The 144,179-nt window shown below is 40.0% G+C and overlaps 2 protein-coding genes across 2 annotated transcripts in view; both read right to left on the reverse strand.

The window, feature by feature from the left end:
* Positions 1-14,330: 14,330 nt before the first annotated feature.
* LOC128890128 (zwei Ig domain protein zig-8-like) lies at positions 14,331-100,361 on the reverse strand. The gene is made up of 7 exons (XM_054148359.1): positions 100,245-100,361; positions 65,957-66,211; positions 35,543-35,727; positions 34,479-34,692; positions 20,211-20,397; positions 18,518-18,639; positions 14,331-17,704 (listed from the first exon to the last, which is right to left on the reverse strand). The coding sequence occupies exons 2-7, from the start codon at positions 66,111-66,113 to the stop codon at positions 17,571-17,573; spliced, it is 999 nt and encodes a 332-aa protein (XP_054004334.1). The 5' UTR covers positions 66,114-66,211; positions 100,245-100,361; the 3' UTR covers positions 14,331-17,570.
* Positions 100,362-133,176: 32,815 nt separating this feature from the next.
* The window catches only part of LOC128890386 (uncharacterized), a 12,009-nt gene continuing 1,006 nt past the window's right edge, over positions 133,177-144,179 (reverse strand). The window contains exons 2-11 of the mRNA XM_054148825.1: positions 143,971-144,179; positions 143,031-143,788; positions 141,619-142,768; positions 140,970-141,416; positions 140,376-140,699; positions 139,961-140,097; positions 139,404-139,638; positions 137,296-137,684; positions 134,060-134,317; positions 133,177-133,644 (exon numbers count right to left, since the gene is read on the reverse strand). The exon at positions 143,971-144,179 is cut by the window's right edge and continues 317 nt beyond it. Of these exons, the coding sequence (XP_054004800.1) occupies positions 133,177-133,644; positions 134,060-134,317; positions 137,296-137,684; positions 139,404-139,638; positions 139,961-140,097; positions 140,376-140,699; positions 140,970-141,416; positions 141,619-142,768; positions 143,031-143,788; positions 143,971-144,179 (4,375 nt within the window). The remainder of the gene's footprint in view (positions 133,645-134,059; positions 134,318-137,295; positions 137,685-139,403; positions 139,639-139,960; positions 140,098-140,375; positions 140,700-140,969; positions 141,417-141,618; positions 142,769-143,030; positions 143,789-143,970) is intronic.

Below are 144,179 nucleotides of genomic sequence, written 5' to 3' on the forward strand. Positions count from 1 at the left end.
TACTCGACAGCTAATCTGAGCCACCGCAACCTTTTTCTCCGATATAGGTCAAAGTTATACGCTTCCTGCACGAGAAAATTTCAGAGCAACGTTAACAGTTTACGCGCCGCCACGACTATCGATTACAGACCTAGAGGATTCGCTGATTGCGGGGGTGTAGGCTTGAGATTAACCGAATTGTTAGCGCAGTTGGGACGAGGGGTTTAGCGAGTCGCTTCCGATGGGAAAACACGGTTCACGGGCGAAATAATCGTTCGTATCGCGAACAATACGGACGCAGGAAGGTGGTGCACGGCAACCATGGGGGTAGGAAGTTAGCATCCGTCCGGGCGATACGAAATTTCGGTTCCGCTTCCGCGAACAATGCATGCAAATTCGCCGAATAATCCGACGATCAATCGTCGCGCGGTTTCCCGACAGTGTCTGCAACACGCGGGGAATTGATACCCTTTGTTTCGTGGGGGGGGGGGCCCCGGCCCCGGCGAGAACGATAGAAAAGCGACGTGTTTCAAAGGATTCTTGCGCCGCGTAACTGGCTAATACAATACAACAGCTGTCCGCGTCATCAACAGGTTTATCAACAGGTGAGAACGACGATACAAACTCGACCCACGAATGACGAAACGGCCAGAGCTGCGGTCGTTATTGGGGTAACGCCGAAGCCAGGAATAGTTAACTATTTTTTGGACACTTATTTTTCAGGATTTATTTCAGTATGTTGTTTTATCAGGGGTATGTGCAAGGATTTGGTAAAATCTCGAAAAAGTATCAAATTGATGCTTTGTTTACGAATACATTCTAGTCTTGGAAGCAGCAACGTCAACATTATCAACTTCAATTACAAGATTGCGGATACTTTATACATTTATGATTCGTGGATGATGAAACGTGGGAAAATTTATGAAAATGTGCAGAAATGCAAAAATGTGTGAGAAATTAATGGACAGAATTTTTTCACTTGGAAAGCATTTACTTTGATATCTCAAGACAGGGACGAGTAAGTTGCAGAGAGGGTTAATGAGAATATACATGTTACACCATTAAGAAAACAGTCTTCCTTCCTGATAATATTCTATAACACTTCACCTTTAACTACTTCACGTGGATACACATGACAGGATAAAAGAAAATATTACAGGAGCCTGTTTTAAATAGTCGTCCAAAGAATTAACCGGTATGGTTAAAGGGAACGCATGGTTCGAACAAAAAGAAACCTGGGCCCCCGGGGTGGAGCAAAAACGTCGGCAAGAAGCTGGCACGTTTGCTTAATAAGAGAAAAACTCACCGCGAAAGCCGCTGGGAGGAAAAAGAAACATCGTGCGCGGGACGAACAAAGGATAATTTATAAAAGTCGCCTGTAAAATAAACGCACGCTGGCCAGATGACGAAGCTGTGTTCGTAACTCTTGTACGTCCCTCGGATAATGACTTTGTAACTACTTAAAAACCATTCTTGGTGACAAAGAAAATGAGTCAATAACTAAAAAATATTTTTCGGTGGTTTAGACTCTTGGAACGAACTTTCGATATTCTAGTTCAATAATATGTAGATAATCGTCTACAAAATTGAAAAATTTCAAAATTTCAGAGACGAGCCATTCCAATCGTTCGCCCTGTTAGCCGTACCTTCGAATCGACGTGGTCGAAGCGTTCTTTATGCGGCTCGCGTGTGCTAGTCGCATTAATTCAGCAACTCAACGGGGCCTAAGAGTAACTATCGACTAGCTCGAGCTTTTAATTGCTCTGCCGGAATTGTGTCGGTGACCGTTTGCGACTCGTTCCCAATTACTCCTCGGGCCGTGCATTTCTGCGAAGCGTTTTGCGTTTAATTGATGCGTCGTTTCTGAACCCTATTAACATGTTCGTCTCGACAATAATTGAACCGGTGTGTACTGCGACTCATGTGTCTCGAGCACAATAACGATTGAAATGGATCGCCGGATCGACGTCGATAAATTCAGCTTAAAAGCTTGAGGCTCGAAAGTTCAACATATGCCTCCAAAACGCGGTTAATCCTTAGAAACGAAACCATGACCCTCTTCTTTCTTCTTTCATCGCATACGCAGTCCACCTTTAATCTGAAAACTCGCCTAGCTTCTGTTCTAAAGTTGGCGCTTTCGCGAGTTTACCGTTGCTCGATCGCAATTGAAAAGCACGAAGGAACTCCAACTCGTTCAAGTCCTAATTAAAAATCGAACGAAAGTTTGAACCAAATGTGAGAAGTGCTGCGATCGAGAGGCGTATGAATTTCATGTATTAAGATTGCAAACGAGCAAAGTCTACGAAAGAAATTTTGTACTTCGACCTTTTGAGTTCCTTTGTGATCGATACAATTTTTCTTTACTACAAACGCACCTTGACGTGCCAAACTTGTTATAGGTGTAATATATACATATTTCGTCGCATTTCTCAACTTTTTGTTTTATGGAGTTAATCGATGTGTGTAATGAACGACTCATTTACTGTACACCCAAAATGTAATAGTGACTCTATTTATTGAGAAAAGGACAGAGGAGAAAATAGTCATGGTTGTAGTACAGCCCCAGGCGACCGCGCTAGGGGATTAATATCGTCGATCTGGGTTACAGGAGCGTGATGAATGATTACAGCGTTAACGACAACCTCGTTCCGCGCCCGTTTAATAGAGAACTATCGACAAAGCGTCTTGAAAATTTCCGTTTCCCTCATGAGGTAAAAAATATGGGAGACGGTAAGAAAAGTGGAACTGGCGGAACGTCGATTGCGTCGGTGACGTGCATGACGTGTGATATTACGACGATCAGAGTCAGCGTCCATCCATAAGTGACGACTCCTGTGTTCCGACTCGGATGTTATTTTCAAAAATCAACCAAGGTTTCCGCGCGCTATTTCTAGGAGGGATTGAATCCATTCAGAAATTCGACGGAAGAAAGCAACCACGGATATTGGATTTTCTTGCGAGCAACGGAATACATTGAGTTCTTGGCTGGTAAAACGTGTACTCTGTATATATATATGTTAGTACTGCCTGGTTAATTCAGTTTAATCGATCGCGCGACCTTTGAAACACATTTCTTATTCAGGGACAGTTAAATCGAGGAGGAGTGAATTTGAAAAGCGTATTGAAATTCTTTTCTATTTTGGGTGCTGCTATGAAAATTTCATTTGTAATCAAGCATAGCGTAAGTGGAGATTCTTGAGGATTAGAGGATAGACTAGTTTGTCAGTAATGTAGGACACTTGTTCGATAACATAAACCACGCGTTGATCGTAGGATTTTTCGACAGAGTGTTCTTCCTTACCAGAAGAATCGAGTGATCTGCATTGGCCATAGAATTATATGGCATTACTGTCATAGAATCTATTTTGGTAAATCAGTTTTTTCACCAACTATTTATTCATACTTCTTTGAATATATCATTTAATAAATTTCTTTTATCATTATAACAAGCTCTGTTTGCTTTCTAGGATATGAAACATCTCTTGCCTCGAAGATCTACTCGTCAATTCATTGAGGCACGCTAATGACGGATTCGCGTGCCTCTGAAATTGATCAGAATGCAAGGTGCAAATCGCTCAGAGAAATATAGCGAGTCGCATCGTTTTTGGACGCGAAACGAAGGTTCCCATCCATATTCACGATCCAATTATCCGGTCAACGTGCGATGACATACTTCCTAATTCTGACAATTGTTTTGCTTCCCCTGGTGCTTACAGATTGCACGATTCCCGTCGGTGACAGTGTTAATGGAAAGCTGAGTTGCGTAAACAAAGCGTGGTCGTGCATCAATCGTGCATTCATGATTCGAATTTGATCAACATGAGGTGCGTGTTGGGAGACAAGTGAAAGGCTCGAGGTATGTTGAATATTGGATTATAGTGTTTAATTTCCTTTATTAAATGTTTCGACCTTACGTTCAGGCAACATCGATCCACGAAATCTAACGAAATAAAGGAAATTGGAGCCAAGGAGAGGAAAAACCGTTTTCTACAATGTAGATAATAGAAAAATGGAAGATGGAAATATAGAAATTTTTACAAAAGAGAAGGTGTAATATATACACTCAAAAATAATTGTTTCTTTGACAAATACACAATTGCCAAGAGTTTACCATCCAAGAGTCACGAACTAAGATTACCCACCTTTCGATATTTCAGAAGACAACATCTCGAAGAATCGACGATACGTCGAAACGTGATGTGACCCAGTAACGCGTGTGCCAATTTCCTTTCTCAGCGTTTCCAAGACGTCAGGCACTATGTTTTCGCGGTATTTCGAACCTCAGCTGTAAGAATAAGTTGCTCCTAATGCTGGCATTTCTTCGCAGCATTCTTCTTGAGAAAAGTTCATTTTTTCCGTCCAAATTTAATAATTAAATAAGCTCCTATAATTTCTGACAATATTAACTATTCAATCAACAGTTTAACTTCTATGCACTTTTTATTTCCCGAACTCTATTTCAATCGCCCCGTATAAATTTCCACCGCGAATAAAGAAGTACACTTCACCTTCATGGAACGTCTATTTTTACACAGAATAAATTACGGTATCCATGCGCGCGTGCTCCTGCTGAAGAAGAATTACGAGCAGCGGGATGCCTCCACTGTCTGCATGAATCTTCGGTATCCGGTCGATTCTCTTGGGTCCTTTTAAGGATGTCTGCGCGAACTTATCCTATCGGCACCATACATGTTCGCCATAGCTCTAAAAAAAACGATATTTCGCTAGTGGATCCTAGGGTACCGTTACGGGCCGTTCACACCTTGACCTAAAGTTTACGTACCGCGACAGCACGAAGGGAAGTTTGCCGATAGAAATAGCACCTCTCGATTAATATTATTATTATCGCACTTGTAGTTGCAAAAGAAAAATTGGAACGCATTCGACGGCGAGGGTTGAGCTTCTCGAGAGCAGTCGTGCTCGAAACCCTTGAAATTCTTGGCACGTTCGCGCCGCATAACCGAGCGGAAACGTTGCCCGCGCGCGGCAGCCCGACGGTTCCACGAGAATTTATATTTCACAAACCGTGGTGAATTATTTTGATCGCGTTTATGACATGTGAGCTCCCGCGGAAACGTATCGCGCACGCAATTCTACATTTCTTCTCTTTTTTTTTTTTCGCGATAAATATTTCCAGGAAATTTGCACCCGTAAACGCTTCGCAATTATTCATCGAGCGTGAAATTTAACGCACCGACGATTCGATAATGCGAACGCAACGTGGAATTAATCGGCGTCGATCACGTGCAGGACTGCTTTACAGAATGGAATATATATATGATTTGCATTTTTGCTAAATTGATATTTGTAAGTGCTGTACGTAATTCGAAACCTATTACATGGACCTTGTCCAGACTATTGCATCTACCATTGCCCATGAAATATATTTAGTCCCATTGGTCTTTCTGGGGTCTGCTCATGGTTGTGTCTAGCCGGCGCAATTAATTTGGTGTCCGTTCGAACGACAATCGATTTACGCGTCGATGAACGCTCTCGTGGCGTTTATCTGCGGTCATGCAATTACTTCCTGTATACCGCCAACCACGAATTGTAGTGGAAAATAGGGAGCAGCATTTAGATCGATTGAAATTGCTATGAAGAAAAGAAACGCGCCCAGGAAAGCAATCGAACGAAATTATTTAATCTATCACTCTTCGACAATCGTATCCAGTTCTCTCAAGACACAACTCACGAATTGTCTCAATTAAACTGTTAACTTAAAGTGTTGTGTATAAAGAATAATATTATGATAAAATCGCGCTACTATGCGTAATATATAGGATGCTGGACGTATTGGCCATTTCCATTAGATAAATGAGGTTTCTAATGTATTCTACTCGCGAAATTCATGAAATTCGGAGATTCTTGCCAAACTCTGCAACCTTCCACCGTTTCAAGAACAAAATGTCCGCTCGTGCTCCATTCTGTTTGCACGATTTTACGCTGGAACTTACATTTCCACGTCAAAACATTCCACGTATCAGAGATTTATCGAAATGTCAAGGAAACGTACCATAGAGTCCCGAAATCAGGAAGAATTAAATCCACGTTTGGCAGCAACATTGCAGAGCAGAAGTCATAAAAATTTATGACTAACATCGCGCAAAATTTAAATACATTAACATGAACGTTAGAAAAAAAATTCACAGAGATTCAAATGCTAAAATATTATTGGGATATTTAATATCGTAATTGATAATGAAAAATTCCGTTCCTTTCTACTCCAATGTGTAAATCGAAAATTTCCCTAAAGAATAAAATCGTGTTGGGAGAAAACTGAACGTGCCTCAGTGCCACACTGACGGAGCTTATCATTCATGGAGTAGCAGAAAAAGAAACAGCGACGACCATCCTCGCCAGGAACGTCTTATCTCTCCGGCTCATCCTTTCAAAAAGTAAGGTGGAAAAAAGGGCAAACAAATTACCAACGCCCACCCCTCGTCCTTTTTCGCAGCGATAATCACCGATGCGCGAAACACTATCCACCGAGCGCAAATATTGACAGACGTTACAAACACCGGGGAAAAACGACAGAGCGGAAACAGTGGTTGGACGGTGGACGGGTAGAAAGGCACACACAGAAATCCTGCCAAGCACACCGTTATATTTTCATTACACCGTCGTATCGTCGGCTCCGTAAATAAAGCGAGGCGCGCTGTTTTCTTCGTCGACCCTCGAGAAACCAGCAGCTTATCCGCAGACGGTGTCCACGACAAAACAGTTTCTAGGGGTTGCCGCCACCGTGTGGGGTCCACATGCTCTGAATTTCTTTGGACAACAGCTTGCCATTCCACCGTGGTGACTTATTTGCATGGGGAAGTTGGACGATATTGTTTTTGGGATATTTAACGTCGTCGAGTATAGCCTGGGCTCATTTGTTCTAAAGTAGGTTGTACGATGTTTCAGATAGGACACTTTATTTAAAGAGTTGAGGTATTCCTTTTCTGGAAATGTTTTTATAATGCAGTATGATTCACCAGTATCCCAAACGCTATAGTGCTGCATTTCCTCCTAGCTCATCTCATTCTGTCGATGTTGACTCCATATTCGCCGACTTGGACCCCGTACACGAGCAGCTTTTCGAGCAGACACTGAGAAATCACCTTCTGAATCATTGAACTCGCGTGCAACACGGCATTTGCTAACGTTAAAATACCGGTCGACCGCCAGCCTTCCTCTCTGCGACGCGACCGTTCAAGAAGCGACGTACGTGCGAATTTCTTAGACGCTTGGAATTCCTCGTGGAGAGCTTTTAACTCTTCCGAAGCTCTCGGTGAATTTTTAACAGGGTGACAAAAGTTCATACGAGAGTTTTATGTATACACATTCGTTTTTATTTATGTGGGATTAGGTATTGTTTACGTTTTTGAATTGCAGGTGTAGGTTCACACAGGAGTAAGAAATAATAATGATAAATTAAGCAAATAATTGCAAGCTACGATGATAGTAATTATATTATTGACGACACTCTCTCGTGAAAAATAATAAAGTTCCCTCGAATTTTCTCCTACGTCTGTAAACGAAGATTTTTCTCCAAACATTCAAGTTTATATTCACATAACCCTCTCCCTTTCGCCAAGTCACGTTCCGAATGAAAGACTTCCTGTAGATCGCCCATGTCCGTTATGTTCTTAGTCAGCAGAACCATGTCGGTTCTCAGGTTGTTCCTTTCGAGCTCCAGCAGTCTAATGTCCTCCAATCTCTGATTATATTGCGCCTCGATCCACTAGAGCGACCTGTGCAGCACTTTTATTGGACAGTGCCAAGGGCTCTACTCATTTCTCTTGACCAATGGCATTCCTGGAATGATCCAGCCGTTCATTACTACGTCGATGTCTTTGTGTCGTCCAATATTCGGCTTCGCTCGCTGGATTGCAAGTGTCTTCTCTTCGAGTGCTTCATCTTTTCGATTTCACGTTTCAAATCAGTCATCTCGACCTTTACGATCTTGCTCTCCTCCACCCTCCCTTGCACTGGAAGACGAATGGCCGAGAGAGACTCCTCGAAAGCTGGGTTAAACGATTCTGTGCCAGTACAAATACCACAAATTGCATTCTTACAGTTCCAGAAAAATATTACAGAGAAGAAAAGGAAGACATTGATCTAAAATTCTGCGAGATAAAAATTACATTAAGGGAGTTGGAGGAAAATATTCTTCAAGAAGAAGCTTCCATCAGCTTCGATACACCAAAAATAACACGTGAATATATCTCAACTGTTAACAAGGATTGCCACGACACATCCAGCGTGCTTCCCACGCAACATCGTCAATCTTAAGCCACTGTTTCCTACCTAAGGTTTGCTTAATCTGATGATTAACTGCCTTCAGCTTCCCCTTCAGCTTCTGTATCCTGTCCCTATACTTCCACCATGTACCGTTTCAGCCTCGATCAGGTTTCACCGCTGCCAGAGCATCGTTTCGGATCTCCTCAACCGTTTCTTGCAACCGACGACCTCGCTTGGGTTGCCCTGAAACTATTAATGCGACGAAATTAGTTCAATTGCGATGCACGCGAATCACTGTCGCCTCTCCATTTCCACGGCGCGTAAATAGGAGAAACTATGCGCCGCTGTGCAGTTTTATCGCTGTATCGTCGTGTCACGTGAAATAATTCAGCAACGAAGAAACCGAGCGTGCGTTCGTGCCCCGAGTAGATGAATTTTTTGGCGACGAGGTGCGAAGGTTAAATTGCTTTTCGTGCGAACACTTGTTGCTTTAAGCAACAGATGAAGGATAACACATTCTGGCATTTATTGCGCAATGGAATGGCCATTAGAGAACTCAATGCCTATTTTATAATTTTTCGAAAGGGAGCAATAGTTTCTGGTCCGTTTAGAATTTTCAGAGTTCAAGGGATACTTTTTGTTCGAGTTACGCGTGTGTGACGAAGTGTAAGAGCGAAATAAGTTAGTATTTTTTATAAACGATAACGTGACCTTTGAATATTAATGAATTGTGAATTATTACTTGTGGAGATGCACATTTTTTTTTTTTTTTTAAATAGGTGGCTACCGCTCTTTTATCCCCTGTGTCTATATTTTGAGTGTTAAAACATTTTTACCTGAAATATTTAATAATGAACAGCGTAGAGAACGATTCGTGTTATCGTCAAACATGATTCCCGTTCAAACGGCGCCCTAATCGAATAGCCTTGCCATGTAGACTGTAGCCCTACCGTTGCTGGTTCTAGTTACTAGCACTAATCTAGTATTAATTACAATTTCATGTACAATCACGAAATGAGCCGTTTACATACATCCGATAATTTCCAACCACATACACGTATGCGATGCGGTTGCTCACGATGTATTCCCCTAACCATTGTCAAGACGATATTTCCTGAGAACCAGGTAAATTCAATCCTGGGCCCGAGGGTTAGCCACCGCAACTTTATTAAATAAACAAAATAATTAGAACTGTTATTTCAGACAAGCAAAACACCATTGGATGAATTTTTGTTTAGTAGAAATTCTAAGATCAAAAATAAAATACAAGAAATGCTCCGATTGCGTAAATATATTTTGAGTGTCAATGCATTTCTACCAAAAATACTCCATAATGAACAGTATGGAGAATGATTTATGTTATCGTCGAATACGATTGCCGTACAAAGGGCGTACTGCTCAAATCCCGCGAGATTATGCCACCGCGCCGTTAACGAAATGGCAATCACCGTTTCTCATGACGGGATGTTTGAATGGCAAATTGTGGCATTTAGTCGCAAATCTCGTGAAATCATGACGTAACACGTGACCGTAGGACAAACCTGAAACGAACGACTGACTCGCGTCTACCTTTACCTTCCTCCGAGCAACAGACCGTCTGCACAACTCGCTTGATGTCTGAGCACACAGCACTCATATACCGCCCGGCGATCTCTCGGCTATGCGTCCGCTGTACAACTTGCCTGACAGCTCACGTTATATCAACACCTATTATTAGATAGATGTTTAACCGCGCACTACCACTTGCGAGAGTCCGATTACGAGGGACATGTGAGGGATTTCGCTGGTACTATCATACGCACACCAAAACACTTGTGACTTTACTGTAATTGTGGGAACGGAGGTGGTAAAAATTTGATCGGAACAAAGTTAACGTAACTTTGTTAGGTAATTTGTTAAAATTTCAATTCCTCTTCAGTTTGGTGAGAACAGTTTCCCTTCATTCCTTGACAAGGAGTCAGTCGATGTTGATGCAGCTTGATGGTGAAAAAATTACGAAAATCATTTCATTTGAAAATGTATTTTGTAATTCTCATTAGAAGAATCCTACATATTTTCGAGAAAACATTGATCCTTGTTCGATCGTACATGATTTGCATTCCATTTGTAAAACACTTCACTACTTGTCTTCTAAACTTTTTTTTCATCGCACGAAATTCAGCTATGAATTCTTGAACGATAAATTCAACGTTCCTTTTCACTCGCACAACACATCGAGCAACAAGTCCTGCAGAAATGCACACATAAAGTGCGCGAGCGTATTCGTCGCTTTAATCGTGGAACATCCTCTAGCCAAACCGATATTCTCCTGTGACCAGGACTCGAGAGGGTAGCACGCTAACAGGTATGATTGTAGAGGAATCATAATAATGCGATGTAGTATCACGTACAGTGGCGGCCATCAATTTTCGACTGCCATCTTCGTCGTTATAATCGCGGGATTAAGGATGGGCATAGAATTTACTTAATCGCGCGACGCTGGCAACGATAAGAGGATATACTGGGTGTCTCGTTGTCTTTGTTACGGAAAATTTTCATGCATATATTCATGATGTCGGGCCTTTGTTTTAAATCTCATCCTAAGGGCCTAGCATTTCTCAACTCCATCGTTTATTTACTTGTGAAACTTTTACGATAGCTGGTAGTATCGTAGATGGTAAAAAAAATTATTCTGATAAAATTGAATTCCATTTATATTTCCTAAAGAATGCATAATCATTGAAGCAACAAAACTGGATTTGTTCTTTTTTTTCTTTACGATAAACAACCACGGAATAGAATTCGATCCGTCAATCGGATAAAAACAAGGACGCCACTGTTCACCGACGAAAAGTTATATTCCCTCCGCCCGGGGCTTCCCCGGAGAAACATGCAACAATTTGCATAGCAATTATACGACGGTGCAAATATCAACGCATTGTAATGTAAAATTTAATGGAAAATAAATTTCTCCCTGTTCTATCGAGCAGGCACGAGAATATAATTTTCCCAATTGCCAGTCGCGTAATATTTCTCGCATTATCCGCGCGATCAATTACTCGACTGATATTTTATTCCCCCGAAATTGGAATAATATCGTCTCTGATATACAGCGCGTGAAAATGACCGCCGCCACTCTTTGTTTCGGTGTTGCCGGATATACGAGGGCATAATTAAAGATATGAGATCCATTTGGTGTCACCTGCTGGAAAATAAAACGCCAGGGCACTGGGATTTAATCGTCTTTTAATGCACGCCTCGACGAATTACGGTTTGAACAGCTAAGAATGGTTTTTAACCCTTCAGATGTAATGGACGACGGCATAATGGGGTGCAGGGATCTCTTCCTCCACGGAGATAAAATTGGAAAGGTGTAATAAAAGAATTCGATTTTTATTTTGTGTGGTGTCAGCTGTATTTGTCGATGCAAATTCGTTTATTACATTAGCTTTACATTCTCTCTTTCTCTCAGTTCAATATAATATGTTTCCTTGTTTCCTATTGTTCCATAGAATGCTCTCAACTTTCGATCTACATGCACAAGTACTGAGAATATTGTCTCTCGACATGTTATAATTATTAAAATTGCTTCCTAACTTATATAAGCACCAACTCCTCGTAGTTCATTCTCATCAATCTTCCTTAACTCGTCACCATATTGTCTCATCAAGAACATGAGATCATTCGTGTTCGTGAAGTTACAAAATTTTCTTAGAGAATTTTCTCTATTTTAATTAAAATCTGAAGCGCTTGGCAGTGTCAGAGTTTGGAAGTCGAAGCATGTTTGTTTCCTTCGATCACCACGGTTTCGTACTTACAGTAACTAATAATCTCGATTGTATAATCTATCTAGATCGAAGGAACTCTAATTCAGCAATCCTTCGTTCCTCGAGTCTTGTTATTTGTTTGCAGATTCGAAAGCTTCTTTTCGTTCGACGTTTCTTTCCAAAATTGTTCGTGTCTAGAAGCTGTCCAACTAATTACAGGAAACGTGCAAGCATCGATGCAGACAATGCGCCTAAAGGAGAAGGCAATACTATTGATAGGATTACAAAGCTTCCGCGAGGGACGCATCGGTCGTTCATTTTAGCCACTTTGCGAGGAAGTTGGACGGAAGTTAAGGGCGACCAGCGAGAGTCCTTTGTCGCGGCGAGACCGGGGGAAACGAAGCACAACATCTTTATGAGCTACTGTGCCCGCAAACTACGATCGTGTTAGAACGGAATTGCAGCTCCGATCTTGTTGACTAAACAAAGACGCTGCTATTGGACACGCCGCTCTCCTTCAAGGATTAGACTTGAACATCCTTGTACCCTCAATGTGATCACGATGTATACACACGAGTGGCGTCTCGATAACGACATCCTTTACTCCCGATAACGTGGACGACCACCGACTGGCGCAATTTAAAGGTCGAGTTATCCAACTATTCGAGATGAACGTGCTTTATAAACGAATGAGAATCATCTGGAAGTTCGATCAGAACATATTACAGAATAATACAGTATAACGCAGCATGATAAATGATATGAGCACAAATCGATTAACTCCATAAAACAAAAAGTTGAGAAATCCGGTGAAATAATGTTGTGACTATGCCAAGTGCTTTGACACTTGAATTGAAAATTTCTCAAAAAGTGGAGTTAATCGAACGGTTCGTATCATCTACAAGTTAAACTTTTTGTTGTTCAGGAAGACAGATTGGACGCAACAAGGTCCAAGGTCCAACTGGCCCAAGGTCGATTGACATTTATACAAACGAACAGAGAGCATGTATGCTCACGTCCAGCGTACGTCGATAACGTCGAATCGAATTAATCCAAACGCCTTTGATGGAAATTAAATCCCCAGGATGGAAAATACTCCGCGACTACGTCGAGCTTCATCCCCGTGACACGAACTCGCGGCTTTGAAGGATTTTAGGGAGCCTTGGATCGTTGGATCGCTCGACGAGCCTCTCGCGTTACAGGAAGCCCCTCCAAAGATGCTTAATCTGTTATTGAGTAGGTTACTCGTAGGTTTCGTTCAGGATTGTTCCAAGAATCTGCAGTGTTAATATTGAAATTAATCAGCCGAAGAATTTTCAGGCAGTAGGGGACTTAATTTAATAATTAACAAACGATGTTCAGGATTGAGGAATACATTCAAAGTGTACTTTAAGTTAGTTATTACTGCAAGGTTATTGTAAGAAACTTTGGATTTACACGCGTGGGAGTCATGCTTATCGACAGAGACCTAGGACAACATAAGACTCAGCTTTGGCGAAACTGAGAGATAGAATTACAATGGCTGTTTTGTATAAAAATATTAAATACAGAATTCAGCAGTGAAATGTTCCGCAGAGCAGATGTACTCCATATTTTATACTCTTTAAAAGATAAAACATACTTTTTTTTTTAAATCTCGAGATATACATATGCAAAAGACATTCACAGTCAAATCATGAGTCTCGAAATAGTAAAATATTTGCGTAAAACAACAATTATCGCATTACAAATACATAATGCGTCAGCTGTCCTTGACACGGTAGCAAAGTACAAATTGGACCCTGGCCAAAAATAAGTTCAACACGTCTCGTCTAATGAGATCGTCACGGTTTTCGAATGTCGAGACCTTCACCTTGGAGTAATTCCTCCCGAGGGCGTAAAACGCGACCTGTCCACGCTGACCTTGATCCCCTCGTCCCGGAATGTGTCATCCCGTCGCGCTGTCAGGATATCCCTCGAATCCTTCGTTACTTTTTCACGATCATCGCCACCGAGCCACGCCACTGACCGTCTTGTGATATTAATCGCGCCACCGACCCGATAAGGGTCCATGAAATTTACGAGCAATTTTTTCGGCGACATTGACGCCACGGGACGCTTAATAAACCACCGTCCCCACCGAAACTACCGTGGACACTGACGATGAGTAATACTCTTCTTTTCCGTTTCTCCGTGGACACTCGAGATTGACTGCGGTCGATGGGTCTCGTTATTGGCGGCTGAGACTTTGACAGCTTTATCGACAGGTCTCGCTTTCTATTTTTCTCGGGAAGGATGATCCACGCGAGAGCTAATAAAAATTACGCCTTTTTTTTGTGCGCTCCAGATTTATTATAGTTGAAGGAGATGGGGAATATTATAGGGTGTTGAGATTTTATGAGGTATAATAATACTGGAAAGAAGATTCTTTTATACTGGGATGATCTTTAGTTCCAGGCCACTTTAATCTATTCTACGATTCGTTTTGGGAAGCTTGAGTTATCTGAAAGGTTGCTTTTGTAATTAATTTAATATTGAAATGGGATTTTATTTAAAGCTGTGTTAAATAATATTTTCCGAGTTATATCTACGATCCATAAATTAATGGAATGGTGGTGTTGAACAAAAAATTTCAGGTAGAATTATTTAATTACAGTTTATTATACGAGAACGAATACGTGACGTTAAACTGGTCGATTTACGTCGGGCAATATACACACATTTAAGGGCGGGCGATTTACACACTTGTAAAATTTCATCGGTTTTGCAACATATCGACCAATCAAGCACGTTATTTCCTCGACTATACAATTGTTAATGTATTTTATGTACAGGCCATCGAGAGGAGGAAAATGGTAAGTTTTTTTTTTTATAATCGTTCAGCACCTTTAAACTACTAATACTCGCGCTTGCTTATTAGAAACAATTCAACTCCGACTGGATGAATGCACTGGTCGACATTCTTATTTATTAAATAAACACGAATCAAATAATTACTATATAGCGTTCTGTACGGTTGATTAGTCATTTGTTGCTTTAGATTGCGTTTTTGAGCGATATCGTGTCACGTGAATTGCAAATTCCGCTTTATTTGCATCACGAATAAATGGCGAGGAGCGTTCGATAAATGAAGATAAATAAATCTGAATAATTGATGAATTAAACAATCAATGATATTGTTAAATCGAATCGATTCATTGAATTCGCTTAATTATATATTTTTCTCTTAAAAAAGAATGGTATCATGCACTCTTCCAGACGAAGGAGATCGCTGTCAGGTCAATATTCACAATTCTGTACTTAAGTAATTTCGCAGTACTGTATAGAATATACAATGGCTTATCGTATGCAATAATTCACTCGGCAGTTATCGTCCATTGTAATACTGATCTGTTAATCGAAAAAGCTTTCTGACAAACACCCATAAACACACAATCGAGCTGCCATGTATTGCAAGGAGAAAGAAAGCTCAGTTCTGGAAGGAATTCCAAGTATGCACACAGTGTTAGGTCAGAAATTTTAGTCAACCATTCTATGGTTTTCGACTAACAAGAAAAGTTTGGCAATTCGAAAATTCGACCAAATTCCAAACTCTGCAGAAATACTGTTCGAGGGATGATAATAACGTGACTGAGTTTTCATACTATTCTGAATATTTGTGAAATCATAGAAGATATGCAGCGAAAATTTAATTCCGTATTCTACTCAAAACAAGATAAACATTTTTTTCTCCTAGCAATACATACTGGTTCATTAATTTTTGCCATTAGAGGGGAATACGGAACGCCTAACGCACCCCCTTCTCCTTTCTAACAAACTTCCACTTATTGTGCGTCCGAAACGTTAGATTTCTCTTTCTCCCAACACTTATCTGTACAGATCATTTAAACAAAAATGCAAAATATCCTTTGCATCAACCATAGTTCGTTATCATTAAATAATTAAACAATCGTGAAACTTGACAGATAATGCTACAGCCATCTACCGGTAAACGGTCCCAACAATCCTTAAAGCTAATTTTGCGATACAGTCTGCGCCCTCGACAGTGAAACGCTCAAGTTTGTATAGAAATAATCACAAGCAGGCAAATATTCTATTTTTCTTTATATGTGCACAGTTTTACATCGTTCCAAGCATAATCCGTATTAATTTAAACTATTAGTCCTTGATTGCTGGGCTTGGAATTGCTCAAGCTTATTTTTTTTATTAAAGAGAACAGTTCCACCCCTAGAAAGAGGAAATCGCCATTTACAACAGAACGCCTAAGTTCAGAGAGGAATGGTTTATATTTCCCACAGATAGATGGCGAAACCAGGTGTGCTTCCGCGAAGGTATAATACTTATTTCCACATAAATAAATTAGTGACGTATTGGCTCAATAAATTTTCATTAGATTTATTTAAACTAAAATGTCATCAGGTTGAAAGACTGTTCTACTGAACATGACAATAAATTTAATACAAAAAAATATGTCAAGAGAGATTAATAATAAGTATCTTAACTACACACATAATTTTACACATTTCCAATAGTTTTCCGATAAATTGTATATTATTAATTGTTATACTTTTCATGTTATAACGTCGAACAATCTACTCATGGTTGAAATCAAGGGAGGAAAACATTTTCCTCTTACAACTTAGGTCACTCGCTACAGATGGCGATACCATCCCCTTTCTAGGGGTGCAATATTTAAAGTACCCATTCAATTTAAATACTGTACCATCAGTTCCCAGTTCCTCCTTTACAACAGAGTTCCATAGACATTCAAATTAACAAATCTTTGTGAAATACGTATAATAGCACTTTGAGAATGATTTATGATGGATGCATACAATATATTGCATATTATGTTTAAATGATGCACAGCTAAACGTGCTAAAATGCAATAATACTTATTTAAATCCTAACACTTTAAAGAAGGTGCATGGCAAGTATAGTTTGCTATTTTGGAAACGGTTGTGTATTACTGTACAGTAATAAAATAAAATTTAAATTTATTATATACATAATCTTTTTACAATAAATTCCAATTCTGATTAAAATCTATCAAGAGCTCGTTTCACCCCCTTCTTCCACATGCAATGAAACACATATGATCTCTCCAAATTTGGACAATTTTATCTAATTTAAAAATGTCTAATCTCCTTTAGTTCAGACGTGAATTACACTTAAATACAATAACAATCTTTTCGTATTTTGCTTCTCGACACAGAGCCGTGACATTATTAATAATTCATCCATTATTAAATGAAATTACACCGAAAAAATCATGTAACATCTTCACAAGTACATTAACGCGGACAAAAGGTTTCAGTTCGACACCCCACGTTCTTATCTAATATTAAAATTCCAAATGTTGCCCACGTTTCGACCCAAGACATAAGGAAACCCCCCAAAAATCCCCTTGAAGGTTAACAAATTATTAAACCAATACTCGAGATATTCGAGTCGATGACACCAAGTTCATAGGATTGATAATCCACTACATAGTTTAAACGACCCCATTTAGCGTTTCGTTCGCACAACTAGAAGCTTGTCGTGAAGGAAAACGGGATCTGGCGAGCAGTGTTCCCCTCAAACGGAACAAATTAATCGACTTCTGTGTAGAACCGCGCTTTCAATGTGTTTCGATGATCATCATGGCGAGCTGATTATCCAAGCCCGTAGAAGAAGAATGCTGGCGATCGCAACGTGCAGCTCGTTCAATCGCTGATGATGATTCGTTCGCGCTGCATTCCATTGATCGTGGTGAACCGCTGCCTGCTTTTCACCTGCGATGAAAGTATGTGTTGGTGAACCGTGAACGTTGTTTGGTCATTAATAAAAAAAATATGTTCGAATTTGTTCAGCAGGAAACTCAAACAATGTCTCGAATCTGTATGGAATTCTTCGTAGTTACCTTCGAGTTTCTCCTCGTCATTGTCACGACACAAATGCAGTTCACTGTCATATTATTGGGTCAGTGTCTTGGTACACGTGGAACTAAGCTTATGTTCATATTTATCAAGACCTGTGATGTAAATTTGCTTTAAAGTGCCAGGTGACACACAGCAGACTGTCACTTACAAGAAAATAATTATTGGAAAGAGACGAGGGAGAGAAAAAATGTCCGTTAGAAAAAAGTCTGTTATCGGATAGATCCGTCATCAGCTCCATATAATATCGCAATTTTAAATTAAAGAGACTATGCAGATAATTTACCGTTAACATTTGTGTAGTATTCGATTTTTATAAATCAACTTGGTATTTCATTTATCGAAGTAATGTTATCGTTGGAATATATTCTCAAAATTACTTCAAAATTATACAGAGAGAATCATGTAATAAAAGCTTCAGAGTATAATATTCATTCCATCAAACTTTCAAGTTTTCTTAATTGTATTTTCCACATTTTTGTGCCCCATTAAAAAATTCAACAGTCTCATTTGTACTTTCTGCGCCAGTGTAAATTAATTCGTTCATTTTCTACGCGCAAATGGTATCAGGTTATTCCTCGTTCGTTCCGTCGTTTCAGTTAAAATTTCCTACGCCGTTTTAATCGCTTTTTCGACTCCGTATAAACGCATGACTTTAATCCAATTTACCATTCAGGACGTGAATATGCACCGCGGCGGTACTGAATTGGCTCACTGAGCACGAGTATTCGCCGCTGTCAGTCTTTTTCGCCTGTTCGATGTACAGCTTGGTCACCAGATCTTCGTTCGACCTGAAAAAATTCTCATGTTATACGTCGAATTTACACGCGGATCCGTACACGTCCGAACGGACACGTTCGCCAGAGGGGAAAAAAAATGCGAGCGTTTCCCCGTCGAGATTGGAATTGTCAAATGTTATACTGAATTGAAACGAATTGTTGTCTTGTCCCATCCCGATTCACCAACGTATTGGCTGGAAATATTTTAATGGACCACGACCCGATCTCCAACCAACGAGCCACGCAGTTTCAGGAAATGAGAAAACTGTTAAGCCTGTAGTTTTCAAACTTTCCAGAGCGTGTGCTCGCGCAGAACAGGGAATTTTTACGCTCGAAATTCGCAAACAATACATTTTCTTTTTATTTTAATTAGTTCGAAGTTGTTTCTCTTAACTTTCATTTGCGAAATGAAAAATATCGTTCAAAATATTGAGAAAATGAAATGTTTACATAATCACCACTCCGGCGATTAAGTAAATAAATTGGAATAATTGTAACAATTTACGAGAATTAAGTGTTTAAGGATAAAAACAATTCGTGGAATTTATTCATTTTTAATAGAATGAAATAAATGTGGAACATAAATTGTCAATTTTTATTTTACTTTTTCCGGGTCAGTGAATGGGTTGGAAGATATAATTTACATTTGTTGATTTTCCGGAGCAACCGGAGCGTAAACCATCCCAATATTTGCGAAAATTTGGGGAGAGAGTTCATTGGATTGTTAAATATTTCTTTGTAAATATCATCATTAATTTTGCTAATGCGTCGAACGAAACAGAGGTTCTATCAAATTTCAATGTATTTCTCGTTTATTTTAGATAAACAATCCGTGAGGTTTACTGTACTCCAAGCGAAATAAAAACAAGTTAGTTCGATCACTGCTCGATGCAAACGACGCAGCAATTGCAAGACATTTTCAGAATGTCAGTTAAAGTCACCGAGAATTTTGTTACAGTTCCGTTCGAGGCAGTCCACGAGGGAGCTTAGAGTTCCTAACCGAGTATTACAGAATTTAAAGCAAGACTCGAGAAGTTGGAACGCGTGAACGCTACAAACATTCCCAGGATTAAACAAAATGTATCTCGACAAGTCCCCCACGCGAGAATTTAAGTCACGGTTAAATAATCAACTTGAAAAGAAACGCATCGGGTCGTTAACCATCTTTATTAATCGCGAAGGCATTTCTGCCTGCCAAAGCGAATCGAAAAGGTCAGAACAAACGTTTCCCAGCGTCGCGACAAACGCGATTCATGGATAAACAGAAATTAAGGGACCGTTAACGCGGAGAGCTTATAAATAAAAGCAGACGGGAGCAACCGAATCGAAATAGAAACGGCAGTCGGAGGAGCGACGAGTTCCTCGTAAAATGCCTCAAGGGAGATTAAACGGTTCGCTCGTTACCCAGAAAGCGTGCAACGAACGTTACACAGACTTTCAACAGAGGAGGAACCGATGAAGCTCGCGCACCGATACGCTGACAATTCCCGTTGACTATGGCGAAACGCAAAATCGGAACATGGTACGTCTATCTCGCCCAGGCTCGGGGCTCGATACGGTGTTCTTCCGCTATATATGCTCACCCATTAATGTGATAAACGTCGACGTGATCCGGCAACGTCTCGCCATTTTTTCTCCAGACGGGATGCGGTATCCTGGAGTCGGGCCTGGATGGCCTCGCGACGCATTTCAACTCGATACCGCTTCCGGTTTTATAGTAGCGGTCTCTCAGCTCGTGCTTGGCCTCGTCCACGATCCTAATGTCCGGTGCTGCAAAACGTATGTCGATTAGGGTGGCTCCTACGACGCTAAGCTTAACTCCAGGAGGTCTTCTGGGAGGCTCGAGTAAGAATTATTCGAGGTTGGAGTACTATTTAGAGTTTTTTTAGATACGTTATTTATGTTGACTTGGGAGAATAAGATTTATCATTTTCAACAGCTACAGTAAATCCTATAAATATTCGTACCATGTATGTCTATTGGAGAAGTTTGACTAAATTAAATAATAGTTTTGATATTACCGAATGAATTTTTCATTATAACTCGTTCTCAATTTAATCGAGGGAGTTTAGTGACTGTTCTAGACTGATCGACACATTTGCGTCGTCTATGGAGATGGCTTTTCCAATGAGATGACAGTCGATAAATGGCACACGCGCTTCCTGAAGGGAATCTTGATCTTAGCGACACTTCACGGCCGGGACGATCAACGGAGTTTGATTAAGAGCGGTTGGAGAACTGTGGGAAGATTCCTCGACAGACATCTTGAGAATAGGGAGGTATGATGGGAAATGATCAGGAGACAGTTACCAATCGCTCCATTTTTACTTTTTATCGACTGTTATTAATAAACTGTGGATATTTATGCATTTATGAGTAGTATAAATATATTCAAATCCATAAACTCATAAAATATGAAAAATGACATGAACGTCACAACTTTTAGAACCGAAAACATACTTCAATGTAAGTTTCTGTTCTTTACCTCTGTATATAAAAGTACAAATTTGGGTAAGCATCCTCAGTCATTATATTATTACAGCAAACCTCATGATACCTTGCGTGAAGCTATGAAGACTAATATAGAGCTGCATTTTTCTTCAAGTGTACCGTTGAATCTTTTACAATATTTCAATTTTTTGTCCCGGTTCTTTGTTCGTTTAAATTGCTTCGGTAATTTTCAATCTCCATACAAACTGCACGTGGCTCTTCTGTGACTTCGCAATCAGAATGTTCTTTGATGTAAGAGAATAAATCTTGCATACCTTGCCCGGTGTTAGCTTAGATGATTATAAGGCAAAGGTAGGAATGAAATCATGAATAAAACATTCCGTTAATTCCTTTGCGATTGCGATAAAAGGTTTATGAATATCGAAGGTGCGGCGCATGCAAAGATGGCATTAATATGAACATAGACGTATCGGGAAAATGTGCAAATTTTATAGAGCAGCATTTCGTCGTATTCATAGCCCTATAAATGTAGGACACGTAAAAATATATAAAACTGGCCACTTTTTTAATATATTCTATAAACGTAGATAGTTAAAGTCTTTCGAAAACAAATTTCTTACGTCGAATATACAATGTAGTATACATTGAAGGGATCGTTTCATCCGTAAGAGGGTGAGACAATAGTCTTCCCCTGATTGAATCGATGAAGTTAGTAGAAGAAGGAATTAAGCCAAGTACAATTCCGTTTTCGAGCGCACCGAGCAGTCGCACTTTCCTTCAAATATTTTCACAATTATCCGATTCTCGTAATTAATGGAATCCTGCTTTAGTCTCAAGGGCGTCTGTGTACGTTACATTTCTCTGCCACATGCAGTTTTCCTTCAATTTCGTACAATAACTTTCCATCTATTGCGAGGAAAGTGGACCGTTCCCTCGGAGTAAAAATTTACCCCATTCGTGTAGAAGTAATCGTTCAACTAGTTCCATCATGTTAAAATTTCCACCAAGTCCCTTTATTTGGATACTCTGTTATATTCGCATAGAGTATATATTTCTAGATTTTTGTAGATATTCTGTCTCAAATATTCTGCAATGGTCAGAACCAATTCCATTAACAGCAGTGATCGTGTAGACTAGATAAATTTCAAATCGATATTTAAAAATATAGAAGTACGTTGAAACCCATACACAAGAGTGTAATACACTGCTGTAGTAAATAACAGTATTCTGACCAAATATACAAAAAGTGGTACAATATTTCGAAAACAGAAAAGATTTTGAAGATCCAAAAAATATCAGATGAAAGATGTACATATTTGGACCAACAATAAACATAACTTTTAAAATTACTTATAGAAAAACCAAATAAAAGCACCACATACGAAAACCTTCTGATCTATTTTCCCTTTCGAGAAGAAATTTCGTTTATGTACACCGTAAACTTTGTTGAAACACATCCACCTGTAAAATGCAAGATCACCCTATCCAGATTATTATACCAGAACCGCGAGGTGAAGCCTGCAAGGTGAATTATTTAGTGGTATCGTCCGGAAATTGCTTCACTCGATCAGTCTTATCTCTCTCTTGCTTCGGATAAAATGCTCGAGAGTTCCTCGCCTCCGTCACAATTATACGCTTCGCGAGGCCTCCCCTCCACCCCGAAACGCCCTCGCAGGGAATTTTTCTCGTTTCGTGGGAACCCACTTTCATGGGAGATGCTGTTTCGATTGTTCTCCACGGAAGCACGTTTCCCTGTTACGGGGCCAAACAGGTTCCATTCGATAATTGGGTGAGCGAGCAAACAGGGAAAAGTTTCGGCGCGGAGGCGCAACAAGGTGTCGCACTTTCCTCGCCGGAGGTGGGATGAAACAAGACGAAAAATAAAGCGGCGACGTTACGTGCTCTCGTTCGGGGACAAAGTCCTCCACCCTTTCGGCGCCCGCAAGACTCCCGCTGCGTAATTGAATCTTTCCAGGCACGGACTTTAAACTCGTTCAGGCAGCGAGAGACGCGACGGCTCGAGCGCCGACCGAACCGCAGACAAGTTCGCGCGATTCGATACGAGTACGTGGTCGCATTGGAGGAACAGTATCGCCAAAAGCGTGATCTAAAAAGAAAAAAACGGAACCTGAAGGTAGGTGAGTTTTTTGGTAGATTTTACGGGAGCGTGTATTGTGCTCAAGGGAATCTTGTCCATCAGGTTCAGACGAGGCTATTCTACTTCTTGAAGCTTCGAGCTTTAACGTTATCTCCAACGTGTCACATACGAGGGGAAATGGGAAGTAATTAAATTTCGGTTCCCTTGTCCATCGATTTGAGACTACAGTGGAATAATTGAAAATAGACTTAAAAAAGATCGAATACTCATATTTTGAATTCTTTTCATTTAATCAAGCATTACTAACTTTCATGGTTAGCTGAAGAATGGCATGGCAGGTCTAGGTTACAGTCTTGGTTATAAATTAAAATTGCAAACACGATTCCGATAACATTGTCTAAATAATTATGGATTTAAACCTGAAAAATTCACAAGGCCTCGCGCTCCGAAATTTTGAAATAAAAATAACGACCTTGCAAACTCTCCAAACTCTCCTCTTGCGAAAGACAATTGGAACAAACATTTAGGATAACCCAGGACGCACGGCGTGGCGTTTTCGACTAATAGGAAGCCATGCAAAATTTACTCGACACTCAACCTGTTAACGCTCTGGTCTCTGTCTGCCTGCGAACGCTCTTCCAGTGATTTATTCCTTTGAATTTTTCCCGCACCCCGATGCACGCGACGGAGTGCACGAATTATGATAATCAGAGTACCGCTGAATTACGACAAAGGCTCCTTTGGCGTTGTGTTTCCGCCGCGTGTCGACGGGTGTGAATTTATTTAATGGAGTTCAAGATTACGGGTAATGATCTGCTTCGTAATAATTATAATTTGCTATCCTTACAGTCTGGGCAAGTTTCGGAGCTGGACGTGATAATCTAGATAAAATGTTGCCTGCATTGAAAACATTTACCGTTTACTGAGTACACAGTGAATATTTCAAAGCTATCCATGAGTAATACTACTACTTCCAAGTTCATTCGATCACTGTTTCTACAATATTCGTTGTGTTATTTATTTGCTGGATCCTTTGTCACTCTATCGTTGATGAATTATTCAGATTAGATATTTAATATTATAAAGAGGAAAAATTGTTTGTACCAAAGAACCTACTGGATCGATTTTTAAAATGTTTTAAATAATAGAAAGCAACACGAAAACAAAATACAGTAACGAGTGTAGCCATCGGGCGCGGTGCTAGTATTCTATAAATCCTCAAATCTCTCATCTTCCAAAGCAGCAACTTCCCATCTCCACTTACTGTCCTCACCAAGACAATACATTCCATCAACGTGATCTATTAAATTCGAATCTCCCGTACGATACTCTTAATCCTCCCCCTGCGATCAGGATCATTCATCAAGCTTCTTGCAAAACAGCAAAGTAACTTCGCCAACGAAGGTGTGGACGATCCTAATTGCCTCTTCTTGTCAAAGAACAGAGCTCACGTCCTCGCGCCTAAGCTGCGAGTGTTCGAGCGGGGCGGAATACTCAACAATCCTGAGAATCAAGCTAGGATCGCAGGTAATGCGATTCCCAATGAGGAACGTCGCACTGTCTAATCTCGCCGTTTGCGGGGGTGGGGGATGGACGAGAGCTGACAACGATAAAGGCGTGCTGGGAAATCATCTTGTTGTGCCTACGTAACGTCGCCATCGATCGAGAAGCTTTACCGTGGGAGCTTCCTGAGCTGCGCCCTAATTGAACATGAGCTTCGCCCACTGCGAGGAGTGATTGATATCGTGTGCGATGTAACACCTTTCCGCTTTGCTCTCAGTCTTTCCGCGTCGCACATCGTGGCAGGAGGCTGCCAAGCATCGATCCTGTCGATTAGGATCCTGATATTTCGGGAAGGGGATGGGTTATTCGAAGTTGGACCATTTTTGCATTTCTTGATGGGTTCGATAGGCGAAGGATGCTTTTGGAGAGGAGACGACATATTTATTATATATATATTGTTGCGACGATGTAAAGTTGCGGAAACGAGTTCCTGCGCTTCCGGTTGCCAGGAAGCGGCAAACTTTTAAAATAGTAGAGAGCGATTCGAGAACTCAAAGGGAGAAGACGTTTCGTTACAAGTCTCCAAGATTATCGTTGTATTATCGTTAAATTGTTTAAAGTTATAGTTTGTTAATAAACCTTATATTTAATTTAAATGGATTCTCGTGCTTCAACCCCGCGGCGTAACAATATTATGAATGACGAGATACTTTTTTCATGAATTGCATGATGTTGAAATTATTCATAGTTGTATAGTTTAATATTGTAGGATTGTCGAGCGAAAATACCGTAAGGTTTCTAGAAGACTTTATTAATGAAAGTGGTCTCTAAGGTGTCCGAGCTAACGATCAGTTTTATTATGCAATAGTGTCGACAGAAATACTGCGACGCCTCGAAACGTTTGCAATAGTTATCTCATCTGCATCGTGGGCTTGGGAGAATTTCCGCGATTTCCGTGGCGCACTGCGTAAGCGCTCTTATTCTTAGTTAGGTGTTCGCTTTAACGAAAGGATTAAGACATACAGTTAGATTCGAGGTTAGAGTGTGTTTCTGCGTTCGGAACGCCAAACTTCTGAATCCCAATTCCCCGATCCTCTTGCATGTACTTGCGCTAGAGCGACGATTTTAAAAAGTCGCATCATGTGCAATCATGTATTGTGCAATAATGAATCTACAAATCTCGAATCTAGAGTTTTAACTTCGCGGACTACACTCTTACACTCACCCTGCCACGAGCAGTCTCATGAAAAGGTTATTCTTCGTCTAAATTGAAAGGGTTCTACGTTTGATTCCAGATATCTCTCAAACGATCGATTCAACCTAATATTTTCTTCATGGCAATAGCCTGCAATCTACGATCCTGCAAAAGTAGGTTAAAATCGATTGGGGGAGACAAGTTGCGTAGTTCCCTGGCAAGTGCCGCGGCAAAACATTCACTCGTTCCATTGGCAGCGGACGTTTCATCTACAACTTTCGATGGGATCGATCCATCAAGATTCTGTGACCGATATGCCAGGGAATAGAGTCGTTTCCGTATTTCTTCCACCAGCTTTCTTCCCTTTTTTTTTTTGTTTTGTTTCGCGAACGAACCGCGTTCTAGATAAAAGGGTTTCCTGGCATTTCGCGAGGCGCGCCCATTTTAGAGCTCCGCGCCAGCGACGAGATGAAAATCGCGAACACGACAGGAGTGCTTCCGATACCGAGCACCTTTGCATATCGTGTTTATGTTTCCCCGGGGACGATATTTTCGGTTCTCACTGCATCTCAGATCTGATGGCAACAAATCGATCGAAAATCGAACATTGGAGGGGAATCTGGGAGTTTCATTTCCCTAGTGTTTGCTTAGGTCTTCTCACCTTGGAGATGGAACAGTTTGGAGAATGTTTTAGGGAACTTTATGCAACGGTGCACTTGAATTTTCATTGAACGATTGATCATAAGAAAATGATAACAAAAAAATAAAATTTAGCATCACGATAAATCGTGACCCAACGAATAGACAAAAATGACGAGAGCTATAAAAAAAATACAATTTATGTATGTAAATGATTTTTAAAATGAAATTAAATCCCATCCCTTACCTTCAAGCCATTACTCAGCTTCAAAATTATCTCTTATAATCCCCTTCCCTTCCTTTATTATAAAACAGGTCACTTACTCATGCCTGACCGGAACAACTAAAAATAAGATCGCTGTTTGCGCACGAAAGCTACATATTCCGTTCTAGGAACATCCCTTCAATTTCTCCAGGCATACTCGAACGAAATCTGGTCCGCGTCGATGGCGCCGATAACGGCTCAGTTTTACGATTTTAATTCCGCCTAACGAGCGCGGGGAAATACATTAAATTCCCGTTCGTTCGACACAAAAGAGCCCCTGATCCAATCTATTGACCGAGGTTTCAACAAAACTCGCCGACAAACACATCGGACCACTGCGCCCCTATGAGTTCCCCAAACCACCCACCGTCCATCCCACCCATCGAACAGCTTCTCAATTAAGCTTTAGTATCCGGCTCATAAGTGACCAAATAACTTCCAATCGTCCACAGGCACGAAACGGCACGAAAGGAGCTCCACGCTACTGGAAAATGCTGGCCACGGCCATCTTCTAATTAAAGGGATACTTTCCAGCTGCCGATAGCCTCGAATGAAATAAGAAAACCGAAAGGGTAGAACAAAGGAGCCGGGAACGAACGGAGAGGGTGGATAGGGACGCTTGAACGAGAGAAGATGAAAGGAGATGTTGGCCGGACGATGAAAATACTGTGTCGGGGCTAAGATTCCGTGAGGTCCGCCGGAGCGAGGACTTTCCGACGGGAAAAGCTCGCGGGAAAGTTTTTCGTACTTTTAACTGGATTAAACGAAAGTTCCGAGTCGGTACTTCCCCGGAGCGTCGGAACGTCACGCTGGGCGACGACAGCTTCGTGGCTGAGTGTTAAAATGTGTTCGATAATGGCCATTTTCGGTTGTTACGGTGTCAATGGTTGAGGAAGGCGAAAGGTCATTCCACCAGGCCTTGGTGTATGATCGTGAGGTGAAGGGTGCCTAAGAATTTTATTTAAGAGAATTTCAATCAGTCGGGTTAGGTGTAATTCTTCTCAGTGAATTTTTAGAGGGTACGAATACTTATGGGACCGACTGTAAATGCAAATAAATATTGTAGAATACATAAATACAGATGTAGCTTTCATCTAACGGTATATAAAAATAATAAGAACGAATAGTCAAAAAATAATCGTCAGTAATGTTACAATGTTTATGTGACTGCTAAAGTGAACTTTCCACATTTCTTTTTTAAATATAGATATAATCAACCAAAATATGACAAAATATGGAGGAAAGGAGTCCCACCTAAAATGGAAAGGAAAGTGATTATGGAAATCCCTGATCCTTAATTTACTGGTGCCCATCCGATCCTAATCTAGTACTGCGCAGTAATTTGAGGATCAAGGATTTCTCGTGCTACTTTATGTAATCCCAAAATGACCACAAGCTTCCAGAACTAATTTATTAGATAATAACATATTAATCCAAGGCATGATATAACGTTCTGACGAATATACAAAATTTTAACTTTCGAGCATTTTTCTTCCAGGCGTGCGAACCTGTCGCGAAATTGTCGACGCTCATTCGGTTTGCTTTTTTTATTGTTGCGACGTGGTGTGGATTCGTTTATATGGATGTTTGGATCTTCGCTGGATTTATGGGATAATAGTTGCGCGGCGAAACGGCTGAAAGGAACGCTGATAAAAATTTATGGTGCATCGTATTTGTAGTTTATTTACGACGCATCGACGAGCTCCTGACGGAGAGGCGCGAATGTGTGTGAGAGTGTTTCGTCTAGCAGAAAGCAGAGATACGTATTTGTTATCAAATTTTGTGTTTATATTCAAAGTGCACTAAAAATAGGTTGATGTATTTTTAAACGATACGTTACTGATTCTTATCATTTACAATGATCGTCACTAACTCTATGCATCATCTGTAGAGAAAGTATAGCCAGAATATGCCAATAGCATCGAGATGTCCTTCTTCTAGTGGATAGTCCTGTACTTCGCGATCCAATGAAAAATGGAGCGTGAATTATTTGACCCCATTTTAGTTCGTAAAGTTTCGCTTAATTTTAGGCTAACGAGTTACTTTACTGGAGTTCAAAGTTGAAATTTGTTTGATTAGGATACAGTTACAATTCATAATTATAAAAACATTTCAAATAATTATATTTTTGAAATATTACTGGCAAATTACTGCAGAATTGTGCACATTAATTGGAAGACTAGTGGATTCTGGTGAAAATGGTAGTTTCGAATGAGTTTCATGCAATTTATGTTCCGTTTATGTTAGTTTCGCTGTATGACAGCAAAATTGGTCAACTTTCTCCTCATTAATACGTGTACCTGAACTTTTAAGTGGTAGTATATCAGATTCCGTGGAATACCGAACAGAATCGCCTCTATTCGTCGCATTACAGATAAACACAGGATTCCATCACTTTAAATCTGTGCTGAACATTCAGTTCTTCGACCAATGAATTAAAACATTTTCGACAAACGAAAATATTTCCAAGGTTACCGAAATTCGAAGTCTTCGAAGATCCAATCAGAACGGAAACTGATTTTCAAATGGAAATTTATTCCAAATCTCCAGTTTTTCGTTTGCGCGCAGTTTGCGAGAAAAAAGAACGAACGGGACACTTGATATTTGAAGAAAGAAGTCCTCGAGAAACATTCTTATTTCTGAGAAGAAATTTTCTATAAGAGTCACCTCTTTTGAACGCTTTAATACTGACTCGAAGCTTCAATCGTTATTATGCTCGAAACTGTATTTACAAAATCCTAATAGGAAAACTCTGGAGGTCCAATTTCCGTTATAACTAACCGCGAAACGAGCGTTTTGATATTACACACTAAAAATTTGTCTCAGTAATCACACTGTGTATTAATATCCAATTAAATTCGTAGAAAACGTTTGAACATATTTAATAAAATATAAACAACGATAACTTATTCTTTTTCGCATTTCTTTGCCTGAACATTCTCTTAGTATTAGTTATAAATATAATATCAATAAATTCGAAATCTTTCAAACTTAACCCTACAAATTAATAAACACTGTTAAAATTAAAACTCATTGGACTAATACCAATGTTATTAAAATCGAATACAAAAATACCGTCGATCGTGTTATTTCATCGTTCATCTCCTGATCCTATGGACGTTAAAAGAATTTTTCAGCCTCTAAGAAACCCTTGTGAAAGGGATGCCTGGAGCTCGTCGAGCGCTTAAGGAGAATTTCAAATGCGACGAGCACTGTCCGTGGGAACTTTAACGTCGACCAGCTCGATCTGTAAACTCACAATCGCCAAGAGAAAATAGCAATTTGAAGCAGGCAGCCGCTTCGTGTTCCGATGGGGAAGTGCCGCGCTCGAGAGTATTCGAATGCACCCTCGATACGCTCGGCGAGCGAGCGTTTTTCGATTAAAAAAAAAAAAAAAGCGAGAACGAGCCGATAATTCAGGGGACTCGGTCACAAAAGGAGGTCTTTATTAAAGGAGGATGGAAAAACGGCGTGCGTGCAATTAATCACTTTTTTTTCATCGTCGATCCCCTCTTCGATTCACCTCCGTCGTTATTCTTTAACATTATGTGTGTCTTCCAGGTAAATTGGTTGCCATCGTTCTTACAGGGTTATTTGTGCGTGGCTTTTTGTAATCCACGTTGAATATTCCCTTTTATAGAGTAATTTACGTGCATAAAAGAATTCTTTGTCAATATTTCTTTGCTGCTAATTGGCCCTTCTTATAGGTTCAGCAATTTAAAATTGAAAATAACCTCGTGTTCTTTGATACTTTTTTAATTAACAAATAGAATAAATAAAACCTGCTTTCATGAAATGTGGTACGAACTCGTGAAAAATACCATTGCGTTTGATTTCCGTATATAATTAAATGATCGTTCACGTTTTCATTTTCGAGGCGATGAGACCTACTTTCACAATGGACTCGGTACTGTAAAACAACAAGAAACGCACGTACAAACGTGTAACTTATGTGACCTCGTTTCTGAGTTATAGTTGTTTTTATGTTGCAATAACTCCTGCGAGAAGCTGAGCTTATCTCCCACAGATTTCCGTGGCAACATCGGTAAACAACGCTTCAAATATCTCCGTGTCACTTTACTGGACCATCTATAATTGTTGTAACGAATTCAACAGATATGTATATTTTTAGTCCCTTATATATAGAGCAAGAAATTTACATATTCCTCGCGTTTACCAGTGTTTCCATTCTGAAGTGATGGCAGAGTGGTTCTATGGTTCTGAAACAGTAGACCAGTAAACACATTAATATTAATGCTTGCTGAAAACATTCTCAAGACGTCACTTCTTCGTTGTGGTTCATTGTAAAATATCGTTCAATTTCATATTATATTTTATACATATTCATGACAAAATGGTAGAATACTCCTTACTTTAAAAAAAAATTCTCCCCTGAAGTATTTTATATTGAACGAAAAAGTGAATATTAATATTGGCCCATATAAAGCAGTCTGATAAGGGATGCAGTCGGAATTGGGAGCAGATTGATGTTCCTACGTCCTCGCTTTGGAAAACAATCGAACTCCAGATGAACATTTAGTTGAGGAAGTCTTATTCCATTGACAGAGGGAAATGAAGGAAGTGCGCAATCACCACGCGCTCTGGGAATTGCGAATTCTTGTATAAATACGTCTTGGCGTGCCATAAAATCAACGCGCGCCCCTCGCTGTGCTCCACATCTCCGCCTTGGGGGGAGTAACGCTCGGGGCTCAACCTTTGCGAAAATCTAAACTCCCACAACGCTGAACTTCCGGTTTAACTGTCGTTTGAAACTGCCTCCACGTGTGGGTGAACTTGATTAGCTTTGCGATAGCGACCCGCTGATAATAAATGTTTAACATTCTAACCCTCGCTAATATGCGTATGTTATCGCTGGACCGAGGATTTCATATATGTATACGACTAAACTAAACCTAGCAGAGCATTTTATTTATTTGAGGTATACACTGGTATGGAAACCGTATATAAAATGTACTTGTATTATTGTTATTAAAATAGCAATACTAATACGCGTTTTGATTTTGCTATCTGCATTAAAATGAAATTATTTTATTATTTTCTTGTGTAAGATTTTTCAAGAATTAATTAAGGACGACCTGAAAGCTTGATTTAAAATTCGATACAATGGATCTTTCGAAAAATTGTCTGCTTGAGAATTTCCATTCTAATGAATACACGTCTTATGTTACTTTTATTATATGCGAGACGAAAGCTATAGAAATTCGTTTCCTCGAAAGTGCGGCTAATTAACGAACTCGACTGCGTCAGCTACCTTGTTAGGTTATTGTTTGCTGTAGACTAGGGTAAACAGTGCTCCAAATATAATGCCAACTTATTCATTGAATTCTGCTACTTTCTGTGAATTTAATAAACAGTTGTAAACGACGAACAGACAATGGAAGACTCAAATTACGCTTGAAACAAAAAGACGAGTTTCCTTGGCCGTAATATTTCCATAATTTTCTATTAAATTCGAAATATTATATATTCCACCGTCCTGAGGTAATTTATTCTTAAATAATCAGATTAAATGCAGTACATTAAGGTATCGACCAATAATCCTTAAAAAAAAAAATAAAAATAGTCTACTACGAAGACGTAAGAAGACGGATTTAATAAGTGATACCGTAATTAATTTTCTGTCCATAGCTAGCACGGATCGTAATGTAATATTGATGTAGCTTTCAGGGCGGTTGTAATCGCTGAATAGTTTCTGTCGCAAAATCTGATCTATTATACAGCGTGAACATAAATTATGATTGATAGCGTTGATACAGTGTCCCGGGAAAATACTTGGAACTCGGACATTCTTGGTGAAGTATATCGAGGTGATTAGACGATCTCGGAGAACCACCAAGAACTAACAATTAACACTTAAACTCTTCTACCTTCTCCAATAGAAACAAACAATATTCATTTTTCATAGTTCGAGCAAGTAGTTTAACGCATTGAAGTATTAACTGTCAAGCAACAATATATAAGCTACCCAAAAGAAACGGGAACTAATCTAACTCAATTTCAGCAATCGATGCCTCGAAACTTCGATTATCGAAATTCCATTACTTCGGTTATTGGTAAAACTTGAAGTATTAAACTTGGTTGGAAAACTCAGAGGAAACAGTTTTCAGTCAATTTTTCAAATATCTTCGAATGCTATTTCAAGCCTTTCGTTGCTGCCCATTGAAAACGGTTAATTGTAATTTTTGCGATTAGATTATTATAAAATTGACGAAGACAGATGTTAGTAAGTATTTCATCTCAAATTTGAACCTTGTACTTTTCAATTTGTACAGATAGAGTAAAATTAGGTCGAGTTTCATTCGAATTTGAAACTCATCCATTAGGTAATTAAACTGACAAAATCGTAGAAGCATTTCTACTGTTTAGTTACGTAACGTGCAATCACTTTGACAAGTTTGTTTAACTTTAACTATGGTAAAACAGAAAGGAAAGTATGTATGAGTTATCATGTTAATATTTATAAGATTTCTAGGAACTAATGAAACATTTCAAGAGACGTGTGTCAAATAAAAAGGACGTAGGACAAGTGCAACTCGAAACTCACGTAATTAATTAGAAACTGATTTAAACAATTCCAGACTAGTTTACACTCGGAAGAGATGATCCTAGATAGGACTCCGTAGATATGATCTCAGCCCAATGGCACAGCTGAACACCCACTAGTTGCACTTGATACAGATGTCCCTGGAATAATTGGATTTCATGCTGATGAATCCAAACTGCCTCGCGTTGGATTTGATGGAATAGCTGGCATGGGTACAAATGACCCAAGAATGGTTGAATTTGATGTTAATAATCCCCAAGCCCACGTTCAATTCGATGCTGACAACCTCAAACTTCCTAGATCATGACCATTCAAGAACTCGTGGTTTCAACACTTCTAGCTTAGATTAGGTTTGGATTTTACGGTGGCTTCGTATATTCCACATGAGGTGCACCGACTTCGAAGCATCTCGGTTCACAGGGTGTTCCTGGTGCCGATAATTCCTGGACTTCGGGGATCTATCGATCCTTGGGATTGGTTCTGTCTCATAATTCCAGGGTTGTAGGTATTAAGTCTCACGTGTTTGCTCCAGCCTGTATTGTGCTCCATGAACCTTCACATACAGGCGATCCCCTAATCACTGGGTTTTGTCTAAACCTCTCAGTATCCTCTTACCACGATTGCAAATCCGGAGCTTCCTTCTTTCATACATTTTCTTGTCGCTTTAACCATATATCACGCGATGTATCCCTTCATGTTAATGAAAATTATGTACAGCTTGTAAAGTTCAATTTGCAGGAAAACACAGGAATATTTTGAAATTATTGATTAATTCGCAGGGTTGGACAAATTGTTCTCAACATATATAAATTCAATAAATAAACGATTCGCGAGTGCGCGTCTCGTGTTCGTCCTATTTTTATTTGTGTCTAACTACTAACATTTCCTTGATCGTCGTAGCTAGGTGTTGTATGAAAGGAAATTTGTTTTGATCGCGTTGAACGATCCTTCCTCGCGAGTAATAGCGAGCTAATGGCTGCGACCTTTTAACAAGATCTTTAGATACAAAAACTGGTGTTCTCTGCCTTTTCTTTCTCTTCAGCAAATATGTACTAATCTACAAACCGAGGAGTCGACACCTCCGGACATCCGACTCGTTACACGTTTGTAGCTTTCGGTAGAAACGCAGGATTACCTAGAACAGTGACGTTAGTGACGAGCATTCTCGGGGGGTGAGTGTTTACTTGACAGACGTATAATCCACGGTCCTCCCTTTGCACCCCTGCGATCGCCAGTCTCCAGTTGTTTGGGTATTGGAAGCTGACGCTGTACCTGGGATCGGAAATGTGAGTGGTATTACCCAGGGTTAAAAGGGATGCCCAGTCGGCGTTGCGGCGTAACCACATGACCTATAATTGTGACACAGATTCTACAGTTGCATGCGATTCTGCATAACGATGTGTGGTGTAGTTAGAATGTTTGGGAGTTAAATTAGTGTGCACCAAGAGACGCTAATTCCATTGCAACGCGTTACACATTTAGGACGCTCGCTGTCAGTTGATACGTTCCCCTCATGTTAGGGGCTCTTTTCAATTATCCGTTTCACGCGTGTCTTCCACTTTGACGGATCATTACTGCTCCTCGTTTATAATATATCGAGCGTTAACTACGTGAAACGGACTTGGAACATATCTGGTAAATAATTTTTGGTTTTTTTTTTGGGAACATGTACTTTGGAAGCATATCGCAAGATAATATTAATAGTAATTTATGTAATAATTGGTGCATTTATGTTTCCCAAAACGTTGAAATGAAATGTGTTTCCAAAGTATTCTTCTCTAATTTATCAAAAAACAAAAACTATCTTTCATGTATCACATTCAAAGAGCAAGGAAACGTATATTTTATTTATTATAGAACGTTACGGCTTCAATTGCAAAGACGATTTCAAGATTGCATTTTCGATTAAAATAACATTTGTCTGACAATATTGATCGACAAAGGTTATGCAATGTGTAAGTGCGAATAGGGTGGGGATTGTTTCAAGTACATTGCTAGAGAGTATTGGAAAATTATTTATGGACACAGGATAATTAAATCAATAAATATCAAATACAAATTATTCCTTTTTCGTTTTTAGTATTTATTTTCTTGTGTAGAATTTATTATGGTCATTATTAAACCTTGGCCGTTACAAATCTTCTACTTTTAGCAATGTACTTACTTCCGTGGATTTTATATAATACAAATCCGTCTTACCTTCTTTCCAGCTAACATTGCGACACGACAATCGAGGAGAGCCGTTGCACCGAGATGCAGTGCCACGCTTTGGGATCCGTTGATGCCCTGACCCTCTGCATTTTCGAAATAAGGGTCCCAATCTGTCACTCGATGGTGTCTCAAGCGAGGAATTCGAAGAGGAGGCAGGTTAGCGATTATTTCCTCTGTAACAAATTGGTTTATTACTTATTTTAATCAAAAACAAATGTCCTTGATATATTTACGCGTGTACTATAGAATTAAAAGAAATTCTAAAGTAAATAATAAAAAAAAAAGGTTAATGCAGTGCTACGATTTGTCATGAAAAATGCGATTCATCTTCGTCCTCGCGAAGCAATAAATCGTCTTTATTTTTCAATTAAAACAGAACACGGTTTGTCCGCATAGAATTTGTATATTCTTCGCCGTTTAATTTGAATAAAGGCGCCATAAATCTCCCTAATGAAAGGAGAATTGTATTCTCCTCCGGTACCGTGCAAAACGGAAATAAAACCGCGATTCTAATTCCTCTAAGGGCACAATTTCGCCAAGATTTTCACCCTAAGCTCCGAGCATCTGTCTTTCATGGCGGCGTTGTAATAGGATTTTCACGGATGCGTCAAGCTTGTATAGGGAAACGCTAAAAATGCGAGGAAGGCGTTCGAGTAAATTGCACTACCGTTCCATGAATCATTCCGCGATCGTTGATTTATCATGTGCAGCATCGTTTGCTAACAACACTATTTGCCACGGCGTAAATCACGGGAACGCTTTATTGTACCATTATCAAAGGAGCCGTCTCCGAACCTGCGAACGTTTTTATTAAAACAGATCAGTCAAGACAGTTTATTTTCTTTTTTTCAGCGACAAGGGAATCGCATGAAATTTTATCGCGGAGATTTATCTGGAATAACGAATTAGCTGTCTATATAAACTCGCCTTGAGGTTCTTCCTTCGTTCTCCGATGTGGGAGTATTGGTTAATGTATCAACTTTGCGCGAGGATTCTGTCTCGATATTTCAACGAGGTAAAGGAATCATTTCTACGTTTGTCTTGATGAAAAGATTTTAACGAAAACAGTGTATAATAATAAACGTCAGACCGATTTAATAAAATTTTCTTTCCTCGGAATGTGAACTTAAAATTTATTAAACTTTCTGTATATTTAATACTACAATACTTCTTCTGTTAAGATCTTGTCGGTAACTGGGACTCAAAATTGGCATTTTTATTACAGAGATTTCGAGACTGAAACCTCACTTGAATTTTCTGCTTCCTTTCGCTACGAAACGAAGATAAGATCTCGAGGCAATTTTTCTTAGACGTTCACTGAAACCTCCCTCATTAGTGAAGCATATTAAATCATAAAATTGTTAGGCAATAAAATTAGCTGGTTATTATCAGAATATTGTATATTAAACGAATCCCTTCAGCTTATCAATAAATAGTCAATATAAATTCTATTCATTCAGCGTATATAGATGATTATTCCATCCTTTATTGTCTTCTTCTCGATATTTTTGATTACTTTCAAACGAATGAATACGAGTGTTCCGATCATCAAGTGGAACCATTTTCGAGCCAATGCTCCGAGCAATACCCGTTGGAGCAGGAAATGCGGAAAAGTAAAATTCTTGGGACACTCGAGATTGTTCGTCGAAAGGTTCGATGAGATTTACTCACGGACGCGGAGAAGCATCACAGTTTGTGGTATCTGGAACGCGAAGAATTTATCGATACAGATACTAATCTCCATCGTCGATGGTGTCGGTTTCACACAGACATCTACGAAGACTTTTCGTTGAATTTATTAGACGTCAGTTCTTCATGACTCATTTTAGCGCGCCTTTAAAGAATATATCGACACTTTCAGTGTACATGTTCCGTCGTTTAAGCCCCTATAAAACCATTTATAAGTCTTTATTATCATTACTTGGCCGCGAGTTCGCTGCTAAAATAATTTTATTTGTTTCAATATTGAGAAAATTATTACTTCGACGTTTTCTCGAAGGGGGAAGCTCGCTAAAATTTTCAGAACAGACTTGGGTAAATCTTTTTATAGAAATTTGAAAAACAGGCGACTTTTATTTTAGATATATTTCTGTTATTGCATTCCTAATAAAATTCGCTTTTACTTCGTACGACATTTTCAAATTTCAATTCCGCGCGAATATTTAATAAATATCAGAACGAAAGGCGAAGAAAAATATCCAAGGATCCAATGAGCGTTTGATATCGCGATTCTCCGCTAATCGAGTGTCCGCGCGATTCAATTTAACAGGACACCGTCTCTAGGGGCGTAGTATCACGCCTGCGTGGATGCAGCCTGGATCGACTTTCTCGTTTCTTCAATCAGCAACGAGACACCTTTGTGGCCGGGATCGAATCAGCGCGTCAAACAATCGATTTGGCTGACAGGCGTTGTCACTTCAGGGAGGATTCGCTTCTTCGACTATTCAGACGCAATCGCTTTTCGCTCGACGGGGCGCAGTGTTCCGCGCTGAAACGCGACAAAGCGCAAGGAACGTCGAGAGTCTCGAAACAATCGAGGCTCAGTTTTGTTAAGATGAGAGAATACGGCGAATCCGGCAACATTTTTCTTTTGATGGAGCGAAAGTACAAAGAGACAAAGATGGGGATTCGTGAAAGAGAGAAGGAATATCAGAAGAAAGGACGAAAAAAAGGACGAAATTGAATATCGTTCACCGAGTGGCTACGCAGTTATCGAACTTGAACCGCTTTCTCTTAATTATTTAATGATATCGTAATATTCTGGAACGACGAGCGCTCCGAATTCGAACGACGGGGAAGGCACAAAGGATGGAGTGGCTGGAAAGTAACCAGAAACGGGATGCGGGGAACGAAGAAGCTCGGAGAAATCGCGGAGGCTGGTATAAGGCTTTCGCCACTTAACCTTTCGAATTTCCGAGAAGGAACCTTTGTACGGATTTAATCTCGAACAATTTTTGCGTTTCGTGTTCCGGAAAAAAACAGGAAATATAATTATGGGAACGTGAATGGGCGCAAGTGGCCGTGGGAATTAAAACGAGGAAACGTCTATCGTTCCTTGAGGAGGTGCTCCTTTATTTTAGAGGCAATTTTCGTGATTTTCCTGGAGAAGTAATTGACGTACACTTTTGAGATTTCACGTGGTCAGTTGTACATGTTTGTATGAAATTCTGTTAAATTTATTTATGATGAGTCTGACTTAAAGCGAATAAAATTATTTAAACAGCCAACTTGAGACTAAATAATGATAATAAAATGTCGAGTGCCTTTATAGCTGAAGGAATACAAAAGGTTTCACATTTTTATTCGGAATGGAGGAGTATTTCATTGAAACAGAAGTTCCTGGGAAGCCAGTCGCACAACAAACAATGTGATGTAATATCATCGGGTCGATATCTACATTTAGAAACTGGCAGATTTGCCCTAGAATCGAAGTGTAGTAATGGTGAATCATTCCATAACTAATTTGCTGCTGGAAATAATTGAAGGACCCTGTCTGAGCGAGCCGAACATCATGTTCTCCTGACTTATCGACAGAACCGGATGACGCCAACGAGGGCACCAGAGGTTCTCCCCTAGCTTTCTGCTGGTTCATGCTCTCCTGCTTGATATGGAACCTGTTTCTAGCCTGTTATTCTGCAAATACGATAAGAATACTTTGTACTGTATATAGAAACTATATTCAGGGCATAGACAAAATGAAATCTCCTACGATTAAGAGGTTAAAAATGGAGGCATGAAATAGAATGTGTAAATTAAAATAAAATGAATACTGAAAGTTCTATCTTTATTTAATATCGATATGAGATATAAGTATGTGTACATATATGAAAATATAGCATCTCCAAAAGAATAGTCACCATACCCCGACAATTCTACTTTTAATATGCATGATTTTTCATTTACTATTCATTTAATTTCCTAGTCTTTAAAAGTTACAGAATTCTTAATTAAGTCTTTAATAGAATCTCCTCTCCATTTTTTTGTCAACGTTATTAATAAATCAGTGTTGGAAGTGTGCGCCTCGAACAGACGCCTTTGTGCGTGGTACTTGGTTGCCCAGCCACACGGGGCGGCCTCCCAAGTCGCTCGTAAGGAAATTTTATTGGAACCCCGACCGAGTCAACGCGTTACTTGTCGAACTCGTAACAGGCTTCTTGCGCAGAGTCCGTCGAGGTCAATCCCTGATCTTCTCGGTCGACGGGGTCGTGATATCCAATACTTTCGTACGTACGCCTATAGAGTGAAGGAAGTCCATTTTCAACGGAGAGAAAATTGTTCAGGCTCGAGAACAACTTCGTAGCTACAAGAAGATTGAAAACCCATTCGACCTCCATGGCTTCTGTATCTGAATCATGTAGCCTTTCAATCGTGCCGCGGAAATGGAGTGTAACAAACTTTTATGTTGCGATTTCGTGTGATTAGTTGAACGATCCTCCGAGTGCTTTCTAATCCCGAATAAATTTGTTTCTCCACTAAAAAGACCCATAAAGTGAAGCGTGGCGTTAGTAAATTATTGCCTTTCTATTTAAATGATCAATAGTATTGTTTAAGTATTTCAAAGTAAAACGAAACTTTCATAACGGAAAGATGATGCTGGTAACTTGGGAGAATGTGTGACATTTTTCCGAAATTTCAAGTGGAAGGAGGATCCCATAGGAACTTTCACAAAATTACCGCATTACATTCTCTGTTTGCCATTAATTACTCTTCCTAGTTAGCTGCTAATTTCTTCAAACTTTCCGAGGAACCGAAGTCTCCCTCGTCACTCAGTGTACATAGTTAATTTTCGGTCCTTCGAGGACGGAATTCTGTATTTATACTGTAGCATAAAAGTCCTGGGGTCCCCGTTCGCTGCGTAAACTTTGAACTCTTTTTGATATCCTTTCTCGTGGGTAGTTTATTTTCCACAAAATATTTTGTTTCCGCGCGGGAAGTTCGACGACTTAAAAGTATACCGCGGAAGGTTTACTTTGAAATTCGGAAATGTAACGAAGTTGCGGAATATTTTCCAGAGCGTGTCAAACGGCTCGAGTGCAGCTTCTGACAGCTATAAGGAGAGCAAACACGGTGCTGGGTCGAAGGGTGTTTCTTTTTGCAATTAGAAGAATTTAGAGAAGGTAGTATGTTACAAACTCTCAAATTTTTAGAGTCTCTTCTCAGGTTACCGAGACTTTTTCTTATTATTTAATACGCTTCTGGAAATCATTAACATTAAATAGTATTTATTCTGTTATGAATTAATTTTCTCTTTCCTGTCTGTATTTTTTTTAAATAAAAAATAAAAGATGGATTCGTTTGCTAGAAAAGAATTCCCAAAGTAATTCTTCTTGATCCATTACCATCCACTCCAAACGGTTCACACTTCGCATTAGAAACAGCTGATTTGTTAAATCCTCAGCAATCCGACACGAACGCTTGGAAAGTTTGAGTGATGTGATCTCCCGAGCTGAAATATATATTTCTTTTTCAGAGAACATCCTCGGGGTTTGTCGGCAATAAATCGTATTTCCGTTGACTACCAGATCGCAATTACAATTATCGGCTCTTTGTCCGCGTGCATTTTTCCCCTGAGCTCGATATCCCATGAGCGGTCGGCTTTGTTCCGTCCTCTGAGGAAATTACCCATCCGTTGTTGATTCGATTGTGCCGGGGTACTCGGGGTTAACGGAGTAGAGAACTAAATGTCTTCGGCAATGGGTGCACCCTTCACCCTCACGCTATTCGCGAACCTTTCAAACCCCTGCGTGGGTACACGAACTCGGTCGTTCAACCAAAGAATACGTCGACCACTATATTTCGCGTATTTGTGCGCGAACTCGGTGCCATGTGCACACGATGACTTCAAAAGATGACCCTATTATTTCATGGATTATAGCGCTTGCTTCATGGTGTTCGCTTTTGCGTTTCTTCGCCAAGATCGATGCTCAGGGACAAGGGCTGCTCACTTTAACTCTTTGAGGGACACGATTGTAAAAGAAAAAGTAAATTCAAGCTGCAGTGAGGAATAGTGTCAACAACTTGGTTACGCATTTTCACTTGTACACATTTCTGACTTATCTTCACAGGTAAAACCTTTTCATTTCATAGGTAATATTGAATTCTATTTTATTGGAAGATAAACAAATCTAAATTGTCGATAGTTATCAATAATGATTCATTCCAGGCGAAAAGAGTTATTTCCTGTTTCCATTTAAATTCGAATCCTTTTGTGCATTTTACAACGTTACATTTCTCAAATTTTCCACGCACCGAACGAATGTGTCTGATGTCGAGCGAATGGTTACCATAAATCTAATCACGAATACCTCGTTCCGCAAACAAATCTCAATATGAAAATCCTCATATTGAGAATTATGTTTCCACGCAAGTCAAATTTTCGACAGTAAATTCGGTCGATATTACGTTTGTCTTCGTACCTTATATTATAATTACATTATTGGCAACCGTCCGTGCAAACAAACCTCGATGTGGGTTTAGGAAAGTAAATACAACCGATAATACATTTACCTTTGGAATTTCGTATCGAGATTTATTTGCAGAACGATTTCTGCTAATTTAATTATAAATGAAGTGTATTTACTAGACTCTATTCACGTCCATTCATTTTTAAAAACAAAAGTCATAACATTGAAGTTTTTCCTAAAGATTTTCTATGACACAGCAACTTTCTTATTCTACCAAATCATGCTTGCTTCACTACATTCTATTGATCGTAGAATTTCCATTGACATTCTACAATTTGATGCAAGTCCAAGTTATTTCCAGCATTTATCACATAGAGTTTGATTAAGGCTCCCAATGTTTCATACTTGAACGAACCAGAGAGAGATACATTTTTATTTAAATAATAAAATGAATAAAAGTACAGTCGATTTATTCTTGATATTCATTCCTAGGCATTAGATAGGTTATTTAGGGATTCAATATAAATACTGCTGCTTCGAAAACACGGTATTTGTCTTATAAAATAACCCTTCCAACCTGTCCAACCTTTTGCCTTCATCTATCGTTCATACAATTGTCTCTTCGCCCAGAATACCATCACTCAATGCTTCGCGAATCGATCTTGCCAGACAGATGTGTATTCATTTTTAAACGCGAGACAATCTGATCGAATTATCACGATACAACAGTGCGTCTAGGACGCTCGAGGTGCGCGATAAGCTTCTCCAGGTGCTGCAGCGTCAGTAAAACGTAATACGTTGGGAGTATAACCCTTATCCCGAATGAAGGTTGACAGCTGCGCTTATTTCGTCGTTTCGAGAGCGCTGGAGTACGTCAATGTTCTTTAATGACGTGGATAAATAACTCGGATTAAGTACAGGTGAAAGGTATATCGCGTGATAGGTGTGATCAGTTCTCATTACCTCTGATAATATCAAGGATCTATTTATGAACCTGTCTGGCTGCGATTAGATCAAATACTGGGTCGACAGTTGACAACTAAATAAAAGCTCATTAAGATTGATCGATGCAGAAGGTTTCTCTGCGAATACGGAAGTTATCTGACCAGTAATGAATAAATAAATAGAGCACTATTTAAATCCAAACAACTTTAAAATCAAGAAAAGTGATGCGCCTAAAACATTAAAAGAATACATACAAAGTTATTCTTTGGTATTACATGAAGCTGATTGAAAATTAGGTCATTGATCATTATATCTAACGATTAATAGCTGATAATGATGCGAAGTATAGAAGTGTGGTATTTGAATTAATACACCACACAATATGATTCTACATAATTTAATTCCGTAATAGAATATTCGATCAGGATGCGGTTTCAATGGTTAAAATTTAATTCTGACGCACACGGTAACGTAAACAATTTAAATCGAAATCTAATGATAATGTATCGTTTCTCAATTTTCAGCTACCCTCGCACACCCCTCGAATTGAATTCAATTATTATTTCTGAAACGTGTTATAAAACTGCTTTTAACAAAAATGCATTTATATTCTTCGAACTGTCTGCTACCTTAAAAGGTTTTACAAAATTTAATTTAAAATCTACATTGGTTTCTATTAAAAATCTTCCACGATCTTCTAATAACCGAATATTTGTATCCGGTAGCATCGATAAATTTAGACTCATAGTTTGCCAAGTTAAACTATTTCAATTCAAACGAAAGGTGAAACGAAGTTTGCTAGCTTTTAATAATTTTAACAGAAATAGAATTAAAAGTGATGAATAATGAATAAGCAATTTCAGCTGTTCCAAACTTTTAAGCTGTCTAGCTTTCAGTCTCTCTTTTAGCGTTATTTTTTTTTCAACTGGGGACTGAAAACTTTTTAACGGGTGTTTTTAATAAGATTAATACACTACTGGAAGCATTTTTTATTCCATTATACAGAATGGTTTTTCGTCTAATAGCTGATGCAACCCATAAAGACATGTTTCAGTAAATACAATTTTTGTTAATACTGTTGATTTAGTTGAAATAATTTTAATAAAAGAGACAGAAATTAAATATTTAGAATTTTAAATACAAAAATTGCAAGAGAGGGAAAACAAAATGCATGAAATAATATACGATGAATTTATTGGTAGAGTATTATATTTAAAAATTGTTTAATTAAAATATGTATCGTTGTCTTGCAGCGGAAGTAATTTAAAAAATTTTGTTTTCCAGCAACAAAGGTTCCCGCAATTTTTTAGAAAATACAGTGGACGCGCGGGATTAAGAATTATAGAACGTGTGGAAATAAAAGCAAGTTGGTTGCATTCATGGAAAAACAAGCCTGTTTAGAAATTCTAATTCCTAAAGCTATTTTAACTCACTACATGCTATTTACTTAGCATGAACCAAGTTTTTCCTGACCTTCGAGTGTCAATAGAAGTTATTACGAACAATGCTCCTTGTCCCACAATACTAAACGAGAACAATACCATAAAAATTTGTGAACGCGCATTTTCATACCAATTGAAAAAAATAATACAACGAGTTTTAATGCAATGCCAGACAAATTTTGCAAAACTGTACTTGCGAATGGGTGTAAATTCAGTTTAAATTGAATTGTCTCTCGTAAATAAATGTTAGTTATTAAGATAAGATAAAAGTTTAATCTGGCGTGGTAGATTTTAAAGCATCGCGTAACACATTCAGCTAACATCGCATCTTTGCTGGAAGTACCTCGTTTCCCGCGTCGCCATTTTCCTTCGCTATCTTACTGGTTGGATCGAAAAACGCAACTTCCATGAGGAGTTTTCCTTTTCTGCAAAGCGGAATAAACTTGGCAGGGAAATGCCCATCAATCTCTCTTACGCGACTTCAACATTCTAGCAAAGATGAAACTGGTAATTTTATTCTGCATTTTTCATTAACATCGATCAAATACAGTTCAAGAATGCTCTACCTTTGAAGGAGTTTATCACATCATCGTAAAATACGATGATTCAATTTTACAGAACATTAACTCTGAACTTCTGTTTCCTATGGTCTCGACATTTTTTATTGGAAGTTGAAACTGTTCGCAGAATTTTCGAACAACGTTGCATTTTCCAATTTTTATCGTCACGAAGATCTCAGTATTTTTTATTACAAGTGGAAAATATCCACGAAATCGGAACAACGTTCCAGGCATTTTCCAATTTTTATCGTCGCGAAGATCACGAGCTACTCGGCAAATGCGATGCTCGCGGTTCGATCGAGGCGAAACACGGATCGATAATAAAGCACTTCGTCGAAGTGCTTTAATCTCGATCTCGGCTCAAAATCGACTGGCGAAAAGGGACAGAAGGGGTTCGGAGGGAGAATTTTCCACTGCGGGTTCAGCCGCTTCCCATTAGCGCTAATGAAAGATCCGTGCAGTGACTTTCGCTTCTCTTTTTTCTCTCTATACATATGCGAGTTTTCGAATGCCTAAAGGACACGCGGAGCTTAATTAATGCCCTTTCGGATTGGGCCACCTTGCGAATTGCGCGAGGAAACCAACGATGAATATTTCGTACGTCATTGAGGCGTCACAATCGAGCGAGCTTTTTCGTCGCGGCATTCTGGTATCCCGGATACGCGTCTAACCCTTTTAGTTCCGGTCCAAGGAGTTGAACATGAGCGGGAAATGCGAGAGAAGCGAACTAATGTAGCTCGGCGAAGATGAAATGAAAATTTAGTTTTAAATGATAATTACAGTATTTAAAAAATCTGAAGATATTTCAATATTTGTTGAAAATTATATTAGTAATGTTTATGGACAGAATTTATAAATAAAGGGATGATACAAACTATAAACTACTCGTTAAATTCGACTTACTTGTAAAGTTGGAAACATTTGAAGCAGGATTTTATTCCTTAACGAAAAGAAAATGTTACAACTAAAATTTCATTTATGTAGCTCAAACAAGAAGGTTTGAAGGTTATTAGGGGTTCGAAGAATGCGTGGAACTCTGTTATCAAGGCCATTGTTTACAAAACAGTCGTGACATGAATTGGAACTGGGTGATTATTCTTGACACAGAAAAATGTTAGCCGATCAATAAGTTATCGAAAGCGCGTGATTTCAGAGATGCTTCACACCAGAGCACACGAAAGTGTTGCTCTTGATCTTCTAGCTCTCTGAACATGATATCGGAATTTCATTTCAGTCTCGAATCGATTTCATTTACGTTCAATTATTACAGATACCGAGCGAATATGGTCAACGACGAGTAATTTATGCACCTAACGCGGTTAAAAATAATTCTATTCACGGATGAGGATTCAAACCAGGAGTGACGTCGAATATTAACCTTCCACTATTACTATACAGTGTGAAATACAAAAGCGTGGGGTATTTGTTGTCGCTATAAAAGACCAGCAATTCACAATCCCCCGTGTAAACAAAAGGCTGCCGAAGAGCAGTCTTCAGAAACTCGACGGTATATTAAACCATTATTATTCATTTATTTATGTGCGACCGCCCGTCGAGATTATTTTTTATATAAAGCGTCGTCATACGTGAAAGGAGGCTGACAGATCCGAAGAATTTGTAGAGTACGATGGGAAAGAATTCTTCGGCTATATTGCAATAACATCGGCAGAAAATTATTAAAAATTTATATTGAATGAAGACATTTTGAAGAAATTGTTCTTAGTATTAGTTTATCTGGAAAGTCTATGCAGATTTTTGGTAGGTGGTACACGTCTGTTTATATTGGAATGGCTGAAAACAATTAACATGGATGCATCCCTTAAAAGGTGGAAAGATCGTGGAACAAAATGGTACTAATATAATTCAATAAACATATATCAAAATTCAAATGTGCCTTTGAATTTTTTTTAAAAATTGGCACGAACTTTCTGGACAACCCAATAACCAACAAATATTAATTCTATACATTAAAAAAGATCTCACATATTCGTATATATTTTCCATAAAATTGTCCACGGGTCTTCACCTTATTCCCTCATCCACTACTCTATAACTCGCTAGATTCAAAAACATATTTTATCCCTTCACGATAACATGGAGTCTACGTTCACCGGACAAGACCACACTTCATCCCCCTGAAAAAATAAAAACTCAAACACGTTCATCACCTTGAACCCCCCTCACGCATCGAACTTTACACGAGCTTCTCTGCGACCCTTCCAAATCTCCCGACTCGCCAAATACGAAAGCAACCCCGGTGTATCCCATATTCCTGCGTGCTCCCGCGTCTCATAATTGTCGAGCATAATGTCAGCTGCGACTTCAAAAGTGGCTCTGTCTCGGCGCACAAAAGGTTCACGGACCCATGTTTGTTACAGCGCTTTTCATGCTTTCGGGGTAGCACAATAAACCCGGGGAAATTGTGTGATACCCCTTCAGACTCACCCTGCATTAGCGACTTGGAGTTCCCTCTCTTCTCCCCTCCGCCGCGTCGCGGCGACGTTCGTTGGGAAGAAAACGCGCCGACAAGGGAACCTTTGTCCCTCGCGATTTTTTTTTTTCTTCCTTTATCCGTCCGCGCAAACGACACATCCAACGAGGTCAGCGCGCGGCTCGCAATCGGGGTCGTCGCAGACGTTCCGGTTCCGCATCGGGCCGCGTAATAAATGTACATCCGAGACATCATTTGTTTCCACGCGTTGCCTTATGGCAAGGCGCGGGAGACCGCCGCCGAAGGGACCATTCGTCTTGTCGCTCGTTTTTCATCGAGAAGTGCCAACCTGGCTGATGCCTCCTCTGGATGGAAGCTCGGACGGGGGGCCTCGAACATGCGCGCCCAGTGGCGAGGACGCGACAGGCGAGCAGGAAATACACGAAAGCTGCGGGGCAACTTGGTCCTGGCGCGGTGTCGATGTTCCCAGGTTTTTGTCGGGGCTCCAAGTGCCACTCGATACCGATTTTCGTACTCCTGAGTTGAAAAATTACGACAAAAAGTAGCTGGTCCTCGCTTGGAGGGGGGCGACGTTGAGCGGATGAGAGTGTTTCTGCACGAATTTTAATCGTTCCACTTGCGCTTGTGCAGTGGTGGCTGATGGAGGGATGTTAGCACTTGTGGCAAGGGAAAATGTTCCCTTAGGTTAATTGTCACTTGTGACAAATAAATCAAATAAAATATTATATCTCTATCGTCTTGGATTATATCGAACAGATTAATTCCCAGCTGTGATTAAGTCCTGAAGTGATCTCTGTTCTTCTTGAAAATTGTTATCTAATAATAGTTGACGAATGGAAACTCCACGTAATTTATTTACTAATTATATTCAATCAAGTAATTTCATTTTATAATCCAATTTGTAGATGCTCGCGGAACAAATATAGTAGAGTAGTCGTTCATTTCAGGTTGTGGTGTAGATTTCTTTGTTCCCCGATTCCGAACTCAAAACGTTAAGCTATAAATTGGAACCACGGTGGCCTAGACGCGCCAGTGACGGTGGGATCTCAATCTTCGAGTTCCTCGTGAACTTAACTTTGGAAAGATTCACGCCTGATAGCAGGTGAGCATACTCCGTGGGACTCTCTATCGTACAATATAGGATAGGTGGGTTTGATGTATTCCCTTGATTAAGTAACTTCCTTGCGGGAAACTGGAGGTACGAAAGTTGGTGTCGGCCGGGCGAAGATACGTAATTATATACCCAATGTACCTACTGATCTATGTCGTTCAGTCACCAACGTTGCGCGCTTTCCTTGGCGAAGATCAAAGACCAAAGCCCAATGCTAGATAATTTCCTAGCGAGGATTACCCTACAGTCGCTCTATTGTCGCGTCGTACGCCTGTAAGTACACCGAATCACCGAGTCGAAGAAATGGTGTGCATGAGTCTAGAACGTGTTTAAGAGTAAGGAGAAAGGAAATGAAGCGATTTTGAATTTGTAGACTAATTTGATTGATATACAATTAAACCTCCGATATTTCCGTGACGTTGTAAATGATCCATTTGTTTGGACATCCTGGCTCATCTACTTGCAAAATTCAGAGCATGATTATAGGAACGGATATTTGTCACTTCGAATTAGCTTTCTGCCATGAATATTTCAACAGCATCGTAAACGCGCAAGTTTGATAACAGCGAAATTTGGAAAGCTAAAACTGAAACCATGTCGTTGCAACAAATCAGTGGGCCGAAATTAGATATGAATGGCATACCGTTAACAGGTTTGTGCCATCGTTCCTTCATAATGAGTTTTCGCGCGCGAGAAAAGGTGTCTGCGGACAGGAAACACTGAGCTAATTTCAGGAAGGCGACATGTTTCTCGGTAACGACGAAACTTTGAACCTAATCCGCTCGGTAACCCTTAAACCGATGCACGATATTAAATCTCACGAGGGGTTAAACCCTCCCCCGGCATCGCTAATTTCCGCGATATACTTTCTTCTTAATTATTACAAAGTGATGTATCATTAAACGAGATCCGGGTGTTAATCAGTAATTTTCATGTTTTCGGACCGACCTGCTACTTTGTTTAGCGTTTAGCTTACGTAATACGTGCATAAGGTGGCATGTTAACTAAGTTTATGTTATATGTGGGTAGGCTAATCCTTTAAGTAGAACAGAGAATCTAATATGAACGGCGGAAAGATTTATTAATTAAACGATAGCCCTTTGTTAGCTTTGCACATTGTGAGCTGGTTAATTTCGAGAACAAAGAACTGGGAGAACAAATCCAGAGCTATTTTATTTAAAAAATGTAAATGAAAATTATTTTTCTATCGTTCAATATATGTATAAGAAATACTGTCAGGTAAATCTGGTATTGAATCAATTGTTTTCACTAAGAAAATTGTTGAATACAACTATGACTTTCCAAGATGATTTAAAGATTTCTTCTCTTAAAGAGATAAATAAAAATAAAATGTCTACGAGTTTGCTAATAAATATTTATATACGATCTAGATACAATTCCATCCTTCCCACTTAATAAACTTCAATTTGAAGCATCATTCCCGACTCCCACGGATTCCTGGAACTAAGAGGAACGAACACGCCAATCGCATTAAAATCAACGAGCTCAGCCCCCGATCGCAGCGATCCGTCGACAGACCAAAAAAAAAAAAACTCTCACGGTTTAACGTAGATTGATACAGCGTGCCGGCATTCAACGAATGTTTTGTCTGCTGGTTAGTCGTCTCTGCCCTCGTTACGAGCCGATAGTTCATCCGGTTCCCCAGCTATCCCGTGGCCGTGTCCCACTGTTGTTTGTCTTGCTTCAGCATCGGGAATCAACAACTGAGACTACCTGTTCCACGGTTTGCGATCGTGTTTCGCATAGCCGCGTCCAACGAATCGATGGTACCCGCTGTAGACATTGGGATCGCGCCGACCATCCGTCTATATCGGTCTGGATCGAATTCCGGCTTCTACGTTGACGTATCCTTTCTACTACCGATTGTTTATGGCCGCCGTAAGTCTTCCTCGGTATGTCGATGCCCCGCTTTCGCCGACAGCCCGACCGAAAGTGACCGCATTCACTCTCTGTTCGCTCGAGAACGTCCCCACCCACTGGTCTACACTGTCCGTGGTTAACGAAGTATGGCTGGGCAACCTAGAAAACATCCCTGACGGAACGGTCATTCTGCTTCTACAACCGCAGCGCGTGACGATAAGGTCGATAGGGAAACTGGAATGTAGGTATGATGGACAGACGAGTCGTATTAAACTTTTAGCCATCGTTAATGAATTACAATTTTTGTTCCACGAATGTTCCACCATATACACGAAAAATATTCATTTATTTGCCAACTAAAATGTGCTCCAGACGTCGTAATAATAGAATACACTCAATAATAGATAATATAGTTTGTAGCAAGTGTTTGATGCAGAGCACTGTGATATTTCGAAATTCGATTTCGGCGTGGTAAACACAGTAAAAATTTTAGATTATTCAGTTTCGCGCTTTTAATTGCAACCGAACAAAATTGCAGTATCGGTCGACGCGTCGAATGCAATTAAATTTTTCAGAAGGATTTCAGCGAATTCACTTAATAAGCGTTGACAAATTCCAGCGCTCGTTAACAACACGCGAGCGCGTCCAACGCAAATATTATTTCAGCCCGAGCAATTATTCGGCGGGGCGAGAAAAAAATATTTACAGAGAGAAACTGTGTGTAATCACGTTGTGACAAGGCTACGCGACGAACCCGTGGCCACGACGATCGCTATCGCCTTTGATTTAGTAGAAAAGTACACTAAGCTAATGCGCGCAAGCGCCTGACCAACGGTTGACTTTATCTACTGTTCATTTACTCCCGGTCGTGTCCACTGATGGCCCCGAGTGCGAAATCGTTTCCGACTAGGTGCGCAAGTGTGCGATTGCTTGGAAAACTGTAAGTGGAATTAATTTTTTTTCCTTCAATGATGATGATTGATTCGCGACAGGGGTAAATATCAATTATATGGCGCAGTTGATTACCAACAGGTATGGTAATTCATTCATTCAACTGTACATTATTAATTGCGTTTGGTTCGATGAATATGTAGGTTTGCTAGTAAATATTTCATGAAACCGATACGCAGGGATTGGAGTAAATTAATGAATATATAAGGAGAGAATGTTTACAGTAGAATGAATAATTGCAAGTGTGACGTATGTATTCATTGGCGAATCGGTTTCCAAAGCACCCAAACGAAATTTGTATGTCATTATCGCATTATTCTCAATGATTCGCGCAACAAATAGATGGGAGATCCTTTCTCGACTCTTCCAAAGTTCACCTATTGTTGCTACGGATCAGCGAGCGGGATTTCTGAAAAACAGAAGCTGGCGAATCGCGAACTGAATGTGCATTATTCAACGATGTTCGCAAACGCTGCGGCGAACAGACGTTGCACGGACACTTTGCAATCTAAAGAGTCTGCGATGCTATAGCCACGGGCAAGTTGCGGCTGCGACAATGACCATTGTATTGTGTCGTGGGGGGCTCTCGACGCAAAAGTACGTCTCCTTCCGCTGCAGTGCCAGTAAAAACATCCGCTTCGTGCATCGTGCATGAAAAAAAAAGAAAGAAAAAGAAAAACTTGAATTTTAATCGACTTTGATTGTCCGCCTGGCATTCAGGAACGTTCGCAGACTGAGCATAGCAGCGAGAGATTTTGTCTACTCCTAGAATTTTATGCGAAATTCCTTTGAATGCAACGGGTATAATAAAATGACACGACCTCGACTTTGTGATCTTTCGTGATTCGTAAAAGTAACTATTCTAGAAGCGGTACAAGTAAAATTTGGACACAATTTAATAAAGTCTGTTCAAAATCATCTCAAACGTAACATTTAATTATGGTATTTAATTATATTCAATTACAATGCTATCGTTCATTTCACTCAAAAAGCAATAATGGTTAAAAAAAAAATAACTCACCTCTTACTAATTCTAATTATTAATCTGTGCAATCACGAGTGTGAATTCTACCGAGCCAATTAGCGTAACAGTCCATTCTATTGACCTTCATTCGGTTAGTTTATGGTCCTGAAATTGAAGTACCGCTGAAACAGATGCATTCTATTGTGTGCCACGAGAAATATCGAATGTATCGACTTCCCAGGCCGAAACTAGCCGAATTATCAATCACTATCGCCACAGATGAAAGGTGACATTAATCCTTGAAACTGGGGAACGTGTAGCTGCGTCGTCTCCCCCAAAGGGCTTTTATATTTCTTTCGAGACTGCGTCGACATTTTCTTCCAGCGACCTCGAAGTTCTCGGTAAACGCATAACTTCTTACAAGCCTGGAGATTCGAAAGCCGATTTCCTGCCAATCGATTTGCACTTCGAACCCGCGATCTGTTCCTCCGATATCCCTGTTATGATGGAACTACTTGAAAAGTCCTATTCGCTCAAGTGTCTTTCATTGATTGAACAAACCAGCAGAGCGTTCGTTCGATTATAGTGAACGGTTCGCGAAGTGGTATTGTTCGAAATAAAAATTGATGCATCCAGATTTCGAATAGTAGGATAATGGTTTTTGTCTTGTATTATTTTACCGATAAGAAAATGTTAAAATGTTGAAGTATTCAAGCTTTGGAGTTCACGTATCATGAATATTTATTTTTATTCCTTTTCTCCTTGCTTTCTTCTTTTTATAGTGTCTTTTTATCTATCTCGTCGTAATTTCTTACGTCTTATTGAAACAACTTTCCAAACACCTGCTAACATAAATATTGAGGAATGAAATAATCGATACCCCAATTTAAAAGTTGCATCGTCAACCACGATTCTCCAGCAAATAATTCCTCGCGCTGTTTCTATTATTTGCTCTCAACTAATTGCGAATGCATTGAATGAAATGTATCAATAAAGACGAGGAAAAGTGGCGCCTTGTTTAACAAGGTTTACACGGAGACCCAAATGAATTTATTTGAGTGGAAAGTGCTTCGACTCGTTCCGCAAATATTATTTCTGAATCAACATGTTTGCGATTCATTTTATCGCGAATACCAGTGACCATTCCTCTCGACTTCTGTGACATAATTCTCATTAGATTGCGTTAATTACCACGACGCTCTAAGAACACTCCTTAACAACGCGTATGTACTTCAATTAAATGCATGGTACTTGCAGAATATTTCATTGTTACTTTTAATGCCCATTATGCTTTCGTTTCACTTACTTTACATTTTCTTTGGACGCTCTAAGCTCGTAAGTTTCGCGCTGGACTGCGATTCGTTTCATTTCGCTGAGTCCAGGTTGTTTAAAGCGAGACAGAATTCGCGGAAATTATACGTCTTCGGATTTAGGTGCTTAGAGAAAATGCTGTGTATCGGCAGAGTTATTTTTCTGCGGCTTTTGGAAAATTACGTCTCATTACTGTAAGCGGTGCTTTGAAGAAATCCTTCCAGAGTGGGTCGACACTGCACTTTCATGAGGATTTAAGGCCTTCCTTCTGGTTCCTTATCTGACAATAAAGCACTTGACGTTGGCCACGCTGTGTAACTGCGAAGAGTGGTGTCTGGTCCAGCTCCTTTGAAAAATCGATATTTCTCATTCGCATTTTCTTACATGCTTGGGATCTTGGAAACACGCTGGCCAAGTATTTTATTTACATTCGCAAAAACCATGGAGCTGGATGTGTTTTATAGCTTTATAAGACTATTTATTATGTGAAATAGTACCTATCTCGCCGAGCTCTGCAGTTCACACTTTGTCGAGAAAAGAATAAAAATTGCACGAGACGAAAATCAAGATACAAGTATGTTTGATGATTCGGAGAAAAAGATTGAAAAACTACTTATACAGAATTTAATACTAGTTTAGGTGTACTTTAAATTTTTTGGAAAGTTGTTCGAATGTATAGTAGAGAAAGGGAAACAAATACAAGAGGTACCTATGCAAATGAAAAAAATTGATAGTTACGTCAATGGAAAGCACAGGAAAGATGATAGTTACGCCTATGAATGTTGCCGAGTTCTTCCTAGAAAGAAACGCCAGACGGTTGCATCTACAGTCACCACTATTTCTTGGAATAGCGTACGCATTTCCAGGAATTTATGTAGGCCACTAGGCCAATCCTTCATTCATAATACTCGTACAATTTGGAAACTTTAGACTGTCGTATTTCGGCGTAGGATAGTCCGATTCGGTTCTAACAAAATTTAGATTAAAGGGCAGGATTTCTGCTATCTAATAAATATTTATTATCAGTGTCAAGTGTCCTTAATCATTTGTTTTCCCTAATACAACACTGCATATGATGGATTGTATATGTATATGTTATATTTAATTTCTAGAGGTTAAACTAACAATAAAAAAGGAAACGATGATGCGAATGTTGAACATATTTAGCTAAAAAGCGGGGATTTAATACGAAATTCTATAAGAACCAGTCGCCTTGATTGGCCCATTTAATGAAACAGAAGACTGAAACACTTTTGGAGAATCCAACTGAATAACGAGCCGAGTTTAATAAATGCCATGAGTTCTCATCGAAGCAACTATTTTAATAACTTCGGCGAAATTTCTACTTGCAAATGTCAATTGGACACATTAATTATCCACTCAAGTGAAAGCAAACAACAGCGTTTTATTACGTAAACAATTCTGTTTCTGTGCCTTGGATTGAATGATAAATCCTGGAACGTCAGAGGACCCTGAATAATCGCGAGTGACAATATAAATATGCATAGACCACGCGGTATCAGAGTTTATTATACACGGTAGACAAACGAGAACCGCCTGGGAGGAAAGTTTTATTTTCCAGGGGTGGTATTCCCACGCCATGGACAGTCGCTCATTCCAATGTAAAAGTGCGAAACTTTTCAAGGAGCCATAATACGCGCAACTCCGAAACAGAATCCTCCACTTTTGGCAGCGCTGCCACGGAACTTTCGACGTGCACTCGCCAAGAGGGAACTTATGATTCTGTTACGCCGGAAGAGGAGTTGATGCGTGAGACGAATGGAGGAAGAAACTGAGTGGAGAGGAGAATTATTTTTAAGTATTTAGCAGTTGGTTATGTGGACACCAATTGGTGAGATAAAAGATTACAATATTATGAAATATTAACAATATTGACAGGACTTGGGAATAATATCAAATTTTACACATAAGGTGAAAGAATTTATATATTCATTTATATTAGGTTGTCCAGAAAGTTCGTGCCAATTTTTAAGAAAACGTCAAAGGCACATTTGAATTGTAACATATATTTATTGAATTACATAGGTACACCATTTTGTTTCACAACCTTTTCACCTTTTAAGGGATGTTTAAGGGATATAAATGTTATTTGTTTTCAGCCATTTCGACATATTCAGACCTGCACCACCTATCAAAAATCGGCATGGACTTTCCGGACAACCCAATATTTTGATTTTTAATCATTTGTTATTCTTCAGTGTCCACTTCGCCCATCTTGCATTTTATCTATCCCAATTCTAGCGATGTTCCAGTGGCACTCGATGAGTCACCGAATCGCAAATGTATCACTATAGAGAAATGACTTGACCCGAAAAAAGTCACGGAGTTTTTCAGTCTAACGCCATTACGAGAGGCATTATAGCGCTTGAATTATTATCGAGCGTCGTCAAAGGATCCAACCCTCGCCACGGAGGAACGTGCTGGTAAATGGGTCCAAGCGCGAACGGCCGTAATCCTGGAATGCGTTCATAAATAGGTGGATGAGGATGCCTTTTAACGACTTTCCATAAAAAAAGAATATCGGAAAGGGGGGCATTCTCTCCCGTCCTTAAAACGTAATTTTTGCCGCGTTCTAGGACTGGCGTCTGGTTACACCGTACCGTTTTTTAATTGCTCCCATTAAAGGGGACCAGACATTTAATTATGGATTATTAAAATAGCCTCGACGAACATTGGAGATGACCTCCATAAAAGGCTTTAAAATCCTCAGTTGTTTAAAGACATGGACATTGTTTAGAACCCAGAACTTATTTAACTTTCATGGTGGTGGTATTATTATTTGCAATAAAAGTATTTGAAAAGCATTATTAAAACTTCGAAGCATTAATAATTCAACGTCTGAGAACATGAAATCGCTAATACATTTCAGCATTTCAATTCAACAGCTGCATGAATGCATACACATTGGTTCCATTACCATCAATACCCTAATACCATAATACTCTAAGATCCTAATAGCCACTTACCTTAATAAGCCAATATAGAGCTGCCTAATGTCACACTGCACTGCGTATCAATACATTAATGCAATACAATGCAGTCGAAATATTTCCATGGCTTCCTCAAAAAAAAAAAAAATTTTTCACTAGGAATCCTGAATAACTAACACACTCCTATTTTATATAATTATTCACATTTCTATCTACTCTACCGGACAACCTCACTCCAACGAGCGAACCAGCAGTTTAAATCAAATTAGTTTCGAATAGAAATGTCGCGTGGAACTCGTTTACGAAATTAAACATCGTTCTCCAGATTGAGATAAATATTAGCAGCGACAATAGTGGCGAGGCTTCAGACGATTACCGTAGGAAATTATCGTACTCGGTCGACTGACGAACGAGTTAATATCAGTGTCCTGTTTGCAGACAAAAGGGGAAATTTCAAACGTTGGCCAAAAGCGTCGCGTTTCAACCGCCACACAGGGGCCGCGATAACGAATAATACTATTTAAACAGTATTCCAGGCTCATCCACGCGGTAAAAATGTTCGTTTGTTATAGGGACAAAAGGAAGAAGTATCTCTAAAACGGTGCACGCGCCCGTTTGAAGCGATTTCCCCGTTAAATGTTGGAAACACCGCGATTCGTCTCGCATCGGGGAATTTCACTTGGTTAGCCGCAGAGACAACTTCCGGTCGACGAGGCACGCATCGTTCTGATAAATTCGGGCGTCGAAAGTGGCCCCCGCAACACCGATACGTTTCGGACGGCCACGTTTCAAATACTCTGTCGTCGACCGAATGATCTCCCAAAACAACCGTTTGTCGCGGCTCGACTCTGTATTCTCAATCATCCTGGATAGCGTCATCGGGAATCATTCAGAGCCTCGAAATTTTTGTTTACCAAGGAGAATAATTGTAGAAATAATTTTGAATTCATCTTCATTGATATTTACATATTTATGTTGTAATTTTTCAGTTGTATTCTCTTCAAAAAGGTATATAATTTAAATTAAACGTCGAATCGCGAGAGACAGGACTTGGACATTGGTCTTTGTTTTCACATCCATTGACATTTGGATTTTCATGTTGTAATTTTTGAACTGTATTCTCTTCAAAAGGTACATGATTTAAATTAAAAGTCAAAACGCGATAGACAAGGCTTTCATATTGGTCTTTGTTTTTATCTCTAATGATATTTGCATTTTACATGTTGCAATATTTGAATTGTATTCTCTTGAAAATTTATATAATTTAAATACGATTTTAATTTTAAGTCTAAGAACACAAACAGGATTTAACATATTACGACACGACAAAAAGTACCTTTTTACCTCAAATAAACGTATTAAAACACTCATACTCCCCGCAGTTCGAGAATCACCGCTGTAGGTTAATTTGCAATCGCGGTCGCCAAGGTTTATGTCTATTTAAATTCCTCTTCTCTGCCTCATGCTTGCAGTGGATAAGCAGTGCACGGTGACTCGTCTACCATAAAGTTTCAGTTCACCGAAAGTAAAGTAAGTTCTCCTTTTGTCCAGACTGTTGACCCAACGCACACACACACACACATATGCGATGTCTTACAATTAGCGCAAGTCCAAAACGTGACTGCGCAAAGATTTAACGATGCTGAGAAAAATTGCTCCTCGTTTTTGTAACTTTAGAACGTACTTTTGGTACGAAACAAGGAAATATATGTACGCGAAGCTTCAGAGAACAGTAAATCCTTTTGCGAACAGATGTTCCCTCAAGGAACAGATGTTCTCATACCGTTGGTCACTTGCGTATTCGAGGATTAACTACGTAGTACAACTTCTGAGGTTGAAGTAAAATTAAATTGTGTGTGCGGAAGTGCTTCAGTACGAAAAACATGGCGGAGTGATTAAGCTTGTTTTAGTTTAGTTCTTGTAGAGGTTTCGAAATACCTTCATCCCCCTTTCAACGTCCATATTTCTATCGAAAGAAATGCCACTTCGTTACCCTTTTTCCTAACGTCAACCAACCCCACGTGCGATCCAATTCTAGATCAGTCTACTTTATTCGTTATTCGCTAACAAAATTTTGTTGCATTCTTAGCTGCTGAAAAGTAATTCAAATTTTCAGTTCGGCCGTAACAAGGCAACCATTTGCCCTCTTTAACGTTTGTCGCGGATTTAATTACGCGCGCCCAGTTAATTGCGAACGTCCGTCGCGTTCGTGCCGACAATCTAATCGACGTTGAAACGTATCAAATCGTGACGTGATTTTCTTTCTTCGTTTCTAGGCTGGTCAATACCGAATTAATTGGAATCACCCGTCGAGTAGGTTGGCCGACATCTAGAGATCTGCAATTAAAATTTAGTCGATCGTCGCCGCTGCGTCGTCGTTCTTTTCGAAATTCTCAGTTCCTCCCCCCTTCTGCCGCGGTTATCGACCGTCTTCCAAATAATTTCGCTTTTCCTTTAACCTCCCGTTGTTTCGATAACGATCGTTAACGGCAACGAGCAGACGGTAGAGGTGTCCTCTCACCAGCTAGAAGAATCTCCTTCTCGTTAGTTGCGATCGTAAGCGGTGCAACAGGGTGCAGCCGTTGCTACGATACCGATTTATTTAGTCAGAATAATCACTCGTCCCCTAGAAGAACAATTAGAGATCATAGACGTTGAGAAATTGCTTTTTTAATTAAAACACGGCAGGAATATCAAGTGACTTGTTAATATTATTCTTATGGAGATAATAATTATTGTTAACGTGACGCCTGCTGTGCGATTTGTGTGAATATCATTTTGAATTTGGTACACTATAACAGAATAGTGATTAAACAATCTAACTATAATTTTAGACAAGAAATCTTTCGCAGGGAAAAATAAAGAATAAATTTTTGGCACTGATCTTCCGTGCAGCTTGATTTTTATTATTTTCTCGTGCCTGGAGAAATGAGAACAAAAGGGGTTTTTGTCGCAAAATTGCCAGAATTTTCTCCGTAAGAACAGCGAACGTAGATCTCGGCCGATTAGTTGAATTTCTCGAATGGAACTCGTTAAACGATACAATTTACTTTCATCGCGCGGATAAGTCGGCCAGGCTTAATCAGCTCTCGTTCCCATTCATTCGAGATTCCATCCCCAGTAGCGTTACACGGAAGTAAAGTGATTAACACCGAGTAAGGGCGATGATGCGCGTATTCAAACGAACATGGTTTCGGAATTATTCATCGCGGTATTATTTGGTGAAATTTTATTATACATATATAAAAATTGATAAACCAAAAGGTTTCCAAGTTTTGAAATAAAATGCTAGGAAAGACAACGCGTAGTAAACAATATTTTCTTTTCTTTGACTCAGTAAGAAGAAAAGATTGTTCACTGCTACTTTAAACGACTACTTTATCAGTGACGCAAAACAGTAATCAGCATTGTTATTATTACACGTTGTGAGTTATAGCCATTTAGTGGGCGTTATAAATCTCTCCGTACAAGAAAAAAATAGTGGCGTCTTTATCGCACGAGTTTACTCTCCAAGAGGACCAATTGGACAGGCGATTTTAAGCTCTGTGCATTCGTTATTTCGCGTTGTCTGTCTGGTTTTCCGTTCCGTCGACAACAACCATTAAGGCGTAGCCCGCTATGGAGCTCCACGCCAGGAGAAAAATGGTTGCTGAATTGTTCATTCAGAGAAAACTTTTCCACTTCCGAGTTCCGCGCGTTAAACCCTCGTTCCATACGGTAATTAACTTCTCCCGACGTTTATTCTGATACTATCCGAACCGGTGAGTTATTGTAACGCTTGGTTCTGAATTAAGTAATAATAGGCTATACTTATCTCCAAGGTACTAATTCCCTGCTTTGAGATTGGATTAAATCACCTATTTTAGGTGGGATCGTATTTGTAATTCGAATTTGCTTTGAATGGAGAACGCTTTAAAGAATAAGAAAATTGTGAAGCTTTCGATCAAAGTGCTTTGATTTTTTAATGTGATGAAAATTTAAACTTCGCCTTAGCAGAAATTATAGTACCGAGGAGCAATTGCTCATAAGACCATAGAAGTCACATTTCTTTTATCCTGTGAGCCCATGAGTCCTAAGAATTCAAGTTCTGAATATCAATTTTATTTCAATTTCATTTTCTCAAGGATGCTTCGTATTGCCTGGAATTCTCGGTTAACATCACACTCCTGTAGTCATAGAAAGAATCCGTAATTCGAAACGCGATTTGGAATTTGTAGGTCAGAGAAGTAAGTAAACCGCGCGAACAGGATTTCTATGGGAGGTATCTATCCGAAGAAACCAAAGAGTACGGATATGAGCACACATGCTAGTTCTCACTGGCTTTGAGGTCTGACAAAAGATGTTCTACTCCTGGAATACCCGAGGCAATGCAACCTCGATACACAACGTCACGAGAACCCAGAGGCTATATGACAAAATTCAGCCAAAAGACTTGTCGCACTTCTCGCCATTTGTATTGTGTGTCTTGAAATAGTTAGGATCGAGGATTTTGCGAATTCAGCTGTTAAAACCAATAATAAGAATGGACTATCATAAACAGGTTCGAAGCATTCGATAAAATTATATAGTGACAGTTGTCACGGGCGATTTAGTGTCATTTTTGTTCCTTATGTCGAGGAACACATACGGGGCTGTAGTTTCGCGACACATTGGACCACGGGATTTCAGGTGACGAAAGTTTTTGAAGTAGCCTACATAACGACACACGAATTTCACCGAAAATCCTGCGGTGGAGATTGAAGAAAATACCAGTTGAGCCGTTACCGGGTATAGACAGAAGCTTTGCCTTTCGGCTTCCCTGTCGCAGCGAGAGAAGCGCATAAAATGTCTTTACAATTCGTCTCGGTGCCATCCTAACATCCCCTCTTTTTCTCTGTCTCCCTGTATCTGTCTATCCACTTATCTTCAACTTTTCACGACCTAGCTTACCGATCTTATCCTGAACACCACGTGATTTCCATCGATCCCGACGTATTTTTCACATCCTCTTTACCCTGAACCAAGAATGAAACGAAGCGTTCTTCGAGCTTGCCAAATTCTTCAAGATCGATAGCAATTTATATCGAATGTCTTCCGAAAAATGTAGCCCTGGTGGAATGCGAACAGAAATTGTAGAATTATTTATAAAATTACTAGTAATTTAATAGCATTTTCAAAAAGGAGGATACCAATTGAGTATTGATAGAGCCAACTCAACTTTTTCCACAAGTCGTTTAACTCTGTAACATTTAAATTCGAATGTAAACAATTTTTCTCTAAATAATAAAATTATTTAGCTGATGTATCGACATCCGTAATTAAAACAATCATAAAAGTTACCACAACTTAGTGTGGAAGATACGATATTTCTAGGGATATTGTCGCGTGTACTTTGAACGATAGAAATTGCTACATGTTATGACAGACAGTCGGTGTAGAGGCTCGCAAATACCGCAAGAAACAAGATGCCTAATATGTGCATTGCGGAGAGGAGCAAGCTCTTGAGGCTCATGAACATACAAGATTAACTAACACAGTACACAAACCTTGCTGTGACTCTCCAGACGAGTCTATTTATAGTGCCAGAATAGCTCATTAGAGGCACGTTACAGAATTATGCGCACTTTCAGACATATCTTATGCTGAAATTTTAATTTAGTTTTTCCTGATTTGATCCACAGTGCGATGAATTAGAATATTCCTAGCCATTGTACGCTGTTTCTTTATTTAGAAATACTTGCCTCCTCTACAACCCTTAAATTCGGTATACAAAAATAATTCTAAATATTCTAAATTCGAAGTAAAAAAAATTTTCCATGAAAATTATTCTTTTGTTCTAAATTCTACACACGTTTGATCACGTTATAGCGGTCTCGACCCTAACTAATCGCAGAGCTCGCGGCGCAAAGCGTAAATTGGCACTCGGAGCAAAAATGAGTCTGAGGGTCTGAATCTTCGAACACGCTAACGATAACCGAGTTAGCTCGAGGAGCTGATCAAGTATCGTCGAGGGGTGATAAAAAAAGGGGAAAAGCTGCTATGGCCGAGATAGCGGTACGTGGGTGGGCGTATTTAGTATCATCCGTGGCGGAGGCGGTTATGTCGTAAAATTCGTCCGCGAAACGAAAGTTTTCGGTGGTCGTAGGTTCGCAGCGGGAAAGTTTAGGGTAACTTCCGCGCCAGACGAATCACCGGCACGTTCGGGTTCGGTTTCTGGGCTCAGCCGCACACACTGATCAACTCCGTGCGCGGGTAATTAAACCTGCACGGGCTCCTTACTCTTCGACTTCGAATCCCCACGTGTCGTTTATTATATTAAAACGAAATCGTAGATTTCCCGACGCGGCGCACCTAATTGCACCGAGCCGTCCCGTTATTTTACCGTAAAATACCAGCGAACTTTCCGTGAGAACACTTCCGACCCTTGCCAACCGCATTCTTCGACTTTGCGGTGAGGAACGTCGGATAAATTGACCGTGTTATGGTCTTGCTAAGAGCACGCGAATAAAGTAGACGTAGGGGAAGAGTTGGTGAATTTCGGGTACCTGAAATAAGCTTATATGATCGCATTGAATATTTTTTAACGATAGATTTACGGAGCAATTTGATCAAAAACTTTATAAGATGTTACAGAGATCATTTGCACTTTTCGTCAACCACACTGACGTTTCTATGTGTTACAGATACATGTTTCAGAATATATCTCGGTAACAACCTGTTAAGACAGTCTTAACGCGAAGATCAATTTATATTAATTGTCTAAGGCCAACGTGTAGCTCGCATAATTTATGCAGGGAACTGTTGTCGATAGTTATCGAACTATTAATTTGGTGTGCGTTGAGAAATTACGAAAGTTACATGCCAGCAGTAATTTGGGACATAATGAAATCGCATAATGTATCGGGAATACGTCTTCATTTGACGACGGAAGTGAAATTAAGATAAATTGAAGTTTGCTCCGTGACCTGCATAGACGAACAGTCGCTATTAAACGGGATACACTTACAATGCATTTTCGTACAAAACGATATCGACTGTGATGTAATAGATTGTCCTAGAAAATAATTCAAATTCTAAACTTTTATTCGTTAAATCGCCATTGCGCCAAGAAATAGTTTCGTGTAACGCAACTTGTTCCAAAAATAAAGAAAATAAAGTCCTTTCAATCTACACCGCGAAACTTTGTTTTTGGATTCTGGTTTCGAAACTCAGTATAAAACATTTAGAATCATGCCTTTCGTCGATGCATACGTGCCCTGCGGACCCGAGTTAAAAATTTTCCACTCAAATAAATTAAATTCCTGTAACTGTACCATTCCCAACTACACCGTACGTGTGCTCCTACCTGTATTTTTGTTTCCAGATTTCCATTTGTCGTATATTTATTAACGCGAGGAATCGTTCCCAAGCTCCGCCACTGCGACGAAATACATTGTCCACGGTAGAATATCGCGCGAAACTTTTCTAATTTGCGTCGATACTTCATAACGAGATCCGGCTGCGCAGTTAATTATACTTACTTTCTGTCGGCTTAGTCAGCGCAAACGGGCCAAACGCTAACGTTGCGCTCGAAACACAATTAAAAACGAAACGATGGCTTTTCTTCCTTTCGTTATTCTTCTTTCTACAGTAACAATTACGTGATTCGTCGCGATTCAAAAAGAAATTTCGCGATCTACGGAGTACAATCGCGAAGATACTCGTTATGTTGGAGCAAACGCTCGAGACTCTTATGGTTCGCGCCGATACGCTGTAACGATCGTCGAAGGGACGAAGAGCTGCGAAACGGATTTAAAGTGGGAAAAATAATTTTTGCCCGACAAGGGAAACGTCGACTTTTCGATGTAGGAGTAATTAAACATGGCCATTTCGACATCGGCTTCTCGTGCTTGTCCTTCATTACTTCGGAATGTAGCCGTTGCGGAACACAGTCAAGGCGGGGCATTAATTATACAAACGATCCTCGTGTCACGCAGATGGCCGAGCAATTTTAAGTTATAACACTGTTTGCAAAGAAACGGCGACGATTTTCGTTGGAGATTTTCCTGGTAAAAAGGTACTAACGTTTCTTAGTACTTGATAATCTGTTGGGTCCTCGTTAAACATTATATTCCATTAGGGTAAAAGGGTAACTATTTTTACATTTAATTACTTCTCTACCTTCCAATTTTAAAAATATTATTCGTTAAATAGGTTGCTGGAATATTTGAAGATTTATAAAGGGATGAAATATTTGAATTTCTGACGACGATAAAAAATGGCTGACAACTCGAGGACTCTCTGTACCTGATTCACGAGTCGCAGAGAATTAAATTAGCGCACGTTTGCGAATTTGGATTCCAAGAATATAATTTTACACGCGATGGATACTATAGGATATTTCAATATTTCTAAAGAATTAAATATCTTAATCTTCGAAGATTATAAAAATTGCCGACAACTCGACCAGATTCGCTAGTCGTATAGAATTAAATCGCGAAGTCTGGAAAATATTAATCTGCACGCCGAAAGGTTCCTGTCGTTGGGTCACACATGCTTCCCAGTAACTGCGTTATGGCGCTGTTCGAGCCATCGTTGTCACGTCGTCGTGTATCTCGAGACTGACGCGAGACAGTCTGACGGGCAAATTTCCCCGGAAGTCGTGTTGATAGATTCGCGAGCACGAGATGACAACGTACGCGTCGGTCGCAGAACGGTGTCGGCGTTATTGAAAACGACGGGACGCGATACCGTCGCTCGTTTTTCATCGCGGCTTGATCCTTTGCGCGTGCAGCCAAAAATCAACTGCTACGCCCGCGATGCCGTCTCCCCGACTCCTCGCGACCCTCCTCTGGCTAGGTCAACGGTGGTCGAAATTGCTTCTATGACAGGCGATCCCATTTTTACTCGCCGCGGATGAATCATAACCAAGAATATAAAGCATGCGTATTTTCTGCCCGCTCGAATCCGACATTTTTTTCTAGATTAGTTACCCTTCATCCCTTCGCGACTCCCGATCACTGGGCTTCAGTTTCCAATTTTTTTTTTTCACCGAGGAAAAAGAGATACGATGGAATTAAATTTGCTTTCCTGCTTTGGGGTATTATTGATTATATTAGTGCGACTGTCTATTGTTTAACTTCTTGAGATACGAATTTTAAATGGATTTCAGATACACACAAACCAAAGCATTATTTATCAGTTAAACGATTTCCACGTAGAAGTATGTTGCTTAATTTTAATACTGTATATTGTTTAATTTTAAAGGATATTGCGATCGTAAATAGTGTGATTATAAATTCCAAACCAGGAAAAACCGGAATTACACAGTGATTCGGTGTCGCGCGCAAATCCCCCATTCAAACCATTCACGATTCTGGGTGACACGGCCGCGGGAGTAACGCGGAGGAGGAAACACGACTGGCAAACATTAAATCCGACAAATCCTGGTGAACGACTGTATACCACTCACCTTGTAAGCGAGTAATGTTCCTCGTTACTTTATGGCCGTTAACGAGCTGCTCGCGTAGGTGAGTCCTCTCGCGATGATCCTGATAATTGCCGATAACGATCGTGGTCGTCACCAGCACGAGAAACAACTTCGGCCCCCAGGCCGCTCTCGTCGACATCGTCCTCCGGTTTTCGCATCCCCCGAAGCTTCTGATATTCGGCGACGTCTGTTGATTTTATCGGTCCGTCGGCGAAAACGCGCGGCACTCTCGTCCTCCTGAAATCCAAACAGGGATGAATGTCCACGGCAGTCCCTGTGTTTCTCGAACGACTCGAACGGAATCTGGAAAGAGGGCTTTCAACGCGTCACGTAGGTACACCTGCTGGACAGTTTGTATATTCTGGCCAGTCGCTGTATTTGCGCATGATTCTTCCCGAGCGATATTAGGAATTTCATGGGTTGGGATGAAGAGACTTGCAGAGAGAACGTTGGAGACTCTCGAGCTGATCTGGTGTGTTGAGGTTCGGGTTATTAAAGTTGTGGATTCCGGGGGTCGAATAAGCATTTTTTCGTTGATATCTAGGAAGTGGATATTACGTAACAAAATGTACGTATGCGTGTCATTTATGAGGATTTTAATGTAAATCATTTCATCTAATAATAAAATAAGAAAGTAATGGTACATTCTGAAACAGCCATCTTTAATCTGAAAAACATTTATTTTTATTTCATGTAGGACCTAGAGTACCTAGTTTATTGGATTGCAGTGAAACCATCAATGACAGTTCAAGTTTATTAATTTTTTTTTTTTTATGGAACAATATTTATATTCATTATAAATAGGACCTTGGGCAAAACTTGCTCGCTCCAAAATGGTAAAATATACTACACGCACATATTCTTATTAATATGTAAAAGTAGGTAGATGGCTGGAAAAAAATGTGTGGAGTTAATACCCTTTATGCACTCCCTTTCCTGTTGCACGACTCTCATTACCACGCGGTCGCACTAAAATTAATTTATCCCATTACTTTGTGCCTGTAATTTAAGTTTCTTACTTTCCAAGTTTTTATCTTTGCACCTTTTACACGCTCCCGACTACGTTATAAGCGGCTTAAACTCGGCACTTTGAACGTTTCTACAAGTCAGTAGGACAAATTATAATTAATCCACATTAGAATTGTTTTTTATATTTTCAAAGGCAACAATTTCTGTCGTCGAACTGACCAGTTCTGAAACAGACGTTGAAATAGTTTTCGATATTATTTTGTTTTATTGGTTGGAAAAATGAACCGTATACAAAAAGTTGTTAATGGTTTCGCACTCGCTTTAATATTTTTATAGGCAGTTTTTTAATCTCTAACGCATTCGACTTGTTTTTCATTCATGCTGTTACAAAAATAATTTTCCAATCGCAATACGTTAAAATTCGTTACTTGTATTTCAGCTTAGCTCTTGCTGACAATTACCAGCGGAAGAGAATGACACTGCAAATAAATTCTTAATTAACGAACCATTCTTTTGTAGCTCAACTTAGTGCTTAAATTTGCATACATCTGTTTATTCATTGCAAACTATTTATTCTTGAAGTTACTTTCGTAATCAAGCATTTACGAGTCGTTCTCAAAGTTAAAATACAGGTGTCGATGGAATTGCATCGACGGAATAAAATAATGTAACTGTTAACATGAAATTAGAATCAAACATTTGCATGGAAAATTTATTGCGAAACAATTTAGCGGAGAACAGCTTTCATCTACGCAATAATAATTTCAACCGACATTAGTTCATATCATAAAACAACTTTCGGTTCTGTTTTCACCAAGGGTATGATAAATTATTAATGAAATTGTTCAAGTGACACGGTGTTCCATTACAGTCAACGAGTGGAGAAAATCGTATTGTTTGCGACGTCGAAAACGCGATAATAACTTCGGTTGCAAACACAGCTGCGTTTGACGTGCGATTTAGTGTGCGCTGTTGGCAGTTATGGTCGAATCGTCCCTTCCAGGCAAAAATTTAAATTATCGGAGAAAAAGTCCGCGAAAACCGTGAATGGAATCCAGTCGTGAGGATGGGCTCCACTTTTACGTGACGTATCGGAATGGCTGAATATTTAATTAAAAAAATGTCTGCATGGGGAGCAGATAGGTAGTTTTACGTACGCAAACACAGACTTTATATAACCCCCGACGTTGCAGCTGTTTCAAAGCGAATAATCGATGGGGGTCGATGCGATGAATAAACACGCGCAACAGTTAACCCTTGCCTTTTTCGTTTGCAAAGATGAGATACTGATGGCCTCAAATATTTCTCGAACACGGAATTAACTTGGGAAATGGCTGGAATAGCAAAGGTTAGAAGAAAAATATACGAGGCATAATTTGCAAAGCAAATAAAATCCAAGAAATGCGATTAGGAAACGCAACTACATTATTTTACTGCTAAGCATTCTAATATTTACATAGATGGTTAAGTTCAGGAAAAAAAAAGGGTCCACCCAGAAACGACTTTTAAGTTATCGTATGTCGTTTGAAGCAAGCTTGCGACAGCAGTTTGTCAATTTTTCGCGCTCGGTGCAGTCGCTGTCAAAGTCTCGTTTAGAGGGCCGTGATAACCAGAAGCCTGGAAAGAGCCAGCAGTAGCGATAGGGAGGTATGCAGGAGAGGGGGAGAGCTATTCTAACGGAGATGTGATCAAAGTGCGAATGCGCCATTGCATGTACCCTGCAGAGATACAAGTATCTGCCGGTACACCACACAGAATATTCGGCAGCCTGGCCAAGAATGATCTATTCAAGCAACCAGGTCGTCGGCGTATCTCTTTCATACGAGCCTTCGAGTATCTCGAAAAATTGCTGAAGCTACGCGGAACTCGGTCGAAGATCGACGCGAAGCTTCCCTCGTTCGAGAAAAAAACGACTGTTTTTCTCTTCGACTGAACACACCTGTGGTTTGGTGAAAGAGAAAAAGATATGCAGAGAGCTTATCTGCGACCATTTGTTTCGGATTCTAATTAGACCGCCGCTGAGAATTTATTGTGTTTCCTTATTTAAATATCCCAAGTCGATGCATTTTCTGATGGGGTCCTTTAAGTAATAATAGAAAATTTGTTGCATTACTGCAGTAAAAATATTCGAAACATCGAACAATAAATACTTGAGTATGAATTTTTTTATTTTAATATAATAGAGCATTCGTTAAATATTGTCCAAAAATTTTCCTACTAATTCACCGTCGCTACATTTCATTTATCACCCATCCCAGTAATTATAGCGCTCTCAGAGCTTCCCTCCACCGCGCTAATCCTGGTTGTTTCGTTATCAACTCGAGAAAGAAATAAGAAGAGTGCCGTAAAGAGCACCCTTAACAGAACGAGTCGCGTTGATGGATAATTCAGTGACGCGACACCGCGGCACACGAATCCTCGAGTCCCATCTATTCAATTACACCCGCAAGCGCGGCTTCCTATCCATCACTCCTGAATGGATCAATAGAGCGAAAACTGAGCGAAGATAATGAGGCGAGCAACTGGTTAAAACCTTAACAACGCGCCTTATTTCAGGGATGACGATTGCAGGTCTGCCTAGCACCGCATGATCGATCACGTTCAAATAGCTCCGACTCCCGAGCATTTCGCCGGGAACGTCACCTCATCCCCTCTGGTCGAATGAGGCTACTTATCAAAGTAACAACCGAGGCGTTCGGAAGAGTGAATATCACGATTCTTGCGAGAAGCACCATTATCACTCTACGTTCGGTCCAGAGGACCGAACTCTGTTCACTGGTAGGAAAATCGGTGCGAAATTCGCGAGCGGATGTCTCCTTAGACGGGCTCCTTCTCACGAAGCAACAGACTGGTGTGGTTTAAGTGATTTCAGCGGTAACGAGGTAACCCTGTAACAAGACAAACCATATGTCCAAATGTCACACACGTTAGATGAATCAAATATTTAATTAAGGAAACAGTAAGAGAAATCTGAAACCTGGAATGGATGTCACCAACGAATCTACACCAAATTCGAAATTGAAGAGTGCAAGTTACACTATCAAGATTGAGAATTGGTTTAATAAATTATAATTAAATTGTAATCGTTGACGTGGTCGCTAATAACCTCGTAGTTGATGTGTCCTTAAATAAAGTAAGTAAAAAAGGAAAGGAGACAATACCGTGTTACGTCCGTGTTCGTTATTTGTAATTTAAGAAATTTGAATATCTGTTCGATGCATTCATACATCGCAAGAAGACACTGTTTCTAATTTTTCAAAGTTCATTTCACAGGGTGTTGAGAAAAATTGGTGTATACAAGAAGAATATGCTCTCTCGTTGTACAAAATAATATAAGTGCAGCTTCTAGATGCACTTTGGTACGGAGACAACGGGAGCATGGAGTAGCAGACATTTTTACGTCATTCAACTGTTTCCTGTGCCAGTCTATTCTATCGTCAACCGAATAGGAGATACGACCCGCGAGAATTGCGTGACTCGTGAAATGTACCGGGTCCCTGAAAACAACCTGACAACGCCGCAATTGAACGCTTCGATAAAGATTCTTTCAAATGTGGAAGTTTCGAGAATCCTTGCGCAACAATAACTATTCACCTGGGGCGGGGTCCAAAGCAGCTTTTCCCTCATTCTGTCTCGGTTATCATGCGAATACTAACTCGCCCGCGAATTGTATACGTGCACGAAGAGAACCCAGTACAAACACAATACGTGTAAAGGGTGACAAAAGCGCGTAAGGGTTTCTGCACCTGAATAGAAGTGATTTAGAGAGATGCTTCGTAAACGTACCTTCAGCAGGCTTCGCGCACACGATCATAAATTTCTGGGCATATTCCTGCGTGTCACTTCTATCCGCATGGCAATCACTTCTGAAAGGCAACAATATCGTCGTCGGAAAGTTTTGGAGTGTTAAAATTCGCGCGTAGTCCAATAATCACCTTGCTGGAATTAATGGCTGAAGGGAAGAAATGCACTTATCCGGGAAGTTTTAATCGGGGAGCAAAGAAGGATAGAAACCGTTGAATTTAAAACTGATAGGTAGATAGAAAACCATTCCCTTCGGGCTATCCAACTGAAATTAATTTAAAACTAAGTCCTCCCTATTATCAACAGTTTTTGAAGAGATACGGTTCTTATAGGTCAAAATATAATTAACTTTATGTTCAAGATAATATTTGTCAACTCTTTCTTAAGAGCAGTTTTTTTTTTTTCAAAGATTCACGTCGTACCTACTTTCTAGAATTTGTGAATTTTGAGTCTTCTTTATTTTTAGAATGGCATGCAAAGTATTCTACCCTTGCTCGTCCACGTTTTCGGCTCGTGGTCAATTGAGCCTACATTTTCCCGAACGATTGACCGTTGGACAATATGTGTATATCGGAACAATGCGGGGGATTATCGGAAAGAGAGTAATAGTCGGAGCATACTTTTCGCGCGAGGCTGATGCATCGGTGAATGAAATTCCCATTCGAGGAAGTTCGAGCAAACACGCTAATGATATTCTTGTTCGGCGTGGCGGTTTCGTGACGAAACGAATTACACTGGTTTCGCTGTTTGAGTGGCCACCGTTTGCGAATAAATTTCGCTCGTCCTCGAGGTAACTTAGAATCCTGTTACTATGACTAATTTCGAGCATCTCATTAATCGCTGGCGACGAGAACTTATAACGGCTTACTTTTTAAATTTGTACGTCGGTTATGCTGTCACGTGTTAGAAAAAGAAAGAATACAAAATAATTTCATTATTATTTTTCAAAACTGTCCGACACATAAAACATCCCTAGGAATTTAAGGGGATGAAGTTTCCAAGTAACTGGATATTGGGACGGTATTCCCTCGAAGCACAAACTAATGATTCGTGCTTATAGAATTTTCATTGATGAATTCCAGCATTGAACAGCTCGAATGCCAATAGCAAAGTTCTTTTCCAATATTGGCTGCTAACAATAACTTTTAATTAGCCGCAACTGCTTGTTTAACTGGGTCACGTCTCGACGTACCCCGCACGCCTTAAACAATAGCGTCAAATATGGTCCACGGCAATCAATGACGATTTATAATCGTATCTTGTTTATTAGCATTTTTCGTCCCGTTGTTCTCGGCGAAGAATATCGCGCTTTCATCAAATATTCATTTGTACCTCGTGTCGCGTCTCGTGAATAGCGATCGCTCTGGAACAGTGCTTCCCAAACTTATTTACATCGCGATTCACTTAGCAGAGGGTAATACTTATGCGGCACACAGCAGAGATTAGGTTTATCGATTAACTCCACTTTTTGACAAATTTTAAATTTAAGTGTCAAAGCACGTGGTATAGTCAACTTTTTATATTTATAATAACTTTCCTAAATAATAAAGATTAACACTATTAAACGACAACATTTTTTTGGCCATTGAATAATAAATAATTGATTTCAGAGAGCAATGTACATTATTTCGTCGCATTTCTCAACTCTTTGTTTTACGCAGTTAATCGATTTGTGCAATGAACGGATCATATTGCATGCAAATTTTATAGATCAATTTCATCGTGTCTATGAAAGCTACGTCTTTGGATCGACCTTTACATCTTGCTCGTATTCAGACGTGACCCTATCGTGGTTCTACCATTCAGGTGATCGCTGTCGCCGATACCAACAGGTCTGCGGTCCTTCTTATCACTCCCTACATTCGCGAGAATCACCATTATTCAACCCTCTGCACTGTCGAGTCGCTTCTAATGGACCTCACGTGTCCAGCTGTTGATCTCATCGAATCCGTCGCGCTTGGTATCATTCTTACCGCGTCCTAAGTTTCGTGGAGTCTCTAATCGCGCACGTTGTTCTCCCTGGAATTGTTGCTATCGGATTCCACGACCACAGGCGGTGTGGTCTATATCCCGTAGGTCTGGGGCATCTGGTTGGACTAATTCCCTGTGGTCTGTGTCGCGATCCGTGCCTGTTGTTGTCGTCCTCCACTCTGGGATCATCAGAACGTCGTTTCATGGACTTACGGCTGGAGATATCCGTCCCTTATCTCTCGTACCATCTGTCTCCTTGTCTTTACTTTGTATTTTTCGCGTTGTTAATTCGAATTCTTTGTCTAGCTCCAATTGCTTCGGAGTCAATCTTATTTTGGCTGATATTTACTCCCATATTCTTAAACTGTTTTTGCTTCGTGCTTTAGGAGTCATTAATTCGAAATCTTGAAATTGAGAAACCTCTATCTAGCTTTGCCTCGTATTTTGGGTGACATTGACTCCAATTCCTTAAACTCAGAAACCTCAATCTAGCTTCCAACCATTCCAAAGTCGTTCTTATAGAGTCCCACTCCCTACATCCACCACTTTTTGTCACTCAACAGTTTAGATACTCTTACCCCCGAGTTTGCATTGTTGAAAGATTATTCCATTAGTATTTTTAAATCAAGAACGACTGAAATCCAGTAGTATTTATATCGAGAGAAAATAAACGCGTAATCGCGTAAATTTATGGAATCAGCGTCCCACGTTAATGTGTTTCCGCCGGTTCCCGAGATCACTCGGCTGCTGCGTCAGACCAGTGTCGCTCGCGGAGTTCTGCAAACAAATTATGGACTCCTCGGCGACTTGATTCTTAATTTAAAATGTAGGACGCGTAGCGAGGAGCCGATCTGGATGTAGTTGCCCCCCTGAGGAGCGTCTTTGTGCATGCCTCTCCGAGGACAATTAGAGTGCCTGAGTGGAAAAAGGGATTACAAGCAGAAACGGAACCCGGAGACGTGACGTGGAATTTGAAACAGAGGGATACTCCAAGATGTCACGAAGGGGGAGGAAACAAGAAATGGAGACGACTCGGTTGGACGCTTTAAGCCGAAATTTGTAGACGGTTAAAGGGGGATGATAAGAGCTTTCGTAGAAGGTTAAGGTAAGAAAGGAGCGAACCATTAAGTTGAATAATGAGTTACGTTAACTCGGTGCGAGCAGGCCACACGTGTAGACATTCTAAATGACAATAGAGGAACATCTGGCTGTAATGTGCGATGGGAATCCCAAGAATTGAGATAGACACAGGAAGTGAGTGTAAAGACAAAGGAGGGATAGGGAAACCTGGTCCGGGAGTGTAAACAAAGGACGGGGAAAGATCAAAGAAAGGGAAGTGGAAGTAAAGACGAGGAGTTGAGAGGATTGAAGGTCGGAATTGGGTTACAGGATAGCCTCGATAAACGAACTTTTCAAGTTTCTATGGGATCCAGCTGCAACCGCCAGCAGTCGTAAAGCTGGAATCGCGATTTTCTCGGTCGAACAACCGACGCTGCCGTTTTCATTCTAAAATATGCGCACGGCTGGTTAGCGTCGTTTGGTAGTCGGACTATTGTGCCCGAATAATAAAGTAAACGCATTTGCAATGCAGACTTTATCGTCCTTACATAAACGATCGGTGTGTCCTTTGAACGCGTGGCAAACTTTCCATCTAGCGCGTGTTGGACGAAGTCTGCCTTTGCGCTCCAACTTTGACGTGACTTCGAAACAAAATTTCTATCTCGCGACCGTTTGAAGCGATATCTCCACTTCTATACAGGCGCTGTAATCTAGAAAGTCTTTTCGTAACTCGATTTTCAAGTCGAAGAGGAATATTTAAGAGTCGAGTCAATAACAGGTTTGGATAATTCATGCTTATGATTCACTATGGTTTACTAAAGAAGCGGAAACGTGTAAGAAATGTTAACGTTGTACGAAAAAGTTTTCTTTAAAACCTGAAATATGGAAGAAAGGGAAAATGGCTGTATTCATATGCAGTGGGACCAATGTGACATCATTTATGTTGTTAACTCACTAGTTTTGTTTCAACTAGTAAATGAAAGAAGAAATAAATATTTGGTCTCATAAACTCATAGAAATATTCAACTGACTTGTACAGATCTGAAACAATTACCTCGATAAGAAGTTATATATATATTTATCGATAAGAATGAGTGAATACTCTGTTGAATATTAAACACTTCCATGGAAGTTAAGAGAAAGGTAAGAAGTTTATGGAAATTCTTACTGTAACCTAATTTGTTGCGTCATTATTCCCGGCTTAGTGAGACGTTTTTGCACGTGGAAAGTGCTAAAACGTGCACCGAGTGTATTAATCTCCATCAGTGGTTTAATAAACAGAAAATGTCTGATATTAAGTTGAATAATGCATTCATAGCATTGAGAAATAAATTATATAGAATGATAATTTCATCGAGAAGCAATATAGGGGGATCGAGGATTTTTTGATCATTTTTGTGAATATTCTACTAGGTACTTTTAATTATATCTCTTTGTAATTATACTGGTAGAGTGTTCGTGTAATTTATTAACTTCAATGCGTGCACGTTCGAAATTCTATTAAAATTAAAAACACATTGTGCTCGAGCATTCAATTGTTCCAAAGTCAATGGACGGCCAGACTAAGAGTTCCATCGAAATTTGAGAAGTTTAATAAATGAAATAAAATTAAAAATTGCTCGTTCTCGTCAATAAAAATCAATTCTTTGGGGATTAAACCTTATTGAAAAAAAGAAATCTGACCGACAAATGAAACTGAGAATTGAAAGAAAAAATGTAGGGAAATGTATCGTATAACTTTAAACGTATAGAATTCGTAGTCTTATTTACGAACAACTATTGATCGTTTAAATCCATTATGTATAAAGTTCAAAGTAAAAGTTTAAGACTTCAAAGTTGGTTCACTTTGAAAGATAAAACCTTCGTTGACCAAAAGCTTAGGTAAATAAAAACTGTAAAATGATTGACTTTGAAACAAAAGTTTCTTTTGCCACCTAAAGTTGTGCAAATTATATCCTCGTTACACCTCGTGTCTTCGAGATAAAGTTCTTCAGGTGTTCTTCTCTAGGTGGACCATCTCGGTAGTTACGAAGCTCGTGGAATAGAAAACTGACGAAGACATTCAACGACGCATAAAAGTTAGGCCGGCTTAGTCAATTTGGCGACCCAATTACGAGAAAAGTTTAGACTCCAGCGAGTCTTGGTCAATATCAACGGAACTTCGATCTTCTGTTACGGAGTTTCTAAACGAAAGAAACTACTGTTGCGAGGTGGTCGCGGTTAGTTCGAAACTAATGGTGTTTCGACGGGGACTAGCGTCGAGCACCGGTCCAATTTCAATTTTCAAAACTACGGGGAAAATTGAAATCTTCATCCGCGAAAAAGCAGGAAATTTGAGTACCGCGGAAACCTCGAACCGACAGAAATTGAAAAACTTGTTTTAGAACGAGCCCTCCGGTCGAGAAAAATTTTTAATTTCGTGTAATGGCGAAACGCTGAAGCACGTTTATAATTTTCTCGCGGAGGCGAGACCATATCCTTCACAATTACGAGGAATCCTTTAATGCAGCGTGCGCAATGGCCACGAATACGTCGTAAAACGCTGGCTAGATGAATTATTAAGAACCAGGACGCGGAACAAATATCCTCGTAACGAGATTCGCGAACATTATCTTCGGGCGACGCTATAAATTTCGCTTTTGGGTACGCGTGCGTCTAACCGCTCCACGGAAACACGTGTAAATCTCGCAACTAAGAAAGATCAATGTTCATAATCGTTTCGTGATGGTGACAGAATTGTTTCCCGTATTTTATATGAAGGATTTCTTTTAAAAAATCAAAGATAAGATTATTCCTAACAATTGCAGTGGTTGGAACGTTAGTTTGGAAGTTGATTTTCTCAAACTTAAGACTATATCACCAAAACACAGGATACTTTTTAAACTTTCTTATAATTCGTTCGATTTTGTTTCTCGCTGTGCGCGGAAGTGTAGTTGTTGCCCGGCTGGTGATAAGAACAAAGTGCTCGGGACATCAAAAGATTTTAGTTGAAGTAACGGGTGGGTTCTCCCGGATCCACGGGCTCTGCGGCATCCCGTTTCGAGGAAACTCGTTTCGCAACGATATTTATGACGAGGCTTGCGTCCCGGCGCAAATGAAAATGGAATCGCGGGAAAAGGCGGGCTATTCTACGGCCTTGAAACGAAACGGCAAATTGGGTCGTTAATGCGACGTTACGAGTCGTGGCATACTGAGACGGGCCGAGCAGAATTAACCCCTTTGCTTTGCGATTTAATTTGTAACTGTGCGTGATGCAGTTTGGCCCTGGGCCCTTCGCGAGTCGGGACAAAGAACTGTCGGCTTAATCTCCTTTCGCTGATCGTCTACTTCGTTTTACGGCGGCAATTTTAGACACTAATTCCCGCATGAAACGCAAAGTCTTCGGAAATATGGGTACAATATACTTTGTTTTCGAATTGAAATGTATTTTCAGTTAAACTTCATAAGTGAATGGCAGGAGTGATATAATGGGAAAGGGGAGCCCTTAAAGATGGAGTTTCAGATGGTTGTGTATATTACAGTTCCCTTGGAATGTCTAAAATACTTTTTTTTTTTTAAAGGAATAGATCACTCAGAATTGTTTATTTTATTTTACGTGAAACAATTACTGAATAAACATCTCAAGTAATGTCATTCGTTAACTATTCATCGGTAGATAACAAGATTTAACCACTTCCCATTTTCCACACCTAAAGTCAAATCTATAAAAAGAATTCGTTTAAGAATCAATAATTTATTAATTTTGTCAAACTCGAAAGTATCGACACGTCCACCGAGTGAATTTCTTTTTCTCAAAGTTAGGTTTTCTTCGATATTTTGGCATCGACATGCTTGAGACTTCGGATACGCCTCGAAGGGCAGCTTGAAAATGGCAACAGTAGCCTCATTAATGGTAAGTTAGGGCAGAGATATAATCGAATGCCTCCATTCTCGTTACACGACCCACTAAAGACGCTATTATGGCGACATTTACAAGGACCAAGTAACCCGGACTTTATGGGAGTGTGTGCCTCATGGAACTACTGACTCAGGACAATTAACAATGGCTGAATCGAGACAAAGGCTCCGGAATTACGGTGACAGGAGATACTATGATACCAGGTGAACGTTACTCGTCAAAATTCCGCGCGCAAAACTGCATCTGTGTGGACCAATGGGGATCACAATGAGCGGTTGGGAATTCTGGCCGGAATTTACACCTAATCCGAAATTTCCATGCTATTATTCATTAAATGTGCACAGGGTATTATCATCGCCAACAATTGTTGGTATTAATATGAGAAATATTCAAAGACTGAATGTAGTTCCAATGCCGCAATTTAAAATGAAGCAGTCGTACGTCAAAGAGAATTAAAAGTCGATATAAAACACAAGCTCTTTCAATTTACACGAATATCACGAAAGACTATATCGATTATTGCGTGCATAAAGCCGACACAAAAGCAGGTGGCCTTCCATTCAATACAGTTTTAGATAAATCTCGCTTACCAAAGTACGTACATCATCTCCATTCGTTCATTCTAGCTTACTGTTATCTCGCATTTCTCGTGAAATATTACTTAGGCGACTTTGTTACCGCGTGCAACTCTTGCACATTTGAGCCAACCGCTATGGCTCGCACGCATACTATAACCGACATAAATTTTCACTTCAAAGAATAATTTCTAATTTTTTACCCTATTCAATCATTCAAATTCAAACTGTCTACAGCCATTGCGTTAGAAATTCTCCAAAGCTGGCTGGTTTTCGAGTAGGAAAGGTTAAGGAGAGGTAGTCATTCGATTTAATACCTTTTAAACGTTCACTATAAGCGTTCGACTCTCCTTTCCACGAGCTGGAAAATGATAAAATCCCAGAATGACTGAAATTCAAAATTGTCTACGATGACACACGAAAGAGGATTCTGAGAGGATGCTAAGAGGGGAATTTATGTTAGGAGCTCAGAGTGATCACGTGGCTCCGCTCATAAAGTCCGACGCTGTTCGCGGATGTAACTCGAGCTTTTTCTTAGTTTCCTTTCCGGGGCATCGTTAAACCGCCGCGACGACGAGGATGCGAGCTGCTCGTCGCACAAAAGAGGATCGATCGACAAAGAGATGTCTCCAGGGTGAAATTCTCGCGAGGTCTGACGACGGTCCGTTCCTCGACGAAGGACGCTCATTGAACATCCACGAAGGAGCGGAACAGGACACACGCGCGAAAAGTGAAAAAACGATTCTTCCTTTCTTTCGCGAGCGAGCCCTGACGAGCTTTGTCGATGCTTATTGAATTAGGGTTCCAATGCAGGTTTGTAGAATTAAGGCTAGAGGAAAGAACGCAGTTACTAATTGGTGTAATGTTGGGTTCGTTTGAAAATTGAACGAGTCATTACCACTTTCGAGGGAAGCTTTCGTTACAGAATCGGAGACGTAATTGTCTGGAGACAACGTCCCCTGATTAGATTAATTAATGGATCGCCGCCGACTCGAATGGCGCAAGCTATTCGCTGGTAGACGTTGCACATTCGGTGAAAACCTTAATGCATTGAACGTTAAATGCGGTGCAAACTACATTACTCGAATTAATAAACAGATACGATGGATTTGAAGCTTGTTATTGTTAACGAGGCGTAGCGATAATGCCATACTCACCCTCTTGGCGGTCCGATTACTCTGTATATCGGTGAAAATACGAGACATGATTGTAAAGTAAAGTAAAATTTGATAATAAAATAGAATAAAAGTTCTTAGATAGAGAAAATATTCAAATAAAATCTAATCATTCTTTTTTTTAATTTTACCAGAATCGAGAGACGAATGGTGAGTAAGGCTGATCAGCTCGCAAGTAATTGTCAAGCTATAAATTCTGGTACGATTTAATCGAAAGCCAATGGCGCGCAAGAATTAATAAAACAATGACACAGGCGTCGACATGCATCGATACCGAATTCATATTATTAATGCCAAAAATTATTGGGCGATCCCCGCATAACTTTTAACCCGAATTCCAGGGATCGCCATTCTCTGGAAATATTTTATTGGCCTGTCAACCTGTCTGCAATCACGTGGAACGTCACACACCCCCGTAAAGTGAAGTTTTTACCGAACGTAATTTTAATCTCGAATGAAGTATTTGCAATTTATTTCACAGGCGTTCAATTATTCATTGCCGTTACATCACCCCTGCTTTCGAAATTCTCGTGCTACGCATTCGCCGGCGCGGATAATCTAACGAACACCGATAAATATTTGTCGAAAAATATTTGCGGAAACGAACGTGATTGGACGTCTTCAATGTCCACGCAAATTTGGAATGAATATTGCACGTCACCGCAACGAGAATCGATTTCACTGGAAAACCTCATGTGTGCGTCGAATAATATTTTTTCGTTAATTAAAGTAGTCGAGTTTGGACTATTGCTTTACATTTCATATCATCATTTACATTACAGGATCTGGCTGTACGAATCGTCAAAAATTTGAATATTTTAACAGAATCGATATCGATAACGAGCTTCCACATATTAATTTCTCAATTACCACGACAAACACGATGTAATTAATTCAAACATCCACGTTTTACTTTCGTATTTAATTCAAATTTTTATCGAAACAGATTTTACCAGAATCATTTCATTTCATTACAAAATCTACCCCTAAAAATTTACGTTGAAATAATTCCCCGAGTATCGCACGAAACACAAGAAAATTGATTAAAAGTTCGCAAAACTACTTCGAATCTTAATCCATTACCGTGCACCTGCGTCGTACAGAATCAATTTAATTTCGAAACCTTTAAAACGAATTAAAACTTCAGTTCTGAATGTCGATATACGGAGCGGTCCAGTGTCACGACAATTTAATAACAAACATTGAAAAATTCATGAGTCCGATACTATTCCGAACCGAAATTCGCGAAAATGTGAGCCTGGAATATCCACGAAGGATGGAAAGACAATCGAGAAATCCGAAAGGTATACGAGACGCGCATCGAAGTCGAATTCGACGCGAGAATAGAAGTTTAGAAAGCAATCGACGAACGACAACTCGAGATAAAAGTTGGAGAACGTCTGTGCTTTTCGAAATGGGATACCATTACTGGTAGAATGTATGTTCCACTTCCGACTGACCGATGCACGAATCCAGAGGGCATGTGTGCGTGTATGCATTCAGTGAAATTGCACATTTGGAAAGGAAAGCGTCATTAGTCAAGCGTCCGTTTCTAATAGAACTCTTTCGAACCGCGTAAGCAAATGGAACTGTTTCTAATCTCGCGTGACAACGTCGACTTGTCGCAACGTCAACCGGTTGTAAATTCCTAAAGCAAATGTCACCGAGGAAAAACTAAAAAATGCACCGCCCACGCATTGTGACAGGGGACGCGGTGAAAACGGAACAATGGTTACCCTTTTTTGTCTTCCGAACGTACACGCGAGTTTTCGCGTTCGCTGGAGTAGCTTTTCTGTTGATTGAGATGCAAAGGAAATTCCAGAAGCGCAATTCCTCTTTTGAAACCGACGTTACGGGTTTTATCATCGGTGCGACGACGTTATCCGCGCTTGGAAACAAAGCTTGCCCGGCAAAAATTTTTCACCGATGAACACTCGGTGATTAAATGGGGCGAATCGCGGGAAATTAGAACAGAGAATAGGTAATGTTAAGTGCATAATAATAATAAAGTTCATCCTGAAAGGGGCCACGCAACCTCAAAGCCAGGGACGCTTGTTTATTCAAGAGTCATTCGCTATTCCGCGGTTGCTCGTTGTTTCCAAAAAAAACTCTCGCATTAGTTGAAAAATAATTAATAGTGGTATGAAACTGTAATTTTTGCGGTTAACTTCAAAAGCAGGATGTGTGCACCTCTGCTGGATGCAATTAGATGGTTTAGCACGTATACCTCTTGCGTGATAAAAATAATATCAATTTACTACTGCATTGAAATCTCGAATAATTGTAAATATTATTTGGCTTGTATAATTCCTAAAAATTAAATTACATTAATGCGAGAGAAAAAAATAATTCAGGTCTGAAAGGATTATGTGAACACTCGTCAAAAGTCAGATTGCCATTCGCAGGAGAAGGAACAGCTCGCTAAAAGATTGATATATCCTTTTTCTTCCCCAGGTCGTGAATAATTCAATTCATCCAACGAAAATCCCCCTCGAGTGGCTCCATTCTCTGCGAGAATATACGTGCAAACATATGTCGGCTTTATGCTTGATCTGCTATCGCTCGTAAAAATTCCCTTTCATCTTCCAGCTGGGACGTGTCTTCCGAGAACGCGTAAGTACATCGCGATATCGTCTCGCTTTACAGCAGTCCCGTCGAACGGGAGGTAATAAAAACGGACATATGCGATTCATTCTGGGGCCACAAACCATCGAATATGTCCGTGACGGAGGCGCGGGGCCACGTTGCTGCGATGTCGGGATGCATTTCGCGATACGTGCCCGGAGCACTGATTCTTCCGGTGACCGATCGCAGCCGTCGCTGGGCCAGAAGAGCTCTGTGATCGCTACACGTAAACGCGCAATGTACGAGCCGAGATTAAGTGTTGCCTGCGATGCCAGATGGAATTGATGAATTAAACTTCATCTCGATTCACGTAGTAATCGACTGCCAAAAAGTTATTACAGCCACACTACAGGCTGGATCATAATTGGATTACAAAATAGAATCCAAGGTACAACGAAGTGGCAATTGAACTTGAAATCATTTTAAATGTAAAGCACACCTCATCCCCGATCCGAGAATGTAATAATGTAAGGTTAACGTAACATTGAACAATTAATATGAAAATAAATGTTTTTCCGCTGAATGTCTTTCCAACGATAATTATATCAAAATTTATTCCGAACGACGTCAACTCAACCGAAGAATCCATGACGATTCAATCACGTAAAATATTTATTTGACATATATGTACCTTTGCATTTGTAATGCACTTTCATTTCGTAACCATTAATTTTATTACTGCGAAACGTTACAATACGCAGTTATATGGCTCCATGGTTATATTAATCGCGAATGTAACGTCAGGTATTATTATATCTGCAGCATCGCGTCCGTTTAGAGTAGTACGTGTGTGCATGTGTGAGGGGAATGCATGACCGAGATTCCCTGCGAAAAATATGCATCTGAGGTTTTGGGGAAACATCAAAGGGAATTTTCGGGAACTGGGTCCGCTTTGTGGCTTGTATACACGGTAATCACGGAACAATTAGACGATTTGCGTTTCCACTACTGTTATACACAAGTAAAGTTAAGGTAAATCGACGCGTGCTATGGATAACAAGGGTTATTAGTTACTTTATTATGAAATCCCAAATACGGAACACACATCACCCGGAACGGTATGCAATCGCTATAATCGGGAACGATAGGCGATGGATGAAGTTAGCAATCCTTCGTATCTACATGGTCTACAGGGTGTCCTAAAATTCTACATCAAAATTGGACCAATATAATATTGGTTTATTTTTCATAATTTCAATAATATATCATAATGGAGTTCCCATTTATAAATCATTCTTTTTCTTGTTGTTCCTCACAGGATCTACTTGGAAACGTTTGTCCTAAATGTTTCAAGACACCCTGTAGTGGCACGCACCGAAACCCGACGCAAAGTTGCGCATCCACTATTATTAATAACATTAGGCGTGAAGTACTCGTGCCTCGCGCGTCCCTTAGGTCTCTGTCGCGGAATTGAGTTTTTAATTAAACGTACACCACTCATCCATCGGTCAGCTCGCGACCTGGATTAACGAATTTATCGATAAATCGCATTACGGCGCGCCGCAAGTCGCTCGGAATTCGAATTTCCCTTAACGCGTCGGAATTAGATTTTGGAAGAATTTGCGCGAACTTGAGCGAGCCTCGACTGGTAATTCTGGAAAATATTCTATTATAAATCAGTTTTAGACATTCAAGACACTTGAAGGGGATTCAGTATTCATTTAAAATATTTAATAAGTATCGATTTCAACTAGATAATAAGTACAGGATACTTGCTAATTTGATTGCTGAAGATGGTAAAAATTATTTATGTACTATAGTTGCATGAAGATTGGACGGTAGATTAATTAAAATAATTCATTAAAGGTTAAGAGGTAGCAAGTATCCTCGTCATCACGATCCGAAGCCTCAAGCTCTCAAACTTCCAAAATATAAATCTTGGAGAGATCCCTTGGGAAAATTGTAACGCAAGTCGATAGAATCCTCGCATCATTATCCTCCCAACGCTAACTTCACCAGACTCGTTGTCGAGGTCGAGCCTGAGCCTCCGTACGCAGTTTAGAAGCCACGCGGGCGAGTTATCGCGCTCCATCGAGCTCGATTAGACGCCGCCTGAAAACCCAGGAAAGTGGCGCGGGCATAAATTGGGAACCTCGTGGAACGTGCGAGGAAACAATGCAGCGAATTAAAGGAAACTTCCGGTGAAAGCGAACGGATACGGAAGAAGTCGAAGAGAAAATTTTGCAGTCGCCGGCGGTTGTTGCCAATCGTTCAGGACCGAGCCGCGGACCTTTGTTCGAGTTTAGCTTATCGGGGGGTTACTTTGAAAGGTCGGCCCCACTCGATCCGGGTATCATTTACGAGAAGACAAAGTGTACCTCGGCCCGTATTCCCAGAAAGCGGCTTTTCGAAGGTGGCCAACGAAACCTCGCGCCAACGTTCACAGGCACGTACCAGTTCGTAATCCAGCGAATTTATAGGAGGGATCACTGGCTACACAGCCACAATGCTCTGGCCATTTTTACCTGGCGGGGAACGAAAAAGCGCGAAATGCCCGGATCACGAAGGGTGTCATTTTACAAATGTTGCCTCGACGGATTCGTCGTCGAAAGGTTCGTGTAAAATTGAAATTCATCGACGCAATTAACGAAATTTTTGGTGTTTATTTTCAGCAGATATAACGAAAGATTTTTCTTTACATTCTCAACAGATACTTGTAGAGAAATTATTAGTTTAAAGCTTTTGAAGTTTTTAAATTATAATGGTACCATTTACTTTACATCTCAAGCAGCTGTTCTTGATATTAACGAAAGGTTAGGCGATTAGATGACTATTACCTGCGTCGAGTAATCATTCGTTGTAGAGTGCTTTCTGATGATGGCAATTTCCACATCGTCAGCGATCGATAATGAATAATAGCGCTCGATTTTAGAGTTGAATCATACACATCGATATATTCTACCTTTATTCTTCTGTAATATTATTCTTCGCGTGGAACGTTGTTCTCTTTTGACAACAATACACGACGCTCCGGCACTACGGATCATTAATATTCCGTCCATGTAACGTTCTCATTCTATCGGTTCGTTAAGGGAGTATTCAAGTCCGCCATTTTGGGAAAAATCGATTTTTTTGCATTTTGAAAAGCCAACGGACACTTTGAAATTTATTCAAAGGAATGTAGACGAACCAAGTTGCAAGACATTTATTAAGTTATTTATTTTGCCATAAATTATGAGTGACTACTTCGTACAAAATGTGTATGGTATTACCAAACTCGTAAAAGCTGATTTGTACATGGCTTCTCTACTTTAGCGAGACTTTTCATGTAACTCGTCTGTATACGAAATCTCTATGCGTATTCCTGTGACTTCAACCCTTTCGCGAGAAACAAAAATGTGGAGGTGTAAGCTAAGCTACATTAATAGAGTCTGCAAAGGGTTGGATTTTAATTATCCATGCGAACGTTTTACGACAAAACGAAATAAAAGATTTTTGAGAACCTTCGTACACTAAATAAAGTAAAGTACAACAAATCCGTGTTAATCCCAGTAACGTTATTATTAATTCAAAAGCTGTCAGTTTTAATTCAAACGCCGCCACTTTGTCAGACTTCAATTTTCGTATTGCGGTCTTTTGTCATCGCTGCTTAGGAGACTCCATTGATGGCGCCAATATGCCTCGCGTAATGGTGAAGTCCAGAAAAATTCTCTCGTTTCTAAGCGTCGTATATCTTCACGCTTTAGTTAATATCTATGCAAGTGCGGCACATGTGTTAGCCAAGAAATATGACGCAAGTTTAACGAGGAAATTTTTCTTAAACGTTGTGAACTACTTCCTGGTACGTGGATTTATGCACGCAGCGTAAGGAGGAGCTATCTTGAATGTAAGGAGTATATGACAAACACAATGCTCGAGTGAGTTGAGAGTATCGAACAGAGGTAATAGCATTTATTTTAAGGATGCAGTTTTCGTTTAAGGAAATAACGAAAGTCGTGGTTAATCATGAATCTAACCTTAGATATTAAATTTAATAATGAGATCTCTAAGATTTCTTCAGAATTATAATAGTTTCGTTGTCCTTCTATTCTTCATACCGCGCGACTCTATTAATGATGCCAATCAACAGTGGTTGGTATAATATCAAAACTTTCGTAGTCTTAAGCAAATCTTAATTATTAGTGGGGGTACACCAGAAGTTGAGACATCGCTGTGTGGCCAAACGAGCGTCTGTTCATTGTATAATTTTCATATCGCCAAGTGCCGTCGAAGTTTACGGATTGTTCCTCGCTCCGAACAGTGAAACTTCGTGGACATGATCACGTCAACACGGTAACAGAAACTTGTAGCTAAGCGCATTAATGTAAATTACTTGGAAGAGTCTAACGTCCCCCATCTCGCGAGAGATCGATATTTTGTTACATGGCTCGCTATAAAAATAGGATGTAAAGTAAACGTGAATTGTTTATCGAGTTGAGTCTCGACGTGAAAGTGAGATATATAACTCTATCTTAAAAAATGGAATTTCTGAGATGCTAATTAACTAAAAAAATAATATAATTTGTATTTGCTCTAAATTTTCTTCTGTGTGAAATGTTTGTTTAGCCAGTAGTTCGTCTGATTTTATTCAGTCTATTTTATGAAATTTGTTTACATGTTTCTTCCCTTTAAAATATCATGTTACACACACATGATATTTCTTACTCCATCGGAATTTATTTATGTTCCCTGCGTCTCGGAGGAGAATAAAGAGAGATAATGGTGCTCCTTGTATCAATAACTTTGAATTTTCATGAGAACGATTTCCCATTGTGTATTGCATATCAATTACGCTGGAATCGAAGGTAAACAACATTTTCAAGCACCGTAGTTCCACGCCTCGGTGCGGTTATATTTCTTTTGACCTCCCCACGTCTCCCGTTTCGACATTGGATGTAATTCCGAGCGATACTATTGGCTCCGCCGAAAGCCTATTTATTTTTTAATCTGACACGTACGCTGGCCCACTCGGGCAATCTTGACGAGTGTGCAGTTTTCATTTCGTGGGACTCCAGCTCGTTGTTTGCCTGACGATGCCTTTCAATTTTATATCACTGATAACGCAGTTTTTATACCTACTGTTAGTTCTGAAAATATTAATGCAATTCATGTGCCCCAATATTATTACCAATTCGAGAATGTCAATAAAACTCTTATTAAATTATCTGTCCACAGTGGAAATATATTTAAACGCCAGAAATCGATGATATCGCAATTAATTCTGATGAATATTTCACGTTATTTATGTCAATGAATCCGTAGAATTAAATTATTATTTTTCCTTTAAATGGTGACAGAATTGGAACCCCTTTATTGATCTGCTGTAACAGGTCGATTGAAAATTTTAATTTCATTTTAAAAGATACAATGAATATATATTGATTTTAATGTAAAATATGACACGTTTCAAAATCAGAATATTATTTTAATAGCAGCATAATGTTACTTATGGTTTGTAATATTAATGTCACATTATTTGTTTTGCTTTTGAATGGTTGTTGGATCGAAATATGAGCGAAATTAAAAGAGCAGGAATTCGTTTAAATCCCCAGGGAAACAGCGCGAACGTTCAGAAGCGTTCATTCGAAAGGAAACATCCGAAAACAGGACGATTTACTAAAAAAGAGCACTGCCCGTTTTTCGAAGCAACAATTTAAAACAGACGAACGCGCTAGTTAAATCGACAGCTGTCAACAAGTTTCCATGTCACTTGGTCCTCTTACAGCGAACAATTTTGGAGTCACTGATGTTTTATCCTTCACGCAGATGCCAGTGACACGTTCCCGATACCAAACTATTTATCGTTCCGGATCCGCGGTCTTTTTCGAAATGAAATTATCAAAAATACAACCTCGCCTCCACCATTTCGACGTTTTAGGTTTGTTTCAGAGTAGGTGAAGAATCCTGGGCAGAACGTCAAATTTTCATTTTGTAATAAAACGGTTGAAAACCACTGATGAATGATTTTTTAAAAAAAATGTGAATATTAATGTGAAACGGTGGTTCACCCCTTTTCTTAAAATATCTTTGAATCGAATCCGAGCTATATATAGGAAAAGACGAAAACATGTATTCCGTGCTTCACAAGTAGAATGTGTACGCCACTGGTCAGACAAGTCTAAGCGCAACTTACTAGCAATCCAATTAAATAATCATTAATATGGATACGTCTAACCCCTCGCACAAATATCACACCATTAACAAAGGAAATAAAAAGTCGAGTGCTAACCCAAACCTACCCAAGCAACACGCAAATATCCTCGCAACCCCCGAAACGAGAAATCCAACCACGGATAACTAATACACCGTGTTTCGTAGCTCTAGTACCAGACACTTCATCGATCTAATTTCCTTTGACCGAACGTCGCCAAAGTTGCTGCTAATTCGAGCCTTTCGATTGCACGCGAAACAGTATGCTAATTACCCCGTCATGCTCTTTCATTCCCACCAACCGGAGAGGGTTGCAGTTGACAACTGTGGCCAGCGGGCCGACCCCGGTGCGTGTTACCTTTTCGACCCGGAATAGGTGTAGTATTTAACGTTTGTTGTTTTCAATTAGATCGTCTGTCTGCCCCCGCCCTCCCACACTCGTTTAACGACAGATTATACAGGAAATACGTCGTTACGCCTACGATTAACGAGTACGAACGGACTCGATTGAGTTTCGCCCGCAATTTCCACGCCCCCGGCCTGTGATTACGCTAGCATTCTTTCGCGTTGACATTTTTAAGCGAGCACCGAGCAAACGTCGCGCTGATTGCGGCCGGAATTTATGCAGGACATTATATATCGCCCAAGTGTGTACGTTTTTATAGAGAAGCGGATGATTAAAAGTTGGGCGAGTCCGGGTTCTCACGTGTCTGCTAATGCAATCGCGTCTCGACCGGCTTTGGAGCGTCTGTTTCGCTTTCGAGCGAGATTTTCTTGCACTCTAATTCGCATTCACGTTCTTTTCAACGGTTTTTCGCTTCATTCGACGCGGCTGTCGAAACCACGCGGATGCGTCACGCAATTTGGGTCGTAACTTTTGTTAGCCGTTGGAAGAACAGGATAGAGAAGTAAGTTAAATAGTATAACGAGCTCTGCTTTCTTTGCGATCTCACGTTATTTTTTATAGATACAAAAACCACCCTATGACCTTTCCCAAGAGCGCAGAAACACGTTCGCAGACTGCAACTTCAATTTTTTACTTGCCTAATTGTTTTTATTTTGAATGTCTGGCTAAACGAGCTATTAAACAGATTGCGGATTTTATACAAAACGCGCGGAGAATAAACGCAGTTGTATTAAAAGAAGTATTCATGTATTTGTATCAAATCATGGAATGTATTCTGCTTATCATCAGGCTCTATTGGCATAAATGCAATTAAATTCGCAGTCGAGTTAATAATAACCTTTTTATTCGAGTCGCGTGGTTTTCGTTATATACGATAACGTAGTAATCTCGTGTAATACGATAATTGAAATGTCACTTCGAATTACGTTATTTTAAATGTGCTCCGGTCTGTATCGAGATTATACAGTAAACAACTGATGGACGTGTTTTTCACTTTTTTATACCAAAGCTTCGTTAAATATTCACGAGTACAAGAACCTGATAATCCAACTGTTTCTATTATTCTAACTGCTATAATTATCACTTCCGATAGTGGATGTCCTTTTGAATTATCTGCGACCTGTGCGATTCAAATTTCCAATTCTAAACATAGCAAACTATAGGTTAGGAGTTATTTCTGATGGAGCATCTTGTTCGCGGAGGCATTGATTCCGTTAGTACCAAAGACACATTCTATTTTCTCTCATATTTAGAATAGTCTAGAGGACAGTCGACTAAATGCGACAAATATGATTTCTGAAGATACGCGAAACAATACCCTTTCAGTATGTATCGCGGATACCATATGTTATCATTGATTTTCATTTGGCTCGAGCCATTCAAAAGCTACCTACTGGCGTCTGCCGGGAACTTTCCAGACAAGCCAATATTTCACCGTTCATTGAATTAAGCGTTCGACTTTGATTAATTTCGAAAACATATCGGTTCCCAAAAAGGTGTTGATTCATCCTCCATTTCCAGTATATTCGTTTAAAAAAAATATTAAATTCAATAATATATTGCTGCGAAAAAAGTGCCAAATTTTTGTTTGAAACATAAACGCTGAGAACCACTGATGACTGCATAGTAAGTGTAAGTGACGAAGTAATGATATAATTTAAACCTTTCCTTCAAAATTTCATTTATGGAAAATTGGAATCAGGACCAATAAGTAGAATAACTCTTAGTCTGTGTGTCTCAAGTAGAATGTACACCTCACTGGCCAGACAAGCTCCAGTGTAACCTACATAGTCATTAATATAGATACGTAGCAACACTCAAGCACTGCGTTGGGCTATCAAATAGATACGAAGTTTATATTTCCCCCGCGAATCCATTTGTTTTTGTTCGAACACTAAGAACACGTTCTTTTCGAATAGCCTAAGGCGTATTATCCGCCGCAGACATTTTCAGCGCGGCTTTTGCCCATAGCGACTGTATCAGAAACGCTAGATAAATCCAGGATGCATCGATCTAACCTCTATGCCTGGCACTAACCAAGAAATAAATTGTTCACCTCTTTGATTTCCCCCACGTAATAAAAGATGCACCGAATCTCTTCTTGCGCGCGCGCACTGGAAAGTTTTAACCGGTGGCTTCTATGTTCCGCAAGCAATATTGCTTCCGTTGAATTTCTAGAAATCTGAATACCCCGTGGAATTGCTGTTCGGATCGCGTGCATTATATAAAACGTCGAGTTAGTATTTCATCGAATAAACACCGCAAATAAATTGCTATGTAATTGTGTTTCTGATAATTGAATTATCAGTGACGTTCGACCATCTCTGAATTCGAAATGATTTTAATAATTCATTGTTGACAATTTTATGGGCAGAATTTTTCTAACGCGACGTTCTTTCACGTCGTTATTTTTAAACGACATCAATGTATTTTAGCGTTAATGTAGCACGCGAAGATAATCTTATCGGAGGGTAGAGATAGTTTATTGGCCGATCGACTTCCCATGGACGATGAAAAGCTGGTTGAAAGTATTGCATGAGTATGAAAAAAAAAAAAAAAAAAAACGGGAAATGGGAAGAAACGGATCTAGCAATATATTTCCCGGTATCGATGGGAATATGTTAAAATTTCATGCAATTTCGTGGCCGGAAATAATATTTCATTCGCATTCCTATTCCCAAGGCGCATTATTTTCTATCCTCCTCGCATACTATTTTTGGAAGCGAATGCAAATTGCCAATATATCTCCCGACAGATATGCTCAAGTTTTCGTTTTGCACGTGTCACGATATACATATTAAGTTCTAGAGAGGACGATGAGATGGAAACACTCGCGAAAGTAGTAATTATTTGCTGTTCTTTAATTACATTCATGCAACAAAAGTTTGGACGAATTTGGGTCATAAAATTTTCCGAGATGTTAGCACATAGTGCACTTAGGTTTTGACTTATTTTAAATAGTGTAATACGAAAATAACCACTGAAAAATAAGTACGATTAAATTTCCCAGTGATATAGCTCGGGACATAGTCAGACATTGGATAAATCAACCGTTTTGATGTGCGACCGATTAAAAATCACTGTTACATGCAATTTAATTAAAATTCCGCACATCAAAGGGGTGAATTTTCAATAAATTCTTCTTTATTGTTTCAGAATATTTTAATTGCTGTGACTATCTCTCAGTATTGGACCCATCGGCGTTCATAATTGGTTATGCAGTTATCAAAATACAGCCTACGGCATTTAGCTATTGTGAAATTGACGTTAAAGCAGGTTGGCTGTTCATCAATAAACAGTATCAAAAGCGTTCATTATACGACCCCTCGCGACAGATCAGTATCGGTTGATGTATGCATACAGGCCACCGATAGATTAGGAGATGAGCAAGGTAACGCTAGTCAAAGCCCGTACGATATATCGTTCGCATTTCGAAGTAAGTAACCCAACATGGTTAGTCCGAATTGATTGACTTCGATCGCTTTGATCAACACTAAAGTGGATGGATCCTCATTATCTTATCGATAAATGCGTAATTTTGGCAGTGCTATTTACCATTCCAACAGACGATATACGATTATAATTACAAGCCTAAGTTACGAACCTGGTTCTGGATATTTTGGATAAAAGTAATTCTGCAAAATAAATATCAGCTATGACATATATAAATATACGATAAATGGAAAAGTGCAAAACAGTGTATATTCGGTTAAAGCAAGCAAAAAAAATTCTTTCTAAAAAGGAAGCGAAGGCGCGAAATCTGTTATTGTCAAAAGTTCTCGACAGATAAATCTCGTGAAAGTTTAACTACCGATTTATAAAATTAGAAGTAATCTACGTCAAAAGAAATGAATGACACAGTTACGAAAAAGTTCAGCTACACAAAGTTCAGCTTCAGTTGCATCGTTCCACCTACGCAAAGAAAAGGTCATGGTAAATTTTATCCTACGACGAAATGTAACTTCTCTATCTCTATCTATTAAATAAACAGTAGCGGGCAACGGTAATAAAACATTCAGCGGTTAAGAACCATTGAGGTACCATGCAATAAAATCAAAGAAATTAATATATAAAGTAGCTTAACTCTTTTAGTGATCACCATTTCAGTTCAACGTTCTTGGGTGCATACACTTATTTTAATTACCGTGTAATTACCATGACACGATCTGAATATGTACCAAATGTTACATATTCAGCTTATCGAGCTAAATTAAACACGCATTCATACGACACGCTAGCTGCCCGCGAAACAGTTTCCAGATACCGATTAATACGTTTCACTTGTACGGTGCATCAACACACGTGACAACGTTAATATTGCTGCAATTATATGCAACATATTGTATTATTATATATTATATTCACTCGATTGGACGCTTCGATTTTTAGTGGACTTGGTACCGAATCTATTTGAAACCATTTCGCTACCACACGCCTAATCTATCGCTGTAGGTTCTGCATTAAACAGATAACACCATTGTAGTATTTGTAATAAATATGCAAATAATTCGAGTTCTATCGTCTCCCCATCAGAAAATATTCACTTAAACTAACACGATTGTAAGTGTATTGCAATTCAAGTAAATTATTTTAATTGCCTTATTTCGCGTTTATATTAACTTCGAAGCTGATACAGTGCTAAAATTTTAATTCTATCCAGCTCGAGCTCTACCTTCCTTCAAAATCGTGTGTTCCTCAAAGAGTTGAACACATTGTTTACCACCGAAATGTGTAATCAGCTCTGTGCGATAATAGCTTCATCGATAAAGTAACGTACCCAACGATTGAATTCCGCATCCGTATCGATTGCCATTGTTCGAGCATCGGTTCCCTGTACGTCAGACGAAATCGTCAGCATAGATTGTGCCATTGACGTTGACACGTTTGTCAAGCCCGACTCCATTCCTGGCGGTATACAGCTTCGATGGAAATTGAACGGACGGCTTACGAGCTTCGTCCGATGTACTGAATCGTTTACATGCAAGTCTTAAATAAGATGGATCGCCGCCCGTGTAAACCATTATTCGACATGGCGCGCGCCGGAATCGATTAGCGAAATAACGCGTGTTCACTGTTCACTACAACCTGTACCAACCGGGCCATCGTGACTCTTTTGCGTATCAATGATCTAGGAGGTCCAGTGACGTCAGACGGGGCAACTCCTAACGTTGTCTTCGAGGAACAGTGTCAGAAGTCAGTGTCGGATTCTATGGAATCCTGAGGATCCTTGTTTCGGGCTGACTCCTTTAAATTGGAATATATTATATTTACGAAACTCATGAATTTTTATTTGTGTAGTGTGAGGTTGAAGTTGCAAGTTTCGGTGAAGGAAACAGTAGAATTTCAAGCTAAATAGTTAAGAATTATATATTCAATAACGTGTTCATTTTAAGTAGAGGTTTTTGAAAATAGAAGACTTTGTCTTTAAGCATCTATTACATTATTTTCCAATTGTATATTACGATTGAATTATTTCGTGTACCATACGTCCTAAAAAAGATCTCTGTGCATTTTTTCTTGACCTCTATAGCGGTTCAACCCCTTAAACTATCGTCTGTCACTCACCGCGGTTGGTAGCTCTTTGAATCGGCTTTGCCTTGAAGTCTAAGCGGACGCTCTAACCTCGCGTGTCCGAGGTTCGACCAGTTCATCGTGCGACCATTTTTCAGGACGTGACATTAAATTTGTCGACTTCCTTAGAAAGGATGCGATGGAAAATAGGTGAAACAGTAATTACTGAAATGTGCTGGAGCGGAGCAAAAAAGTCTCGATCGATCTCTCGTCACGAAATTTTTATGGAAAATAAGCGAAACATTTCAAGTTTCGATGCTCTAAATCTAACAAATTCTAATAAATTACATATCTTAGCATTTAAACTAACGTGAGACTAGACAATTTTATAACAAGAACACTGAATTTGATGAGAAGAAAACTGGGGAACTTTCTAGCCAAGAAAAGTGAATAACAATGATTCCTCGAGACTGCATTACGTATTAAGATTGTCGTGGTTGAATGCACGCATAGAGGGGAATAAGAAGCGTAGACCTATTCTCAGGGCGGTAACCTCGAGCGGACAACGAGGCGTACAGGTTCCGCGCGAGCGTTCAGCCTTTGTTAAAGGGACAATTAGCATTCTGCATACTGCAAAGCTGGCGAAGGCGTAGTGCTGCGCTCGAGAACATTAGGAAAATGTCGAAAGGTCCGCGGTTGATTACGCTCGGTCTACGATTTACCTGCTCGGAAAGCAGCGTCACTGTCGATCTATCGTCACCTGTTTCTAGCTACGAGTCACTCTTCATACCAATTTATTAATTATAGTCACGATCAATTATTCAAGATATTAGCTACGATGTTATACCAGTGTCAACAACTAAAACATTTATTTGTATGTATCATTGATTGAGGTGTTGATAAATTATTCAAAATATTCAATACAATTTAGATATTAATAACTCACTCTCTATTAACTGCCAGACTAATAATTTCGAAAATTTCTACTCTGATTGAACTTTGTTTACAGACTATCGGAACCTACGTAACCAAACATTTATTGCGATATTTATGTTTGTAATTTCATTGAGATTCAAGTATTTCATTTAAATTCATTTTCTTCGACACTTGACTTTCAAAATGAATATTTTCAGTTCTTCAGTGACAAGCACTGTCACCCACATATGGTGGATCAACGTGATAAGCCACGAGTCAGATAATACTAGCCCCCTTTGACAGCGGAATTCAAATTATTCAAGGTGCTACTCTGTGATGATGTTGATAATATAATCAAGATATTAATAACTCAGCCCCTATCATGCCCACGAGTTATATAACACTACCCCCCCCCCCCTTCGACAGCGGAATTCAAACACTTCTCGACGCGAATTTCGGTGATTACGATGAACCTAATTACTGCGCCCATCCAGAGTTTCTAAAGCCCTGATGGATCTCAACTTTTGGCGTAGGAATTCGCGCGGATAATCAGAATATCCGGATTCAATACCACCTGTGTGAAACGCTGCATCGATTATCGAACAGACTGGGGCTGGAGCTTACAATGGACTTTTATGGACCGTCGATAGACCAGCCACTCATAACAACATGTTCGTGTCCCGCAGTGACTTCCTTTTGCTCGCTTTCCGAATGCTAATACAAAGAGCTTATTACCGTGTTGTACCTTTTATTGTTCTGCCTTCATTAGTTGCGAAAGGACGTCGGGGCAGACTCCTTTCTAATATTATTTCGTTATTTTGCTATCTGAAACGCATTAAAAATATACAACAAAGCTGCCAAGTTTCTCGATTCAATTTTTTAACTGCATTTCATGCTAAGAGTATTAAAATTGTATGCACTGATTAATATTAAATGCTGATTCAAAATGCTTCGGTTATTCGTTAAAAGAAGTAATGTCATAACGAAGAAAATGTGTTGTAGAAACACATTTGATAATACGCGTATTGAAATGGAATTATTTTGAACCTAATATGAAATGGTTACTTACAGGAGGTCTTTGAAGAAGGAGATATAGAGCTGAAATGGATGTAGGACGTTGAAAGAGCACAAATCAGAAATGGATAGAGTAAGGGATCACGGTTAATTGATTTTGCAAAGAATATCTGTTGAGTTTTATAATAGTATTTGATTTAGTGTGTCGAGAAGTAAAAATTCTTGAAAGTACAATTTACAGCAGTAGAGGCAGTAGAGGCAGTAGAGGGTTGAAACTAGCAGCCTCCGAATTAATTCATTCCCTCATCGAGACCATCTGTAGATAGTTTTGCGAGTTGGACGACCAACATTTTCTTATTGCAGCCAAACGTTATCGTAAAGTTTCGCACGTAATAATTGGAATTCGATCCATTTTCAAATATTCAATTAAACGATTCACTGCTGTTCTGCCAATTACTGCGAATATTATTTAAAGTTATGCAGTCGGGGAAGCCTTGAAAACTCCTGATAGATTTGAAGTTCTGCGATATTTTAAGTAGTACCAACACGAAATCAAATATTCCAATCATGAACGATACAGACTATGTGAAGTTATCAAGGTATCCACGAAAATGGAGTGACTGTACTATTGATTCACCTTTAATGAGAGCATTAAACGTCGATGTCTAAAGTCTTTACCATCAAAAGAAGTACCATGGTATTTCAGAGGAATGCAATTGCTTTCAGAACGATCGCCGAAGATCATAAAACATCACGCTTGGGATCCCGAATTGCTATGGTTATTACATAATAAATTGAGATTTTGAAATGCCCACCGTCATCTGGAACGCTATAATATTTACAGTTATTTTTCTCTGGATTTGTATCAGAAGTAATTTCAATATGAAATTCAGAAATTTATATGTATATTAACATCGAATTTATTTTAAGACATTTCAAGAGCTCGAATCACTATAAATTTCTCTTCTTAATCATTGAACAACTTCAACTCTTACCAAACCTCAAAGACGTGACAGTATCTTCGACAACAAGAAACAAAGTTACCGTACCATGAAAGGCCTCCTGGTAGCCAAATGATGGCATTTAGGGTCCTCAGCCCAAAGAAGGCCAGTTTTGCATTCCAGCACTCGTGGAAATCAAGAAATAAGGCTTGCTTCCCCACTTGAACGAGCGCGAAACCCGTTTATACAAGGCCCCATTGTCCTTTTGTTTGGATATTGAACTACTTACGTTGGAAAAGTAGGATTGAATCTAGAAGCAGCGAGCATTGAACGTTCTCCACTCTTTGACAAGACGACGGTGGTCTGACTGGGCCGGTCGTTAAGGCGGTTTTTTCGTGGTTTTATTTAAGTTGGCGCGTGCTCACGTACCGTATCAACGTCCGCGCGTCGCATCCTTCCAGCCGCTTTCTGAATGCATCGCGCCACCACATACGTCATAATTATCACAAGTTAAGATGTCCCGAGCATTTTTCCCCAGACGCCGTTCAGGAAACTAATTAGCTACCGCATAACGAGCGTCGCGCGAACAAAAAGAAGCCTCGTAATTAGTCGACGCTCGCGACTCAACCCCGTATCGATCTCCCACCGAAAGGTGCATGGTCACACGCGAATATTATGAAAAATCGGGTGTAAACGACAGGTCCAACGAGGTGCCACGAATGTCGCGGATTAAATACTTCGGGGTACCTTCTCGAATACGACGCGAGCACTTCAGGTTCGAGCGTTCGAAAATTGTTGCTCGAGCGATCGGAAAGTAGTAATTGAGGGATGAAAGGACACTATTGGCGAGCCAAGAGTGTGAATATTGGTGGTTTCGATGATTTTCTTGAGTGAAATTTCGCGGTTGCTATACCCACGAAATCGATTCTATTTTTTGTAACTTTCTTGTAATTTATTTTTGTAGGGGCAGGTGGCTTAGAAATTGTCCTATCATTTGTTTAATCGTTAAAGCTTTTACTGATAGTTACATTTATACGGATCAAAAATAATTACGATCTAATTTATTTTGAATATCTGGAACAAGAGTTACATATGTCAAATGTGAAGGCAAACACCGTTTATTTTTGCTCGCCTCGTGACGTAACGATGTATAACGCTAGAATCAATCTTTTATTCGGCACATAATGCAAACGATAAATATTCTAAACAAAATATCAAATGTTATTCAATGTTTGAAACATCGAATTTCCCTTCGTCTTGAACCTACTATTTAATTTAATTTAAAAGGACATACCTTGATAAAATTCAAATTTTCGGCTAGATTTCGCTATTGGTTTTTATATCACCCGAATAATGATTAATGACATTCCTAGTATGAAAGTGGAATATATGGGTGAAAAGATGGATTTCTTTTACACCATGAACATCACTCATTGTCAGAGGCATTCTTTATAGAATCACGCGGTACAATAGTTTACGTTGCATCTCCGTCTGAAGAGGATTCGAATCTACCACAATTTTCATGAAACTGTTAGTAATAATAATTTGATTGTAATATTGGCAGTAATACCAACTGTGTTATTCGATACTCGATGTTATTGGATTTGTTAGACCACCATCAGGAACGAGCAAAATTTTCAATTAAATACAAACATAAAATAGTGAATAAATAATTAGCACATATGTATTCATCACTCATTAATACAAAATGTGAACAATAAAATGTTTCACAATAAACAAAATTATTTTTTAATTAATCTGTTCAATCGAATGAACTTTGCATCTGTTGTTTGAATAAAATCGCATCCATTCTTAGCCACGAACCGGTATTTCGGATTTTCGCGATTTAAGTAGTTGGAATTAATACCGTTTGAGGTTTACGGGAACAAACACTGTCCTTTTGATCGGTTGACCAATTGAAATTCCGTTGCCAATGACCAATGATCCGTGACGCAATCATGCGTAGCCTAAATAGATGATAACCGCACGGCACAAATTGGTATCGGTACGTTATTAAACACCTGCTGCAAATGCAATGTTGGTGAAACGTTCAAACACTGTTTTACGCATGAAAGCCTCGATCATTATTCAACTGAGCACTCCACTTTTCAAACGATAAATATTTGGGTCTATCGATCAGGCTAGACAGTTACAGAAGTAATATTCTATGACGTGAACAAATCTTAGAATAATTAACTTTTTAATTTTAATTCAAAAAGGATGAAAGAATATTTCTAAATTCTAATTGATTTAAAACACAAAAAATGCAGAATAATATCGAAAATATAATTATTATCAATACATAAAATATTTCTTTACTACTACTTTATAAAATACTCTTCTCAATGGTGACTGATTTAAATGCTTCACTACTTGGAAATCCGTATTTAAAATAATATACACGGAAGAGTTTACGCCAGATTGGTTTACATAATCGTATCATCGCGCTAACAAAACCACCAAATCCGTTAATCTCTCAACACCGCCGCTGTTGAAACTTTCTAAATAAAAGCGACAAGGTATCCTCCATCATTAAAATCTCTGAACCATTCCCGCCCAAGCAACCGTCTCTAAAACTTCGAAAATTCCCAAGAAACTTACGGAGTAATATTCACCTTGTAAACCCGTGTAAATGCATGACGAGGAGCGTTTGCAAACTACATGACAAGCGCAAACGTCCTTATTGTACATAAACGAGGTGAGAAAAAAAAATTGTAATAAATATCATTATTCGCGAAAGGTATTCGAGGTTCATTTTAAAAACAATTTTCAAACGTTTCTTTCTTTTACACAATGTTGATTGAAACGATACTATTTATTTGAATAATAGGTTTAATTATAGAAGATCAATACTTAGTTTTTGTCTGTCAAATATTTTATTACGCGATTCAGGTTTTAATTTTGCTTGAAAAAGTGACAGACTCTTATTCTAATCGCTAGCCTAAATTTCCACCTACACAAGAATTTGGCTCATCTCTGTCTCTTGACACACTTTTGCAAACCTGTCAACCACTTCGGGCCAGCACTTAGATGCAGTGATTACTTTTCTTTTAATGCACACCAATTTCGTCGCAAGTGATAAAGTGTACGAAGAAAAAAATAATTCGAAACTTAATTTCAATTACTAAATCACGATTGCTATTCTATCATTGCATTGCAAAAAGAAACATAGCTGATACTCCAATAACAATATCTACTATCTTAGACTGGTTTGCATCAAAGTTCCCAAGAACGATCAATGAATTAACGAAGAAAAAGTAAAGTAATTTCAGACTTACCAATGAAAATCCAACGTTCCCTTTATCAGTCCTCGTTATCAGCGTCGTCGAGGTGGATCTGGCTCAGGTAACACGATAACATAACGCACGACTCGTGCAGCACGGTCGGCTGGCAACTGACTGCTCGCAGTTTGAAAGCTCGCGAGTCTTCGGGGGCGACCTCTGCCACCACCACGTGCTTCCGATGGATCCGCCACCCGGCAGCGCCCTCCACGGTGATCCTACGAAACGTCCATTGTCCTCGAAAATCTTCGTAAGCTCGGCTTTCCGTGTTGCAACACTCGATCCGCCGGCGATATCGCGGCGATGATCAACGCACGCGTGGAAACTGTAAATAAAAGGGAGCTTTGTCGTTTCGTTCGCGGGTAATCCGTTTGCAGTTGCAAGTTGCATTCATTGCGCGGGGCTCTTATGGGAATTTACCGCCCGTGGCGTGCGTGTGACTGCTTTTTCAGTTTGCCATCTTTTTGCTTCGTTGAAATTTATGCCCACCGCGCCGCGATACATCGAACCTTTTCCGCCCGTAACGAGCGTCGGCTCGCTTCACGCTGGGCTGCGACAGAACTGGAATTCGAAATTTGGGAAATGATTTCAGACCGCGTTTAGACGTAATTATTATTGAAAATTATATGAAGATAGTCGAAGAATAGGTATTTGAACGTATAGGAGCATCATCGGCGCTTGTAAATGGGAAAACAAGTAGAATCAGCCAGTAATGGTCAGACAAGTTTGAAAATTATTTCAGAGCTCTTTTAGACGTATTTCTTATTGCATATTATATTAAGATAGTCGAAGAATAAATATTTGAACTTACAGGAGCATATGGTTACGAATGGAAAAACAAGTAGAATCAGCGATTAATGGTCAGACACTTGAACCTAAGAACTGGATATCGCGCGTGGTCCATGAATTTTTGGAATTTCTAGAATCAAAACCGATATGGAAATACTCTATTTTCAATTTATTGTTTTATACATGCCATACTCTTTTTATGACAAATTTGATTACTCCTAAATGGCTAATGAACGTCTGAAAGAATAATAAATTTGATGAAACCACATCGTATTCTAAAACAGCATATCACGGGAAGCCACAATAAAGAAAACTTGAAACATCGCCACCGAAAGGTCCATTTTGTTCCACTTTTATTCAAACGACAGCGTATAGCGGTTGTAAATGGACGAGACAAGACACGAAGCGCTGGGTGTCCGCCACAAATTCCACGCAACGTTTTCTTTGGTCTCCCACGGTATTTCCGGAACACAAATTAACGAACGAGTGTCCGGATTGACGAAGATTGATCGCCGGCCGATAAATAAATTGTATCGTAACCGGTATTATTCATTGGAGCCACCGGGTCGTGTCCTTTCGAGCAGGGAAAATAGTCTTTATTGTCGTAGGACGAGCATTCTCTGTGAAAAACAAAAGCGAGATGACTTGTGCGGGCCGCACGTGCTCGTAAATCTCCAGCCCGTGACACGGCAGCGACCTTCCAATTACATTCGATGGATTAATCTCACGATCGAATCGTCGGTCGACGGTTTTCGAGGGCGTCGACCTACAACAAGAGCCTCCCGTTCGATCGTTTGTTTTATTCTTTCCGCCTCTTTTCCAGACCAGGCCTGGTCTTTCTAATCATCCCTGGTACGCGCCCTATCCACTTGCAGCTGTTGAGCATGTCCATTCGTTTAAAAACTCGTTTAAAAATCCCTCGCTCGATCCACGAATTTCGAAGTTCGTACCCTCCCTTGCGATGGAATAACCTGTCGCGATTTTCACTCCCGATTTTTACTCGCGTCGGATTCGTTTCGGATTGGATTTTTATTTATAACAAAAATCGCGTCGCGTCGCTTCATCCCGTCGATATTAGGCGGAACGCTCGATCGGTTCGCCGGAAATTGAAATAATACCGCGGCCTGATCGATTTATCGCGTGGTGAAAAGGGGAACGAAAAATTGGCGATTTGCGAGGCACGTGAGCTGGCGAAGTGAAAATGACCGATTTGAATCGTGGAAAATCAGGAGAGTTGTTTATTTTGAAACTAGCTTTCTATTTCTTAAACTGCTGCAGGTTATCGAAACGAGAAACTAACATACATCCTCAGGTTTTCTATTTGATGTCATACAAGCATTACTGTTTTATTATTACTACTTACTATTACTTAATAACAAATCATATAAACTTGAGTTTGGGTACTCCATACTGCTAAGGACTTGGAGAACCCTACGATGTCTGCATGCAGACCGAAAACTGTTCTCATCTATTCCTGCGAGTCGAGTCCAAGCAAAGTTTCCGATCTTACAAAGTGGACTGCGAAACTTATCGATAGGATCTCCTTAATCGGTTTATCTTCATATCTGGATGGCGGACTCGGTATCGATCTTCGACAGTTCTCTCGTTTATCTTCCTTATGGTTGCGTCTGCTTATCGCGACCGCTCGATATACCATTCATATACAACTTAATATACCTGCTTGGTATCGTAGCAACTGTAGAGTTCTCCAAATAAGACAGAATTCACAATTTCGGTAGTTTCACAGGAGGTACGAGTATTTCTGGGGCTGACTGTACATACCAGTATACCCACGGTTATTGAGTGGCGAGTCAGTTTTTGAGTGTCCAAAAGTTTAGCGAGGGTTGAAAGGGGTATATAGAGTCAGTTTTCAGGGAGATTTATACATGGAGAATTTTCGTGTCATACAGGAAAACAGAGACTTTCAGCGAGAGGCTTTAAAGAGGAACTGTTTTATTTTATTATTAATGATCCATGTTAAATGTATGTATATATTATTCAAACCATACTGTTCCATGAAAGGGAAGCACTTATTAGTCAATAATTACACTGGATCCTGCCCCTGCAAGTACACTGGAGGAATATTTAAAGAATTTATAACAAATCTTATAGCACATCTCAACAGGGTTCGTGTTCCATGATGGATATCATGAAAATGACATTTTTCCAACCAAGCTGACATTCCCTTCCTTCTTTGTGACATTTCATTTAACTCACACGCATGTCACGGCGATGCAATTCTACACACAGTATCATATGCTCGAATGCATTATGCGAGTTGCAACGACAAAGATTTATGTTATCATTTCTTCTCCATCTTTTTCCATCTCGGTTCGAGGCGCGTAAAAAGCGACAAAAACTTCTATGAGAATCATGATTAATGATTATCCCCGCCTTAAGCTGCACGCAGAACCCACGCATCCATGCACCTAAAGTCGATCCTTGGATTATCGGGAACGATTTGCCTTTCCTCGACGCTGCCCGTCGATGCTGAGATAATGGATTTTGAATAATAGGAGAAGTGCGTTTTAAGTCGAGCCCATCGAGCAGAAGTTTATCGTTGGGATAACCGTAAATCAAGTCGACTGTAACGACGCTTTCCTTATTTTAATGGGAGGAGGTCGATATTTCTCAGACCTCTGATTCGAAAGCCTTTGCGAAGTTGCAGGGTCTTACTAAGTACCTACAAAGTATTTTTAATAAACCAAAGTACTCGCGTTCGAATATAACGACACGACGTTCTACACAGTAAGCAGTGATACAGGTCAGGCTGTCTCCGTGCCCGATTCTGGGATCATTAGCAGAGTAAACGTCTTCATTGAGCAATTAAGAAGACCGCCACGTGAGCCAACGTTCGGTGATCAAAGGGTGTTTGCCGATTAAAACGGCGCAATTTTTGTTACGCTAATTACTCGCGTTCCGGGCGGCGAGTCGACCAGTAATCGCGCAAAGCACGCCCACCGGAGCGTTTATCGAAGATGCGAAATTAAAGCAGCGACGTGACGTGCCCCGTAACTAATAACTCATGCTTGACCCTGCCGGGCTTTCATTTGTCAACCGTGCTCAACGTGTCACCGTTGCATTTCCATTGCCGCCGGTGCGCGAAAAACTCGCCATGATGTCAGATGACAAGGAAGCAAAACCTTTGACCCGATCATACATTCAGGCGGGTCATGTTCGGTCTTGCTTGAATGTCAATTTACCAAACGTGGAACGCGGAACCTTGGAGGAGGAAATTTTTGAAAAATTAGTCGAAGGAGTTGGCTTCTAACGAAGAAAATCAAATGGGGATGAAACGATCAAATACCCCTCTGGAAACATCGAGAGACTCAATAAGACACAATTAATATCTGTTAACTGAATTTCGAAAACGTTACGCACGATACAACCGGTTTCCTTACTCTTGCGAATAAGATAAGGTTGATCTTTCTACTTTATTTGAAAAAATTGCAAAGTAGAGCGAGGAACAATAATATTTTTAAATTCTTAGAAGAAGACTGTAATGACGTCGTCGACGGTCCATATTTTTCGAAGACCTCAAAAGTGACTTTAAGTATTTACGTAGTGTTTCGGTGGGTTTATCGCGAAAACTTCCAAGATGCACTCGGAAATTCGGCGTAATTTCAACGTGACTTTGTGATGCGATCCCTGACCGGGAAATTGCATAAGTCCCAGAACCAAGAATTCGCTGTGCATCCCTATCTGCTGAACGTGCTGGAACTTTGAAACGACCAGCAACGACGGGAAGCTGGAATCTCTTCAAAATTTCATACTTAAGTCACGCGAGAATCCCAATAAAGAAGTACACGTACATAGACAGAATAAGCCTTTCGACGGATATTTTTCCTTCGACCGTCTCGTCGAAAAGAGAAGCTGCAGACAAATATGATGTTAGAGCAGTCATTCACAGTTTGTTGATATTGTGTTAGTAAAATTTTTGCAGTTTGTAGATTTGACACTTCCAATTTCAATTTGTTAATATTACAATGTTACCTTCGGAAGTTTGACAGATTTGGATTTAGATTGGGAATTTTGTCATTGTTTTCATCTCTGGGAGAACTGCTACACGTGAACGCAGAAGAGATTCAAAGAAAAGCAAAAACTCCGAATGACGTCAGGATTTAAGTACTCTTCCCATGATCAACGAATGTTCGCTACGTAAAGTAAATATTGTATGTTTCATACCAGTCTAATTCGCGAACACGAGCTTTACTTTGGGAATTTTCTCCACCCACGAGGATAGAGGGTGTTCCTAAAAAATCAACAGGAATTTCGAGCGATTTTCGCAACTGCGAATGAAACCCTTTGGGTCCATGCTGGAGGACACTTCATCGTTTCCCCTATTTTTTTTACACTTCTGTCGAGTGATTCGTATAATTCAGTTCCACTTCTTTAACTTATTAAGTGATATTCTACAAATCAGACTAAAAAATGAGTTTAAAAATAACTCGAGTAATGTTTGCATTGACGAAGAACAAGTATAGTGAAAGAGAAAATAATCTATTCCTAGTAGAGCCTACTGGCGGTTTATAGTCACCTTTCGAGTTCAAAAGGTTACCATTGTCTACTTTGAGCACATATTTCAGCCTAGGGCCGTCCCTTTTGAATGAAACAAATTTCAGACTGGATTAATAGAAGTTATACGACTGCTGATCCAATCATCATAAATTGCACGGTAGTAGCTTTACGACTGTTATTATAGTCGAAGTTAAGTTCGCGTACATTCCTCATTCCCCGATTTCCTTGTTAACCCTTTTACTGGCCCATGAATTTCCATCTGTCGCGTTAATCTAAATGAATCTGAATTTTCGACGATGCTTGATATTTCATACTGCTGTGTACATTTCCACGGCTTAACCAGAGTGTATCAGAGAATGTTAAAAAGAGGATTTAGTATTTATACGGAGACGATCTCTCCGCTTTTCATCGTAACCGAGGATTTATATTTATTCTGACCAAGTTCACGAAGAGAGGTAAATGTAAACGAGATGCACCTTGGACTTTCAGCGAACATATAATATCATGTAATAGAAATGTACTAAAATTAGTTGTTTGCAAGATTCGAATTGTATTTAAATTACTGCCTTCGCAGCTTTTATGTTTAAATGAGTTTCTCATATAATTACAACATTTTTTAAGCACAGGGAACGATCGTTCTGCTGATGTGTTCGCAATAGGGCCGTTCCACGTCGAATCGATCACGTTTTACGGTCGATGTCAGGGATTTTGTTGAAATTGAAATATGATGTAGTCCACGTAAAATTATGAAGGAAGGGAAGGCATGTCATCATTCTCCTGCTTCTGAACATGTTTAAGAAATACGTGACGTTGAATTTTGCAATTTCTGCCAGATAATTCCATTTTTCTTAACGTTCGTCGAGAAAAAGCTCTCCTTTATTACCAAGTTATTACAAGACTTTTATCATTCATATTGTATCAAGCTCTTGTTTAACTGAAACTTCCGTTATGATTGTATTATGTTTTTCTCATGTTGGTACCACGAATGCAAATAGCCTCCAACCTGAAAGATTTTTCATGTTTTCTTTCAAAATATTAATATTTTTATTTTCTTTTTGTCGTTTTTACAATGATGATAGTATTTTAAGATTTTACTGTTACTCACTGTCAACCTTCACATTTTAAAAGTATGCTGTAAAGGGAGATTAACTAACTCATTTTTGCACTCGGTGAAATATCGTTTTTCGTACCCTGTCGAATGTTGGATAGGACGTTTTTGGACTCGATGGTGGCCCGTAGGACGATCTAATTTTGCCGGGTGCACGACTCCTAGTACTAGGCATTGTTTGCGGTCGATAGTTTCCCACCCGACTGACGTATACACCGGGACATGGCAGTTGACAGTTTTTGCTTGATTAATTGTAACGCGCGTCATCAGCCCACGGGAATAGTTTAGTCCTCGGTGACTGAGCTCGATGTCGTCCCCGTTGCGGCTTTTGACTTTGTTCATTAAATTAAGCGCGACGAAGAAAAACGTTTGTCTCGATACCTTCTGGACATTCGTATTCAACGTCGCTGCTATATTCCGTCAGCAGTTCTTATTTATGCGGTTTGCCTTCGTCGTTGAAATATTTAGTCACGGTTAATCATAGATCAGCAGGAAATTTTAAAACATTTTTCAGTTCCTTGGTCCAAAGCTCCAGGATACAAACGATGTATCTTCTCGATCTGGAAATGAAAAGAAAAACTGTGTTAGATATTTATAAGTTTGTTTCGTCGAACACTTTGTTACGATTTTCTATATTTCATGATAGAAAGTTGGAAAATATTTTCAGTTTCATAGTGGAAATCATTTCCGGAGTATCACTTGCATAAACATTCTCACTTTAGTTGGCACGATTAAATGTTTTCATACCACAATTGTTCATGAAGAGGAAAAATGTTATTGCTAGAAACCTGTTCCTTATTAATATAAATATTTTTGATATGCACAGACATGTTTATATATAAAGACTAAAATTTTTGCCATGAGGTTTAGAATGACTGGATTCTGACGACATCACTCACAAGCCATTCGCCTTCCGAGGGGAACGCGACGAATTGATCCGCCGAAATGGAGGTTCTGTGTCGCGCTCTACTTCCTAACGAATTTATAAAAATGAAAAATAATAGCATTTCGGCTAGCATAATAGCATAGCGATCGCTACCAAGCATGCGGCAGACTTATTGCCTGCATTAGACACGCGTACGCATGAACGTCACATGCACGCCTACTCGTCACGCAAAAATTGAAGCAAATCACATTTTGGACTTTCAACGAACCTCCCTTTACTCGTTATTTTTGCGACTGGAGCGCGTCAAGTTGAAAATAGTGTGCTCTGGATATCTATTTTATGCGATTCTAACGCAACAAATTGATTTTGGAGAATTTTACACAAAGAGTAAGTAAAATTAATGAAAATTCTGTGATATTTATTTTGCCGTTGAATAGTTATGAATAGTACTACATAAATGAGCGAGTACTACACCTAACGATAAGAGTTCGAAAAAGTATCCAGACAACCACACCGTGTTATATAGGGTGAAAAGAGGAAATTGTGAGTTACGTTCCCAAAACATTTGTCAATATTCAACCGTTTCCTGTGCACCATACATTCCCATTCGCTCCATGCGTTGGCCTAACGTTTGAACGCGTCGCGAGAGATTGATTCAACCGCATCTTCCTGGTCAGCTTCCTGGTAAATGAAAAATTAGTTCACCGTTTCCCCTTTCACTGTCGCGGAATATTGTTTGTTTCGCAACGGCCATAAGGACGCATGTGCCGGGCTCGCGTGTCCGTACGTCCGTTGGTTATGGCTACCACACACATCCACGTAGACTAGGGGTGTACGGTCCATATGGGACGCTGCGACTGACAAGGAAATACTGCTGGTGCTAACTACTGCCTTTTGCTCTAAGTTATAGCGCATGGATCCGCGCTATGACACAGCCGGGCGCGTCTGTGTGTTGGTTAATTTTTTCACCATCCCTCTTTGCATCCGTTGCGTGATTTCTCCATTGGGAAACTCCCGCGCCTATGATCGATGCCACGGGTATAGATATGACGCGTAGGTAACGGAGTTTCGGGAAATCTCTTGTGATGAATTGAAATTCTGATGTATTTGATCGAGGAACTGTTTCTACACTCGGTTCTCTTCGAAACGTAGATACATTTGTTTGGAAGTTAGTTAAAAGTTCCAAGATTGTTAGTCTAAGATTGTAACGAGATTGCGGATTTGTAGGGCGATCAAAAATAAGTTTGTGTGCGTTTCATAGCCGAGGTAACTCAAGTTTAAGGGATGAAACTTCTCTGTGGAGTTTCACCAGTAGCATATCATCCTGAAAACTAATAGAATTGCAGGAAGATCCTCGGACACGCGTCCTGTAAAGTTTAATGGACATCTTCTTCTCAGCTTTATTACTTTTCTGACTGTACGTACCTTTTATTAATCACCATCTATGAAATTTAATAAATGCTATTGCCAAGAGTAACATACATTAAACTATAAATAATCGTCACGAGTAAATTAGGAATAGCTCAAGTTGACAGTAGAAATAAATTGAACCCGTCAGACCTAAGCGTCATCATTCCACTTGTCTGGTCATAAACGAATCTATTCTACTCGTTTGACAAGAGGCTACCACACTCCACTGATCCAAGTCCATCACACTCTATTTCCTTGTATCGTAGAACCATATTGTCCTTGTCGAGCATCGGGTGGCCATATTCGCGTTGGCTGCTCACAGACGCTCACATTCCACTTGTCTGACCACAAACATTCCTGTTCTACCTGTTTACCCACAAACAGCCCTGCTCGACTTGTCCGCCTGCAAATGATCCAGCTGTACTTATCAGCTTGGCAATATCCCTATTTCACTTCTTGTGTGCAAAATGTCCTATTTTACTTGTCTATATAAACCATACACACCATTTGCTTGGACACGAACAATCACAAACATAATTCGTAAAAATAAGACGTTACCCTTGAATGTAAAATTAATGAGGATATCTTTGATATCTTGTTGGAATATTAACTGCACTAATGCACGATACAGAAGTCAAGAATTTCTTGTTGCAGATGTGAAGTATTGTCGACGCAACGATGAAATTAAAATCCTTGCTCATAAACTAGGAAACAGATGACGTGGGCGCTGAGAATGTATATACCGCATTTAACACATTTATCAAAAAATGTTCTCAGGGAAATTCGTTCAATGTAGTAATAGCCCGAAGCAATTTCGCGAGATGAATGAATGGCCTGCATCTGCCACAACTATTCTGATGACGACGAAAAACAATTTTCGAATACAAAAGACTTCACCGACCTCATATACGCGAGAGTAGGATAAAAGTGAAATTTCGATGACGGATTTCGTCGCAAAAATACTCGAGTATACTCGATAGAATTATTCTAACCGGTCGGTTGAGTACTGAAAAATTGTTTTCATTTTATACTCATCAAGTAATTAGTGGATCGGTCGATTAGTGGTTTAATAGTTGAATGCTTCTATAGAATTTTCACATTGTTTAATTTCTATTCTTTTTTTAGCATATTTTTTCCAAAAATTATATTTGAGGATGAAAAATGCCTCACATACAGTGCTGGACGTCTCGGAAGGTGAACAACAGTATTAATTAATACGCGGTAGATCGATTCTCATCGAAATTTAATAAATTAATTTGGAATGCACGATCGGATTTTGTAAGTTACATATTAAATTCCATTGCCTCGATTTCGAGTAAATTCCATCCGCTGTTTAATACCGTACCAAATAATGAATGATAACGGAGCTAACGTAGGTCCAACGAAAATTATTACCTAACTTGAAATAATATTAGTACTATTATTCCGACGACAGCAATCGTTTTGAAGCTTTCGTAAAAGTAGTCAGTTTAGCAAAATTTATGAAAGACACCTCGTAGTTAGTTCACATTGCAAGATCAAAGAACGAATAACTGCGTTTATTGTAACTGGTCTGACACAAACGAAAATAATCGCAGCTAGCCATAGTTTATTTCTGCTACAGCCGTTGGAAGAACTGAAAATCGGCAGCGTCGTCAGTCAACGTCGTTGATGAAAACGTCAAATGCCTCTCTCATCGAACCATTCAACGATAAACCCTCGACGGATGCGGAGGACAAAATGGTCGGATAGACGCGACACGATAATTTATCCACCGGTCGTATTTCCCTCGAAAAAACAATCTGCGTAATAAACGAGTTTCCCGTCGCTGAAATATACAGACAAAGCTGGGGAAAAAACGCGAGTTCATTTCGACTTCAAAATGGCTGAAAGCGATCACGATACCACTTCAATTCCGAAGTTGGTTTATGAAACCTTTTTCTCTAACCTTCCACTGCAATTTTATCTTTCACATTTTTAGCTATATGGTTCATGCAGAAGAATTCATAAGGTCAGAAAAAGGGACACAGAGTCTTCTTCAAGACACAGGACCTTTCAGCAAAAGATGGTGAACACAGTCAACGTCATCGAAAGGGGGAGAGGGACACTCTTTCTTTAAGAATCAAATAAAAATATTAAATTTCTAGAGAATGTTTGCTTTTTACAGAAAAAAAAATGTTTTAAACTCTCTAAAAGGAACTCGAGACCGAGAACCATCCTTGTCCCTTATTTCTATTCATTGGGCCAGCGAAGGGCGCGAAAGCCAGCCGAATAAATACGCGTCGTTTGTAACACAGCCGCCTCGAATTATCAAGGCAAATGATGTTTTCAGGGAGGTTCTTGCATCTAATTAATCGGACGGCGGGTCGTCGCCCGCTGAGCAAACTGTCGCAGTCCAATTGCATTGCTGGATCTGCGGTTCTGGCGGTGCTAGACCGCGCGTAAACCAGCGAGCGTGCTCTGAAGAGCTGCAAGATAATGCCTTTAAAACATAATTAGGCTGCGATTCATTGCAGCCGTCGAATGGTATCGCGTCCACCCCGTGTTTTCACTTTCAATGGGGGTTGTCCGCGAATTGCCTTCAATTCGCACGTGTTAAAAAAAAAAATTAACAAAGGGTGCCGGATTGACAAAGCATTATTGTTTGAATTTTTATGTGAGGTTATTTTGTACTGTACTGATTATATGTGGAATTTGGAGTCGTATTGAAGATTGTTGGAGACAAAAAGTGATCGGATTCAAGGAGGAAAAGAAGTGGTGGTAATTATTTTTTGCTGGGTGGAGGAGGTTCCGAGATAACAAAGTCACCTTCGTTTTATAAAATGAAACGCATCATTTTTTCTTCGAATTCTAGGTCAGAAAAAGCATAATCTTGGTAAGAAAGAACAAATGTATTGGTCAAAATAAAGGTAATTCATTTTACTGTAACTTTCAACAAACAAACTGCAACTATTTCGATGGCAAATTTAATGCTATTGATTCAGGGTAGAGTAACAGGGTCAGAAATGTTTTACCACGGATGATGTACAAGATGAGGTACATAATTGTTTGAGGTACATGAATCGAGAGATACACGTCGAATACCCTGTCCATTCGATGGTAGCTTACATCTGGTGGAGACGAACAGGTACAGATCATGTTTTACCATAGAAGAGGTACAAGATTGACTGAGATACATTAGAATCGACAGGTAAGTGCAGATAGGATACCCTGACCATTCGCTGACAGTTTGTGAACTGAAATATCGACTTGGAATAGACTCAACAACTCCCACTGGATATTCGATCTACCCCCAGTACAACTGCACCCTTACTTACCGAGGGTAGGTTCCCGATAGATGGTACAGCACACGTCCTTCTCTCATTCTTAAATTTCCATGCGTTGATAATATTTTTTTACATAGAATTTCTTGCTTATCTGCTTACGATACATCTCTGAAAATTGAAGCTCTTCATTTTTCCTGGGGTTACCTTCCTGAGTGCTGTGCGGAGCTTTATAAAATCGCTATCCTTGACAATCAAAAGTATACACACACCAGGCCCGGAAATATATATACATATACGTACAAGAAAATTAAACAAGGAAATAACAAATTTGCACTCCTACCTACACTATTCAATATGATAATATCGAGTTTCCCCCAATTCAGGAGTTAACAAATTAAAGAATTTTTTTCTACATTCCTGTCTTGTGTATTCGCCTTAAGAATGGCGAAGGTGGATATTCCATCGATTGATTGGTAGCCTCATTAATCTTTCCGATACCGAGCGTTGTTATATCTTCGTCAACGCGTCAGCAGTCGGCGTTAGCGAAAAATCTCGAAGTGGATTTATTGTTGGAAGGTTTAATATACTCGACAGAGGATTAAAATATGGAAGAGGGACGCAATGACAGAAATCTCGATGTCGCATTACGAATATTTCCAGGGCGACGACGTCATTCAAAGTCGCGCAGCGTCAGATCTGGGAATATCATCTCATCAACGATGAGTCGAAGCGATCGATCAACTCGCGACGGAGGTGTGACGTATCTTTCACCCATTTGGACAGACTTTTGGGCCTTTGGTAGTAGAAGATATTCCGATACTTATGAGACTTATAGAAAATTTACTATAAGCTAAAAGTGTCAGTGGTGAACTTTTGTTTAAATTTAAATGGGAGCAATTAATAAAATAGTCATAAAAATATGAAATCACACCAGCAACTATCTAAAGTATGTTTCTAACGAACGCTCTAATTATTTCTTTGCTCGAATTATCAACAAACTATAATTATTTCTTGGGCAATCGCTAGGTCTGAATTTATATTAATTGCACCATGATAGTTTAATTTATGGGATTCTTTCTGGAAAGGAAACGAGTCTTCAATTTGATCGGAAGAATTTAAGAGTAATAATAAATGCTCGTGAGCGATTCAACACGAGAGATTTAGTCGGAACCAGTGTCTTTTATCGGAAATATGGCGCTTAACTAGTTTCGAAGGCGATCGGTTAAACCCCGCGACGCAGAACGTTTAATTGGGTTTTACCGGTTGTCCTCGTCGTTTCTTTCTTTGACCCACTTTTTGTTCGGCCACTGTAAGCTATCGTTTCATGGTTCCCTCATAATACCTTTAGAGGAAGCGCATTTTCTGTAACTGAAAAGTTCTGCGATTTCATACTCTCAATTGGAATTACTTTTCATATTACTGCATCACTCGCGACGGAGGAAAACAAAAATAAATCTCCTCTCCTCCATTTAAAAATCACGCTACCGTCTTCATACCAGATGAGTCTAGATTTCAATAACAAAATAAAACTGTATACAAATAAACATGATTCTCACGCTCGCCTCGTACCCGTATCGAAAATTTGCTTAATTCCATTCAAACCGATCGTTTATTGAGACTTCAAACATCCAACGACAACACGATATAAATCCAAATACACAGTAAATTTGTTGGGATCCGGTCAACGTTGGAAATGTAATCCACGATTATGATTATCGAGGTAATAAAGCAATAGTCATGATCAATAGTTAATGAATAATCGAGTAGCTTCGAAATGTTGCGAATTATAAATTCACGACTGCGATTTACGAAATGATAATTACGCTTAATGATCCGTCAATCGTCGGGGCGACGATTGCAAAAGGAATAGGGAAGCAATCACAGCCGGACTCTGAAGCATTCGTTCGAATCGGTCACGCGAAATTCGGTTGACGTGGGACTGTGATCAGAGCGAATCTGTTGTCGGCGTACAGCTGAAGCCAAAGAACGATTCAGTCCACGCGTCGACCCAGTTGTACTCGGTCCAGACGAGAGCGAACAATTTGTGGTGTTTTTAACAAAATCAATGCGGCCGAATCTTCGAAGGCTGGACAAGAGCCAGATTCTGATGTCGCCCCCCGAAAAGTACGGTGAACGTCGGTTCGACTCCTCACTGTACAAATTTACCAGGCATTTTACACGTTCTTTGGGAAAAAGCACAGGAATCCGGCCAAACAGATCAGCAACGATCCTCGAATGGAAAAACAATGGTACAAACGAGGGAGACGCCCAAGCAGCGAACCGTGCCGGAGGATTTTTATCGATGCATCGGTTGGCAAACAACTCAGTTCTTGCCCCGTGGTGCGATCGCATCTCGGAGATTAAGATTTCGCTTGTCTGGCGAGGCGTTATTTTCCAAGGAAAGTTGTTGCGGAGCTTCAAAATTTTTACTTTGTTTACAACGACTCTAAAGTTCTCTGGATAAAATTAACGATGTTATTCGAAAGAAAGCATACTCGTTACTTTTTAATCTTTCAGAATTCAAATATTTACTTTCCCCTTTTCATTTTTCTAAAGATTCCTTTCTTCAGCCCTTTGACTAATAAAATATTGTCCGGCGAGGCGTTATTTTCCAGCGAAAGTTGTTACAATGCTTCAAAACTTTTACTTTCTTTAGAGCGGAAGTCCTCTCGGGTTCCCTGGATAAAATTGATGATGGTGTTACTTTTTATACTTCACAATTCAAATATTAATGTTCCTGTTTTCATTTCTCTAGAAATTCTTTCATCAGCCATTCGACTAATAGTATCTATTCCATAAACGCTCTCTATAAATGTATTCTGTGAATACATGGAACAGATCTCACTAAATCCATAGAAATGTCAATTTCGCCAGAAGAAAGCACCCAAACAACCGTCGTTTTAATGACACGGAATTTTTCGCCGTAATTTGAGAGCATATGCGTATAAATAGTGAGGCAATAACAGCTGCGCGTGCTACGGGACGAGGGGAGCGTTGAAGCAAACAGAGGCTCAGAATTGCATGGAAAACGAGTCGTTGCTACGTCACAGAGGAAGTCACGGTTTTCCCGATTACCCTTCCGTCAAACGTTCGTTTGAACGATATTTCGTGTTATTCGTAGTTGAGAATGGGTGGCTGTTAAACAGACAAAATCAACACGAACTGTCGCTTAGGTATATAAATGCGGACTAGCTACCAAAACGTTTACAATTAACTTGCGCGGAAGACAAACAAACATTCGTCAATGATCGTCATTTAAGCTGCGACTATAATATTACCCTACAATGTTTATTCCCGTGAAAATTGTTCGGGCTCCATTTACACAGGGTGGGTCATAGAGTATGGGAGCAACCTCCATTACTCTCTTTAGAATAATAACAATTCATACGACGAAGAATAAACAAATATGTGTTGAACAGTAATGTATAATTAGTAAGTGGATAGTTTATTATTCAGATTATCATCGGTATTCCTTATCGGTGGATACAAAATTAATAGAAGAGGATTACAAGAGGATTCCAGGACCCATTGCAATAATATATATCTAAAAAAATTTCGCCTATAGTGAAACCCTCCTAGGTTCAACGAATGCTATTGTTTTCAATTCCTTTACTTCCAAAGACTATTCTCGCAAGTTGGAAATCAGCGGCCACTGTCTTATCATCTCTTGCTATCAGCTGCAAGCCCAGAAAGATTACATTCGAAAGCAGTGTGCGTTCCTCAATCTCAATATCGGCTAAGGATAACCAAGGGAATCTAATCATTGGCCATTTTCCTACTGGACCAGTCCAGCAAAGGCGCACCGCGTTATCGTGGAGGATGCCTCCTCTCTTTTGACGACAATCGCATTCGTACGTTCAGCCTCGAATCCAGTTTTCGATGATTCCGCGACGAAGAAACAAAGAATGCGATCGTATCTGTCGTGAGAGCGAAATGACGGAGAAAAAAAAGCCACGGAGAAAGAATTGATAAGAAGCCCTACGGATGTGGAACGATGCGAAAGAGAGAGAGACTACGTTGGTACAGCGCGATATCGGGAACGAGATATCGAGTGCGGTTGCTCGTAGACCTTCGAAGCTCGAAGCGATATACAGAGATATCAACGCAACCTCAGGGGACGCAGAGGAGGCCAGCGTAGCTAATGGGTATGTCATTTCGCGAATCTACGAGCGCATAAAACCGGGAACTCTTTCGGTTGTATTCCAATTCCCGCGACGTCCCATTTGACCCGCTATCCTTATCAAACGACTCTCTTTAGACCTTAGGACCGAGTTTTCGAAGTCTAGCGAACTTCTCGGTGCATTCGGACCTTCTTACAGACTCGCGGCTCTATCCGCTAACTTGCCATGATAATGTCCAGGACCTTAACTGTTGATCCAATTAACAAATTCTTTTGCGAGGATCCTACTTTTTACCATAAAGAACACACCCCATCATCCCGATCCTGGCGCGTTGTCTCGTATGCGATAATCTCGGCGTGTGTTCGTCCAAGTTGAAACACTCTTCGCATTTTCAAGGTTCTCCGCGCAGACCGCGGTGCGGCGGGTCGAGCTGTAATTCAACCAAAGTTCCCTAATTAATCAGGCTCCCAATTAGTCGAAGTAACGAAGGTCTGATGGTTATAGCGTTCGCCGCGAAGACGGGGGAAAGAGCGAGCGCTCGCGAGGGAAACCGAAATGAAAGGAGAAGAAAGGGCAAGAACGGGGGCGGCGAGAGAAAAGGGAGAAACGGAAACCGTAGGAAATTGGAGAGTGGTACAGCGAGTCACGTCGAAGCCGATCGACAAACGGGTTGCCCGATTTCCCTCGAAATTACGTTTTGCGTCCCAATTCGACGCGCAGCGGCACGAAAGGGTTGAAGTGGGAGGAAAGGCAATGGAGGCAGTCGGTTTCTTCGCATCGACGGATTCCCTCAGTTCCTGAGCATCAATGGATTCCCTTTAATGCGCGAAAAAAATCCCCGATGCCGCGTTTTTGTCGATCGTTCTGTTTCGATCGACGTCTCGATCGGCCAACAAAGCCGTAGTCGCTGCGTATGGATCGGTTTCGTTCAATGGTTCGTTCGCGCGAGCGCCGTTTCACGAAGTACAGAAATATCGACGATTATTTGCGTGGTTAGCGAATCGTGGCTTGGGATTGGCAAAGTGCCTTTATTAAGCTCTTCTGTTCACCTGTTGTAGAAATTTTCTTCTAGTGGTTTGAATTCTCGATAATAATGGAGGCTTATCGAAGGCGAGAGAAGAATTTATCATTTTTAGTAAAATTTGATTTGAAATAGATATACAGTTAGTTCCACGAGTATTCGTACCTTTATGGCTAAGGGTTGCATTTATGGCAAGTGGAGATATAGAGAAATTTATGAGAATATGCACAAGTACAAAAATATATGAAATATCAAGAATAAAATACATGTTACACAGATTAGAACAGAAGATATACTTTCATTTTAACTCCATTTCTATTATCTATTATATGTATAAAGTTTACGAATACTCATGGGGCATACTGTATATGAGTGTAAGAGAAATACAAATTAAATAATAACTCCAGGTATGTAACAGTATAATTTTAAGGGTCGTTTTAAAGAGATCGCCTTAATGAGATAAGTATGATAAGATTAGTTTCAGGTACTCGACGCAGACTCCCCGAGATTAGAAACTTTAAAGCGTCTTCTTAAAGTTTCCTGAAAGTTTGAAATTTGTCAGGAAGTTATAAAAGTTGTTCATCAACTCGTTTCCTTTTTATTCTTCCTCGCTGCTGCATTGTATGTACTCCGAGCTTGATGTTAAACGCAAATACTAATATGTACTTCGCCCATGTTCTCCTGCCATGTATAAACAACGACGCTGATTCGTGCTATTTCAAGATGCGAGCGCATTCTAACATGAAACATGTATTTTTCTTTGTAGAATTGTGTGCTTAGTGTACATAAAACACTTGAATGAAAATGGGAATACATCTACGAATGGAACTGTAGCTGTTTTCGGTTGTTGATCTTATGAAAAGCATAGTGAAAAGAACAGAGCTCAAGTATTATTAGTTGTCACAATATCACGAAAATATTTATATAAATTCTGCGTTATAAGAGACGTGTAATACATTTACATCACTTGATATCCATATTCTTCGATATGTATTCCGCGCAAGACTCTCGGAATGTCATTACTGTTCATGTCATCCGGTGCTGGAGCACAGAAATCACTGACGAACATATCGTGAGAATATCGTGCAATTTTTATGTTCTATCGCATTGAAAAATAAGTCAGGATTACTTATAGTCTGTAAGTAGCAATATAATACAAGCCTTGAATTCAACAAACAAGCAGTCTGCCACTTACTTTTCCTCGAAATCGCGCGATTGAAAAAAAACGATCGGAAGTTCAGCTTCCGTTTGGGAACGATCAAGCCAAGGTTTCTGCATTCAATGCTTATCGGCCATCATTTTTATTACGTATCGAGTTATCTGCTTCTCTGCGGATCGGACCGCGAGCCGCATACCAACTTGCGTTTCGTTTCGCGACGTCGGCAACGTCCGCCAGGAGAAAAATTTTCTATCCGATAACGATTTACTTTGTGGATACCCGGAAGACAGAGCACGTATGGGGAAAACGGGGTTTCCGTGGTCTCAGCGCGTTTCATGAAACACGAAAAATGGGTAGCGTATCGGTGATTGGGCAGACTCGATCAGGGCTAACCAGTTGGGATCCGTTCATGGTTGTTTCGTCGGTGGACGGGACGATTCCTTAGCAGGGAATACAATTTCGAGGAGAGTAGGTTTATTTGTTACATGCTTCAAGTCAAATGTTGCTAGGTTTACAAAGACGATTGGGCAAAATTGGGGATAAGGTATGGAGTAGATCTGGAATGCGATAGAAGTATTGCACAGCACATTATTAATTACAATCTTGGTGTGTTTAGGATTGAAGGAAACAGCTTCTGAAATTGTCTTATATGTATTATATTCTATGAGCTTCGGTAAACAGTCTTGCAATAAGTTGGAGTTTGATAGATGTGAGAGAAGCCTGAAACGATCCACCATTAAAATGATAACATTTGCTTATAACCTGCGATTTCTTTAGACTGTTCGAGTGATCACGAATTCATTCGTTCTACAGGGAATTTTCTTTTCGATTTACTCGTTTCAGCTACGGATGGTCCGCATTTATTGCGCTAACCTTCTGTGCAGATTAAACCTGCAGATTCATTATCCCAGCCTCTAACGTTCTACTTTCTTCGAACAGAGGAAACAATTTTCCATGGGGCAAGAACTTTTCCTTTAAGAATCTATTACCAACCTATCAAAAGTTTTTCTCCCATTTAAGCTGTTCGAAACACCACGCCGCGTCGTGGTAAGAACGTATCCAGTCGATAATTGAGGAAGCTTACGGGATGTCGGAATTCTACCATGGTGTATTTTTATTTGACCTCCGATGGGAACGGTTGGCCACCTTCTACAGTGATCGTAATTACGTTTCTACTTGGGGAAACGCACGTTCTCCGTTTTCTTCCTCCTGGAGCATCAGTCCCACGGGAACAGGTATAACAACAAATATAACACCTTTCAAAACCGAGTCCAAGATTCATTTATTAAAATTTAAATTGTAAACATTAAAGCATCACGTTTAGGGATGCATATGAAACGCGATTCTTAACTTAGAAGAATTAATTATAGTAAGACTTCTGATTCATTTTCTTCAACATCTCATCTTCAGAATTAATTTATTTAATTTCTTAGTGAAAAAACAAAGAAGACCAGACTTGCTAAAAATGCTATTAAATTCCAGTATTCGCGATATCATAATTTTTAATTCCCTAGCGAACGCGAGGGTGGCAGCCGCCGAGGATTATATAGCAATTTGAAAATGTCGCGTATTTTACACGCAAAGCAGATTAATTCAAACGTATATCGACGTGCATATCCAGCGTTTATCAAATTTAAAACTACAAAATAGCTTTAAAAAAAAAAAAAGAGTTTATTTGTCTCGGGTTTTCCGAGCTCGAGTCGCCCGATTAATTCCTGAAAATCTCCGCGTTAGTTTAAACGTTATAATAAGCCACGGTATATCATTTCTGCAAGGCTCCCCCTTTATAGCCATGAATTTTAAAACCGGAATTGTCCGGACACGGATTGAAAATTGATACGGCACTTTTCGCATCGGTGGTAATAATTTCGTTCTCGTTTATCGCTAAACAAAATTTCTGTTTCGCACGACTCGTACGTCTATTGAATTCTCTCGCCAGTGCAACGAGATTTTCCAAGTGAATTCTATAATCGTGTACGCGTACGAAGTAGAAGGTGTACTGTATTTAAAACCACTCAGTCAAGTGTACCCTGTTGATCCATTACCCGCGCTGCCATTATTGAACCGTATTTGCACGTCGTTCAAAAATAATTAATTCCTCTTTTAAAATGCAAATTCTTTGTCACGTACCGCATGCCGACGTATGCGGAGCGAGTCACCAGAAACGGAATACCTGAATACCTCTCTCGAATTTCAAAGTACAGAAAAACGCGCGAAGCAGAATTTAGAGTAGAACGTACACGTACCTCTCATCATTTGCATATCGTAGTCGACACCGAAGTGCGTTTAACCGTACATTGTAATGTTACACGGGACTTAACATTTACACTCGAATTACAAACGCTGTTTGGAGGGGTTACTTGCGATTGAACTTTCTGAAACAGTACTGAAATCAGAAAATCTGGACTGAAAAGGGTTAAACGTGTGATTAGGTTAAAATATAAAATAACGAAGAAATTAAGAAAAGAATGTCCGTTTATGTACCTGAATATTTCTCGTTAGAATTCATTTGTTCTCGCCTGGAAAGATAAAATATGCCTTTCCGGTCGATGAGAATTGTCAAACGTGATTGAACCGACAACGTTCAAGAGCACACAGCTATCAAAGCCTTCACACGACTCGCCAACTTCCACGCCGGCCATATTTGAAAAATTCCGTTCCCTGGCTGGTCCATCTGTCGAAAACGACAGAATTAATTTACATTTTAATCCTTTAATATCGCGAGAGCGCTGACGGGTACAATATCACCCCTTTCTGTTACGGGCACGTATTCGCTAAAAATGTCGCACTAATCCACGGACGCGTCGTTTCCTCTACACCTTTTAAACAGTGGCGCCGTAGAATGCGTCATACTCGTCAGCCGTGACAGTAATGGTCGACTCGTTCGTAATTTATCTACGACAATAAACAATTTGTCAATCTGAGCTCAACATGCACAGACAGCTCGGGTGCCTTAACATCTATTTCAATTGTAATATTTTTAAGACACCATAGGTGAGATCCGCTGACAGCAACAACTCTATTTAAACTTTTGTTACAAATATTATTTTTATTTTTATAGGGCAGAACTCTCTGAGCATTTGTTTTTCCACTTTTCTTCTCATAATCCATTCACTTACACTTTTCATTTTAAATCTACGCGATCGATCCCCAAGATTACGTATACGCAGAGAAAGAAAGAAAATATCGCCATTCTGATCCGCGATTACCAGACTGCCCCCCTTAATGCAAATTCATACAGGTATTGAGACAGCTTGTCTCGTAACGAGCGATCCCTTTTGTGCGAGAAATCCCAAACCGTCTCTTCATCCCTTATTCACCTGCGGTCGAGTGTAGCTTTCCATAGCCGAGAGGGTTGGCCTTTCGAAAATCCCTGCTGGAGGTTCGTGGACTCTGAAGCGAAACGTATGCTTATTACGTGCGCTGAAAACAAACAAAGTGCCACTATTTTAAACCCCCGTTCCCCGATTCCGAGGAGATAATAGGTGTAACAACCGTAGCCACAAAGGAGCTGCTGAATTATCGTGAAATTTCGCGCATGGTAGTCCCAAGGTATTGGTACAAGAAAAATGATATTAATGGCGCTATCTTGTACAACTATAAATTACCTAATGGGGGTGTTTCCACTGCGCGAGATCGATACTGTTTTCATAGATCGGGAACAATTTAATAGGGACTCAGCAGTTTGATATTGAAGTTAAGGGTTGTTCTAGGTGATCAGTTTTTTAATTAAGTTAGACAAATTTCTTTAATACACATAAGTGGACTACGAATGTTTAAATGCAACCCTATACAAAAGGAAATCTACAGTAGAAGCACAATCACGAAATATAATTTTTTCTTTTCAAAAGTAACACGAATACTTTTTAAATTATTCCGTTGCAGAAGTTAATTCGCGAGTTGACACCAAATTCTGAAAAGTTACATGGAAAAATATATCCCGGCGTACATGTAGACAGCCAGAGTTCTCAACTGTTAGGTTTTTATACCTCGTATTCCTTTTCCTTGCCTTTCCACGTCCATAGCGTATGCACACACAAACCTATGCATCTTTTTCTACCGGTGAGCTGTTTTCATACCTTTTTCTCGTCCCTTAATTCTCCCTTAATCGTGTGCCTCAAAGGGTTGTAAGCTCAGAGTCGGTATAGAGAAACGTTGACCAAGATACGAGCATTCTAGAAAATAAGATGAGGATGTCAGAGGGTATCTTCATTGATAACAGGATTTTCCTTTGCTTTTCTCGGAAAAGAACCCAAAGCACATTCGTTTAAAACACGTGGAACGCTCGTAAACAACAAGAATCCACGTTTCTTCGTTCGTAATTCGCGGCCAGCAAAAAGTTCAGATAAGAACAACGAACCGAGGAATTATACAGCAGAGGAAACAAAATTGTAGCTCGCTCGAAAATGCACTTGGAGTTAAATGAAGCGAGACATATTTGCAAATTTAACGACGCGGAATTCGTGGAATTCTCGACGATGTACACTCAGCGTTTAGCGGACTCTTTGGTTTCGCTGTAACTGAGATTCGACTCTTATTTAAATACCCATATTCGTCATTTTCGGTTCGTCGATTTTTTATACACGAATAAATTGCGAACCCGCGCGTCGAGCGCACATTGAACACGCGCGAGTTAAACAGCGAACGACCAATATTGCCGCGTGTAATATTTATCGGTTCATACGTTCTAATAAAAAAAACTGTAAATAGCTGCGTTATTACGGCGGGAGGGCGAACCGAAAAAATCTCGTGAACGCCCGTTACACGAATTCCGATAATTTAATGCTTTTAGTCCAGACATGAAATCGGATTACAGCGAGCCGCGTTTCGCTTATCGTTCGTTCAATTACTAATCTTCGGATATATGTCCAATTTTAAATAGATATTATATTCTTCGATGTTCAAGGTTCGCTGAATGAAATTTATTTTGTGCCGAGTGAGCGAAGCGATGCGCTACTTTATTATTCCGTGTCCGAGGAAACGGACAGGAAAGTTAAGGGATTTAGGACTTTTTTTTGTGTTAAAAAAGTAGTTTTGTCATGGCTTCGCTTTGCTTTTAATTTTCTTTCATTTTCTGTAATTTTCTTTCAATTTACCTAATATTTATTTATTTTATTTAAGACACTAGTCCCTCATTTGATGATAAAATGACAGTTTGAACTAGGAAATGTTGCTCATGTCTGTCACAGGCGTAACTCGCAGGCTCACAGGTTGGCACGCCAGTTTCTGCGACAGAATTTTTAAGATGTGAAAATTGCGGTTGGAAATACGTATCTCTGCCCTCTGGCAGGAAGCGAACGCTTGCGGACGCGATGGAAAACAGGTGAATTTGAAATCAGATCACGTACAACAACGAGGACACCTCACACGAATCGACCGTATCACTATCTTTATGACTTCTCGAATTCTCAGCAAAAACAATCCCACCTTCGAGCACCGAGCACACCCGGTTCCCTATCCTTCCGTTCTCTCGATGTCATTCCTATTCCAGGCGTCGCGACGTCGACTGATTTATGCCAGTTTTGTGGATTGAGATTCAGTTTTCGCGAGGATTAGATATTTCGCTTTTGTGGTCTTTGAAATGCCTGAATAATTGAATGAAAATTATTTAAGACTATACGAAGACTAGCCTTCTGTGGACATAAATAATTGATTTGTTAACACCGTACTCACAAATTAATCCAATATTCTGTAGGTTTTCATTCAATAATCACTTTTTGTAATATCACCTTCTTCCAGTATAGAATTTTCATTTTCATTTCAATGGCTTCTCGGATATCCAGATGTTACCGACAGTTGTTTACCGTATGAACTACCGTATGAATGATTAAATAAAATAAAACTGGATCAAAGTATACTATTATCTTCTCATTTTAAGTATTGTAACGTTTACAAATTAGTAAAGATAATAAATTCATGCAATGTATCTCTAGCGCAATTCTTTACAAATCGTTGTCCCTTACAAATGGACTGTTCCAACAATGGAAATAATTATATCGAATAAATGTAGTAGAACGCGAAGCGAAAAACAAATTTATCTTCCTCCGTTTCCAGTTGTGCGTAGATATTACACCGGAAAATTTAAGCCTTGAATATAATATCGCGTAGGATTTAAACGTGAATGGAGAAGTTTAATGCTCGGTAGCTAATTGTGAAGCGACGTGAACGTTTTAAACTTTTGCTGGCTCCACCGTTAAAATGGCTGGATTTGTTCGTCGACGTTCTAATTCTACTCGTAATGTGATGTATTAACTAGAATGCAAATGACGCCTGCTACCGGGTATTAAATTCCGTGCTTGACAAACTGCTTGTAACAATGAGATTATGGGGCACGTTTTCGTCGTCACGATCACTGCTTAATATTGCTGTTATAAATTAGGAGCGAAATAATTTCTCTCATTCTACGTAAAAAAAGCTAAATTGAGAATTATACGATTCAGAGACATGACTACTAGTATGACCACATTATACATGAAATGGTGAGAATTTTCGTAAGTCTACAATTTTAACAGCCTACGTGATTTCCATTCATAAATTGTAAGACGTCTTTTCTTCAATTCTTTCAACTTAACGTCACGAATTTATTTTTTATTCTATCACTTCGGTACTTTCGAAACAACCACATCAATTTCTTCGTTGAGTCATCGGATTATTGCATCGAAAATTAAAATCACGATTTCGAAGTTGAACACGCGAAACTTGGATTCCAAAGAGTGGATGGTGGCCCTAAAGACCCCCGTGCTTAATTCCGCTATTATTCTTGTCCGAAAGTTCAAAACGTTGTTCCCATCCAATTCCGACGCGTTCCAGTTTTCATTTAGCACGCGAATTAAATTTCGCGCTTCGTCTTAATAACAACTTTCCAAATTTCTTAGCTTTAGTCGTTCCATTAAGGGAGAACTCCAATGCAAATTCTTTATTAGAATTTAGACGTTGCGCAAGCAACCTCATTGGGATATTAAGGGAAGATATTTTTGTAGGCCAAGAGAATAATAAAGGGAATACTTAATCAATTAGGGAACGTCCTTTAATTACATTATTCAAAACATGAATATATGGAAATAATATTAATTTAGTAACTCTTACACTTCTTTAGAATATTTTTCAACGCAAAACAAAAGTTTTAATTTGCATGAATTTTTGTATTTAATAACTGTCTTTGTCATTCGAAATAAAGAATAACAGTCGACGTAAGATTATAAGAAAATCCTGGTTTTCGTTTGAATAAATACATTTGTTTCTGATTCTCATTGCCTTAGTACCCTCGATCGACGACTCAGGTATACCCCACGTGTTAGGATATACGCCGTATAATTAACATGACCTGAACATTGAAATATACTTTGCCATGGAAATGTCCAATCAATAAACCAACCAGTGCGTTGCACCATTCTGACCAAATGCAGTAACGCATACCACTAAAACCAACTCTGTGCAGAAACAAAAGACTTCAATGGTACAACCGTCGCGGTTAAATAATGTAAATTATATTCTGAATTTTTATCTGACGTTTAATTAAACGAATTTCATTCTTGAATGTAACCACATTTCTAGGCAATGGAATATATGTAGAGACATTTTCCAGAAATAGAGGCATTTTATCTAGCAAATTTTATTGCTCGTGGGAGGTACTCAGAGAGAGTGGTATAGTAATCTAATGGAGAAGTGTCTACAAATTTTTATCGATAATCATTCCTCTCGATTCCATTTTGTTCAACTTTCACTCGATGCTTTGAAATTTAATATCATGTGTTGTGTGAATTGTTATTAGCGCAAGAAATATAACAATGAAGGTTGTCATTCTGAAACTGAACTTTAGACATTTTCATACTAAGCTCGTTTAAATGGGAAAATAATTAATATACGTGCATTGAAATAATAATATTGTTTATGGGATACCATGTATAGATAGCAAAGAATATCAAATTATTTTCTCGAGTGAAACTATACCGTAAAAGCCAGCAGCACGTGTTTATCCCTCTCCGTCGATATCTCCCATAATATGTTGACAGTCTTTAGTAGTAACGGAAACAGCGAATAGATTCGCTATTGGTTTCCCGTGCAGAGTTCCTATATTCCGGCGATAGCGCGAAGAAACAACAGCAAACGAGCGAGAGGGAAGAGACAGAGAGAGGATGAGAGCCGCGTTATCCAGCTGCAGCCTGAGAAAAATGGCCCGTCTCGTAGTTTCTCCCTCTCGTGCCGAAAAATCCACGCCGGACGATAAATCAGATCGCGTCGCGTCTAAAACCGATGGTGCAACTTTTGTCCAATAACGTGATACGTAAACGTCCGTATACACGGGCTGGCTAAACTCGGCCCGAGTCGATATATTTGCGCGATACTTCCAAACGTCTGCTCTCTCTCTTTCCGTCCTCTGCCGCTCGTTTATTTCCATCCTGTTCTCTTGATGGGATTCTCCTCGCGTGACTGTTCCGTGACCGAGTCTCCCGCACAAACGCGTCCCGCTGTTCTTTCGCGGATCAACGATCGCAGAGTTTCGCGGAAAAGGACCGCGCAAGGAAGCGTTCGAACGTCTTCGAACGAAAGATCCGACTTGGTTTATTCCTGCGATGATATAGACACAGGGTAAGTAAGCTTGGGAATTTTTCACGGTTACGTCGACCAAATGATTCGCGCAAACGAATTCAAACGCGTATTTGAATAATTTGTCCTGCATGAATGTTTTTCTCTGTTGAAATTTGTTTCCTTGACATGTGCTTATCCTCCACTACACCCAAGTGTGCAGCGAAAGTCCAACCATTCGCCATCCAGAATTTAACCCTAAGTAATGCACGGGTTTATTCGAAGAGGGAAACTCGAGCTTCACGATATCGCAGCACGAGCACCGACTAAAGTGGTAATCAATATTGTAGGTTCACTCTCAAGGTCCTTATCTGGAATCAAGTATATCCTGGTTATTATGGTGGATTATTTTATGAAGTGGCCAGGAAACATTACGTTGATCAATCACCAGGAGACGACGATGGTAGCTACGAAGCATGGCATCAGTGGACATTGTGTTCCCTTGGAAATTCATTCTGAACAAGAAGCATCGGGTCTACCGTCTTCAAAGAGCTGATACTGTTATTGAGAATCAAGAAAGCATATGCAGATCCTTCAAATGAACAGACGAATGGCCTCACTGAGGGATTGGCCCTTTTATGCAATAACAAGCGATCTATTACATGTCGCAAAACATGGATTCTCTTGTTTCCCTTGAATTGTTCCTCGATACGAGATGCAACTGTCTTAACATGAATTTACATTAATTTCGTTGCATGAGCTTTGAGCTATCTTGGTGTTTAGTTCAAATGATTGATGGAGGATGGAGTGTCATAACAAACATTTACACCTTCATATTTTCCAAGACTGAGGTTGACTGAGGCTGAGGTAACAAACACTTTGAGGTTAATGCCCCTGGTCTTCCGCTAAAGTCAAGTGTTCGTAAGCTGATAGAAACTAAATGCCGCGATTAGCCAATCCGTGGGTCGGGGAAAGAAAAAGTTGCCGACGGTATATAGGTTGGCCCCGTCCCTTCGAACAATATGTATTTGGCAGAACTAATGGATTACCCTAGAACTTCCGAGTTTAGCGGAGGTCGAGCGGCTTCCAAGGAATTATATGAGATCAAATTGTATGGAATTCGATTTAATATTGGAGGAATTCAATTTAAATATTTCTGGACGTCGAGACTTTAGTTAGGACACGTTTTGAAACCTCTCCTTTAGGAGGGCTTAGAAATGTTGATCATTCGGAAAAGAGTGTTAAATTCTTCGAAGTCACTTTCTTTCGACAAAAGATGCTACCTTGTACACCTTGTAAAAATAGAGTAAATATGGACCAACGTATTATTAACGAACTCAATCTCAAAAATGGGTTTCATAATTTTTAATTTTATATACTACGATCCAATTTCCATGAATCGAGTATCCGTGCCCCACGTAGTATCAATCATTGATAAAAACGTGGGGGGATCGTCGATGGCGAAGATTATCGTTGGAGGAATCAAACCTGTAGCCCTCGGGAGACCGACTCGGACGGAGGAATTCGTATAACGCGGGACGACCCAGCTTTTTTCCCCCCGATCGTACCACGTCGCATGACGTTTTGGAAGGGAAAATGATATAGGTTAAAAATACGTGAGCGAAATCCTTCAGGAGAGGTACCGGTGCCCACCGGAAATACAAAGTCGACATCGTGTCCCTGAACGACTCCGCGTGATACCGGATGAGAAAGCCAATCCTTAAGACGTCTTCGCGAAAGTTTTATTCTGAAAAGAAAATGCAATTGCACGTGCTGAAATCCTGTCCACTGAACTTTGTTCAAAATATATTTTGCGAAATTCAGTTCATAGCGAAGAATAGTGATAAATTCTGATAGTTGACATTTTTTTTCCTTTATATTTATAGTAGAAAATTGCAATTTTTTTAAGTACGAATTTCACGATAGATTAAAGTTCGAAATGGATTAAAGTTTAGGGTTGTAAGTGGAAACGACGTTAAGAAGTCCAGAAGACGATGATTAATGTTGGTATCCCTTTGAGAGAGATACGCGGGAAACACTTCCATGGGAATACCGACGACGGGAGAGCTCGAATGTCAAAATTCTCATAAATTACGGTACGTGAACCGCATTTTCATCGTCGTACTCCATTTTTATTAGGATCCTAATCTAAAAAAGAGAATCGTCGAAATAAAAATATAACAATAACGAAAACTTCAGTCATCCATTAAATTATTTTCTCTAGACATTAACGAAGCACATATTCTCTAGAATTGCAGTGTAAATCGCTTAAAAAAGGATCGTCCATTACGATATTTACACTTAAACATTACAGAAACTATTTTTTTTTACGAAAGTAAAATAGAAATATCTGCGTTAACAACAATCATCGTCGCCATTTTGATCCCTAGGTTCGCGACACTTGACGCCCGCGAGGAGAAAGGAACTCTTTCCTCGAGATGCTATCTTATATCGACTCTACCGAGGCAAAATAAATCCGTTTACCCTCTTTTCGCGTAAATTACAGAACAAGTATAGCCTGTAAGGTGAGCAGAGCCACGCCTTCGTCGCTCTACCTGCGTCATACGACACGAGGTCAACGCGCGAGCAGAATTTCATTATTTCACCCTGGGTCCAGGGGTGAAAATACGTTTCGAGTATTTGAGCATAAGAGGATTTTCTGAACAATCGGTGTGCTGATAGTTGCCAAGAACTTTCCCCGTTATTTAATTACCGAAGTCATTTCGACGCGACGTTTGCCATCGTAACGTGTGCACGTCGTTTAAGATTATTACCGCTAATTCCCCGTAAGCTACGTTTATAAACCAGGGACAAACTAGACAGAGAATGCGTTCAACCCTGCTGCAACAAGCTGAGCAAAATACGTGGGAGAGACAGGGTGGCCTCGAGTGTTACAAGCTGTTTCCTCTGGAATTACTAAAGATGTTGACTTCATTTTTTTCTGTCAAGTGTTCAGTGGTCAATTTTGTAATGTGCAATAAATTTACTGTTATCGTTTTTAATGAAGGTGGAATTAATTTTGTATTATTTCTGACTATTTATCTACCTAAATATATCGTCAGTCCCATAAATATTTCTACCGTCTATGTCCATTAAAGAGATGTGTCTAAATCAAATGATAGGTTTGATATTTTCAAATGAATGAAGGTACGAAAATTTATGGGACTGATTGTATATTTATCTTTTTGTGTAGCTCCATGGACGCAGAAATGCCTACGTATCGAGTCGCATAACTTCGAGGTGACTGTGCATCTTATTGCGCTAATCTAAACGAGACTTGGTGCACTTCGACCCTTTTGAGTGTAAGCATATAAACTATTCCTACGCGGAAGTTCCAGGACAGAGTCATCAGAGGTGGAGTTCGAAGTTTGTGCGAGCATCAGCGAGAGTTTAATCGACGACTCGGTTAATTGGCTGCGAGGGTTTTATAATTAAATTGCGTGTACCTCTTTAATGCTACAAATTGCCACGAAATTTTAACGCATTATCGACTCGATCCTTTATGCAACGACGAATCACGAAGCATTCGTTTAAACGTGATAAATTTCATCGATAAATATAGAAGGTACGACTACTTATGGGACTGACTGTATATCCCAATTTTATCGAGGCGGATAAGGAGATGGCCTACGAATAGGGAAAGCTTCCAAGAGCGTGTTGCAGCAAACGAAAGAAAATACAGAAACAATGAAGAAACATGGTTCGATGGCGGCAAAGAAAGACCTACAGGGGTAAGGGGAGCGGTGGTTGAAAGCAAGAACTACAGACTTCTCGGTTGACTAGTCCCGGCCGTGCGAAACTCGCGAAGAAAGATGGAATCGTAACAACGCGAAGAAGGAACCTGGAGGAGGTATAAAAACGTGAGCCATACTTTTACGAGTCTTCCCTACTTTCACGAGTAATGTGCCAGGCATATGGTACTGTGACGGCTGTTACCCCTTTACGGGCTTCCATGGCTACCCTTTTCTAACCGTGTCCTTGATATTCTCGCCACGCGTCCCGAAATCACCGGCTGCTAAAAACGTGCATGCGAGACGAGAATGGCCGTGCCTTAAACGACGTTGCGATATCCCCTGGCCCTGAAACGCCTGTATTAAACAAGTGTTCCCGAGTCCTAGGCGTTCCTATCCGATATTGGCAACGGCGAGCGCTAAATGCGAGCGTTCGATGATGCCGTAACGCGGGGAGTTAGCATAATTCGATGCGCAGCCCGACGCGGTGCCAGTTTTTGGGAATATCGGGCCGCGGTGATTCATTTTAATGCGTGACAACGCTCGCCCCGACGAGCTGTTATCTTTATCGGTGGAAGGAAACGTAAATGGGGAAGCGAAACTGATTGAAAATTCCCGCCGTGGTATTCGGTAACCGTTGCTCTGGTCATTTCGAAAGTTCCGGAGAAGTTTTCTTGCTATTACCAACCGAGCGTGTGGGCCGTCTTCGAGAATGGTTCTCGGTTACTACGCGCAACGTATGTTTTGCTATTGAAACGGTTCGCTGTTAGAGAGTTCGGGGGAGTGTCGTTTTCGACCTATGGCGATGTTTGAGGATAGTTCGTCGGGACTCTTTTGCATTAACGCGTGGATATCTCTACGAGGTTAAAATTTTGTCTCGAGACGATTGAAAAATAGATAATCTAACGCTTTCCGTAGTATTTAAGTATTTAGTGTACAATTAAGGACACAAAATTTAAAAATTACCGACACTATCGTTTAGGATCTATTAAGACTTTTTTTGATTTTATCCACACTAATTTTAGTCCAAGTTAACACTAAAAATTAAATTACATTCGTACGAGGAGAAAAAATAATTCAGATCTGCAAGGGTTAATTTTTCAAAAAGTCTTATCACCCATTTCTAGATGAAATGGTAATAGAATTTTCATAGTGCTTTTCAAGTGGAATACAGATAAGTTTCTTTATGTAGCTGGGCTATGGTTTCAGTCAATGAAATACTCATCGAATAGATACATTCTCATCTACTAATGAAATACTTCTGTCAATATCAATCATACTGCAAACCCCAGTTAGAAATCAATTATCAACGTTCATTAACAATTTTCGGCGTTTACCGACAGTTATTGACAGTAATCGAGAGATACAGAGAGTCGTGTGTATTTATCGATAACTACCACTATATATTGAGATATCGGAGCATCGGGATATTACTGGATTAGTAATTTAACGATGAGCTGTATTAGTGTATTAGCGATTTTGTGTATTGACGTATCGCTGATTCAATTACTCTGTATATATAGTGGGCGTGTTTGTTATACACTCAGGTAAATAATTTTGCTATGTACGATATATACAATAATCTTTGGCAATACATTCAATCTATAATTTACAATCATTAAATATAATACAAGGTATACTGTACACTTTCAACTGATTAAAATTTGTTTTGAATAAAATATCCATCGAAAACTATGGCTGTCCAAAAATATTGAGAAACAAGGGATTACTTTGTTCCTGAATGTTTCACGGATTAATTTCGAAACGGTGTGCCCAACTAATTTCAGAAAGTTTCAAGAGTTGCAATCAACGGAAAAACATTACCGCACCCCCCGAGAAGATCGAGGCGCAAAACGTCTTCCCAGCCGTGGGGAACGCTCTAACCGATACGAGGAGCATCGTCTCGACTGTTCTCTTTTTCCGTTGTATCTCATAGACACTTTACTCGGTGCACCCAACTAATTGCATCAGAGCGATTGTCTCTGGGAGTTGTTTATTACTTACAGCACGTGCGAGTTTACGTACTTACTCAACTTTTGTCGCGGATACCACCAGTCAGCCTCGACAACGCTATCACTTGTGTTGTCGAGTATTAAATTCTGTAGAAGAGATTATTTTTTTTTTATATTCATTTGTTTCTCGAGAATAGTGCAAATAATAAAAAGTTAAAGTTGCTGTGGGACTGTCTCAATATTTTTAAATAACAAATGTTTGATAAGGGATGTGAAAAATTAGCACTCGTGGATTTATTAAAGAGAATACGATGACAGAATCTATTACAGTTATCCTCGATTTAGACCAAGACAGATAACCAGTCTCCATGAAATAAACATTGCTGTGGCTGCGAATAAATTTTTATTTGATGTACAATTATCTCCACTTCGTGGAAGTTGATTTCACTGGTCGGGGAAGACGTTAGTCTAGATCCTGTCGCTCCTGCGCGTTGCAGTCGTCGTCGAAGTGGTGAATCTTTTGACTTTCGCCAGGTTCGGCAGCCAATCGGTTCGCCAGTGATATTTTCGAGGCGTTTTCCACGCAATCCCGTACCCAAAGGAAACACGATCCGGCGATATTCTGGAAGTACGGTAGAATGAATCTTTCCCTGAAGCATCGTTTGTACCATTCGAGCGCTTCCCTCTTTGAAGCCTTCTGCTCGAGCAATTCGTCGAATTCGATCGATTTTCGTGGCTGCATCGCCCTCGGTGCCTTCCACTGCTTTTCAAAGCCGCTTCTGTACGTTGCGACGTCGATCGTCTTTTTGATGCCTAGCGCCAAATCGTGTAAGTCGACCTCCAAGTATTCGTGCCGTGTCTTGATCTCGACTTGCGTGTCCTCTCCCTTCTCGTTCGCTGTGATGCACCCTTCAGCTGCACCCCCGACCAACTGGAACGCGATGAAAAATTTTAGCTGGGTCAGAACTCGGGTTAAAAGAAGCAAACTATTTCAGTGTTGATAGCTCGTTAACGCGGTTAAAAACTGGACGCAGAGTGCATAAAAAATTTCAGTTGAATTATTTTTAAATTGTCCAAGCTCCGCGAATCAGTAATTCTGAAACAGTGTATATAAAGCGGTGGATATTTTTAAGTAGTCGGTTTTCCTCTGAATAATTTTACCCGGTTTCATTACTAACCACACGTCGACCCTCGTTTCGATTTCAAAAAGAAAGCGTCGCGACGCGAAGGTAACGTTTAACTGAGTTATTTAAACGACGCAAACAGCGATAAATTTGCATAATGACCCAGTAATTTAATTGGAACATCTGGCAGGAGTTTGGTAAAAAGAGCATTAATTCACTAACCGACATCCAATAGCGTCCGAGTGCTCTTTGGATATCGATCACTGCGTTTCCTTCTGGTTCCTTGAAGCCGTATAAAACGCGTACATTCAATAATTTGGGTACGGTCAATTCGATACCAGTCGTCAAAGGAAGATCGTGGGTACTTTCCCAAATTCCATCGCCGTTTTTCCCGAACGGAAATAGCCAGTCGTACGGAATCGAGTAGGTACTGCGTATCAAGTCTCTTCTATCGAAATTTGTCGGCCTCAGTTTTTGCTCCTAATAAATTAATAATGAAAGAACACTTAGTCACTAAAAGAGAGAAATTGAATTAAAGATGCCTAATTATTAAAGTTATCAAAATGTATAATGAAAGTTTTACAGAAGAAAGGAGTTCTTATTTTACTTCGATGAATAGACAGTCTATTTTGAGTAGAAGATTGATGAACGATTTTCAGTCCTAACTGTTGTCTAGTAGAACCTAGATTCCCTTGCATAGAAACTTTCTCTGTCGCATTGTATCGACAAGTGGAAAAAATGGTCAATTAGCAACAAGTGTCGTCTGCTGTATTTAAAAAGAATTGGCCATAGTTTTGGGGAACATATTGTATCAAACTCCTCCTTCAATCGAGTACCTCTATAATTGCACGTACGTCGATAGTTTCGAGAACCTTCAGCTCCGTTCTCCATCAACTATTGCGATCGTATTGGATTCTAAAAAGCTTTGATCGCTACAAATCTTAAACCTTCGTTGCTTGTATTTAATTTAATTTTTATAAGTGAAAACCTACAAGAATCGATTTCATAGTTATCCTAATCCAGAGTTAAATTAGAACAGACCCGCGTCATTTAAAGTACTCTTATGTCAACGGGATACGCGAGGCTTTACGGCTTGGATTCTTATAGTCCATACACTTTGAAGCTTCTGGACGCGAGCCGTGTCCTTTGGGAGAAGCGTCCCGGCGCTTTGCCTGCGTTCGAGCTACCTTCATCATAATGATTATCATCAGTGTGTCATTTGCGTCGCTGGGAAGGCTAGCTGCAACGCCGGCGGAACATGGAAATACATTTGCAAAGGGTAAGTCTAATACCCAGAAAGCTTAAAGAGAATCTGCTGCTTGAACATCTGTGATTCGATTTGAACCAAAGGCAGGTGCTCTGAAGAGATTTAGGTAAAGCTTGCGACGGGTTAATGGCATGTGGTTAAGATAAACGTGCGTGCGAAGATAAGAGACGTAGGAAGACGATTTGTTTGAGTCTAATTTACTATATATAACGATGAATGAAAGAATTCATGTACAGTCAGTCCTGTAAATATTCGTACACTCTATGCCTATTGAAGAAATTTGTTTAAATAAAATGCTAGGTTTTATTAGATTTCTTCAATCCCGCTACCCAAATGACTCGCAATATCGAGAAAGCAGTCAACCCACGCGAGTTTGTCGTTGGCCTGAATTCAAAGAGTTGGTCGAAGTAAGCATTCGAGGTAAAGGTTCTACTTAATGAGCATCGCCGGCCACGGCCGTTCCGATTATCTAACCCGAAATGATAGCAAGGCCTTTGATCGTGACTCAGGTTTCGCAGTCTCAAATGTAATCAGGCGACGAAGTTCCGGTCGACGTGAAGTTGGATACAAGATCACGCTCGTCTCGTTATCGAAGGCTGCTGCCAGCTCCGTCTGGTTCCACGCGGATCGATGAAGGTACTCGTAAGCCGTCAGATCTCGATTCATCGAAAACAGTCTGTACCGACCACCGGCCCTCGTCTCGAACCGTAGCCTCTCGTGATCGCAGCCCCGCTCGCCGGAGCCATCCTCGAACCCTTCCTCCTGTGCACCCTCGTAACTTTCTTCCTCTTTATTTGATTCGCGAACGTCTGCAGAGGCGAACCCCCGTCGTCCAGACGGCTGCCCTTTGCGACGATAACGCGTCGTACCGTCGTCCACGATATCGAAGATATTTCCGCAGACGTCGATCGCGGTGAACACGACGGCAGGCGACTCGAACGGAAAGAAGTTGTAGGTGGACGTTGACTGGCTGCCACAAGTGGTGCACGCGTTCCCCTCGAACGACAGACCATGCTCCTCGATCTAATAAAAATTCGTGAGATATGAAACACTGACTCGGCTCGGTTTATTGCGTATTCATAACGCGAATTGGGTTTTAACGGGGTTAATTCTATTTTAAAAAGTGGATGTCCCTTGGCTGTCGAACATTTCAGATGGAGATGGGAATATTCAGAGGACAAATTTTAAGGTACGCGCACAAACTGTGAGAGTGGTATACAATAGTATTCAATTCGATTGAATTAGGTTTTCGGTTTTAAAATCCATATATATTTATTTAGAAACGAGGGAAGTATTACGACAAGGGTTAGGTCAACAGAGGTATAGACGCGAACATCGATGAATTTCAGTTTCCTTTAAATAGGACAGCCAATAATTAATTTAGGGGATTCCGCGAAAATTTCCAACGCGAATATTTATTTTATCAGGGTGGAAACGATCTGTTTACGTTTTATAGACCGAATTAGCCTTCTACGGTAGTCTCTTTGGCTTTCAAAGGTCTTTGCAGCAGAGCAAGGTTTAGAAAATTACGTTTCGGAGCATGAATGGAATTCGGTGACGCAAGGGCTAGGGCGATGCAAGCTTCGCATGATTCGAAGAGAGTTTGAAGTTACCGTGGGAATGTTTGCGTTAAGAAGGAACACCAAATTTGAAGTAAGACTAACAATTCAGTCGGTTCATGTTCGTTTGGGATCTTGAATAATGCAAACTAATTAGTGCATTATATGTTATCTAAGAAAACTTTAATATTAAGTAAAAAGGAACTATTATAGGTAAAAATCTGGAATAAAACCAACAATAAAAGAAGCTGTATTCTTTTCTAACGACGCCACCCTTATGAAACTCCAAGCTTCTTTGCTCCCAATTTTCGAGCTCACTTTGACGTTTGTAACAGTCTGGAACACCCTGTACATTAGGAAAGAAAAGGACCCGGAGCCCTCATTTATCATACTCTGAAAGAACTTGCTCAACAAGCCTCTGGTACGTCTCGCCAATCAAAAGCAAATCGACGCCCCAGCTACTTTAACGAAAACTTTATCGGTAGAACGTCGCTTTAACTGAAGTTTCTTACGTAGATTCCCGGAAATTACGATTTAAAGTATGTTTCAGTATTCGAAACGCTCGGGAATCCTCGGTATTAGATATCCGGTTCGTGGGAGGGGGCGAATCTCATCTCGGTGGTTTCGATTACCTTCAGATTAACTCCGTCCGCCATCGAAACTTTGTAATGACCTCGTCTCGATATGCTGACTCGAAGATCGTCGGGCATCGATAGAGTGCAACTAACTGCTGACTGATCATAGAACACCGTGGCGTAGTTCTTGTGCTCCGCGCGACATGTCAACAGGACGGAGACAAAGCTGTCCGCGATCAATATCTCGACGATATCGTCGTATTCCGCGAACAGTCTCGAGGAACCCTCCTCGTGGAATTTAAGATTCGCTGGCGATCCGCGATCGTGCCCCTCCTCCTCTCCCTTTGTTCCATCGAATGCAAAGTATCGTCGAATCTCGTCCTCGGTCCAGTCACACATCGCTGGTTCCTCCTCTATCGTGTAACCGGTCGTGATACGTGTGCCATCTATAATAAAATGGATTATCGAATTACACAGTAGCAGGCTTTTCCCATTACAAATTAAATATTACGATATTTTTATTTCGCAACGAGACCGCAAGTGGAAGCGAAAGCTATGTAACCCTTAGGGGAACGTTAAAATAAATACATACAGATGCAGGGTAGCCAAAGTGTACAATCTACCTAATCTTGGATTGTGTGTTCAAAACGATGATAATGGGGTTGCAATTTTAACAAACAAGTGGAGTAGTGAATTTTATAGTTGGAAAAAAGTATATATATTGTTTGGACTTCGAGATAAATATACACTTTTTTAATTTCAAGAGCCGATGTGTTGGATATTCTGTTTCTCTTGATGTTTCCGGGAAAATTTGGTTAGGCGACCACGCGTGTATATTAATGAAAGAATTCCTACTGAAATTACGTTACACATTCTTGAACTAATACGCACTTGTGGTCGCATAACCACGACACCAAAGGAGGACCTGAAATAGGGTAGAAACGTCCAGTGAATCGGAAAATGGAACTTTGGCTCTTAAAAATTGTAGAAAGGACTAAAAAGAAATTTATTTTCGCGGTAGATAGTGAATATTATACTTGACGAAGTCTGGCCAGTACGATTTTTCAACTGAAATTAATAGTCCGTAAGCTTCCAATAACTTCAATTGGAATTAATATTCGAGCCATATAAACGTTGATGAATAAAACGTTTCCATTGGGCTTCCTTTCATGAAAATAAAAGTATTCCGTGGAACTTTATACGGGTTTTCTCTGCCGTTTAAAAGGAATATACGTTACAAGCTACCACATAACCGCTCCCCGAGAAGTTGCCCGGCTAGTTCAAGAGGTAATGAATTTAAAAGCACTTAAAGGTTCTCGCAGTTATATTAAAACCGACATTATCGAAAATGGTAACTTTTGTGACGAAGAAAGCGAACAAACTTTGCCTGACTCGCAATGAAATGGGAAAAATGTTTGTGTTCGCATACAGAAATGTTGGAAAATAAAATATCCATTTTATCGGAGTCTCGTTTCTTGCGCAATCATCATTCGAAACATTTTTTAAATTGTTTACGTCCTACAGAAAAGGTAATCCCATATAAAAGAAAAAAAAAAATAAACTTTCACGTTCTTTTTCATCCGTCTCTTTTAATCTCCTTTCTCTTTGCCCGTTTCCTCGAGTTTTACCGTCATAATTACAAAATCGTTTCAGCAACGATGGATTTGCATTAAAGTCGCGAGCACGCTGGAAATTCCAAGAAAAAGAATCATTACGATGAGCACAATCGACGAGCTTCCGCCTCGCGCGAGTTTCTCGAATGTTTGCAGAAACTGTTTCAACGAGCAAACAAAATACGCCCGAGATGAGGAAAGTTGGGGATGAAAGTTTATGAACTTGGATTTCGCATATGTTACGCGAAAACAGTTTACGGAGACGCAGGCGTGAATCGTTGCATAATTTTGCCATACCGCGGAGAATAAATATTTACTGTCGAAAGACTTGGTAACATCGATAAAATGATTGACGTTGATTCACACCCCACTAAACTGCAGAAAATTTGTACTTGAATTTGTTAAGTTTGTCTCACGAATATATTTAAATTTGAAAGCAACTAATTAATCCGTCAACAATGTAATAATTGTTTGTCCACTAGTCTGTCATCGAATGTAGGAGCGTAAAAGTCAGAATTTACTGAAATAGGAGCCATAAACGCCGCGACTTACCAGGGAACTCGACGACCAGCTCTCCATTGGAATTCAGCAACATGTCGGTGCCGTCAGCCCGACGCGTGAACTTCTCGTCGACCTCGTAGTCCGACGCTGTCCTCACGAGTAATCGATGGTGTTCACTTACGACCAAGTCGTCGTACACCTCGTACTGTCTGCCATCGTGATTCAGTACCGTGTATCGTGACACTTTGACCGCGGAGTCCGTCATCGACACCCCGTTCCCATAATTCTAGAAACGAGACATGTGAATGTGCGTTACGAAACGATGCGAGAAATATTTGTTTTTACAATGAGACAGTGTGTAATAGGCCTCTAATATAATTTATAAACTATGGAATGAATTTCGATTTATTTCAGTGGTTCTCCACGTTCGAAGTTTTGAAGGGCAAGCAAGACAAAAAGGAACCTAAAGATCGTAATTTTCAAGAAGATGATTAGTCGACTCTGTGGTAGATCGAAAACGAGCAAATGCGTTATTGAAGACCTGAATTCTTTACTTATCGGTATCAGATCATTCTGGTGCCTCGGTCAAAACGAAATTTAACGGTCACTTGATTCACCGTCGTTGAATCCTGCAGTGCGAGCGCAGGATCTTGCTCGACCACTCCGGCCAATTGAGACTTCGAGGACCTCGCCGGTTTCTTTTTACTTTTAGATGAAAGTTTCAACCCTCTGCTTGGTCTGTCGCCTTTGAAAACGGAACATACACACTTTCTGTGAGCGTTTAACGAGCTCCCTTTAATCTAAAAATATTTCTGGTTTATGTAACGCTGCCTCCATATTTTTGGGGTCAACGAAAGCACCTCTCGAAAGCAACTCGTGTGCTTCTACAGTGAATAACGCTTTTTATGATGTAATTCGGACTACTTATATCTTTGAAAATGTTAGAATATTTTTTTATATACCTATCAGTGACAAGCTAGATAATATATAATATAGATAATATAGATTTCTAATTAATTATACCTTTCGCAAAGTTGGTTTCCTTATTGGAGTTTTCATCTTCGTTCAATTGAAACTTCTCGAAACCAATGCAAGTCACGATGTCACCGTTAGGTCGGAGAACAACAATCTTGCCGTCGTCCAAGTACTTCAAAATCGTTCCGTTTCTCAAAAACTTTCGGCAAACTTCGTCGTTAGACTTTTTGCGGATGTACGATTGACGAATGTAAAACGGATTCTCCTCGCTGTCGCCGCTGATCGGTTCTACGAGTAGTCCAGTCGGCCATGATGCTCGAAAATCGAGACTCCAGTCTGGCCAAGATTTCTTGAAGGGGTTCTCCGTTGCATCTGGACAGACACGTGTTAATAAATTTCAATACTATTTATTTATGAGCCTCATATGGCAAATGTAACTCAAATACGTGAATGCTGGTATTTATAAAAGTATCCAATCTAGTGCAAAAGAAATATTAAATTTCCATTAAATCGAAAGAGTGCTGGGTTTTGTATGCACTCTGTAAAGATCAAGATTAAATTCTTCGACCTAATTACTGCCCTCTGCGAATTTCCTCCCTCCCACATCAACAGTAAAAATTTTATGAACCTGAGAAGCCTTACGTTCAGGCTCGAGCAGTTTCTGGAAAGCAAGGATGATTCCCATTGGACTTGTTAAATGAAACACTTTGGAATGCTCGGGATCGTTGATTCGATGGAACAATCGTAAACTGTAGCCTCGAAGGGTAACCGTGATACGTAAGTCCTTATTCTTGTACAGCCAGTCGTCCACTTCAACCCTCACCAGAGTGCCATCCTCCGAGAAGAAGGTTTTTCTGCGATTGGTCACATGCACTCGTAATCTGCCCAGGTCGTAGCCTATGAACTCATAAGTCGTCTCCTTTTCAGTGTCATGAGGCGACGTGCTTCTTTCCATGGTCAAAGTGGGTCCGTCGTCAACAACTGACTTTTTCTCCTTTTGTCTCCTTTTTTTCGCGGCCTTTCTTTTTTCCCTTTTACCTTTCTTTGAACGCTCCGTTGTCCCTCCAGCGCTGGAAGAGACTTGTGTATCTAAGGGTGAAAAACGAGAGCTTTATTTTGGTTAAATTATTTATTTTTATTCTTTATTTCATTCCTTCTTGCTGAGAATGCGAATAAGTGAATTTTCTTTTCCTTTTATAATCGCGTGCCTCAAAAAGTTAAAACACACAATTTATCCCATTCACAACTAAAAGATTATTTACCACATTAAACCTAATCATGATCCCCTCACCTTCGTCGAATCTCCTTTCAGTAGCACCCTCGCTTTTATCAAGATCCCTGGCCTTGAGAGACCAAGGCAGAATGAAATCCTCGTCGCGAAACAGCAGCGTCTCGTCGCTCACCTCCGCAGCCCTCTTCATCAATCTTCCCATCGACTCGCTCGTCTGCAATCTATAGATCTGATCCTCCCGCCGTATCCAATCGTCCTCCTCGGCCACGACGTACTCGCAGAAGTCACGAAACCGGACAGGCGTCCGAATGCTGGAGATTCCTTCCACCTCGTTCACCCCATTAACTTTCCATTCGTCGTCGAAGTACAGCAACACCGAGTCCGTCGGCTCGAAATACAGGACCCTGCGACTGTCGTACGAGAGGAGGCACTCGTGAAGAGACTGTAGGAAAATCGATTTTGTCAACAGTTCGACGTCGTCGAATTCTTCGAGGTTCGGTTCTGTTTTGGATCGTACGTCGAAGACATTCTCTTTCAGGTAACCCGGGACTAGCAATTCTCTGGGATCTATCAAGTCGAACAAGGGAGCACAATCGACAAGCTTCAGCGGAACGTTGCCATAATCGATGTTACCGTCGCTGCGGAAGTGGATTTCCAAGCTCGCTTTGGAAGTCAAGCTGGGAGCTGATTTGCTGCGATTCATCGAGGCCAACGAACGTTGCAAATTCATCGAGCGTCTCTCTGTTTCGTTCGTGGCCCTCGACGCTCCGTTTTCACTCCCGGACTTCCCGGATATCATCCTGTCGAACATCAGGATGTGTAAATAGTGTCCGACTTCCTCGTGGCTCGTCTCGACGTCCAAGTACCGTCGAGTTTTATCGATATGACGGGAGTACTCTTCGAGCTTCTTCGCCGGGACCTCGTGTTGCGAGTGTAGACTCGTGATATTTGGATGCCAAAAGGCGGGCAGGATGTTGTCGATCAAGTCGGATCTGCTCGGGACGTGGAAGTTTGCAGAGTCATCGAGAAGACGGATGGTTTCGTTCAGAATATCTTCGCCGAGAATTAATTCGATGTCGGTTACAGTTTGTTCCGTGTCGTTGGCATTATGCTCTTCGTTGAGATCGAATTTCGCGTTAAGAGCCGCAATTTTTTGCTCGACGAACGAAACAGGCGATGGACTCGTGTTGTCATGTTGGTATTCGCTAGTCTGATAAGAATTGGGAAAATTTTCGTTTAGGAAATTCATTTTTCGTAAAACTTTACTAATAAGACGATTATTTAATTCCTTAGTAAATAGTAGTCCAACGTTCTGCAGTTTATACAGGCACGTAAAGACAGGAATATACATTTCTTAAATATCGATACTTGTATGGTACAAAACAGCTATAGTAATTCTTAAGTGTTTGCATCAAGTGATCTATGAAAATAAATTCTTCCTACTCATAAAAATGCCAAAACAAACAACTCACCCTCTCAACAATGCCTGCATCGCCTCTTTCGTCTACAGCCTCCTCCATCAAGGCCCTCTCATTACTTTCGATCTGCAGCAACATTGCGACCAATATCATCGGAACAGAAGCACATTCCCCAGGTAGAGCATCCAACAAAGTCTCATACACCTGCGTATCACACCTTTCCTCGCTATTATCACTAATACGCTCTTCCACTTTCATAACCTTCAAGTAATTAGAATGCTGTCTATAAAGGTCGAAGAGATCGTACACGAAATACGACACCCTGTCGTACATATTCTTCTTCAAACGCTCGTATTCATCCTCATCGTAGATTTTTGGCAATCTTGGAGGTCGAAATGTGACAAACGCGACGTCACAGAGTATCGGATAAGTTTCTGGTTCTACGACTCGCGTTTCGATTGTTTCCCAGAATTTAAACAGATCCTGACCACTGCTCTCGTAGCTTTCGAAATGGAGCATACTTCTGGTTTGTAAAGGCGTTCTCTGGATCGTCTCGTACTCCGCTAGGCGTTCGAACTCTTTATTCGACCGTTTGATCCGAAGTATGAACGACAATGGCACCCCTGCGCTTAATAAGTGCTCTGGTAGATCCGGATCGTGAAAACCCGAGAGAATAATGAAGAGATTCGGCCCGTTCGAGGGCGCGTCGTCCACGTAGATAGCGTCGCGCCAATCCTCGTTGCATTTTCGCAGTCTTGTGTTCGCTTTGTTATTGAATTTCTCCGCGTCGAAGCCCTTCGATCCTGGTTGCCCTGTCGAATGGATAGCAAATGATTAGAGACTATAAATATAGTCACACTTTGGTTACACTTTACAAGTGCTTACAGTGCAAATAAATACGTGTATATTTGTCGTTGTATATTGGCAAAGAATTGTAAAATGTTGCGAAGTCCTAGCACCTATCTAATCGTCGTTACACATAATAAGCACCAACCCCAATCGACGACGGTCTGCATGATGCGATACTCTTCGTCGATATCGCGTTCCAAGTCGGCCAGCCTCTTCACGACGCCAATAGTTTCCTCCTTGGCTCGATATATCAAAAACTTGATGATCCGCGCCGTCAGCCAGGTTGGCAGCTCGCCATTGGCCTCGTTCAACACCTTGCTCGCGTAATGACAAACGCCCTGCACTGTCGGACAC

The sequence above is a fragment of the Hylaeus anthracinus genome, unplaced genomic scaffold (assembly GCF_026225885.1).
Source record: "Hylaeus anthracinus isolate JK02 unplaced genomic scaffold, UHH_iyHylAnth1.0_haploid 12000, whole genome shotgun sequence".
Classification (NCBI taxonomy): Eukaryota; Metazoa; Arthropoda; class Insecta; order Hymenoptera; family Colletidae; genus Hylaeus; species Hylaeus anthracinus.

What these genes read in the sequence shown, in the direction of transcription:
- LOC128890128 (XM_054148359.1), bottom strand. Translation starts at nt 66,113, where the DNA reads ATGTCGACGAGAGCGGCCTGGGGGCCGAAGTTGTTTCTCGTGCTGGTG. An exon ending in CAATGTTAGCTGGAAAGAAG is followed by an intron (nt 34,693 to 35,542) that starts GTAAGACGGATT and finishes TCACAATTATAG; the next exon opens with GTCATGTGGTTACGCCGCAA. An exon ending in GACGTTTATCACATTAATGG is followed by an intron (nt 18,640 to 20,210) that starts GTGAGCATATAT and finishes GAATTTTTTCAG; the next exon opens with GTCGAACGAAGATCTGGTGA.